General features: G+C 36.6%; 4 protein-coding genes and 3 long non-coding RNA genes across 15 annotated transcripts; 3 read left to right on the forward strand and 4 right to left on the reverse strand.

The window, feature by feature from the left end:
* The first annotated feature begins 10,914 nt into the window (after positions 1-10,914).
* LOC125270277 lies at positions 10,915-40,464 on the forward strand. 2 transcript variants are annotated; one of them, XR_007185313.1, is made up of 5 exons: positions 10,915-11,160; positions 11,257-11,378; positions 38,206-38,312; positions 39,438-39,501; positions 40,343-40,464. It is a non-coding gene; the product is annotated as an uncharacterized LOC125270277 (long non-coding RNA). The 2 variants fall into 2 exon arrangements; XR_007185314.1 differs by lacking the exons at positions 10,915-11,160; positions 11,257-11,378 and adding an exon at positions 36,979-37,440.
* Positions 38,199-42,967, reverse strand: LOC125270274. Its single transcript, XM_048193670.1, has 10 exons — positions 42,111-42,967; positions 41,526-41,558; positions 41,155-41,391; positions 40,585-40,920; positions 40,174-40,464; positions 39,910-39,999; positions 39,618-39,683; positions 39,389-39,454; positions 39,281-39,309; positions 38,199-39,111 (listed from the first exon to the last, which is right to left on the reverse strand). The coding sequence occupies exons 1-10, from the start codon at positions 42,322-42,324 to the stop codon at positions 39,043-39,045; spliced, it is 1,431 nt and encodes a 476-aa protein (XP_048049627.1). The 5' UTR covers positions 42,325-42,967; the 3' UTR covers positions 38,199-39,042.
* A 3,638-nt stretch (positions 42,968-46,605) lies between these two features.
* LOC125270273 lies at positions 46,606-51,600 on the reverse strand. 4 transcript variants are annotated; one of them, XM_048193668.1, is made up of 8 exons: positions 49,726-51,597; positions 49,141-49,173; positions 48,770-49,006; positions 48,200-48,535; positions 47,756-48,079; positions 47,477-47,596; positions 46,873-46,913; positions 46,606-46,744 (listed from the first exon to the last, which is right to left on the reverse strand). In XM_048193668.1, the coding sequence occupies exons 1-8, from the start codon at positions 49,937-49,939 to the stop codon at positions 46,691-46,693; spliced, it is 1,359 nt and encodes a 452-aa protein (XP_048049625.1). In that variant the 5' UTR covers positions 49,940-51,597; the 3' UTR covers positions 46,606-46,690. The 4 variants fall into 4 exon arrangements, with proteins under 4 accessions (XP_048049625.1, XP_048049626.1, XP_048049624.1 ...); XM_048193669.1 differs by having other exon boundaries at positions 46,606-46,786; XM_048193667.1 differs by having other exon boundaries at positions 46,606-46,913; positions 47,789-48,079; positions 49,726-51,600.
* A 2,130-nt stretch (positions 51,601-53,730) lies between these two features.
* On the reverse strand, positions 53,731-55,047 carry LOC125270276. Its single transcript, XR_007185312.1, has 3 exons — positions 54,772-55,047; positions 54,469-54,509; positions 53,731-54,340 (listed from the first exon to the last, which is right to left on the reverse strand). It is a non-coding gene; the product is annotated as an uncharacterized LOC125270276 (long non-coding RNA).
* Positions 55,048-60,914: 5,867 nt separating this feature from the next.
* On the reverse strand, positions 60,915-67,672 carry LOC125270278. 4 transcript variants are annotated; one of them, XR_007185316.1, is made up of 8 exons: positions 66,029-66,151; positions 65,129-65,373; positions 64,607-64,951; positions 64,195-64,485; positions 63,949-64,068; positions 61,962-62,045; positions 61,855-61,880; positions 60,915-61,724 (listed from the first exon to the last, which is right to left on the reverse strand). It is a non-coding gene; the product is annotated as an uncharacterized LOC125270278 (long non-coding RNA). The 4 variants fall into 4 exon arrangements; XR_007185318.1 differs by lacking the exon at positions 66,029-66,151 and adding an exon at positions 67,612-67,672 and having other exon boundaries at positions 63,949-64,485; XR_007185317.1 differs by having other exon boundaries at positions 63,949-64,485; positions 65,139-65,373.
* Positions 67,673-67,961: 289 nt separating this feature from the next.
* Positions 67,962-71,964, forward strand: zgc:162396 (uncharacterized protein LOC555292 homolog). 2 transcript variants are annotated; one of them, XM_048193673.1, is made up of 7 exons: positions 67,962-68,220; positions 69,295-69,455; positions 69,944-70,104; positions 70,320-70,533; positions 70,744-70,844; positions 71,128-71,265; positions 71,482-71,964. In XM_048193673.1, exons 2-7 carry the CDS (start codon positions 69,345-69,347, stop codon positions 71,570-71,572), a joined length of 816 nt encoding a protein of 271 aa, XP_048049630.1. In that variant the 5' UTR covers positions 67,962-68,220; positions 69,295-69,344; the 3' UTR covers positions 71,573-71,964. The 2 variants fall into 2 exon arrangements, with proteins under 2 accessions (XP_048049630.1, XP_048049629.1); XM_048193672.1 differs by having other exon boundaries at positions 69,298-69,455.
* An 8,170-nt stretch (positions 71,965-80,134) lies between these two features.
* Positions 80,135-123,818, forward strand: zgc:162780 (uncharacterized protein LOC555377 homolog). Its single transcript, XM_048193674.1, has 8 exons — positions 80,135-80,511; positions 80,619-80,779; positions 84,816-85,029; positions 85,590-85,693; positions 86,162-86,299; positions 86,415-87,310; positions 88,187-88,304; positions 123,570-123,818. Exons 1-6 carry the CDS (start codon positions 80,401-80,403, stop codon positions 86,509-86,511), a joined length of 825 nt encoding a protein of 274 aa, XP_048049631.1. The 5' UTR covers positions 80,135-80,400; the 3' UTR covers positions 86,512-87,310; positions 88,187-88,304; positions 123,570-123,818.
* Positions 123,819-144,179: the final 20,361 nt, after the last annotated feature.

The following is a 144,179-nucleotide window of genomic DNA, read 5'->3' on the forward strand; positions in this document are numbered from 1 at the left end:
ATCGTATGGCTTTGTTCACATATATCATCAATACATAACTATTTTGGTGATATTGCAACTTAAGTTGATTTGTTGCTATTTTGACAACAAACGTGGCCTTTAAATTGAAATTTTAAATGAAAATGCTGTATGTGTGAAACACCTACAGTACTGTCACACACTGTGGTCAGATACCAAAGTATGAAATCAAAAGTCAGTCCAAATAATCTGATCCTCATTTAAGTTTCTGTCTTGGTTTCTACTGACTCTTTAAGGGAAAAACATGTATGAAAACGGTGATATTAAAATGCTACATAACTGAGAACTCCATTAAGTCCTTAAAAATTTCCTCTAGATTGATCAAAAGGAAAAACAAGAGGAAACGAGTTTAAGATAAAGTCTGAGGAAGAAAGAGTGAGATCAAGAGAGAAAGGAGACAGAGGAATGGAGAGTGGGGGGTGCTGAGGGATAATCCTGAGGGACAGGTTTTATGGCTATGTGGAAATTTATTTAGAATAAGTCCGCAGTACCCAGTGCGTGCAGACATGGGGGGAGAACGAGGGACTTTAATTAATGAGAGCACGCTTGTCGCAGGCTTTGGAAAGGCTGCTAAATCACTGATGCAAATGGAATGAGCCTGAGAATACAGCCACAGCTGACTCTCTATCCTCTCTCTCACTCTCTCTCTCTCTTCTTTTGTCTGTACCTCATTCTTTATCTCCTACTTTTACTCTCATCATTCTGTCTCTGTCTCTTTCTCTGCCCTCATTCCTGCACACAAATAAACACACACAGACATACACATCTATATAGGTGTAAATAGAAAAATATGTAAGATAAAACTGTTTATGTACTTCCGTTAAACTTTTCAAAGCTATAATTTTGACTTTTGACATAAGATTAGGTCCATTTTGATATAAAATGACCAAAACAGTTTGCTTTTGTGTGTGACTTTTTACAGAGCCGATGAATCTGAAATTATATTAACCCAAAGAGCAATGCCGGATACATTCTCAGCAGTGGTGTTCTGAAATGAGGCGGCAAAGTCCTCAATGATAAATATAAAAATATATAAATAAAAAAATATATAAATATACAATTTCACGTTTCACAAGGTGTTGATATCTCAGTGGGTGAACGGTTTACGTACTTTTTAATTAGTTATTCCATTAAAACTATTATTTATTCAATCAGACCAATTTGTGAATGCTGAATGTGCATGAAAACAAGTGGAAGAATTTATCGTGTGAACAGTGCAATAGCCAATCATAGAGTGATGGAAGCATGGCCTCCTCTCACGTGACTTTTCAAATTAATTCTCAATTACCCCCCACCAAACCCATGGAACGCTTTATGGAGTCTCCTAAAACTCAATGGGATCAGGGGAGGCAAGAGAGATGCAGCTTCCCATTGTAACTTGTGGCTGTTGGACAAAGTCACTTTAGACAATTAGTAATTTATACTCTTTTTAATGACATATTTCAAAATATTTGCATTTTATTTTAGTAATTTTGGAATTTCTCATGTAATTGTTTTGAGAATCACTGCCTCCCCTCCCTTCTCAGAAATGCCCCTGACTCTTAAAAACAGCTTGGTACAGCTTGGTACAGCTTGTATCCCAGTAAGAGACAACTTTGTACCTCAAATACGCCTAAAAGGTTCATATTTGTACCTTAAGGATGCATATTACTACTCTAAGTACAATCTACATATTACTAATATGCACCTTTTAGGGGTAGATAAGGTACTGCCCCAGTGACAAGCTGTTGTATCCCTAAAGGTACAATTTTTCACTTTTTTTTTTCAGACAGTGTATACAGAAAAGCTCAAGGGTTTTGAGTTTACTTGCCACTGACCCTGCTGAAAAGACCCATTTAAGGCAATCTAGGCTGGTTTGAGATGGTTTCTCGGCCTGATCAAGTTGATGTTTAGCTGGATTAGATGGTAGGAGACCAACTAAGAATATCAGACAAGCTTAGGCTTTAATTTTTTAAGCAAAATAGTCTCTAAAACAAAGCTCTTTGATATTTCCAATATGCTTTGATAATTCAATGCTACAATCTTTACAAACTTGGCAAATCCAGCAGCTAGTGCTAATTTTAGCAGCCTAACTTCTCGAAATTGCATAAAATGAGATTCATACTCTATTTTGAGAAAGTTTTAACTGTTTTTAAGTGCTGTATTGATCATATAGTCTGATAATGCTAAACAAAGTTAGCAAAACCTGTAACATTTCACCTCTGTAACATTTAAAGGTGCCCTAGAATTAAAAATTGAATTTATCTTGGCTAAATAAGAGTTCAGTATATGGAAATGACATACAGTGAGTCTCAAACTCCATTGTTTCCTCCTTCTTATATAAATCTCATTTGTTTAAAAGACCTCCGTTACGTAACAGTCGGGGTGTACGCCCCCAATATTTGCATATGCCAGCCCATGATCAATGCATTAGACAAGGGCAGGACGTCTGGATGTGCACAGCTGAATCATCAGACTAGGTAAGCAAGCAAGAACAATAGCGAAAAATGGCAGATGGAGCAATAATAACTGATATGATCCATGATAACATGATATTTTTAGTGATATTTGTAAATTGTCTTTCTAAATGTTTCATTAGCATGTTGCTAATGTACTGTTAAATGTGGTTAAAGTTACCATCGTTTCTTACTGTATTCACGGAGACAAGAGCCGTCGTTACTTTCATTATTAAACACTTGCAGTCTGTATAATGCACAAACACAACTTCATTCTTTATAAATCTCTCCAACAGTGTAGCATTAGCCGTTAGCCACGGAGCATAGCCTCAAATTTGATTCTTATTCAGAATCAAATGTTAACATCCAAATAAATACAATACTCACACAATCCGATGTATGCATGCAGCATGCATGACGAACACTTTGTAAAGATCCATTTTGAGGGTTATATTAGCTGTGTGAACTTTGTTTATGCTGTTAAAGGCAAGCGCAAGCTCTGTGGGTGGGGGAGCGCGAGATTTAAAGGGGCCGCAGCATGAATCGGCTCATATTTAATGATGCCCCAAAATAGGCAGTTAAAAAAATTAATAAAAAAAAAATCTATGGGGTATTTTGAGCTGAAACTTCACAGACACATTCAGGGGACACCTTAGACTTATATTACATCTTGTAAAAAAATGTTTGATTGCACCTTTAATAATACAGCATGTTAAATCTGCTAGCAGCTAAATTAGCTTCCCCACATGTGTATCAAAAGAAACAAAGATGTGAGGTGAAATTTGAGAAAGATGAAACACGGCGTGTGCTGCAGGCCTAAAGAGACACTGATTATTCTACTTTCTTCTTTTTTATTTGTTAGCACAGGTGACACCTCATCGCATTTTTAATTCCGAAAGGTCAGGAAATGTTTTCGGGATGTGTAGCATCCAAAACCGAAAACTAAACGTGTGGCAGACATCTCAGATCAGGTGTTGACATCTTGATTAAGAAAGCTACATAATTCTGTGTTACATAATGGGGTATAATGCTGTCATGATAAATGTAATCATTAAAACCTCTTCCCCCTTTTTGTCCTCAGTTACTGTAAGTAATATCTGTGAGGACTGAGAGACAACATCACTAGCGCTGTTGTCAAAAATGAAACCTTAAAGCCATCGGCCATGTGCTACATATAACTCACAAACACGCAGACTGAGGTCAGTGCGGCCAAAATGGCCCCGTCTGTATCAGTGAATTTTCCTGTCTGTTCACATTAGGTGGACCATGTGACTGTGATAAAGTGTGACACAAAGTGTATCATCATGAAGGGAGGTGGATGGGGGGCCAGAGCAATTTTTTTGCCTAGTTCTAAGGAAGGTCGTAAATAAAAGAGTGATGTCATGTCTGCCATTGCCTCATCTGCCCCATTACCCCTCCCTCTAACCCTGTCTCACAATCACCCTTCTGGACTAAACCACTCTTAGTAACAGCCTCCTGACAGCATAAACTGTGTCAGTGACAAACAATCTTAAAACAGGATCTTTTAAAGTCCATCAGCGTCTTATGATAGCATGTTACAAATGGTCCACATTTTGACAAATGATTCCAAAAGCCTCAAACCCAATAATCAATGACTTTTGTTCACTGTGAAACATCAATCAGTCCTTCTCTGTCCTCCTCTTAATAATAGTCTCAGTTGTGAAAAAAGAGAATGAATTAGGTCCCTCAGATGAACCCTTTTGAAATTCATTTTGCTGAATTAAATACACCAACACATTGTGCCGAAACATCTCCCATCCCAAGGATGTAACCATGGGAATCGAAGATCAGATGAAAGAAAGACGCAGACTGAAAGAACCTGATTACCCGGGCCTGTCTGTCAATCAAAGAGACTGACAGAAACATGCTTCAGTCTGTTGGCACATGTGCACTTTTCAAGACCGCAAAAGAGTCATATAGCATCTCTTCACATTTTTCTCTTGTAGCAGCCTAGTGGAAAATTTTATTGCTTAGAAGTTGCTCTGTCATATCTCAGGATATTGCAAGTATCTCATCTTCATCTCAAACTGTTCAATATCACCTTTATCTTACATGCTTGTTTAGATTAGAAAACATAAAAATAGACTTAAAGGATTAGTTCACTTTCAAATTAAAATTTCCTGATAATTTACTCACCCCCATGTCATCCAAGATGTTCATGTCTTTCTTTCTTCAGTGGAAAAGAAATTAAGGTTTTTGATGAAAACATTCCAGGATTATTCTCCATATAGTGGACTTCAATGGCCTCAATGGTTGTACTTCAAAGAGCTCTACACGATCCCAGACGAGAAATAAGAAATTACTGCCCTCCTCAGGTCAAAGTTTAAACTAAATTGTCATATACAATATGCTAGTGCAAGCATATAACAATTAGTTCAAACTTTGACCTGTGGAGGGCAGTAATTTCTTATTTCTCGTCTGGGATCATGTAGAGCTCTTTGAAGTACAACCATTGAGGCCATTGAAGTCCACTATATGGATAATAATACTGGAATGTTTTCATCAAAAACCTTAATTTCTTTTCCACTGAAGAAAGAAAGACATGAACATCTTGGATGACATGGGGGTGAGTAAATTATCAGGAAATTTTAATTTGAAAGTGAACTAATCCTTTAAATGTAGACTCTACTGACTTTCATTGTATAGATAAAAACACTTAAAGCATTCTTTGAAATTTCTTGTTTTGTGTTCCACAAAAGAAACAAAGTTTTGAAGGTTTGATACAACATGAGGGTGAATAAATGATGACAAGATTTTTGTGTGAACTATTCCATTAAGAATATAGAATTATACGGTTAATGTCTACATTTGGTCTTGGAAGAATTGAAGGAGAAATGCTTAAATTTATACCGAGATCTATGACTATGTTGACTTATATTTTAGAAAATTTGAGCACATTTTGAGATACATGTGAAATGTCTTTTTATCTACTTTACCTCTCAGTTTGTTCATATTTCTGTCTAGGAGGAACAATAGAAATACAAACCCGATTCCAAAAAAGGAATGCAATAATTTACAAATCTCATAAACTTATATTTTATTCACAATAGAATATAGATAACATATCAAATGTTGAAAGTGAGACATTTTGAAATGTCATGCCAAATATTGGCTCATTTTGGATTTCATGAGAGCTTCACATTCCAAAAAAGTTGGGACAGGTAGCAATAAGAGGCCGGAAAAGTTAAATGTACATGTAAGGAACAGCTGGAGGACCAATTTGCAACTTATTAGGTCAGTTGGCATGATTGGGTATAAAAAGAGCCTCTCAGAGTGGCAGTGTCTCTCAGAAGTCAAGATGGGCAGAGGATCACCAATTCCCCCAATGCTGCGGCGAAAAATAGTGGAGCAATATCAGAAAGGAGTTTCTCAGAGAAAAATTGCAAAGAGTTTGAAGTTATCATCATCTACAGTGCATAATATCATCCAAAGATTCAGAGAATCTAGAACAATCTCTGTGCATAAGGGTCAAGGGTTTGTATGGAAAACCATATCTTCAGGCCCTTAGACGGCACTGCATCACATACAGGAATGCTACTGTAATGGAAATCACAACATGGGCTCAGGAATACTTCCAGAAAACATTGTCGGTGAACACAATCCACCATGACATTCGCCGTTGCCGGCTAAAACTCTATAGGTCAAAAAAGAAGCCATATCTAAACATGATCCAGAGGCGCAGGTGTTTTCTCTGGGCAAATGCTCATTTAAAATGGACTGTGGCAAAGTGGAAAACTGTTCTGTGGTCAGACAAATCAAAATTTGAAGTTCTTTTTTGGAAAACTGGGACGCCGTGTCATCCGGACTAAAGAGGACAAGGACAACCCAAGTTGTTATCAGCGCTCAGTTCAGGAGCCTGCATCTCTGATGGTATGGGGTTGCATGAGTGTGTGTGGCATGGGCAGCTTACACATCTGGAAAGGCACCATCAATGCTGAAAGGTTTATCCATGTTCTAGATCAACATATGCTCCCATCCAGACGTCATCTCTTTCAGGGAAGACCTTGCATTTTCCAACATGACAATGCCAGACCACATACTGCATCAATTACAACATCATGGCTGCGTAGAAGAAGGATCCGGGTACTGAAATAGCCAGCCTGCAGTCCAGATCTTTCACTCATAGAAAACATTTGGCGCATCATAAAGAGGAAGATGCGACAAAGAAAACCTAAGACAGTTGAGCCTGAAGCCTGTATTAGACAAGAATGGGACAACATTCCTATTCCTAAACTTGAGCAACTTGTCCCCTCAGTCCCCAGACGTTTGCAGACTGTTATAAAAAGAAGAGGGGATGCCACACAGTGGTAAACATGGCCTTGTCCCAACTTTTTTGAGATGTGTTGATGCCATGAAATTTAAAATCAACTTATTTTTCCCTTAAAATTATACATTTTCTCAGTTTAAACATTTGATATGTCATCTATGTTGTATTCTGAGTAAAATATTAAAAATTTGAAACTTCCACATCATTGCATTCTGTTTTTATTCACAATTTGTACAGTGTCCCAACTTTTTTGGAATCGGGTTTGTATTAGAGAGATTTAATTTGAGATGATTCTTTTCTATGGGGAGGGTTACTTTCACATCCCTATGTCTCTTTGCCAAGTTTTCATCTGCTGTTTTTAGTGATTACTCATGTTAGAATGTGTGCTTCTTTTTTATATCACTCGTTTGCCTTCTTTCATCTATCTGCTCTGAAAATAGCAGCAAATGGATGAGACATGGGTATTTGATACAGTGAGAATTATGTCAGATATGTGCCAGACAAAAAATGCCTCAGATTCCACAGGCTGCATCAGCTGCCGTAAAATGCAATCCGAGCACGTCAGGATTTGTGCATAGAGAGTGTCTGTCGAATGGGATCATCTTCAGTAGAATAGACAGATGGAATACAGTTTTGAGCCATTTCACTATTGTAACTCAATGTTTATTTTAGGGGTTTGATCAAATTTGGCCACACTTCCTATACTGTAATCACCTTGAATATCTTCTAGAATATACTGGGCTAATCAATTCCAAAAAGACCTATTCTATTCTATTCTATTCTATTCTATTCTATTCTATTCTATTCTATTCTATTCTATTCTATTCTATTCTATTCTATTCTATTCTATTCTAAGCCTATCTGAAATCTTTGTTCATGCCCTCTATGTGTTTGCACTATCGATTAGCCAGTTCAAATGTTTACCTGCCTCATCCTGTCAACAGTGACATGTGATCCAATAATGTGCCAATTAATCCCATGTTTTCTCTCCTTCCACCCCCAAACTCACAGTTGCCATTCTCCTTCACGCTGCCCGTTTTAATTGCTGTAAACACACTCAAATGCATTGCAACCTGTAAGCCGTGACCTTGGGTTCCCGTAAGCAGATCGGTCGGCGTGAAGCGATCAGTGGCGTGACGCTGTCCCGATGGTGGCACGATGAGAGCTGTATTACATTAGCATTGATTAATTGACTGGATATGGCCACGGAGGTGTGAGCGTGCATTGCCAATGCTGAGAAAGGGATGGGGGGGAATGTATGTCAGTGTGACACAGGCGGTAAGAGGATTATGGGATGGCAGCCGAAGCATGGAGTGGAGAGAAAGATTGAAAGTGTGCTGTGCATGAGTCAGTGAGAGTTGTACAACATCACTCCCCATGCAGCGGTCTATTTACATGGCACTGAGGGAGTGTGTATGTGTGCTAAGAAGTGTGTGTGAATGCAGAAGGAGAGAGATGATAAAACGGTTTTGGTTTCTCAATAACTGCAAGAGTGAATTTGAATTAAAGAGAAAGGTAATTTACTCACAATAATGTCATTCCAAACCTGCATGACTTTATTTCTTCTGTGAAACACTGAAAAATGTTTTTGTGTTTTTTGTCTACATAATTTTTGTCTTGTTTTGGACCCCACTGACTTTCATTATATGGACAGTTGACACATTCTTTAAAATTTCTTTGAAATTTCTTTCTACAAAAGAAACAAACACCATCTTGGCCAGACTGAGAGACGAAAAGCAGCCAAAAACAGCATAATCCAGCTAAGACCAGCAGACCAGACTGGTTTAAGTGTTTTTTGTTTTTGTTTTCAGCAGGGATAGCAACATTTTAACATGTTTATAGTAGATGCAGCTCTGCTGCATTGATCAGTATCATACAGATTTTTGTGGATTTGCTCTTTTTTGTTATTTCTCTATCTGCAGCTTCTATGAAGATTAAATCCAATAGCAGCCCCTGGGAGTTTGGACCCTGGCACAGGCTCATTGAGATGCTGGTTGAGGGGGCTTGGCAGAACAGCAAGGTCAGCAGATCTGTCATGCCGCAGTGGCTCGGAGGACTCAGCCCATTCCCACGTCTGGCCAGTAATCCACCCCAGCACCCGCCACAGTCCAACCAGACAGCAGCAGTGCCAGACTATTTCAACACATTCAGCAGTGAGAGCTGTCATTTATTCATTTCAAAATGCAATGTATTTAGTTTTAATACATTAAAGGTAGGGTAGGCAATTTTGGAGAGGCTAGCAATAGCAAGCTAGCTTTGAAAGCATTAAATCCCACCCTCCCTTCAAAACGCTCTCCAAAGCCACGCCTCCTTTAAAACACATGAACGCGCACAGCCAGAGCAGATTCTGCAAATCGTCACGAGATACAGCTTTAAATTACCTCATGTCTCAAAGAACATATCATTACAATAATAATGAACATAAGCAATCTACAGAGCTCAGACTTGTACCATCTGACTGATGCAGATTCATCCGAGTCTGAAGATGTGAACAGCTCTGGTAGAACATCACGGGTTTCCATCTTGTAATTATGACATGGCGTGAATGCAGCTTAATCTCGTTGTTTTGGTTGAGGCCGAAAAATCTGACTGCTGTCTGTAACCCTGCATAGCCTTATATAGCGTGCTGGTCAGGGGCGTAACTTTTTAAAAAGTGGGTGGGACAGGAGTCGGGGGGTGGGGTGCTAATACAATATGTACAATAACAATTGCAGAAACAAATAACATTACAATGTCAAGAAATCAATTCAGTTTAATTTATTGACACAAGTCATGTTTAACGTGATAGTTTCATGCTTACATCTACTATAATACAATGTTATGTTAATAATTGTGTTCCTTAATGGTCTAGTGGTAGAACTTTTGTTAAGCATGTCAGAGAGGTTCTGGGTTCTAATCTGCCCTGGTATATATATATATTTTTTTTTTACATGTCCCATCCGCAAATTAGGCCTATGGCGCTGATGATGTATGATGTCTGTGCGAGCAGGGTGTGCAGAGGTAAGGAAATACATATTTCGACAGGCAGGTAAGTAATCCTGTCATTGCATTTGGACTGAATGCAATGATTGGATGAACATTTTTTTAATATTTAGACCACTTCTAGTATTGATTGCTATCAGGATGTGAAGAGAGTTTCAACCAGAATAACAAAAAGTGTTTTTGGAAAAAAAAGTTGCCTGCCCTACTTTTAAGTTCCTCTTTTAAGGGAAGAAAGTAAAATAATATATAGCAAAGATTTTTTTAATGATATCCTCCCTTAGCCTTCTCAATAACATCCCTATCGACTGTGTTTTGTGCTAGGTAGTGTTTGTTGCGCTTCAATGATAATTTAATTAGATCATTAAAAACTGCAAATATCTTTACTTTTCACAAAATTCCCAACTGTGATCCTTTAGAGTTGTTTTGAAGGAGCTGTTCTTTTGCTATAATTTATTGATACTCTTGCAAGGTTCTAAGTATCCCGACCAGACTTTAGAAATTGCAGAAAAGAAAAGGCATTCTGCTATCTACACAAATGGTTAAATATTTAATTAATGTTTAATCAATTTAATTCAATTCAAATTTACATTCCCTGTATGCTTCCTGTAGATGAGAGTGTGTCTTTTCATCTATAGAAAGCGGCCCGGCTCTCTGTGAAGACACTATTATCAATATTTAATATGACTAACTGAGAAATTTTAATTTGTTGGAAACCTATACAGATGATTTAACTATGATTCTTGCAGACAGGGTCAGCACATCTCATGGAAAATGTTTTCACCTTTCTGTCCATGATTTTGGGCAGCACTTTCTTTTGGGAGAATGAGACCAACAGCATTCAAAAGTAAGATGGACTTACCTTTTGGATCTTGATTTTTAACAAAATTCCATAAAAGTGCATGACATCCAGATCACATGAATAATATAATGGAATTTTAATGAGAAATTTGACCAGTTGATTAATTTTATGAAATGGATTTAATGGAATTAAACATGCTTAATCTAATTTGTTAATGCATTTGGCATCCCTATTTAAAAGTGAAATCTAACTACATTAAATACATACTGTTTATTTATATAGATAAGCAGCTGAAATGAAAACTAATATATACTAAGCTTTACATGCTATTCTCTGTTGTCTTGTTTTTTTTCCCCATATATTACTTTGCTACTCAAATCCACCTGCTTAAGAGAACAAAATATATTCCCTTGCATGGGTGGGCGTAAGGTTGTCTGCCTTGCATGGCATGGTGGTCTCTGTTGAAAACCTTGTTCTGTTGCTGTGTTGGTGCTTTTTTTTTTTTAGGAAAGAGGGTACTTGAACCATTTCTCCTGTCCGATTTGGTATAAAGTATCAGCACACGTCTGTGAGCCTCCTAACTGCAACAACCTCTTGTCTTCTGGAATTGAGTTCCTATGTGGTGTCTTTACACTGAGGTAAGGCCTGACTGAGACGGATCTTAAAATGGGCGAATGCTGAGTCACGCTGACAGACTCTAGCGGCCATGATCTCCTCATTGATTATCTGTACAGCATGCTGTGGCAGGAGGCCAGGAAGACCAGCAAACAGAAGGGCACAGGAAGGAAGAGAGAGTGTGTGTTATCTCATCTCAGGAAGCGGCCCGGCTCTCCATGAAGACGCCAATATCAATCAGGTTTACCCACCACTCATATCTCGTAAAATGCAAATGCCGTTCCTCTGAGCCGTGAACCTTAATTAGAGCAGAATTACGCAAATCAAATATTGTTTTATATATTACGCCGTGAAATTGGGTTTAATTATGACATCAGTGCTGAAGCTCGCTATGCATTGTCCTCACATGCATATAAATGATTAGGTATATTGGTTTGACAGCTGTCCGCTCCCTTTGCAAGCGGGCAGAAGTCTCTGTTGTTTGAAGAGGTCTCTGATCTTACTCAGCTCCTCAGAATATGGGATAATCCCGTGTTGTCTGCGAGCTCCCAGTCTGCGTCTTTAGTAGATATGTTGCATCTTTTAAACACAGGCGAGCTGCAGCTTCACGCTTCGGTTCAAAACACATGGTGGGGGGTCGATTAAACACACACACATACACGCTGCGTGCTGAATTGTTTTTTTTCTCTGGACGATCCTAGTTTGTGCTCTCCTCTACCCCAGGCGAGTATAGCCCATGTGATTGGATATCCTTAATCATGCTGCCTCTAAATTGGTTTTGGAGAAAGGGAGATAACTTCTAAGTATGCAGTAGCCCCACTGGGTTGCAAAGATATGCAGCATTGGCATACCCATCTATTTTTTTAACGATTGTTATTTTTATGGGATTTTCTGCCTCAAATTGTGCAGGAGGATCAACAGGAAGTGAAGTGAATAGGAAATTATTCAAACGTCGGAGTATGTGTGCTTCCCGCCTGGATGTGAGTGTATTCTTGATTCAAACTGTACTTATACTTGGTATTGCTATTCCTGCTAATGTGAAAATTTCAGTCATCAGCATCATACATACTATATACTTAATGTATGTACAGTACTTTACTGGTGACGAGAATGTACATAAAGCACTTTGGAATATTTAAGAAAATATGCTAATATTGGGACATAATCCCTTTTTTATGCAGAGTTTACATTTATAAACTATTACAGCAGCCTTGCATTTGCATTTAACACTTTTTTTTTTTTTTTTTTTTGACTAAACAAAAGCAGAACAATCAAAACATTCCCCTTCCATAGCACAAGGGGTTGTGGGTAAAATTTGGGGCACACTGATGCATAATATATAGGACAAATAATATGCAAATTATAATGCAGCACTTGTGTCAGCCTCCCACAGTGATGCTCATTGATTTAAACTGTTGCAATTGACCTTTTGCTATCCCTTCTTGGTAGCTGTTACTTGCTCAGACAAGCCTCACAAAGCGTCCTATAAATGAACGGATATTATTCTTATGTGGAGTGGAATGAAGTGTGGCATTATGAACCATTTTTAATCTGCTTTTTTTTTTTTTAAGAAATTGTTAAATTACACTATAATGTGAATAAAAACTTTGAAGACTGAAAATCAGAACTGAGGAAATGCTTATCACAGAGAAGCCTCATTTGAAAGTGACTACAAGTAATAACATACACATTGAAAAGAATTGTTTCTAATGTTTCTGCAGTGCATTTACTGTGATTTAATATTATACACAGGGTATATTACACAAGATAAGAGATTCATATTCAGAATGTTGTCACAATGTTAAACAGAGGTTGGTACAGTATTGCATATGTTTTGGACTTGTTCGGAACTTGAAACCTATTGGAGAAATATAATACAAACTATTGACAAGATTATTAATGTTAAATCTTGGATCAAATGTAAGCTTATGTTATTGGGAAATGAATCATCCTCCAACTTGGGGTGGTTAGATATACTGTATACTGAACTGAATCTGTATGTGAAAATAATAAGTATATTGATTAAAAAAAAAATAATAATTTACTGTAAACTCTTTAGTTCTATTACTATTGTGTTCTTTACCTCTATGATCAGTATTTAAATGAATTTATATCAAAGATATAGTTCACCCAAAAATGAAAATTCTATTATCCTTTACTCACCCTCATGTCATTCCAAACATGTGACTTTTTTTTTTTAACACAAAAGAAGATATAGTTTGAATGAATCAACTGGTTTGTCCATACAATGAAACTCAGTCCAAAACAGCACTGGAGTCCACTGACTTTCATAGTAAGGACAAAAAACACTGAGACATTGTGAAAAATATCTTCAACTTGAGGGTGAGTAAATAAGGAAAACATGCTTACTGTTGGTTGAGCTATTCAGATTAATATATTAACATTAACAGTATTTTGCCTTGGAAGCAAATGTAGGTGATTGTAATTAGGAGTGAAACATTTTTAATCCATAGGATGTACGGTACTGCTAAAGATTTTATATACACACACATTATATACATTATATATTACAGTAACATATTTTCCAGTAAGTTCCGTAAAATTCAGTTAAAAAACCATACAAGCACACTTCCATAGACTTACATTATAAGCCGTCTCATATTTTCACAGCTAACGATTCGCTCTGTGATGGAGAGCTGTTTTTATTAGAGCTTTGATGGTGAACTGGATGTATTGTGGGGGGTGGGTGAAAGCTTCAGGGGGTAGCCATTTTAGGTTGGTAACATGATTTTGCGTGACCCCGGGGGGCATGAGGAAATGGTTTCCGTTTGGGAGAAAGCACGTGGCAAACTACTCATGGACAGCCCCGGGCTCTAAGTCTTTATGTAGCATTCATCATATCCGTGAGCCCGGTGACACCATGCATCATAACAAATAAAGCAACTACAATGCACCACAACAGATATATGAGGGAAGAGAGAAACTGAGTGTAGAAAAGAGTGATAAAGATAAAAAACAGAACTCCGAGAGAAATAGAGATTTAGTGATGAGTGATGGCAGTGATGAAGAGTGAGAGCGAGGATAGGTATTGTGTTTTCAGTAATTTATTTCTTTAAACAGCTGAATTTTGCAAACATCAGACAAAGCGAGAGAAATTGTGAGAAGAAACGGAGTGAGAACAATAGATTGCAGGCCTGTAGTCATATGTTTTCTCACACTGTTTCTTCCTCTCAATGCTGTGTGTAAACCGCAGCGTGTGTGATTCAACTTACTAAACTCTGCCCTTCAGCTCCTCTGAATATTGATGATTTTCGAGTTTTTCTACCATCAGTAAGGCTGATTCATTGCTTACAGCATTCTAACCAAACAGAAATCATCTTTGATCTGCACATTTTGAAAAACATCTCCCAACATGGATTTTGCTCGCTGTTATTGGTAAACTAAAACCGATCTTGTCTCTGCAAATGCTGTTTTTGTTATAATGGAACAGTTCATCCAAACATAGAAAATACTTTTTTTACTCACCCTCGTGTGTTTTGTTTATTCCGTTGAGTGCAAAGTCAAATATCTATGAAGAAATGAAAAAAGTGTGCAACATTGATTATAATGTAGTGTAGACAGTTTAGTTGATTATAATGAGACCGTCATTGATTGTAATCAAGGAGGCTTGTAATACCTGGATATACAGTACTTAGCATAAATGAGTACACCCCCTCTTAAAGTTAACAAATTCAGCAATTATACTCTTTACGTAGAAGACATATTAGGGTTCCTTAAAGAAATAATTTCCCAGCAAGTCTCCTTCCTCAGTTGCCAAAGAAGTATGTCAGTATTAATCAGGGAAAATATGCTTTTTGCAGCCACATGGTGCAGTTATGACATCTACTAGCAGGGGCTAATGGGGCTAACCAAACAAACCTTGACCCCTTCACTGAAATGGTATCTTTTTTTGTGTGCGTGTGTCATAATCTGTTATATTGTATTTTTATGTTCATATTAAATGGTTCTCTCACGTATTCTGAATAGACAAACAGACCAAACTTGTGTTTCTTTTCTCAATAAATAATAAAAACAAACAACTTGTCATTGATATTCTTTTGTCATTCAGGCTGTTCTGGGTTCATTGTGACAGACGTCTGTTTAGCACTGTGTGTTTGGACCTGATGGGCCACACTGCACTCGAGTCAGTTAGACAGAGCGGTATTAAGCAGAGCGCTATGGGAATCGGTGCTGCGGTGACTGTGCCGGGGTCAGCGTGAAGCAGATTTTAAGTGATGTGATGAGGGAATTGCTGATCCGCACGGGCCACATTAGTGTCTGCCCCTGGGATTTGAGCACTGTGCTCAAGGTCAAGACACGGGACATAGCTGAGAGCTTTCAAACAGAGGAGAGAAAACCTTCTGTCTTTCTCTCACATCCCTCTTTTCTACTGATACTCTCTCAGCGTTTCTCTCACTCTCATTCCCAACACTCTATGCAACTTCTTACTGTCCTAACTATGTTTCTGAATCATAATTCTGTCTTCTTTTCTTCTCTTCTCTTCTCATGTCCTCTCTTTTTCTTGACCATTGCAAAGTTTGAAACTATAGCTTGCCAAGTTACTACCTTCTAAGTTTTTCTTTCCTAAGGGAAAAGCAATTGGAGTGAAGATGTGAAGAAATCATACTTGAGACATAAGTGTGTGTGTATGTATGTGTGTGTGTGCATGTTTTTGTGACATATCAGGACACAAATTTGTATAATGACATGGGTATGACATGGGTATTACAAGGAGAGGGTGACTTATGAGGACATTGCCCCATGTCCCCATTTTTGAAAAGGCTTATAAATCATACAAAATGAGTTGAAGTAAAAATGTGCAGTTTTCTGTGATGGGTAGGTTTAGGTGTAGGGGTAGTGTAGGGTGATAGAAAATACAGTTTGTACAGTTTAAAAACCATTACGCCTATGGAATGTCCTCACAATTCACAAAAACAAACCTGTGTGTGTGTGTGTGTTTGCCAAATTCGAGTCTTGTACAGTGCCTCTCTCTGTGATACTTAAAGGAAAGGGTTGAACACACACCCTGATTTTCCTTCCTTAATCATGGCTCCTTCTCACCCTGTACTTCAGAAAAAGCAGTGAGCCATCCACTCAAAATCTGAAAGAGATGAGAAAAGAGAGAGCAGCATCTAATGGAGGCTGGAAAGGCAAGAAAGCAATATTTGAAAAAGCTGAGCCAATGTTGGGGAGTAATTAGCTAAGAGTATTGACTTATACTAACTACATTTATCAGTAGCATGATGGTAGTTTCGTTTTTCTAGTGACTAACTTTTCCAATAAGTGTTGCATGAGCAAATGCTACAAATGGTGTTTTTAAAATCACATTGTGTTGTACAGTCGAGCGAGCAGAGGGAATAATCAATTGTCTCTCTTATAAGTAGTGTTGAAATGTGTGATTCATTGTAGCGTTGAATTGCAGTGACTCAGACTAGTGAATCAGTGTGTTCCTATAGCTTAAACAATGAAGAATAGTGCTTTGGATAAAATCGTCTCTCATATGCATAAATGTAAATGAACTAGTTAATCATAAACGGTCCTCTCTCTTATATGTAGCGTCTTTTATATAGAGGAACATTTAGTTAACTGCTTATATGCTTTCAAGTTTCAGTCACATAAATTAGAGTTTATTGGGCCAAAGCCCTGACAGGGCGGAGGCCCTATTTGTTACATGTTCACTGTTATGTTCCATTAGTTTGACCCAGTTTTCCTCCATTCTGTTTTATTAGTCATTGCTTTCACCTGTGTCTAGTTAATTACCTTGTTAAGTTCCCTTTGTTTGTCATGTGTATATATACCCTGTGTTTTCATCCACTCCTTGTCTGTTCTCGTTCATGTTGATGTGCTTCGTGTGATCCTGCCTGTTTTGTCATTAAATGCTCTACTACGTATTCTCCGTCGTCTTTGTTCCTTGCTACACAGCCATACCGTAACGCTATTGTTTTCCTTAGGTATTTTTTTTTCTCTACCTTTCAGGAAGTTTTGGGTCCCTTAACATGCTCAAAAACTCTTGAAACTTTGCACACACATTGGAATCGTTGGCCATCAGGGCTGGGCACAAGTTGTCATTTGTTTTTGTTGTTATGTTTTTGATATCTTGAACAGTTTGGCTGTGGCGTTGAAACAAATTTTTGGTGAGAAAAGGAAAATAGAAAGTGTGTCATAACTTCTGCATACATTAAATGATTTTGATAAAACTTCTGCTGTGTTTTCTTTGTAGGAGGCTGATTACATGGATGTGACTATTGTGAGTCAAAGTCATAGTGCCATCAATTGGCAGCAAGAAGTGTCACTTTCAAAATGCTTTCAAATCGCCCTCTTATTTGTACCCAGTTCACTTCAAACTGCATCAGCATAATGTCAAAATATGGCAGATGCACACATGTGAAAGGATTCTTGATATCTTGAATACTGTTGTCATGGCAACACATTAAACTTTAATATTCTTTATGGGTGTTTCTGAGGCACTTAGCATGCTTTAAATTGCATGAAACTAGACACACACATCAAAGTTGCCAGCCAGTAGACATGGGCAAAGCCTTAGAAATGGGCGTGGAGGAGCTGCTTTATAGCACCACCTTTTGTCTAAAGTTGGGGATTAGTTTTACCTACAGTCACCAAACTCGGTACATATGTTGTTCAAATCGAGCCAGACAACTTTCTAATTTACATTCATTACCTCAGACCAACAGGAGGTCAGCTATTTTTGTTTGAATGTGGATTTTTTGGACCAAGTTCTCAATTTTTAACTACTGCTCCAAAGACCATCATACAATTCACACCAAACTTTTTCAACAGTCAAGACATTGAGAATGCTAAATTGCAGATGGATATTGAATATTTCAAATGGTTTGGCCGTGGCGAGGCAACATATTTTTGGCAAAAAAGGGAAACAGTAAATGAGTTATAACTTCTGCAAACATTGACTTATTTTGATGAAACTTCAGCTGTATGTTCATTGTAGGAGGCTGATCGCATGGATTGTGAGTCAAAGTCATAGTGCCACTAACTAGAACAGGAAGTGTGTCACTTTTAAAATGCTTTGAAATTGCCCTCTTATTTTTACCCGATTTGCTTCAAACTTCTTCAGAATAATGACAAGACATAGCAAATGTAGACATGTAAAAGGATTCTTGATATCTTAAATACTCTTGCCATGGCAACACATCAAACTTTTATTGTATTCTTGGGTGTTTTTGAGGCTCTTAGCATGCTTCTCGAATTGCATGAAACTCGACACGCACATCAAAGTTGTCGGCCACTAGACATGGGCAAAGCCTTGGAAATTAATGGGGTGGAGGGGCTTTATAGGGCAACGTTTTGACAAAAGTTGGGGATTAGTTTTACCTGCAATCACCAAACTCGGTACATGTATTGTTCTCATCAAGCCGGACATCTTTCTAATTTACAGTCATTAGCTCCGACCAACAGGAAGTCAGATATTTTGGTTTGAATGTGGATTTTTTGAATAATCAGGCTCTGAGTTTTTAAATACTCCTTGTAGGAGATTCATGCTATCGCCAACAAACTCAGTCAACATGAAACAAAGACACTGAAGAAATGCTAAATTGCGAACAATTATAGGATATCTCGAACAGTGTTGCCATGGTGAGGGATTAAATTAAGGACAAAAAAAGGAAATATACTGTATGTGTCTTATATCTTGTAAAATCATTATTTGATTTAAAGTAAATTAAGATTGTATGTTGCCCGCCATGCACAGGCTTCCTTAAGCCACCGGGGTGGCGGTGGCACCGGGGCTTGGGCCAGTCATCGTTGCTTGCAGCTATACAGTATTTCTAGTTGTATTTAGTGTATACAGTATTTACCAATTCAATTTTGATGAGTTATTCATTCAAAATGTTTTTATACCATAAAAAGAATGTTATAGGATAATATATTTAAGAAGATATTGTCCCTTTATAAGTAGTTTCAATGAAGTTAGCTACTTTTTTGCTAGTATCTTGCAGTGTAGTTAACTACTTTTGAAGAGTTGTTTTGTGACAGCACAAACTTTTGTGTCCTTCTATCCAGATTTATCTCCTGAGAAAAAGGCCCTGATAATCTCACGTGTCTCCTCTAGAGTTTCAGAAAAGATTTCAATAAGATTTCAAGTGTCTCAAACTGTGCTCTGATTTACCCAGATACCAAAGTCTACAGTCAAAAGTCAGATATCGCAATATGAACTCAAATTCATCAAAACACCAAATTACTATATCCACATTCATTTTATTGCTCTATAATCTTACTGTAGTTCAACAATGATCTGATTCATGCGTATTTCTAAGAATAAATCTGAAGCGAAGTTGATAAGGATAGTTCACCCATGCCATCATTTACCCGCCCTCATGTTGTCTCAAACCTGTATGACTTTTTGTCTTCTGTAGAACACACACAAAAAGACATTTTGAAAAATTTGAAAAGTGTTTTTGTCTATATGAACATCATTTGGGTCCAGTGCTGTTTTGTCCTCACTAATTTCCATTGTATGGGCAAAAACATTTTTCAAAATCTTATTTTATGTTGCACAGAAGCAAGAAAGCCACACAGGGTTAGAACAACATAAAGGCAATTAAATTATGACAGAATTTTTGTAGTTCTGATTTGTTTCATATAATACTAGGCCATAAGAGTAACCTCAAAAATATTCTGCTGGGCTTGCATGGCAGGACAGAGCTGTGAAAGTGAAGAAGCAGCTCTTGTCTGATGTTGCTGGACAGATGTTTCAGTGTGTTCTGTGCTCTCAAATCTCTCCAGTTCAAACAGGAGCACACTACCCCTTTTCAGATGTCAGTTATTTTCCCTTTAATCTCTTTTTCTTTCTCCTCTTCTTTCTTTTACAACCAACTAGCATGATTTTACTACTACAACCATCTTAGCCTCAACGTACCTCTGTCATTTACCTCTCTCTATCTCTCGCTTTCTATACCTATGTAGCTTGGGATGCCTAGATCGCTGTATCTCTTTTTACACCAACCTGTCAGCTCTCACCGTTGCCGTGGCGACGCACCATTGTCATGGCAACCCAGACGGGCTGGGGGGTGGATAGGGGGTGGATAGGGGGAGGCAGAGCAGGACCGAACGCAAAGAAATATGAAAGAGAGAGACAGACAGAGAGTGGAGAAAGTCACCAGTCTTTTCTCATTAAACGATAAAGAAGGCACACGGCTTCTAATCAGCGTTCCACTGCCGGTTTATCAGCACAAAATATCAGGCCACCATCTCCTCTGAGTAAATAGCAAAGGGCCAGTCCATTTGCTTGTATAATGGCCACCATTATTAATAGTGATGCCGGTATTAACTCGCACGGTTGTGCCTTGTTTTCTTTCCCCAGAAGTGAGAACTGAAGCGCAAGGGAGACGGAGAGGCAAAAGCACTCATCAGGTCTGGTTAGGAATCTTTTATTTTCCATTCCCCCATATCCTGTTGAAGACAGAGGTGGCTGGGGTTTCAATCGGCCTTTAACAAGTGAGACGGGATGCAGGTCAGTGGTTCTGTATAAATACGTTTAACCCCATTACCGGCCGGTGTGAACGTGAATACTTGGATACTGATTCAGCAGCCAGCCTTATGTCCCAAGGGAAACCCTTCACACACACACACACACACACACACACACACACACACACAGGAGCGCACATCACCTTACCTCCGTGCCAGAATAAAGTGTGAGCCAGGCATGGAAAATCAATGTCAGATCAATTTTCCTTATTTCCCACAGATGGAGCAGCACGCATGGCTCACCAGGCTCACTCTCACGCTCTTTTTCTCGCTCTATCTCTCTTTAAAGTGGGCACTGTATGTTGAAATAGTGCCCTAATAGAAATGCATTAAAAAAAACTTCCGAGCCATGTACTGAATGTGTGGGGGAGAAATAAAAACAGATAAGCTATTACAAAGATTGATGGCTACACTGAAGCAACGAGTCTATTCGCAGTCGGGCTCGTGTGAAGTTATGCACAATGCTTCCTCACTGAGCTGCTTCCCAACAAGGTCCTCAATCACAAAAATCCTTTTGCTTGCTTATTTTAGTAGGACCTCTGTGTGACATTGGTTCAGGTCATGTTGAAGACTCTTTGGTTCTTCTCTGATGTCAATTTGAAAAGAGCAACGTTAATTGAACCCATGTGTCTAACGAGGTCAGGACCATCTTCTTTTGATATGTTAACAAGGTCGGCCTGAAGGACAGCAGAGCACATGGGTTCAACTCATTTCGCTACTACAACTGAGCAATCAAGAGCCCTGAAATCTGCCCTCTTTGATTTCAATCTAAATCCCATGTATTCAAATATGTGTTATAGCCTGATGTATATGATTGTACATTTCAATGAACCTTTAAAGCTTAAAGCAATGATTTATAAAAAATATCCATATTTAAAACTTTATAACATGTAATCTCTAGCTTCCGCTAACCGTCATATGCGTGTTCACGAGAGAGTGGTGTCCAAGCTTATGACGTAAGACGCAGGCGCAGCGTGAGCTCCGGTGAGAATATGCTAGTCTTGCGAGAACCAAGTTGTGTACAGCAAAGGAAATCGACGTGAATTGTTTGAGCTATACTCTACATTTTATTAGAGTTAAAATGGTGATTTCTTGTGAATATCCAGGTTGCTTCAACAAAGCAAAAGTCTTGAGATTACGTGCGCCGACATCAAAGGGAGATGCACCATTTCACAAATTCCCTGTAAAGGATCCTGAACAATTGAAGCTATGGCTGCTTGCTACAGTATTCACTGGGATGTAAATACACCCATGGAAAAAATTTATAAATGTGACTGTGTACCACCAGGTCCTTCAGGCCTTGGTCGATGCAGTTTATACGAGGTAGGGAGAGTACTACTTCAAATACACTTTTGGTCAACAAAGGCAGAAAGCCTTCATATTGTGTTACGTAGCAACCCTCAGTCCTCTCATCGGCAACATCAAAAACTTCAAAAGTAGCATTCCAATCGCCCATTTATGGCAGCAAACACTCTCAACCTCTGTTGGTATAGCTTCGCATATCCCGCATGAGCACCACCACGGCGGCGCGTTACGGCTGCGACGAGGCTTCCGGAGCTGATCCACGGCCACTCTAGTCAATGCTTGTTTACACCAGCCGCGCCGCGGCATGTTTCAGAAGTGGCTCGCCATGCCGCTTCACTGAAGATAGGCGGCAAGACTATTTTTGACAGATGCCGCAGACACGTGCAGTGTAAATAAGGGGTCATGAGCTCTCCGTCTCCTCAGTTCTGTTGTTTGTGCTGCTTCTGCAGCCTACGTCATAAGCGTGGAACCCAACTCTCTTGTGAACATGCATTTGACGGTTAGTGGAAGCTAGAGATTACAGTTTATAAAGTTTTAAATATGGATGTTTTTCTTAGACAAACGCATTGCTTCGTTTCAGAAGGCCTTTATTAATCACCTGGAGCTGTGTGGACTTCTTTTATAATGGATGGGTGTAATTTTTGGACTTCAAATTTTGGGCCACCATCCATTCTCATTATAAAGCATGGATTACCCTGGACATTATTTAATATAACTCCGAATGTATTTGTCTGATAGAACAATGTCATATACACCTAGGATGGCTTGAGGGTGAGTAAATCATAATAATCGTAATTTTCATTTTTGGGTGAACTATCCCTTTAATAACTGGCTCTAATACAAACCTGATTCCAAAAAAGTTGGGACACTGTACAAATTGTGAATAAAAACAGAATGCAATGATGTGGAAGTTTCAAATTTCAATATTTTATTCAGAATACAACATAGATGACATATCAAATGTTTAAACTGAGAAAATGTATCATTTTAAGGGAAAAATAAGTTGAAATTTGAAATAAGTTGAAATAAGTTGAAATAAGTTGAAATAAGTTTTACATTTCATGGCATCAACACATCTCAAAAAAGTTGGGACAAGGCCATGTTTACCACTGTGTGGCATCCCCTCTTCTTTTTATAACAGTCTGCAAATGTCTGGGGACTGAGGAGACAAGTTGCTCAAGTTTAGGAATAGGAATGTTGTCCCATTCTTGTCTAATACAGGCTTCTAGTTGCTCAACTGTCTTAGGTCTTCTTTGTCGCATCTTCCTCTTTATGATGTACTAAATGTTTTCTATGGGTGAAAGATTTGGACTGCAGGCTGGCCATTTCAGTACCCGGATCCTTCTTCTACGCAGCCATGATGTTGTAATTGATGCAGTATGTGGTCTGGCATTGTCATGTTGTAAAATGCAAGGTCTTCTCTGAAAGAGACGACGTCTGGATGGGAGCATATTTTGTTCTAGAACTTGGATATACTTTTCAGCATTGATGGTGCCTTTCCAGATGTGTAAGCTGCCCATGCCACACGCACTCATGCAACCCTATACTATCAGAGATGCAGGCTTCTGAACTGAGCGCTGATAACAACTTGGGTTGTCCTTGTCCTCTTTAGTCCGGATGACATGGCGTCCCAGTTTTCCAAAAAGAACTTCAAATTTTGATTCGTCTGAACACAGAACAGTTTTCCACTTTGCCACAGTCCATTTTAAATGAGCCTTGGCCCAGAGAAAACGCCTGCTCTTCTGGATCATGTTTAGATATGGCTTCTTTTTTGACCTATAGAGTTTTAGCCGGCAACGGCGAATGTCACGGTGGATTGTGTTCACCAACAATGTTTTCTAGAAGTATTCCTGAGCCCATGTTGTGATTTCCATTACAGTAGCATTCCTGTATGTGATGCAGTGCCGTCTAGGGGCCCGAAGATCACAGGCATCCAGTATGGTTTTCCAGCCTTGACCCTTACGCACAGAGATTGTTCCAGATTCTCTGAATCTTTGGATGATATTATGCACTGTAGATGATGATAACTTCAAACTCTTTGCAATTTTTCTCTGAAAAACTCCTTTCTGATATTGCTCCACTATTTTTCGCCGCAGCATTGGGGGAATTGGTGATCCTCTGCCCATCTTGACTTCTGAGAGACACTGCCACTCAGAGAGGCTCTTTTTATACCCAATCATGTTGCCAATTGACAATAAGTTGCAAATTGGTCCTCCAGCTGTTCCTTATATGTACATTTAACTTTTCCGGCCTCTTATTGCTACCTGTCCCAACTTTTTTGGAATGTGTAGCTCTCATGAAATACAAAATGAGCCAATATTTGGCATGACATTTCAAAATGTCTCACTTTCAACTTATGTTATCTATATTCTATTGTGAATAAAATTTAAGTTTATGAGATTTGTAAATTATTGCATTCCTTTTTTTATTCACAATTTGTACAGTGTCCCAACTTTTTGGAATCGGGTTTGTACTTTGGTACTGATATGAATCCGATACCTTAGGTTACTGATGAGATTTGTCAATAGATTTAATAATGTCAGTATATATGCATTTTTATGTGTTCGGTTCAGCAATTAATACACTGTACTGTATGAAACTAAATGTATGTGCATACATACAGTACAGTCCAAAAGTTTGGAACCACTAAGATTTTTAATGTTTTTAAAAGAAGTTCCGTCTGCTCACCAAGGCTACATTTATTTAATTAAAAATACAGTAAAAAACAGTAATATTGTGAAATATTATTACAATTTAAAATAACTGTTTTCTATTTGAATCTATTTCACAAAGTAATTTATTCCTGTGATGCAAAGCTGAATTTTCAGCATCATTACTCCAGTCTTCAGTGTCACATGATCCTTCAGAAATCATTCTAATATGCTGATTTGCTGCTCAATAAACATGTATGATTATTTTCAATGTTGAAAACAGTTGTGTACTTTTTTTTCAGGATTCCTTGATGAATAGAAAGTTCAAAAGAACAGCATTTATCTGAAATACAAAGCTTCTGTAAGCATTATACACTACCGTTCAAAAGTTTGGGGTCAGTAAGAATTTTTATTTTTATTTTTTTGAAAAGAAATTAAAGAAATGAATACTTTTATTCAGCAAGGATGCATTAAATCAATCAAAAGTGGCAGTAAAGACATTTATAATGTTACAAAAGATTAGATTTTCAGATAAAAACTGTTCTTTTGAACTTTCTATTCATCAAATAATCCTGAAAAAAATAATCCTGTACACAAATATTTTGTACAATTGTACACATTAAATGTTTCTTGAGCAGCAGATCAGCATATTAGAATGATTTCTGAAGGATCATGTGACACTGAAGACTGGAGTAATGATGCTGAAAATTCAGCTTTGCCATCACAGGAATAAATTACTTTGTGAAATATATTCAAATAGAAAACAGTTATTTTAAATTGTAATAATATTTCACAATATTACTGTTTTTTACTGTATTTTTAATTAAATAAATGTAGCCTTGGTGAGCAGACGAAACTTCTTTTAAAAACATTAAAAATCTTAGTGGTTCCAAACTTTTGGACTGTACTGTATATAGACATCATATAGAGGTAGCTTTTGATGGTCTTCTTATTAATGTACAAAATACGACATTTCATACTTGGTAAAAAAGATAATTGGTCTTTTTAATTATGGTGAAAATTAAAAAAAGGCCATGAAAAAAGTGCAAATTATTTTATTTTAACTACATGTCCCACCTTGATTTGACTAGTAGCTAAATTACCAAATTAGTTAAACAATATTTTTATCTATAGTATTTAAACATATTTAATGAATCTCACATGTTTCATTCTTCTTGTCACAGTCCAGATTTCTAAAATGCGCTGTACTTTGTAGTCCAGGTCAGGTACAATACTGTTCAGTAGTTTGAAGGTTTTTTTTTTTTTTTTGTAATGTTTTTGAAATAAGTCTCTTATGCTCACCAAAGCTGCATTTAGTTAATCAAAAATACAGTAAAAACAGTAATACTGTGAAATCTTATTACAATTTAAAATAATTCAGATCTTCAGATCCAGTCACATGATCATTCAGAAATCAAAAAAAAAAAAAAAAAATCAAATTTTTTTTTTTTGTAGAAACCATGATACATATTTGAAAGTGTTCTTTGATGAATAAAAAGTTCAAAAGAACAGCAATTTCTTTTAAAGAAAAAACAGTAACACACTAGTTTTAGGGTCCAATTCTCACTATTAACTAGTTGCTTATTAGCATACATATTACTAGGATATTGGCTGTTTTTTAGTACTTATAAAGTGCATATTAATGCATTATTCTGCATGACCATATTCTATATCCCTTAATCCTACCCAATACATAAACTTAACAACTACCTTACTAACTAACAAGCAGTAATTAGGAGTTTATTAAGGCAAAAGTCATAGTTAATAGTTAGTTAATAGTGAGAATTGTACCCTAATCTAAAGTGTGACCAAGTTTTCATTTCTTTAGGGTCTTATACTGACCACATTTTTCGAAATGATATTGTATTTTATATTGTAATATTAAATTTTAGTATAATACCATGCAACCTTATTGCAACCATACTATTCTAAGAACCTCTCAGACATCAAGCTGTTGTAATATTTCAACACAATTCGGAGCTCGCATCGTGTGCGGTCACGTCTGCTATCTTACATAGTCGGGGTGGAAAAATGACTGCTTGTAGTATGCTGAATCGGATTTGTTTGAATCCTCCTTGGTCCTCGGCTGCTGATTTTGTTTCCTTTTATGGGCGGAGAACGTTGGAGGCCTCGGCATGTCGGGAAATGAGAGAAGGGCACGGTTTGTTTGGACTACAAGAGAGGATGAAAGGCTTCGGAGGTCAAGTGGTGTGTTCACACCAGAACTCCACTGCAGCGACTTATGATAATCTGTAGAGCGTGAAAAAAGGAGCAAGAGAGGGAGGAATGGGGTGCTGGGGTAGAATAGATGGGGAGAAAAAAAAATAGAGAGAGAGATCCCTGGCAGGGTTCATTTTGTGGGGGCTGCTGTTGCGAGCTCACTACTGCCGATGTGCTTTGCCTTTTAATGTGGCTGTTTCGAAAGAAGACAAACTCCCTGTTTGCTGCCCTGCTTTGTAGGGAGGTAATTATGTTTGTATGCACAAAGGAAATGCTATAATACTAAAATACACCAAACCCATTCAAAAGCACCAATTTATCCCTTCTACAACCCCCCACCCACACACATTCACAAACACTTTAACATGTCTTTCATTCTCTTCATAACTCTGACATGCCAGCAGTCTGCCATGCTGCTCACCACCAAATGATTCGGCCAGTTTGTGCCCACTTAAGGTTTTTCTCTTTTTTGCCATTCCCTCATTTTTCTCCTCTGATGAAACACGACGAGTACTTTCCGGTCATTCCAACCAGCCGGTTAATTACAATAAATTAAGCACTCTGATTTAATTAACCTTTTTAGAATTGGTTTGCTGGCATTACAGTGGGTGGGTTCTTACATCCTGTTGACATTGTACACAACAGCGAAGGACATCGTTCAGTTTTGCGTGAGGGCGACTCCAGGGCCACATGATAATGGACTAGCTGTGAGAACAGGAGGAGATGTTCCTGGCTAATACTGTGGGGGAAAAACATGTTTTGTAAACATGTTTTGCACCAAGGAACCATGCTTAAGTGGAAAAGAGGGCTCTGGGGTTCAGTCTGTGCAGTATAGTTTGCTGTGATGAACGTAATGCAGCAGTGAACTGCTATTGATTATATAAAATCTATTTTACAGCAATAAGCACCTTGCAGTGATATGAAGACAGCTTTTTTAAAAATGTGCCATGGTTTGGAGAAAGATAACATGATATTTAAAATATAAGCGTCTTAAAGGCACAATTTGTCATTTTTCGCCACTAGAGGTCGCCTATTCAAAACAAAGGCGTAGCTTGATGATGCAGAGATTGAGCGCGGAATCAAGGGAGGTGTTGTCTTCACTTCACAGGCGGTGGAAAAGAATATGATGGGACCTGGGCAGAAATCATGTTCATGGATGAGATTATTAATGTTACTGTAGTATGAAGTAGAATAGGGCTGAGTGTTGTGGGAGCGTAACGAGGCCACGGGAGCGATTGCTAAAGAGAGACCAGCGCGACACACGCCTCACGAGCAGCAGAACTTTTATTATGCTTCCGCTTCTTCCAGTCAAGCGTATGTGGGGTAACGCAGCACTGTTTTATCAAATTAGATACATTTGAGTGTGTTGAAAATTATGTTAAATCGTTACTCTGTACATTCGCTTGGCAGCTGGCTGGCTGCTTTGAGACACTTGTTGCACACTGCAGTAAGCTAGATCGATATTAGAATATCATATAATCAAGGAAACGAGATTCAAACAATAAGACTAAACGTGTTGAGCTATATATCAATGATTAGTTTTCTGCCTATAAATGTATCCAAACAGTTTTTCCCTTGTCTAATAAAACATAATATATTCAAGCGTCTTTGGTGTTTCCATGGTTTCTACAAAATTAAACCGGAAATCGAGGGTAACACAGGTATGATGTCATTGATAGGCAACGCACGGACACGGCCCGTGTCCTGGTTAAAATGGCTTATTTCTCTGGATTTAAACATTCTTGGAAACATCTGGGATAATATAAGTACGCAAGTCAATTTCAATTACTGGAAATGATTTTTAATAACAGCACTAGATAAGTTCACCTAAAATTTTAAATCCTGTCATTGATTCATCATGTAATTTCAAACCAAGATGAACTCAAGAATTATATAGTATTTATGCAAATTGTACATTTTTGGTTGCAGTGTCCCTTTAAGATGTTGATCCTGTTTTCTAGATTTTGGTCATTAAGCCCGTGCATAATTTTCTGTTCACCGACATTCAACCACTTGCAATCTTCTAACAGGACATAAATGATGTGGTATGTCTCTGTGGCTTTCACATGCACACGGATCGTATATTAAATTACTGATGTGAACCTGTCTGCTCCTGTTACACAAACATACCATTTTGCTACTTGATTGTGACACAATTTGCATCAACTGCCACACTAAACAGATGAAGTCTGTTGTGAGGTCTTAATGAATAAGGCTGTTCTGTCTCATCCCTGCCTCCCCCTCTGATATCAATCTACAGCAATAATATCTTCTCATTTACTGAGAAGGATGGCTGCGGGACCCCTCATCTGTCGGGCAGTGGGGGCCATGCGTCTTCCTCCCCCCACGTGCCTGTGCGTGGATGATCTATTCTAATCACATCAATTGCACATTACTTCACATCCCATGATGCATCACTCCTCTTTAGCCAATCCATTACATATTTATCACATGGATGCATTGTCAAAACCACCCCCGTACCAGCCACACGCTCTCAAACCCAACGATAGGGGGCTGATCTGTGGGATTGACGCCCTTGTTTGGGATTTAAAACTGAAAAAGCACAACCTGAATGTCTACGCTGTGAGCTGAGGGGCCTAAAGAGGGCTATTGATCGGCGGCCGAGTGACGGATGGCAAAATAAAAGCTTGACAACCTCAACCCAACACCCCCAGCACCACCTGATCTTCAATCAGCCGAACCGCGCACCGCAGGACGCCACCAGCTACAGGCACACTAGCTGCAGGTTTTATTACCCCCCTAAGAACAGTCGCAGGTCTAATTGGCAAACTGCGTTCCAATATGCATATATCACGGCAATGAATACTTAAGCAGGGTTGTATTTAAGAGACGCCGTGCGCCCAGAGCTCCCCTCTCTGAGCCGAGACATCAGCATTGCAGATTTATGCCGGGCCACTGTGAGGAAAAACATAAACACGCGAGGCATTTGATGAAATTTGTCCATTAATGTAGCTCATGGAGTGGGGTGGGGGGCCCCTGAGGTTCATCATCAGAAAGCATCTACAGTGATCTCCCGGCTGCTTGTTGTTGCCGTGGAGTGTATGTTGGCATGGCGACAGCAGCGTGGTACATGCGCCCCTCCTGCGGCTAACAATAGCCTCGCCACAGTCTAATCATGACTCAGCCGCTAGGCACAAAATTAAAGAAAAAAAACACAAATTAGGTACATGAGGATAAGAGGAAAAAGGGGAAGGGGGTGATCGCATGTAATTCAGACGATGGCAAGAATAACAGTGCGCAAAAAGCCATTATGTTTGTTATTGTTGATTCAGGCTGCATGTTATCAGATGGAAGAACATTGCCAATTATAAATGCTCTCTCTCTCTCTCTCTCTCTCTCCTGACCACTCTCTCTATCTCGATGCAGATGCTTTTCTTCGGCAAAATCAAATTAGCAAGAGGGTTAGTTATTTGATAAATGCACAAAAAGCAAGGACGCACACTCATGCTTACTCTCCCACATGCATTTCCTCACTTTATGTTAGTGGACATTTTCATGCTGCCCTGTCAATTTACCCTAGTTTATTTTAAACCTTGTTTACTGTTCAGATGGACTTGAATCAATGTTCTTTATGCTTAGTGCTGTATGTGAGAATAATAATGGCATGGCAACTTTTATTTTCTCATTTAAATACTTTTAATACTGTATGTTTTGTCGACGTAATCATAACCCAGGCAAATATTATCGAAGATTTATATCAGGGGTTTTAAAACTTTTTGCTGTCAAGGACCCCCATTTATATTGTGCAGTATTATAATGTGGTATTATAAAGGCAAAATAGTAATAATAATTGTTTTAAAAATTAAATGATTGGCATTTGTAATGTCATTATACTAAATCAACTTGTTAATGGATATTTACTAAATAGAATTAATCTTATTTTCTAAGCAAAATATGTACATTAACAGCTGTGAAAACCTCCATGTTGTATAAAAAATATCAGCATTTCAGAAATGTTCTCCTCTAAAGTGATTTTTCTGTTTCTGTTTGTCAGTTTTCCATTGAGGGAATATGTGATGAATGTTAAAGGCATAGTTCAACCAGAAATGACAATTCATCATCATTTCTTCATCCTCATGCCAAACCTTTATGACTTTTTCTTCTGTGGAACACACACACACACACACACACACACAAAAAGAATATTTTAAGAAATGTCTCTGTGTTTTTCTTTTTCCACATAGTGGAAGTCAATGGTAACCAAAACTGGTTGACAACAATCTTCAAAATATGTTTCATGTTCTGCAGAAGAAAGAAAGTCATACAGGTTTGGGAAGACATTGGGGTGAGTAAATGATGACAGAGTTGTGATTTTTGGATGAACTATCTCTTTTAAGTTTAATCATTTCTTATATGATTAAAAAAGCCATGAAGTGTCATCCTGATACTTAGGTGTAAAGTATGTTTTTTTTTTTGAGCTGTTAAAATGGCCGTGGGGTCTCTCAGATGACACATAGACCATGAGGGATAACAGCACGGAAGGCAAATGTTTGCATAAAAGCCTCTCGTTCAGGCACAAACCGCTCAACACGAGCAGACGTGCTAAACTCACTCTCAGCGCCACAAACACAATATTCTGCAATCACGCCGAGCAGAACAGCTCGCCTTTGCCTGCTCTCGCAGAGTTCGCTCTACATTAACTTCCTCAGGTTTCATGTTAATGAGGGATCCTGTTCCCGTTTAATAGCTGGCTGTGCTCAAGCCTGCACTGAAAATCAATTTCCAGTCATTTCCACAGAGCATGTCTGCTGCAGTCTCTTCAGGAGTAACAGAGGCCCTACCGACAGAGAAAAATCCATTACGGAGAAAGAGGGAGAGGAGGAGACACGTCCAGACACAGAAAACAAGGCCAAAGGAATCATCGACAAGAGAAAAGAAGCTAGGGATGAGAGGACAGATAAAGGGAGAGAAGGAAGGTAGAGAAAGAAAGACCGAAATGTTGAACATCCATCAAAAAGCAAGCATAAGAAAGAAGATGGCGCACAGAGAAAGAAGAGGGAACAGAGAAAAGAACAATCAATCGCAGATCTGCCAGACGAATGGGACATTCGGAGATGTTGAAGGCACAGATAGGATTCTCAGATTGATGGGAGGAGGAAAAGAATGAAATTCTCCGGGGAGACGAGAACACAATGAGGAGAGAGAGTCCTGCACCTAATGACACATAATAGGCCCGTAACACTTAACAGCAAACAGTTCCATTCCACAATGCGGCCACACAGCAGAGGGCATTAAATATTCATTTCCACCTCTTGAGATGCCGGTAAGCTGCGTCATCAGTTTGACAGTTGATCATTATAACAGCCTCAGCGGCAGGACACTGGAGAGACAGCAGCCACGAGGAGTACGCTTTCACTTTAGGATCTGAACACCGGCCTTTGCGTAACTGCAGCTCTGTCCAGCAGGCAAAATATTTGTAGTCACTGAACCGTAAAACAAGCCAAAAGAGAGTAAAGCTAGTAGCTGTGAAAAACATTTTAAGAGGAATTCCGTACAAGTGATGTAGTCAGATCAGTTTTTCATGTAACATCTATGCAAAATCACTTTCAAAGATTATGAGAACTGAAGCACATTTGAAATAACTGATGACCGTATGCAAATATTTTTCATAAGGCCTGGATAAGGAGGGAAGTGAACTCATTAAATTAAAATTAAAGTGCAAATGTGGAAGATGAGGAGTGACTCTAAAATTAGCACAGGATTTCTGTCCAGCGCTTTATCTGTGCAATGAATGAACCTTTGTCGCCGCGAGAGAGCTCGTAATAGAGCAAACTAAAATTGAGTAAAGCAATATTAACAGTAGACTAGGATATGCTCATCATAATCATAGTCTCACACGCCTCTCATTTTGGCTGTAATTAGTTCAAATGACTCTATTATGAATGTTCAAATATCCATTCTTAACATCCACTGTCAATAGCGCTCACAAGGTATAATTTAGTAATGCACATTTATGTTTCTAAAATAAATTAATAAATAAATAAACTTCATTAACTTCAATCAGGGTGTGTTTGGATGGAAAATAACATACTACAGACTCATTGAGTATTGTACACTTCCTATTTTTAAAACACAGTATGCACTGCTGTATGCAAAAATAAACATTTCACCTTTCTTTGTTTTCACACAATGACCTCGTATTGCATTTTTTAATGAAGTAAATGCCAGCTATTATGAAAATAAATATAATTTTGCATCTTTAATCCAATTTTGAATAGCTTTGGTCAGATTAAATCAAATCAAGAAGTTCAGATTTGTGGCTGATATTTCACTTTTTCATTTGTCATTCTTAAAATGGAAAGTGAAGTTATGTGCAGCATGTCCTGATTTTGCCAAGTTAGATACGTTCCTAGGAAAACATATTTTGTTGATCCTGGAACAACATTTCTGTCCAAAAATTTTATCCTAACAATATCCCTAACCCTACCCACAAGTTTTTCCTAAAATCAGAGGGAAATGTTGGGTGAATAACACTGATATAGAAGCACCTAAGCCTGGTTGTAAGTCTAAACTTGACATAAACTATTAACTTGTCCCTCAAATCGGATTGGTTGGTCCAGGAACATGTTGCACTTCGGGATCTGCATTGTTTTGTTTGATGTAGAATTTGATGTATGCTTTGTTATATACTTCACATTTTCAGTAACACATCTGGTGTATATACTGCATAATGCAAAAAAACAAAACAAAAAAGTAAAACTAGTCTAGTATAGTATATTCCGAGCATACTAGTAATTATATACGGTAAAGTACATCAACTGCTTCCTCTGTAAGGAATGTAGTAAACTATATGCACTTCCTGGCTCACAGCAAGAATTTGAGTACCAAGGCTAATGTGTGTGTGAGTGGTTCAGGTAACCCTCTACATTATGTCCCCACAAAGATGGCAATATCCAAAATCCTTGTCCTTGTGGCGACATTTTGAGGAAAACAAATCATAAAGGTTTTCTGTGATGGGTAGGGTAAGGTTTAGTGGATAGAATTCACAGTTTGTACACTATAAAAATCCTTATGTCGATGGAATGTCCTCATAAAACATGAAAACCCAAAGTGTGTGTGTGCGCGTGTGTTCGCGTCTTGCTGTGTTTGAGACTGCAGTTCAGAGACCCCGTTACACAACAGGCTCACTAGGCTATTCACACATGTGTTGCAGTGGAGTCTGCACGCCATCGACCCTGCTGTGTCCTAGCTTAACCGCTACTCAGGGAGAGCTAGTCTGTCTGCATCTCACTAACACTGCTGCTATGGAATCTGTTGGATATCGGGCATTGGTCTCTAAAGATGGACATGTATATGATCCCTGGACATGATGATATCTGAATCACATTTTCAGTGACCTTGTATACCTCAAGTTACTGTGTGATTTTCATTATCTCAAGGTGATTTTTGTCTCAAATAATGCCAATTAATGTCTAAATATAAATGAAGCATTTTCCTCCTAACACTCCTAGCCACATTCATTCCTAAAATCCTGAATTCTAGATGAACTGCTAATGAAATGTCACAATATCCTTGACCTTGTTCAGTAACACTGGACATTATAGCAAACATGCCCTTTAGTGCTGATGTGAAACTACCATTCCCTGTTTAACATTAAGATTTTGACCAAATTCCCTCCTTTTTATCTTATAGGAATAGGAAGTAAGCCTGAATGTACCATCAGGAGCATTCTCTTCCAAAGAGAGTGTGCTGTTCCTGGAAGTTCGTTTTCAGTGGGGGCAGACAGAGTCAGCGACATGTCCATCATAACGCATCAGCCTTGAGTCCCAGTATCCCAGAATCCCCTGTGCTCTCATTCACTCTCTCACTGTCTGCCAGCGAGCTACACTTCACTGCGTGCTCAAACACTGTGTTTTTTCCCCTGAAACTCACCATTTTATATCTGCACTTATATAGCCGGCATGCGAATATTATGTGGCCGTAAAAAGCAGCTGAAATGCAGCATGACATTATTTACACTAATAAAATGCTGCAACGCGTCTGATTAAACTCGTAGATCAGGTTCGGTTCTCTCTATTCATACTGGTTTTCCACTCTCTTTGCACTCGTTAATTAGCATATTAGCGAAGCTCCGACAATAAAGGCTTGTTCTCCGTAACAACAGCCGTTCAGCGACAGGGCTCTTGTTCTATTACAAAAGAATAATAGATTCACAAGGACACATTTCCTCCAACATACTCAAGATTCATGCCCCAGGAATGTATCTGCACGTGAGAAACCCAGACAACAGACATCTGGTGCTATAGACATCCCAAGGCGTACCTTATCAGCCGTATGCAAACGGTAAAGCACTGCTAAATCCCTCTTCGGCTGTTCAGGATCTAGTTTGTGACTTGCTCAGAATTTCTGAATATCAGTTTTTCATATTCTGTCATTACATTTCTGACTACCGCACATTGTTATGCAAAGCATAGGTGACCTCAAGATTTTGTTTAAAAAAAAAAATATTGGATGCTCGTGTACCTCCAAGCTTCTTATAACTAGCTTAACCAGCAAGTCTCACTTGGGCAACCAGCTTCATACAGTTTGACCAGCATTTTTTGTTGGTGAACAGCATGACTATACTGATCTTCCAGTTACACCAGCATCCAACCATCATAAACCCACTTGTAAATTCATGCTTGTCTAAAATGGTTTCATCAGGGTTAGAAATACAGAATACTAGTTTTAATACATTTAAAAAGCCTGCTCTTGACTAAGCGATATATTATATTTAGATTCCCATTGAGTTTTAAATTCACATGATTTTGTTTATTTAAATTAAGTAAATTAGGCTCAAATCACTTAAAGGGATAGTTCACCCAAAAATGAAAATTTGATGTTTATCTGCTTACCCCCAGCGCATCCAAGATGTAGGTGTCTTTGTTTCTTCAGTAGAACACAAATGATGATTTTTAACTCCAACCGTTGCTGTCTGTCAGTCAAATAATGCTAGTGGATGGGAACTTCTACAATAAGAGTAAATAAAACTTGCTTAGACAAGTCCAAATTAAACCCTGCAGCTCGTGATGACACATTGATGTCCTAAGACAAGAAACGATCGGTTTGTGCGAGAAACCAAACAGTATTTATATCATTTTTTACCTCTAATACACCACTATGTCCAACTGCGTTCATCACTCGATTCGTTTGGTCTGATCGTGCTCTGACAGCGGCAGTGATGTCTCGCTCTCATTGAAGTATATGCGCGAGACATCACTGCCGCTGTCAGAGCGCGATCAGACCAAACGAATCGAGTGATGAATGCAGTTGGACATAGTGGTGTATTAGAGTAGCCTGGGTGCCAGCCCGAACCCTGCCCACAACATTTTTTGGACGGGAAGTTCGGTCTGGACTCGATCCATTGTGGAGTAATTATGCTCGGCTCCCAGAAGGCCGAGCCAATCAAATTGCCAGGGCGGGCTTTAATCGATGATGGACAGGCTATCTGCGGTTACGTAACCACCCACGTCATCAAAGAGCGCTTGGGTTGAATTGGTTTTCACCAACGATGACTGCAGCTGGAGAAGTAAGATGTTTAGATTCCGCTATCACGTCTGTAATAAAAGAAATCGACAGCGCATTAATTTTAAAAGACGAACAAAGAACCGCAATCAAGGCATTTGTCGATGGGAAAGATTTGTTTGCCGTCCTTCCAACGGGATTCGGCTAAAGTTTAAGTACAAGTTCAACATACGTCACTTACTGCGTTGCTCTGATTGGTTGTAGGTCTATCCAATTGAGTGCAGAGTTTTTTTTTTTTTACTGGTTCGGTTAAGACACGCCCCATAATTCAAGTGCAATGGAGCAGTATCAGACTCACATTCTGCCTAGAATATGAGTATGACGAAGTCAGGCTAGTATTAGAGGTAAAAAAATGATATAAATACTGTTCGGTTTCTCACACAAACCGATCGTTTCGTGTCTTAAGACATCAATGTGTCGTCACGAGCCGCAGGGTTTAATTTGGATTTGTCTGTCGTGTTTTATTTACTCTTATAGTCCAAGTTCCCGCTGACTTGCATTATACCACTGACAGACGGCAGCGGTTGCAGTTAAAAATCATCATTTGTGTTCTACTGAAGAAACAAAGACACCTACATCTTGGATGCGCTGGGGGTAAGCAGATAAACATCACATTTTCATTTTTGGGTGAACTATCCCTTTAAATTCATTCTTGAAAATTGTTGAGTTTGTGACTTTTTTTTTTTTAAATGTGACATATACAGTTATATTTTTAATTGCTTTATGATCTAATATAACTATAAAGCAATGGAATATGTAACTCAAATTCACAAGAGATTCGAGGGTTACATTCTGGATGTCATTCTTGCTTTCATCCTCACAATCTACATTCTGACATTTGCTTGTTTCTCCTTTATCCATATCCATATGAATGGAAAATGTGAGCTTGCATATATATGGAGTCACTGGAATGTCTGTCTGAACTACTATCAGTTATATCTTTTGTTTGGTAACTTTCTTATATTTTCCTACTCCTTGAAGTGCTTCGTCAAGAATTAGAAGTGATGCCACATTTTGTAACATTATAACATAATGTGAGTGACTTTTATGTACTTTCAGGGCATTTGCAGATGGGCTGGACAACAGCAGAACACATTTGATGTGAGCAGTGCTTTGTGGCTATAAATTTTGTTCTAGTGTTACTCAACAGAAACAGAAAGTATATTTTAGATATGACAGGTAATGGTGTGTAGTTTACCACAGCTTAAAATGGATGCAGAAACACTAAAGCCACCATTTCATGATTGCATGAAGTATTACTTCTTGTCTGTGTGTGTGGGCAAACAACTGAAATGTTTGGAGTGATGGACAGAATAAAGCGATTTTATGAAATTGAACATTTTAATTCAAAATGAAGGAGATTAAGCCGAGCAGAAAAGCTTTGCTTAACTAAAAAAGGTGCTGTGATTGTCAGTAGTTGAAAGTAAGATTTTGGAATTGAGTCTACCCATCTTGACCGTATTCGAAGTGCTCCATGTAATACGTCTTTACTGCATGATGTGGTCAAGACCTGAATAAAATGGGATTATCAGACGCCTACATTTTGGTGACAAAGATGCGAATCAAAGCATGTGTTAACCTTGGTTATGTATTTTTTTTCTAAGCCCAGCCAATTCTGTCAACATCTGCCTTTTCCTCCCCACAGAACATCGTTTATGAATATTTTGATCCTGTCATACTCTAATTCATCACTCAATGGTTCTATTTAGCAGACCTTGAGAAGCGTTTAAAAATCCCCCCACGTTTAAATAAAGACAAGCATTTATACAAAGCAGAGCAACCTTGAGTTAGTGAGGAGCGTTATCCCTTGTCCATAAAGACATCCTATTCAAACTACTTTTTTTTCTCCTCACTTTTGTGTTTCAGATTGAAGTACATTGAAGCAGCATGTTCTGGGTGGATTCCAGGAGGATGAAAGTGACAGACAGAGAGAGCGAGAGAGAAGAGGATGTGTAACTGCATTTTCCTTTTTTGTACTTACACTTTTTTTTATCATTATATTTCAAGTATGTTTTCAAACATTGCCATCAAATGGCCATTTCACCAGCGTGTACATGCACTAATATGAAAGCGGATATAATATTATAACAAATGCTAAGTCGTAATAATAATTGGCTATTTAGTTGATGCTTGTAAAAATGTGACTCAACACAAAATAATTAAGAAATGCAATTATACAGTTTTAGACAGTGAGATTATTATTTGTGGTAGTTTACAGAAGGCAGTTAAGTGTGTTTCTCACACAGCACCATGAAACAGTCTCAGATTATAGTTTATTTAATCAGATAGCGCCATCTGCTGTTTAATTTAGAAAGTTCTATATATGTTCTACTGAGATAATAGTTTGAGGCTCATATAAATTAAAAAATATGGCCTGGTTTCACAGACAGGGATCAGATTGAGCCAGGATTAGACCTTAGCTCAATTAGGACATTTAAGTAGCTTTTAAAAATGTGCCTAAAAAAACAAAACAAAAAACAAAAAAACAAACAGAACATTACTGGTGTGCATCTTGAGACAAAACAATGGAAGTGACATTTTAAGATATGTCAGTGCAAGTTACTTTCAGTTAAAAGAGCTCAAACATGCATTTTAGTTAGGACTAGGCTTACTGTACACCTTGTCTGTGATACTGAGGGCATATAAATAAATGACAAAATTCTCTCTCCCTTAGTTTTTCATGACTGTGTTGGGAAATTATCTTTAGGTCTGGAACCTGGATTTGTTGAAATAAATGGTTGCGTAGGTCACACTGTCTGGTGTAACTGGTGTCTGTAGAGAGATGAGACAAATTAACAGCAATAAATAAATAAATAAATAAAATAAAAAATCTTAGGGGAAATGACAATCACAGTTGGCAGCACAATAAATTGATAACATTATATAATATACTGTTTTGGACTGTAACAGATGTGTAATATTAATTAACATCTGCACTCACCTCATCTCTTTTATTTATGTTTGTTTTTTCTGCAGAAAAAAAGATAATTATGAGATGATGTTGATTTAAAGATGACATTTTGGAATTCTTGGATGAAAAAGATCTTACCATATCTGACATGACGGTACATTTCATGACTCTTTTCTCTGTTTCCCAGTGTGTTCCTGTGCTCTACTGGAGGAAAATGAAGAAAATTAGACCTTGACATGTTTTTTGAAAAGGTTTGTTGGTAATAATTGTCAGTATTTGAATATGTCAATATGTTAAGTTATTTTAGTAAAACAGTAAACATAGCTTGCAGCTAATAGGCTATATGAAATGAAATATATTTAAATACCTCTGTCATTCCTCATTTGGCTGATATTGATGTAGACTGGTTCAGACTCCTGAGGGTCAGAGTGCACTGAAATAATTGAAAATACAGCAAGAGTTACAGTTTTGAAAGAAAGAAAGAAAGAAAGAAAGAAAGAAAGAAAGAAAGAAAGAAAGAAAAGAAAAGAGTGATTACTGACCAGTCATTTACTGTGAAAAGATTTAGAAAATACTGATGTACATGTGTGTGTATATATATATATATATATATATATATATATATATATATATATATATATATATATATTTTGTTTTACCTGACATTCGTTTTCTGTAATAGTAATACAATAGAGCTCCAAGCAGAATCCCAGTAAACAGAGCCAAAACAGAGGATACAGTAGCCTTAACTAAAAGAAAATAGAGACTTTATTTCTAAATTAAAAGTTTTAATTAAATTAATTTGTTGACTTTTCTACACCAGGATCATTTGATGGTGAGCTAGAATTATTTAATATTTATTTATTTATTTATTTTTATTTCTGAGATAGGTGACGTGTATATTAATGGTTAAAAAATATTACCTTGGTTTGTTAATGTTGATGAGGAAAGACTGATTGTTATAGGGGCCAGAGCTCTGAGTTCATTCTCAGTAAAAACTGCACACTGCCAGTGCAGCGGGTCTGTTTCATAGCTGGATAGATTCACTGTGAGTTGTAGCTTGTGTTCAGTCATAATTTGCTGTTTTTCCAGAACTCCTCTGTTCCCCTCCATCCTGAGCCAGACCAGCGTCACTGAATCAGTCACTTCAGAAACTTCACAGGTAAGAATCACTGACTGAGTCCTCAACACACCATCAGGGGGCTCCACTGAGACTGAAAACAACAACAACAACATCAATGACTTTTTAAATGCACTGAACAAATGTGCTGATGATCAAATCTAACTGAAAAATCAATGTATTTATTATTATTGACTGATTCATTTTTGCAAACCTCTGATGGTGTGTAGCATTGTGGTTGTGTAGGGAATCTTTTGATCATTTGTAATACACCTGTATGCCCCACTATGATTAAAGTTCACAGGTGAGATGTGAAAGGTAAAAAGTTGATCATTGTAAGTGGTTGAAGAAAGTCTTCCTGGTTTAATTGGTCCTTTTACTTGAACTTCACTTCCTTTTTCAACTGCTATCAGATCAATGATCTGTGAATCAGGCCTCGGCTCCCAGGTCCATTTCCAGCTCTCGTACTTCCTGGAAGACTTGCAGATCAGTGATACGTCACTATTATTAGAGCTTTGTCTGTAAATTGTATTATTTTTATTATATGAATCTGGAAAGACAATAGGTAACATGGTGAATTTCAGTGAATACATCTCAGTTACTACATTTCAGTTTTAAACATTTTTCTTTTACAATAAAGCTTGTTTTATTTGAAAAATTGCTAATTTTGTTTATTAATTATAAGTTAATTACATTAACTTACAGTATTCTTAATGAAAATATTATTCATTATCATTATTATTTAGGCATACACCACAGATTTAATATAAAAGAATATACTTACTTGAACTGACAGTAAGCAAGTAATTCCTAACAGTTTTTACTGTTCCATTTTCCATCAATCTACAGTAATATTTCCCCTCATTGTGTTTATCAACGGTGTGTAAGATGATGTAGGCAGAGTTGTTGTACAGTAGAGTGGTGTTGGATGTTTGTTGTCCGTCTTTCTCCCACTGCAATGTTGAGGATTCAGACAGGAAAGAGACCTCACATCGCAAAGACACATCAACGCCACGCTGAACTTTTAGAGATATCAGTATTTTAGAGATTTCAGTATTAGAACCAGTTTGAGAAATGTTGTATATCTTTCTTACATTCATAACAAAATTTACTGTTACTTTTAAAATATTTTTGCTGTATGGAAACTCAACCAACCTTCTGTTTGGGCAGTTTTATTCCGTGGATATTCTGTGTAATGAAAAACAATTACAACCATTACATATAAAAAACCTTGCACGACAAATCCCACAAACTTCGCTACATCAGCTGATGACTTTGCATAAACACAATATTTGTTCAACAGCATTTTCAAAACATTTGAACAAAAAGAGGTTTATAAATAAAACATTGTTTTGGATTGTCAGGTTGTTAATCACTGACATTGACACAGACATGTTTAAGTCTGTCATGTTCAACTCCAGGAGATTTCTGTGGCTGTGAGAGTATGAGTGATATTTCTGGACTAACTTTTTTTTTTTTTTTTTTAAATCTTATACTTTACTTAATTTGTTTTGAATTAAACCATTTTATACATCTTTAAATAGATATTTAATTTAAATTTTATTACAATGAAGATAATGGAAGATTACTGTATAAATGATAATGATTACATTTTTTTTTTTAAATAGTTTGTATGTTATGTACAGTGCAATCAACAGACAGCAAAAGAGAAAAGAGTTAAGATATCTTGACAGAATGTTTTTCCTTTTGCTTTAATCTCTTGGTTAAAGTGAGACTTACCAATAGCGTGGAATCGTGAACAAAATCCACACATCAAAATAAAGATTTTAAAAGGCGCAAGTAGCATGATTCTTCTTTCCAGTGTCTCAGATAAAATGATGCACTCTGAAGAGTTTGAAGATTCAACTAGCCAGTAACTTTTAATGGGCGGTGCAAAATTCAGAAATCTCTCATAGAAAACAACCAGTGTGTGAATTTTAAACAAAATGTTCATGCAGAGAAATACTGTATTATCTAGCACTATTTTTTATTTATTTATTTATTTATTTATGAACAAATATCTACAAATCTAACTCATAAGAAAGAATTCATGTTTTTAAAATCTTCTGTTTGTTCATGGTTTAAATAGATCTAATAAACCCATTCATTTTAGGCTATCTTGCATCAATAAAATAAGACATGTTTTCTAAATTTTATTTTTAGACTAGTCTGGTTTGCACGATTAGCTAATTTCCAGTTCAGGAAATGTTTTTTCTAAACTGAACTATCTTGAGGTTTCTCTCAGGCACAAATCTGTGATCTGAAGTGTGATCTAAACTCACAAGCTCACCAACTTTATTGAGGAGGTCTATTTTTGAAACTCAGTTTCTTTATAGGCACCTTCAAATCTACAAAACATTCCACTGTCATTGCCCATGTAAAAATGATTCATTTCATTGACCCATTGTTACTGAAAGTAATTATAATCATTGTAATATAATTAAACAATAAATTTCAATATTACCTTTAATATTACTGCCTTGCTTTCTGGGGGTTTTATAAGGCACTAGTCTTTGTTAAGCTTTGAAACAATATGACTTTGCCCATAAAAATGCAATTAATAAAATGACCAAAATAGAATTTAATAGAACCAGAAATGAATTAAAAGAATCAAAAAAAAAAAAAAAAAAAAAACGAATATTAGACAGTTTTTGAACTTTTATTTCGTGTTCCTGTTCTGAGTGCTGGTCTGAGGTGATCATAGTTAGACAAGAGGTATAAGAAACATTGTTTTTTGATTTACTGAAGCATCGCCTTCACACAGAGTAATTTCAAATGTGCCTGACAACATTTAATTTCTCAAAATTAGCAATAGAAATGACATCTTAAAGGCTTTGGTGCACATAGGGAATGTAATCATTTTACATTTATTTTTATGAATGTCTTATAGTTTACAATTCTTGCAATTTATGTATTTTTCTCTTTGCATTCTTACTTTTAGTTGAAATATTTGTAGCTTTTTCCATACCAGGAAATGCGTTGCTAGATTTAACACAGTTGTGTGTCATGAAACCACATGGAGGTTTCTTTCTGGTATGCAAGCATATTAATTCAAGTCTGATTACGCAGATGATGTTTGTTGCATTTGTTTTCTCCCATGCAAATGAAACCCAAAGACCTGTTGCTTACAGAGAGAGCACACACAACACAATCTCAACAAGATTTATTACTCTTAATTCATTCCTAATTTACCAAAATAATGCATGACTAGCTTGCTGTTATTAACACAATATTTATTTGATGTTTTGAATTCCATAAAAAAAGGAAACACAACATTCTGTACAGGAATTTCCAAAGTGAACGCTCATTGTGCTGAATAGATGACTGTAGTACTGCAGTCCAAAATCCTGTGTAGATATACAAGCTTAAACACAGTCAGAAAAAAAGGTACTGTGCTTGTCACTGGGGCAGTACCCTAAGGTACAAAAGTGAAAAGGTACACCTTTGTACCTTACCCCTAGTAGGGCCTAAATGGTGCGTATTTGTACCTTAAAGGTACATATTGGTACCTTTTTACCTTTGTACCTTAAAGGTCCCGTTTTTCGTGTTTTTTTTTTAAGCTTTGATTGTGTTTATAGTGTGCAATATAACATGTGTTCATGTTTCGCGTGTAAAAAAACACAGTATTTTTCACATAATTTACTTATCTGTATACCGCTGTTTCCACTGTCATAAAAACGGGCTGATGACTTCCTTGTTCTATGAAGTCCCTCCTTCAGAAATACGTAACGAGTTCTGATTGTGCCAGCGGTTCCTGTGTTGTGATTCGACAGCAGTGTAACGCATCTTGCCCGGAAAGGTCACGCCTCTTACCATAACGTGGAGATGCACGCGCTCAGTGTTATTGTAAACATGTCTTTAATTTTACCCTATCAATTTGAGCCGGAATCAGACCCGGTGATTGGACTGCGGGATGAAAATAGCAGCGTTTCGACGACATGGCGACAAACACACTCTACAAACGCAACTCTTGTGTATTCCTGTGGGCGGAGGTTAGTCAAAAAACTGTTTTAGTGACGTCATTAAAGAAGGAAGTAGAGGGATGTAGTCCAAACTGGCCGTTCGATGTAGGCGACTTTTGTTAAATAAAATATCTCGCTTGGCATTGAACTTTGAGCTTTAAAATTTTACAGATTTTATTTATACTCTAACAACAACATTACACACTAACTAAAGTTTGAAACATGGGATCACGAAGAACGGGACCTTTAAGATACTGCCCCAGTGACAAGCACCGCACTTTTTTTTCTGACAGTGAAGAGTGTACTTTTACTGTAAATCACAAATAAATCATGAATCATTAGCAAATCAAAATGACATTCTGAAATGTTTATGAGAGAAGGGGTTTCATAGCTGACCTCTGAACTTGCATGACTGATTTTAAACCAGCTGTCAGCTCCTGCAAAATAATCATAGTCACAGTTTTAGCTCAGATTTGTCATTTTAAATAACACACAGAGGTTAATGTGTAATATTAATGTGCAGATAAGCCAATGTCTATTTAAGCCAAGCCATAATGGAAGATTACTGTTTAAATGATAATGATTAAAATTGTTTTTAAATAGTTTGAAATTATTAAATCATTCCATAATTTATCAATTTCTAATGAATACTTGTGTTGTGTACGGTACAAGCAACAAACAGCAAAGGAGAAAAGAATTAAAATATCTTGACAGAATATTTTACTTTTTGCTATCTCTTGATTAAGTGAGACTCACTGATAGTGTGGAATCGGGAACAAAATCCACACATCAAAATAAAGATTTTAAAAGGTAAAAAGTTGCATGATTCTTCTTTCCAGTGTCTCAGATAAAATGATGCACTCTGAAGAGTTTGAAGAATCAACTAGCCAGTAACTTTTAATGGGCGGTGCAAAATTCAGAAATCTGTCTGTCATAGAAAACAACCAGAATGTGAATTTTAAACAAAATCTTCATGCAGAGAGATACTGTACTATCTAGTACTAATTTATTATTATTATTTCTTTTTTATGAACAAATGTCTACAAATCTAACTCATAAGAAAGAAATCATGTTTTTAAAATCTTCTGTTTGTTCATGGTTTAAATAGATCTAATAAACCCATTCATTTTAGGCTATCTTGCATCAATAATATAAGACATGTTTTCTAAATATTATTTTTAGACTAGTCTGGTTTGCATGATTAGCTAAATTCCAGTTCAGGAAATGTTTTTCTAAACTGAACTATCTTGAGGTTTCTCTCAGGCACAAATCTGTGATCTGAAGTGTGATCTAAACTCACGAGCTCACCAACTTTATTGAGGAGGTCTATTTTTGAAACTCAGTTTCTTTATAGGCACCTTCAAATCTACAAAACATTCCACTGTCATTGCCCATGTAAAAATGATTCATTTCATTGACCCATTGTTGCTGAAAGTAATTATAATCAATGTAATATAATTAAACAATAAATGTCAATATTACCTTTAATATTACTGCCTTGCTTTCTGGGGGTTTTATAAGGCACTAGTCTTTGTTAAGCCTTGAAACAATATTTTTTGTGTAAAAGCATTAAACTCCATTGAACTGAACTGACATTTTGTGACTCAACAACCCGCATGCCCCAAAAAATGCTGTCACAACCTTCCATTAAACAGCCTTCTTTAGGCTTTTCAGTGAAATATAAACAGTATAGCAAATTATGAAATTATCTATTTATATTAAGGAAACAAAAAATATCTAAATATACATTTTGCCCATAAAAATGCAATTAATAATATTAGACAGTGTTTGGCAATTAGGCAGATTTTTAACTTTTGTTTCATGTTCCTGTTCTGAGTGCTGGTCTAAAATGAAATTACTTTTTATGGGCTTTGGTGCACATAGGGAATGCAATCATTTTACATTTATTTTTATGAATGTCTTATAGTTTAAAATTCTTGCAATTTAATATTTTTCGTTTTGCATTCTAACTTTTAGTTGAAATATTTTTAGCTTTTTTCCATACCAGGAAATGCGTTGCTAGATTTAACACAGTTGTGTGTCATGAAACCACATGGAGGTTTCTTTCTGGTATGCAAGCATATTAATTCAAGTCTGATTACGCAGATGATGTTTGTTGCATTTGTTTTCTCCCATGCAAATGAAACCCAAAGACCTGTTGCTTACAGAGAGAGCACACACAACACAATCTCAACAAGATTTATTACTCTTAATTCATTCCTAATTTACCAAAATAATGCATGATTTATTATTAATACAAGATTCATTTGATGTTTTCAATTCCATTCAATTTTTTTTTTTTTTTCTCCAAAGGAAATAGGCTACAAGATTCTGTACAGGAGTTTCCAGTGTTAAGGCTCACTGAGCTGTACTAGCTGAATAGATGACTGTAGTACTGCAGTCCAACATATCCTGTAGATGTTGAGATATACAAGCTTAAAAAGTGTACTCTTACTGTAAATCACAAATAAATCATGTATCATTAGCAAATCAAAATGACATTCTGAAATGTTTATGAGAGAAGGGGTTTCATAGCTGACCTCTGAACTTGCATGACTGATTTTAAACCAGCTGTCAGCTCCTGGAAAAATAATCATAGTAACATGGAATCATGAACAAAATCCACACATCAAAATAAAGATTTTAAAAGGCGTAAGCAGCATGATTCTTCTTTCCAGTGTCTCAGATAAAATGATGCACTCTGAAGAGTTTGATGAATCAACTAGCCAGTAACTTTTAATGGGCGGTGCAAAATTCAGAAATCTCTCATAGAAAACAACCAGTGTGTGAATTTTAAACAAAATGTTCATGCAGAGAGATACTGTACTATCGAGCACTAATTCATTTATATTTTTATGAACAAATGTCTAAAAATCTAACTCATAAGAATGAAATCTTTTTTAAAGGTCATCTTGTCACAGTTTTAGCTTAGATTTGTTATTGTAAAGAACACACAGAGGTTAATGTGCAGATAAGCCAATGTCTCTTTAAGCCAAGCAAATTAATTCAGCAGCCAGTTTAGCTTGAACTGAAAGACAGGACATTCATTTGGCTGCCATATTGAGTGTCGTATTGTTGTCCCATTTTTTTTTTTTTTTTTTTTGGAGCATTTTCTCCTTTTACTATTTCTGAGATCAGCCTCACCTGTTTTTCGCTGACGTTTAAAAACTAGAAGTCCCAGCAGCAGAATCAGCACACCGCCAGTGACAGCACACGCCATGATGATCACCATCTGTAGATGACTGTCCTGTGTCATGATGTCTTCTGTACAAACATGTGGAGACAGATAATTACACCAATACTGATCACTGTCATGACGACACAGTGACAAATCACTATTTGTATGCTAGTAGGCTCAAAATATATAATCTTATTCTGAGTTAAGGTAAACAATACTGTATACTAATGGTTAAAAGATATTACCTTGGTTTGTTACAGAGGTTTCTGTTGATGTACTTGGAGCATTAGTAGTTGATGAGGAAAGACTGATTGTTATAGGGGCCAGAGCTCTGAGTTCATTCTCAGTAAAAACTGCACACTGCCAGTGCAGCGGGTCTGTTTCATAGCTGGATAGATTCACTGTGAGTTGTAGCTTGTTTTCAGTCATAATTTGCTGTTTTTCCAGAACTCCTCTGTTCCCCTCCATCCTGAGCCAGACCAGCGTCACTGAATCAGTCACTTCAGAAACTTCACAGGTAAGAATCACTGACTGAGTCCTCAACACACCATCAGGGGGCTCCACTGAGACTGAAAACAACAACAACAACATCAATGACTTTTTAAATGCACTGAACAAATGTGCTGATGATCAAATCTAACTGAAAAATCAATGTATTTATTATTATTGACTGATTCATTTTTGCAAACCTCTGATGGTGTGTAGCATTGTGGTTGTGTAGGGAATCTTTTGATCATTTGTAATACACCTGTATGCCCCACTATGATTAAAGTTCACAGGTGAGATGTGAAAGGTAAAAAGTTGATCATTGTAAGTGGTTGAAGAAAGTCTTCCTGGTTTAATTGGTCCTTTTACTTGAACTTCACTTCCTTTTTCAACTGCTATCAGATCAATGATCTGTGAATCAGGCCTCGGCTCCCAGGTCCATTTCCAGCTCTCGTACTTCCTGGAAGACTTGCAGATCAGTGATACGTCACTATTATTAGAGCTTTGTCTGTAAATTGTATTATTTTTATTATATGAATCTGGAAAGACAATAGGTAACATGGTGAATTTCAGTGAATACATCTCAGTTACTACATTTCAGTTTTAAACATTTTTCTTTTACAATAAAGCTTGTTTTATTTGAAAAATTGCTAATTTTGTTTATTAATTATAAGTTAATTACATTAACTTACAGTATTCTTAATGAAAATATTATTCATTATCATTATTATTTAGGCATACACCACAGATTTAATATAAAAGAATATACTTACTTGAACTGACAGTAAGCAAGTAATTCCTAACAGTTTTTACTGTTCCATTTTCCATCAATCTACAGTAATATTTCCCCTCATTGTGTTTATCAACGGTGTGTAAGATGATGTAGGCAGAGTTGTTGTACAGTAGAGTGGTGTTGGATGTTTGTTGTCCGTCTTTCTCCCACTGCAATGTTGAGGATTCAGACAGGAAAGAGACCTCACATCGCAAAGACACATCAACGCCACGCTGAACTTTTAGAGATATCAGTATTTTAGAGATTTCAGTATTAGAACCAGTTTGAGAAATGTTGTATATCTTTCTTACATTCATAACAAAATTTACTGTTACTTTTAAAATATTTTTGCTGTATGGAAACTCAACCAACCTTCTGTTTGGGCAGTTTTATTCCGTGGATATTCTGTGTAATGAAAAACAATTACAACCATAACATATAAAAAACCTTGCACGACAAATCCCACAAACTTCGCTACATCAGCTGATGACTTTGCATAAATACAATATTTGTTCAACAGCATTTTCAAAACATTTGAACAAAAAGAGGTTTATAAATAAAACATTGTTTTGGATTGTCAGGTTGTTAATCACTGACATTGACACAGACATGTTTAAGTCTGTCATGTTCAACTCCAGGAGATTTCTGTGGCTGTGAGAGTATGAGTGATATTTCTGGACTAACTTTTTTTTTTTTTTTTTAAATCTTATACTTTACTTAATTTGTTTTGAATTAAACCATTTTATACATCTTTAAATAGATATTTAATTTAAATTTTATTACAATGAAGATAATGGAAGATTACTGTATAAATGATAATGATTACATTTTTTTTTTAAAAATAGTTTGTATGTTATGTACAGTGCAATCAACAGACAGCAAAAGAGAAAAGAGTTAAAATATCTTGACAGAATGTTTTTCCTTTTGCTTTAATCTCTTGGTTAAAGTGAGACTTACCAATAGCGTGGAATCGTGAACAAAATCCACACATCAAAATAAAGATTTTAAAAGGCGCAAGTAGCATGATTCTTCTTTCCAGTGTCTCAGATAAAATGATGCACTCTGAAGAGTTTGAAGATTCAACTAGCCAGTAACTTTTAATGGGCGGTGCAAAATTCAGAAATCTCTCATAGAAAACAACCAGTGTGTGAATTTTAAACAAAATGTTCATGCAGAGAAATACTGTATTATCTAGCACTATTTTTTATTTATTTATTTATTTATGAACAAATATCTACAAATCTAACTCATAAGAAAGAATTCATGTTTTTTAAAATCTTCTGTTTGTTCATGGTTTAAATAGATCTAATAAACCCATTCATTTTAGGCTATCCTGCATCAATAAAATAAGACATGTTTTCTAAATATTATTTTTAGACTAGTCTGGTTTGCACGATTAGCTAATTTCCAGTTCAGGAAATGTTTTTCTAAACTGAACTATCTTGAGGTTTCTCTCAGGCACAAATCTGTGATCTGAAGTGTGATCTAAACTCACAAGCTCACCAACTTTATTGAGAAGGTCTATTTTTGAAACTCAGTTTCTTTATAGGCACCTTCAAATCTACAAAACATTCCACTGTCATTGCCCATGTAAAAATGATTCATTTCATTGACCCATTGTTACTGAAAGTAATTATAATCATTGTAATATAATTAAACAATAAATTTCAATATTACCTTTAATATTACTGCCTTGCTTTCTGGGGGTTTTATAAGGCACTAGTCTTTGTTAAGCTTTGAAACAATATGACTTTGCCCATAAAAATGCAATTAATAAAATGACCAAAATAGAATTTAATAGAACCAGAAATGAATTAAAAGAATCAATAAAATAAAATAAAAACTAATATTAGACAGTTTTTGAACTTTTATTTCGTGTTCCTGTTCTGAGTGCTGGTCTGAGGTGATCATAGTTAGACAAGAGGTATAAGAAACATTGTTTTTTGATTTACTGAAGCATCGCCTTCACACAGAGTAATTGTGCCTGACAACATTTAATTTCTCAAAATTAGCAATAGAAATGACATCTTAAAGGCTTTGGTGCACATAGGGAATGTAATCATTTTACATTTAACTTATAGTTTAAAATTCTTGCAATTTAAGTATTTTTCTCTTTGCATTCTTACTTTTAGTTGAAATATTTGTAGCTTTTTCCATACCAGGAAATGCATTGCTAGATTTAACACAGTTGTGTGTCATGAAACCACATGGAGGTTTCTTTCTGGTATGCAAGCATATTAATTCAAATCTGATTACGCAGATGATGTTTGTTGCATTTGTTTTCTCCCATGCAAATGAAACCCAAAGACCTGTTGCTTACAGAGAGAGCACACACAACACAATCTCAACAAGATTTATTACTCTTAATTCATTCCTAATTTACCAAAATAATGCATGACTAGCTTGCTGTTATTAACACAATATTAATTTGATGTTTTGAATTCCATAAAAAAAGGAAACACAACATTCTGTACAGGAATTTCCAAAGTGAACGCTCATTGTGCTGAATAGATGACTGTAGTACTGCAGTCCAAAATCCTGTGTAGATATACAAGCTTAAACACAGTCAGAAAAAAGGTACTGTGCTTGTCACTGGGGCAGTACCCTAAGGTACAAAAGTGAAAAGGTACACCTTTGTACCTTACCCCTAGTAGGGCCTAAATGGTGCGTATTTGTACCTTAAAGGTACATATTGGTACCTTTTTACCTTTGTACCTTAAAGGTCCCGTTTTTCGTGGTTTTTTTGAAGCTTTGATTGTGTTTATAGTGTGCAATATAACATGTGTTCATGTTTCGCGTGTAAAAAAACACAGTATTTTTCACATAATTTACTTATCTGTATACCGCTGTTTCCACTGTCATAAAAACGGGCTGATGACTTCCTTGTTCTATGAAGTCCCTCCTTCAGAAATACGTAACGAGTTCTGATTGTGCCAGCGGTTCCTGTGTTGTGATTCGACAGCAGTTTAGCGCATCTTGCCCGGAAAGGTCACGCCTCTTACCATAACGTGGAGATGCACGCGCTCAGTGTTATTGTAAACATGTCTTTAATTTTACCCTATCAATTTGAGCCGGAATCAGACCCGGTGATTGGACTGCGGGATGAAAATAACAGCGTTTCGACGACATGGCGACAAACACACTCTACAAACGCAACTCTTGTGTATTCCTGTGGGCGGAGGTTAGTCAAAAAACTGTTTTAGTGACGTCATTAAAGAAGGAAGTAGAGGGATGTAGTCCAAACTGGCCGTTCGATGTAGGCGACTTCTGTTAAATAAAATATCTCGCTTGGCATTGAACTTTGAGCTTTAAAATTTTACAGATTTTATTTATACTCTAACAACAACATTACACACTAACTAAAGTTTGAAACATGGGATCACGAAGAACGGGACCTTTAAGATACTGCCCCAGTGACAAGCACCGCACTTTTTTTTTCTGACAGTGAAGAGTGTACTACCGTAAATCACAAATAAATCATGAATCATTAGCAAATCAAAATGACATTCTGAAATGTTTATGAGAGAAGGGGTTTCATAGCTGACCTCTGAACTTGCATGACTGATTTTAAACCAGCTGTCAGCTCCTGCAAAATAATCATAGTCACAGTTTTAGCTCAGATTTGTCATTTTAAATAACACACAGAGGTTAATGTGTAATATTAATGTGCAGATAAGCCAATGTCTATTTAAGCCAAGCCATAATGGAAGATTACTGTTTAAATGATAATGATTAAAATTGTTTTTAAATAGTTTGAAATTATTAAATCATTCCATAATTTATCAATTTCTAATGAATATTTGTGGTGTGTACGGTACAATCAACAAACAGCAAAAGAGAAAAGAATTAAAATATCTTGACAGAATATTTTACTTTTTGCTATAATCTCTTGATTAAGTGAGACTCACCGATAGTGTGGAATCGGGAACAAAATCCACACATCAAAATAAAGATTTTAAAAGGTAAAAAGTTGCATGATTCTTCTTTCCAGTGTCTCAGATAAAATGATGCACTCTGAAGAGTTTGAAGAATCAACTAGCCAGTAACTTTTAATGGGCGGTGCAAAATTCAGAAATCTGTCTGTCATAGAAAACAACCAGAATGTGAATTTTAAACAAAATGTTCATGCAGGGAGATACTGTACTATCTAGTACTAATTTATTATTATTATTTCTTTTTTATGAACAAATGTCTACAAATCTAACTCATAAGAAAGAAATCATGTTTTTAAAATCTTCTGTTTGTTCATGGTTTAAATAGATCTAATAAACCCATTCATTTTAGGCTATCTTGCATCAATAATATAAGACATGTTTTCTAAATATTATTTTTAGACTAGTCTGGTTTGCATGATTAGCTCATTTCCAGTTCAGGAAATGTTTTTCTAAACTGAACTATCTTGAGGTTTCTCTCGGGCACAAATCTGTGATCTGAAGTGTGATCTAAACTCACGAGCTCACCAACTTTATTGAGGAGGTCTATTTTTGAAACTCAGTTTCTTTATAGGCACCTTCAAATCTACAAAACATTCCACTGTCATTGCCCATGTAAAAATGATTCATTTTATTGACCCATTGTTGCTGAAAGTAATTATAATCATTATAATTTAATTAAACAGTAAATGTCAATATTACCATTAATATTACTGCCTTGCTTTCTGGGGGTTTTATAAGGCACTAGTCTTTGTTAAGCCTTGAAACAATATTTTTTGTGTAAAAGCATTAAACTCCATTGAACTGAACTGACATTTTGTGACTCAACAACCCGCATGCCCCAAAAAATGTTGTCACAACCTGCCATTAAACAGCCTTCTTTAGGCTTTTTAGTGAAATATAAACAGTATAGCAAATTATGAAATTATATATTTATATTAAGGAAACAAAAAATATCTAAATATACATTTTGCCCATAAAAATGCAATTAATAATATTAGACAGTGTTTGGCAATTAGGCAGTTTTTGAACTTTTGTTTCATGTTCCTGTTCTGAGTGCTGGTCTAAAATGAAATTACTTTTTATGGGCTTTGGTGCACATAGGGAATGCAATCATTTTACATTTATTTTTATGAATGTCTTATAGTTTAAAATTCTTGCAATTTAATATTTTTCATTTTGCATTCTAACTTTTAGTTGAAATATTTTTAGCTTTTTTTCCATACCAGGAAATGCGTTGCTAGATTTAACACAGTTGTGTGTCATGAAACCACATGGAGGTTTCTTTCTGGTATGCAAGCATATTAATTCAAGTCTGATTACTCAGATGATGTTTGTTGCATTTGTTTTCTCCCATGCAAATGAAACCCAAAGACCTGTTGCTTACAGAGAGAGCACACACAACACAATCTCAACAAGATTTATTACTCTTAATTCATTCCTAATTTACCAAAATAATGCATGATTTATTATTAATACAAGATTAATTTGATGTTTTCAATTCCATTCAATTTTTTTATTTTTATTTTTTTTTCTCAAAGGAAATAGGCTACAAGATTCTGTACAGGAGTTTCCAGTGTTAAGGCTCACTGAGCTGTACTAGCTGAATAGATGACTGTAGTACTGCAGTCCAACATATCCTGTAGATGTTGAGATATACAAGCTTAAAAAGTGTACTCTTACTGTAAATCACAAATAAATCATGTATCATTAGCAAATCAAAATGACATTCTGAAATGTTTATGAGAGAAGGGGTTTCATAGCTGACCTCTGAACTTGCATGACTGATTTTAAACCAGCTGTCAGCTCCTGGAAAAATAATCATAGTCACAGTTTTAACTTAGATTTGTCATTTTAAATAACACAGAGGTTAATGTGTAATATTAATGTGCAGATAAGCCAATGTCTCTTTAAGCCAAGCAAGTAAATTCAGCAGCCAGTTTAGCTTGAACTGAAAGACAGGACATTCATTTGGCTGCCATATTGAGTGTCGTATTGTTGTCCCATTTTTTTTTTAACATTTTTTTTATGGAGCATCTTCTCCTTTTACTGTTTCTGAGATCAGCCTCACCTGTTTTTCGCTGACGTTTAAAAACTAGAAGTCCCAGCAGCAGAATCAGCACACCGCCAGTGACAGCACACGCCACGACGATCACCATCTGTAGATGACTGTCCTGTGTCATGATGTCTTCTGTACAAACATGTGGAGACAGAAAATTACACCAACACTGACCAGTGTCATGACTACACAGTGACAAATCACTATTTGTATGCTATAGGCTCAAAATATATAATCTTATTCTGAGTTAAGGTAAACAGTTGAGGTTTCTGTTGATGTACTTGGAGCATTAGTAGTTGATGAGGAAAGACGTCATTTCACATAATAATTGTGCAAACAGTTAAATAAAAAACAGGGAAACATAGCATTGTATAAACAACAGCGCAGAACAATGAACAGTATAAACAAACAAACACAATTATACTGCGTTCCAAATTATTATGCAAGTGACATATCAGTAGGATTTCAGTACAATAAACATTCAGATTTTAGTTTTTCTAAGAAAATGTTTGTTTGTTTATTTATCTATGTCTTTTTAGATAACTGGTATCAATCTCAGGTTGTTCCACATTATTAAGCATGTCACAGTTCTCATGCAATATGAGGAGGGAGAAAGATCTTTCTGAAGATGAAAAGCATGAAATGGTGCAATGTTGTGCAAAAGGCATGAAAACAACTAATATTGTGTGAAACTGAATGGAGATTATCAAATTATCATAAGATTTGTGAGTGATTTAGAGCACAGCAGAACTCGGTCAGATAAAGGCTTATTAATGAAAGTTCCTGTCAGAAAAATGTTTTGTATTAAAAGGGCAGCTATAAAAAAGCCAGTGTTGAGCAGCTAACAGGTATTTGAAGCTGCTGGTGTCTCTGGAGTCTCAAGAAGCTCTCCATGCAGGCTGGCAGTTGTGCGTAAAGATGCATTTCAGCCACCACTAACCAAACCTCACAGAGAGAAACATTTTCACAGAGAGAAACATTTTTCATTGCAGCATGGGATAGTGCATAGTGTATTGCATTTCAGAAGGCACTATCCTCCTTTTTATACCAAAGCTGAAAATGGCCACTTATGAACTCTTGCAAAAGTCATTTAAATACCCAACCCAAAATAACTTCCCAATATTCCAGCCCAAATCAACGCCCGCCAGCTCCTTGCTGACGTCGCAGTCTTGTTGGAACATGGTGGCCATTCACCAACCATCCAGAAATCCATCCATTTAGACCATCCATTGTAGTACGGCATTAGTCAGTAAATAAAACTATTTAAAAATGAGTCTTAATGTACTTCTAAACCCATTGTAAATGTTTCTCTTTGTGAGGTTTGATTAGGGGTGGCTGAAATGTATCTTTACACACAACTGCCAGCCTGCATTGAGAGCGTCTTGAGACTCCAGAGACACCGGCAGCTTCAAATACCTGTTTGCTGCTCAACACTGGCTTTTGCTCTTTTAATGCAATTACGTTTTTTGACAGGAACTTTCATTAATAAGCCTTTATCTGACCGAGTTCTGCTGTGCTCTAAATCACTTACAAATCTTATGATAATTTGATAATCTCCATTCAGTTTTCACACAGTATTAGTTGTTTTCATGCCTTTTGCACAACATTGCACAATTTCATGCTTTTCATCTTCAGAAAGATCTTTCTTCCTCTCCATATTGCACGAGAACTGTGACTTGCTTAATAATGTGGAACAACCTCTAAGTAGGGTTTCCATAAACCTGGCCAATTATTTTGTCTGAGATTGATACCAGTTATCTAAAAAGACATGGATAAATAAAAAAACAAACATTTTCTTAGAAAAACTAAAATCTGAATGTTTATTGTACTGAAATCCTACTAATATGTCACTTGCATAATAATTTGGAACGCAGTGTAGTAGTAGACACAAGTAAGATGCACATGACAAAAATACTCTGAGAAAGCATTACGACTGGTAGTAGAGGGTTTGGGAAGTGTTTAAAGAAAAAAAAAAACATATTATGACTGGTGAACAAATAGGTTTTAAGGTATGATTTAAATTCAGAGAGTGAGGTTATTGTCCTCAGTTCCAGAGACAGAGAATTCCATACCTTAGAAGCCATAACAGAAAAAACCTGTCACCCATTGATAGACAAAATCTAGGTACACAAATAAGTTCACACAGAAGATTGGAGTGTTCAAGACAGAATGTATAGGATTAGTTTGTCACCATAGAGTAGATTTGAAGAAGGCATATCCATATCCATTTCCATATCGAGATTCTGCCACAGCACAGGGAAAATATCAGGTTTGCATTCATGGGCAAAGCTTACCAGTATCAAGTTCTCCCTCTTGGCCTAGACCTACTGTATCACCCTGTACATTCACAAAGTGCAAAGAGCCACGTCAGGGTCTAAGCAGACATTCACACTTTTCCTGGTCAGATTACTGCAGGTTTTTGGAAATCTAAGCTATTCTTGCAGTTCACCAAGGATTTGGATGATGACTGGTGATCTTTTATATGTAAATGACATTAATTTAGTGTTGTTTAAAACACGGAGAACTGAAACCATTCAGTTCAAGATCATTTGCGATTTATAGATTTCACATCTGAAAGAGAGGCGTACGCTCATTTTCTGTGTGTACGTTCATTCTATGAATTACACGTACGCAAATTTAGGACACCGGCCAATACTGAGCTGCCATTCTAATACAGAACCTGGAAGCGCTGAACATAAACAGTGTACAAGAATGACACGGAAGAGAAGATCTTGTTGAATAAAGTCGTTATTTTTGTTTTGTTTTTGTGGACAAAAAGTATTCTCATCGCTTATAACATTAAGGTTGAACCATTGCAGTCACGTTGATTTTTTTTAATGATGTCTTTAGTACCTTTCTGGACCTTGAAAGTGGTGGTTAAATTGCTGTCTATGGACAAGTCACATACCTTTCAGATTTCACCAAAAATATCTTAATTTGTGTTCCGAAGATGAACGAAGATCTTACAGGTGTTGAACGACATGAGGGTGAGTAATTAATGACAGAATTTTCATTTTTGGGTGAATTAACCCTTTAAGCTAACTCCCAACTAAAATGCAACCTGCACTGACATATCTTAAAATATGTCAGTGCCATTGTTTTGTCACAAGAAACAAACCATTAAAGGTGCCCTAGAATTAAAAATTGTATTTACCTTGGCATAGTTGAATAACAAGAGTTCAGTACATGGAAAAGACATACAGTACAGTCCAAAAGTTTGGAACCACTAAGATTTTTAATGTTTTTAAAAGAAGTTTTGTCTGCTCACCAAGGCTACTTTTATTTAATTAAAAATACAGTAAAAAACAGTAATATTGTGAAATATTATTACAATTTAAAATAACTGTTTTCTATTTGAATATATTTCACAAAGTAATTTATTCCTGTGATGGCAAAGCTGAATTTTCAGCATCATTACTCCAGTCTTCAGTGTCACATGATCCTTCAGAAATCATTCTAATATGCTGATCTGCTGCTCAAGAAACATTTAATGTGTACAATTGTACAAAATATTTGTGTACAATATTTTTTTTCAGGATTATTTGATGAATAGAAAGTTCAAAAGAACAGTGTTTATCTGAAATCTAATCTTTTGTAACATTATAAATGTCTTTACTGCCACTTTTGATTGATTTAATGCATCCTTGCTGAATAAAAGTATTCATTTCTTTAATTTCTTTTCAAAAAAATAAAAATAAAAATTCTTACTGACCCCAAACTTTTGAACGGTAGTGTATAATGCTACAGAAGCTTTGTATTTCAGATAAATGCTGTTCTTTTGAACTTTCTATTCATCAAGGAATCCTGAAAAAAAAGTACACAACTGTTTTCAACATTGAAAATAATCATAAATGTTTATTGAGCACCAAATCAGCATATTAGAATGATTTCTGAAGGATCATGTGACACTGAAGACTGGAGTAACGATGCTGAAAATTCAGCTTTGCATCACAGGAATAAATTACTTTGTCAAATATATTTAAATAGTACACAGTTATTTTAAATTATAATAATATTTCACAATATTACTGTTTTTTACTGTATTTTTAATTAAATAAATGTAGCCTTGGTGAGCAGACGAAACTTCTTTTAAAAACATAAAAAAATCTTAGTGGTTCCAAACTTTTGGACTGTACTGTACATTGAGTTTCAAACTCCATTGTTTCCTCCTTCTTATATAAATCTCATTTGTTTAAAAGACCTCCGAAGAACAGGCAAATCTCAACATAATACAGACTGTTACGTAACAGTCAGGGTGTATGCCCCCAATATTTACATATGCCAGCCCATGTTCCCAACATTATGAAAAGCATTACACAAGGGCAGCCAGTAACGTCTTGATCTGTGCACAGCCGAATCATCAGACTAGGTAAGCAAGCAAGAACAACAGCGAAAAATGGCAGATGGAGCAATAATAACTGACATGATCCATGATTACATGATATTTTTAGTGATATTTGTAAATTGTCTTTCTAAATGTTTCATTAGCATGTTGCTAATGTAGGCTACTCTTGGTTAAAGTTACCATAGTTTATTACTGTATTCACAGAGACAAGAGCCGTCGCTATTTTCATTATTAAACACTTGCAGTCTGTATAATTCATAAACACAACTTCATTCTTTATAAATCTCTCCAACAGTGTGTAATGTTAGCTCTAGCCATGGAGCACTATCAAACTCATTCAGAATCAGAAGTAAACATCCAAATAAATACTATACTCACATGACCCGAAGCATGCATGCAGCATACATGATGGACATCTTGTAAAGATCCATTTGAGGGTTATATTTGCTGTGTGAACTTTGTAAATGCACTGTATTATAGAGTCGTGAGCTCGATGGGCAGGGAGCACAAGATTTAAAGGGCCAGCAGCCCTGTATCGGTGCATAGTTAATGATGCCCCAAAATAGGCAGTTAAAAAAATTAATTTAAAAAAAATCAATGGGGTATTTTGAGCTGAAACTTCACAGACACATTCAGGGGACACCTTAGACTTATATTAGATCTTGTAAAAAAACATTTTTTTATAGTTTTTTTTCTAAAGCATTTTTATTAAAGCTACTTAAATGTCCTAATTGAACTAAAGCCTAATCCTGGCTTAATCTAAGCCCTGTCTGTGAAACCAGCCCTATATTTTTTCCCCTCTTTTATAAAGTTGTGGAAACGTTATCATGGATTTTTACTTTTGCTAATGGAGCAAATGGGAATACAAAAATTTAATTTGCTGTTCACCACTATTGAAGATTACCCAGTTATGATAAACCACTTCTGAGAAATGTGAAAAGGGTTCATTACAGAAATAACAAACCTTGCCATGCAGGCAAAACCCACAAACTTTGTTAGTGTCACAACATGTTAAGTTGACTTGAAATGGTTACTCTTTGACCTAACTTGATGTTTTCATATTGAAATAACATGTTTCAATCAAGTAACCCAACCTGGAGTTAATCAAACAGGACTTTTACTTCCCATCACGCTTTGCAAAGGGGCTGAACTGAGAGAGTAAATGTTGAAATAATGTATTATTTTAAGCAGTTTTTAGCAAGATGAGAAAATTGAGTGTCTTTTTAATGGTTACTGTTCTTTTATGTTGGTATTTAAAAGTTTCTGTTATGTTAACGGTTTTGGGGTTACCATTGTAGTGAAGTGTAGAGCATGTGCTTGGGTTGAGGACCTGCTAACATGAATTAAACTTTAATAATAATATAAACAACTACTTTGGGCATGACATGGATGTAACAAAACCATCTTCTGACTAATGCCTAACAATAAAAGTCTTTACAAAGTAAAGTTTTGTTAAAGCATTTAATCTTAGATAACGTTTGTAAAAGCTGTAAAAATTGATCTTGAATGCATTCACTAAATAAACTAATCAATTAAACTGAATTATTTTTTAATTTTAGTTTGATATTAATTTCAGGATAATTGAACTTAGTAGTTTTGGACAAATTAAGAATGTTATCCTGATTCAACTAAATGGCATTGAATCAACCTTATGTAATAAACTTTAGTTTACTGAAATAAGTAATGTTAATTAAATGCAACATAACCCAGTTACATGAAACCTGTTGACATAAAAAAAAGTTAAGTAAATCCAACGTATCATTTTTTTGAGTATGAACTGATGAGAACAAACCACGAACTGAGCCAAACAGAGGAATATAATTATATTATTATTATTATTATTTTAAGAATATAATAGCTCAGGCTGGTAATTACGACAAAGCATGACTGCTCTTTTTCTCACTTCAGTATTCACAGACATAAAACCATTTTTTTTTTTTTAAACACTGTGCATTATGGGAAATGTAGTTAAATTTGCAGCATTAACAAAATACACAATTACACAAGATAATGAGGGGTAAAACAAGTCACAAGACTGATCAATCAATAAGAAACCATAGCAACCAAATATACAGAGACAAAACACAACTAAATAAATCTGAAAGAACCAAACACAGACAATGCCTATGTGACAACAGGGTTCTTTTGCTTGCAACTCAATATTTTTTCATTCTGACTTTTGGTTAGTTGAAACATTTGCTGCAGTTTTCCACAACAGGAAGTACTGTGCTATATTTAACACAGTTGTGTGTTCTGAAACCACAATGAGGTTTTGATCTGGCATGCAAATATATTGATCGACACTCAGAGATAATGTTGGTTTTAGATTTTTGTTTTCCCAATGCAAATGAAACCTAAGACCCTTTGCTTACAGAGAGAGCATACCCAATATGCATAACTTGAACATAGAAAATGCTTCATTATTAGACTTAAGTAATTTTAAATAGGCTATACCAAAATAATCACTGACTAGAAAGCAATTATTAACAAAATTAATTTGGTGTTTTCATATCCATTTAGTAATAAATCAATGGAATAAAGTTTATACAAGAATTTCCAGTGTGAATGTTCACTGTGCTTTAATAGCTGAGTAGATGACTGTAGAATTCCTGTCCAACACCTGTAGATATTGAGATATACAAGCTTAAAGAGTGTACTTACTGTACATAAATCACAAACATATAACACATCATCAGCAAATCAAAATTACATTCTGAAATGTTCATGAAAAAGGGGGTTTTATAGCTGACCTTTGAACTCGCATGTTTGTCAGCTCCTGAAAAAATTAATCAAAGTCATAGATTTAACACACTATAAAGAACACACAGAGGTTAATGTGAACTTCCATCTGCCTCACCCTGACTAGATCCTGCTACCGTCAGTGAAGCATAATGGATGTCCTCATCTTCTTGTGATTTTAATCCAGGGCCGTGACCTTCATCTAGTGAAACAAAACGAATATCTTTCATTTCAAATCTCATTACAATCATGAAAACATATTATAAAAATGGACACAGACACATAAAACATGCAAAACATTTTAAGATATGAATTAAAGTTTAAACATGCCGCGTAGTTATTTACAATGGCTTATACTACAGGGCTGTTGAATGCTCAAATCTCATTGGCTGACCAATGTTCTAAGGTGTGCAATTATTTTCATGGAAACGCACTGCTGAAGTATTTCTAGCAGGTCTTGACCACATTGCCAAAAGTTTTCAGTTTTCTCAATAGGTCCTTACAGCCTACAACCGCAAAAGAAACAAAACCCACAACGACACAGACCAAGCCAATAAATATAACAAACAAAAGATGAAAATGACAAATTATTGTCATGGTTTTTGAATCACAAAATGTGTTTTATTGTGTCCTGAAAGTGAATATTCTATCGCGCTCTCTTTCAAACGAACACACGTACTGTAATAGTATGGACACACTCATACAGACATGTCAGCACTGCTCTGATAAATTAATCAGTAAAATAGTTTAGAAACTTAAAAGATACATGATTTACCAGCGAGATAATGTGCAGTTCTTGAGGTAGATGAACTTATAGTTTTGCTATTAGTAGAGACACTGCCGTTAGAGATGTCCCAACTGAGTTAATAACTGTATCAATGGTATTATTCAAGGCTCAAGCCTTCGTTACCAGTTCTGAAATTGAATTGGAATTAGCAACGGAGGCTTGGGATGAGATGTGTAAGAAATTAGTCCCACACACAAGTGTTTTAAGGACAAAAACCTGTCAAATATCTTGAAATACAACATCGAAAAGGGGTCTTGATGTGTGGTAACCATATTATTAGAGGAATAATTGACTCCAACAGCCTGTCATCAATTATTCCTTACATAAAGTTCTCAAAAATCTGTTTTTGTTTCATCACTTTCTCTTTTTTTTCTCCTCATCAAGAGAATGCCCAGATAGCATGGTGACATTGATACTATGTTGAGTTTTGATCCAAACCATCATTTAGGTTGAGATTTCAATGATTCAGGATCAACATTGAAATTTTTATGAAACCCGACAACACTGTGGAGACAGTGACATTGATTTGTAGTTGATGACCACATGCAGACATGCGTTTCTGCAGAACACTAGTGGGCGTTTCTCAATCAGTGGGGTGTTTTCAAACCACAATGGGCTTTTACCCGGTTTGCTCCAATCCACTGGGGGCTTGGTTTAGGGGTGGGCCCTCATGATTTTAGCAAGTCTGTTGAAAAATGGTTGAAAAACCATCCATTGTAGTTGGAAATTGGCCACTGATTGATAAACGCCCATTTTGGTTTTGCATGTGCACTTCTCAGTAATCTAATTAATTCCTCCTCATAAGAAAGAGGTGCATCCTATACAGTTGTGTTGTTTGTTGAACCACCTGACTTCTCTAGGTTTCAAACAAAGGTGCATCTTTCTTATTTCTATGTTGTTTTGTTTGTTTTTGTGCTTGCTATTTGCATTTCATTTATTGTTACTGAATCTATCTATCTATCTATCTATCTATCTATCTATCTATCTATCTATCTATCTATCTATCTATCTATCTATCTATCTATCTATCTATCTATCTATCTATCTATCTATCTATCTATCTATGTTTGGGAGGCCATTGAAGTCCACTATAAGGAGAAAAATCCTGGAATGTTTTCATCAAAAACCTTAATTTCTTTTTGACTGAAGAAAGAAAGACATGCACATCTTGGATGACATGGGGGTGAGTAAATTATCAGGAAAATTTTTTGAAAGTGGACTAATTCACTTTCATTCGGCTGCCATACTGAGCATCACAATTTGTCCCATTCATTTTTCTTTGGAGCATCTTCTTTTACTGTTTCTGAGATCAGTTCACCTGTTTTTCGCTGATGTTTAAAAACTAGAACTACCAGCAGCAGAATCAGCACACCACCAGTGACAACACACACCATGATGATCACCATCTGTAGATGACTGTCCTGTGTCATGATGTCTTCTGCACAAACATGTGGAGACAGATAATTACACCAACACTGACCAATACACCAATACAATCTTACTCCGAGTTAAGGTGAAAAATACTGTATATTAATATTATTTGTTAGAGTTTCTGTTGATGTACTTGGTGTATTAGTAGTTGATGAGGAAAGACTGATTGTTATAGGGGCCAGAGCTCTGAGTTTATTCTCAGTAAAAACTGCACACTGTCAGTGCAGCGGGTCTGTTTCATAGCTGGATAGATTCACTGTGAGCTGTAACTTGTTTTCAGTCATAATTTGCTGTTTTTCCAGCACGCCTCTGTTCCCCTCCATCCTGAGCCAGACCAGCATCACTGAATCAGTCACTTCAGAAACTTCACAGGTCAGAATCACTGACTGATTCCTCAACACACCATCAGGGGGCTCCACTGAGACTGAAATCAACAACATCAATGACTTTTTAAATGCACTGAACAAATGTATTGATGATCAAATGTAACTGAAAAATCTATGTATTTATTATTATTATTGATGGACTGATTCATATTTGCAAACCTCTGATGGTGTGTAGCATTGTGGTTGTGTAGGGAATATCATGATCGTTTGTAATACACCTGTATGTCCCACTATAATTAAAGTTCACAGGTGAGATGTGAAAGATAAAAAGTTGATCATTGTAAGTGGTTGAAGAAAGTCTTCCTGGTTTAATTGGTCCTTTTACTAGAATTTCTCTTCCTTTTTCAACTGCTATCAGATCAATGATCTGTGAATCAGGCCTCGGCTCCCAGGTCCATTTCCAGCTCTCGTACTTCCTGGAAGACTTGCAGATCAGTGATACGTCACTATTATTAGAGCTTTGTCTGTAAATTATATTATTTGTTTCATTTCCATTAAATGTATCTAAAAAGACAATAGGTAACATGATGAATTTCAGTGAATACATCTCAGTTAGTAGATTTCAGTTTTAAACATTTCTCTGAAAAGCGTTGTCTTTAGGCCTAAAGCTTTAAAAAAAAAATGTGATGACTTCTGCACTATTATTCTTACTATAAAATAAAAATATATAGGCCTACTTACTTGAACTTACATTAAGCAAGTAATTCCTAACAGTTTTTACTCTTCCATTTTCCATCAATCTACAGTAATATTCCCCCTCATTGTTTTCATCAACGGTGTGTAAGATGATGTAGGCAGAGTTGTAGAGTTGTTGTACAGTAGAGTGGTGTTGGATGTTTGTTGTCCGTCTCTCTCCCACTGCAATGTTGAGGATTCAGACAGGAAAGAGACCTCACATCGCAGTGACACATCAACGCCACGCTGAACTTTAAGAGAAATTAAAACAAATACGTGAGTCCCTATAACAATTAGGAAAGATGACAATTATGATTTGGATGGGGTTAATCAATCATTATAGTCACAAGCATAATCATTTCTCACATGTTAAATAATAATATCATACATTTTGTAGTTACCTGGCTAGATTTATGTAAACTTAATCATGTTACAAACATGTGTCATGGTATGTGACCAAAGGAGGAAGAAGGTTCCCAAAATAACTCAAAGGTTTAATAATAAATAAGAAGGCAGGTAACACATCCAAAAACAACAGTGACAGGACAAAGAGTGAACAAAACCAAGGAATACTTGGTTAGAATACAAGAACTAATGAGATAATAAACAAGACACACCTGAAACAAGGACAACCATGTCAAGAAACCATGACAACTAACTAAAGACGGGAAAACTAAACAAAGGAAGACATGTGACAAAAAGAACATGGTGCAAGAACAGACAGACATGTGTCAACACATGAGTACTGTTAAAAATAAAATTACAGGTTTAGAAACATATACTGTTCAGTTAATCAAAACTCACAAGTTTCTGGACAGAAATAACTCATTCAAAAATAAAAGAAAGTGAAAATTATGAACAATTTTATATATATATTCGATTTAGGTTCAGGTTTGTAATACTCACCTTGAGATTGGTAACAAAACCCACTTCTCAACATTAAAGTAAAAATTAAGATATTATACATGCTGTTGTGTTCAGTCTTATTTTAGAGAAATAGGAATTGAAAGGGGAAGGAAATGGTTTTGCTGAGAACAGCAGGGGCGGCTCTACCGGGGTGGAATTTGGTGATATTTTGACCACTCAAACAGTAAATGTCCCTGGTTTCCATTTCAGAAATCTGGTCACCTTAACAAAGACACATTTAGGCCTATCAAAATGTTTAATATGACAATATTATATAGCAAAACTGACGACACACCAGTCAAAATCTGAGAGAGAGCTGAAAGAATCATTTACGAGTGTTTTAAACTTACACAATTACAGTACACAGTATAAGTACTATAGATGAGGGAAATTTGACTATACATAATATACTGTATTTTTGTGGAACTAAGAAATGACTAGAGAAGTAGTCTTGTGTCAGACCAATATACTGCTATAGTACTGTATACTGTAATGAAATTTGTCCAAATGTGCAAAGGATGCTGAATTAACTTTTTTTTTTACTGTACTGTAACTGACAGTATGCTACTGTATTGTGGTGCATTTGAGAATAGCAAATATTTTTTTTGTCAGAAGAGAATATGTTTTTGACTAGAACATTTTATTTTGACCTGGAGGTTTGAGGTTTGATGTATAGTTTCGAGATTGTGTTTATAGGTGTGAGAAAATGTTGTTATGTTAGGAATTGAGTTTTAGCAATCAAGAAGAACAATAACTAGATTGAAAAGTTTGAAAGACAAATTTATGCTGGCTTGTCATAAAGCCAATTTAAAGTCTTGTTTTAAATAGTTTGGTCAGTTAGGCCAGAATAGATAGATGTTCTGGGTGTTTGCTAAAGTGTTGTTTGGAGATTCTGGGTGGTTGCTTGGCTCTTGATATGCAGTTGCTAGGGTGTTGCTATAGTATGTGGTTGACAGGGTGTTCACACATCACTGTTAAAGGATTGTTGTTGTTGTTTTTAACTGTTAAGTTTTTGTTGCTCTTTAACTTGCACTAAAACGTGATTTATATCATCGAAGTAGCTTATGTAATATTAATAAAACTGCTTATCTCCTTTAATGATACAAGCTCAGAATAATAATGTGTTGATGTTTTTGTTGATGTTTTTGTCTTGACTTGGTGGCATGATGGATATTGAAATCTTGTTTGTTTATTTTTAATTTTAAACTGTAGGCTATAGATGATTATTTTGTGGCAATGCAATATTTGTGAACACAATTGTGTATCTCAGGCCATAAATCTCCAAAAACTATGCATGGGTGCTTGCTTTGGTGTTGCCATCCCTCATAGACCTCATGCCACCCCTTTGCCACCCTATAAATAATTTTCTAGATCTGCCCCTGGAGAACAGGATCATTAAAAATGGCACATAATACTTTTTTAGATAATGTTGTAACACTTCTTTAAGTATAGGGTTGTTCACAAGTCCACAGTTAAGCTTACATTTCAGTTTAAAGTTATATTTGTGTCTTTCAGGTGTGGTAGTATGCCTATACTCTTTAATTCCTGATGCTTAGATAATATCACACTTTAGCCATAATTACCATTGAATGACTATTGCACACAACTTGTGTCTTTGTGTGCTTCTGTCTTCTAGTTGACTGCTGCCCTCTACTGGTGATGTATTAGTAAACTAATTTTCAAGGAGCACATCTGTACAACTGGAAGTACTTACACAAAGTAAAAAATAACAAATGAGAGAACATCATTTATATAATACACATTCTATTATGGACAAAGATACTATTTTGTCTTAGAATTCACGTCAAAAAAAAAAAAAACTATTTAAATCGTTTCTCAGTTTAAAATAAATTTAGCCAAATTGAAGTAAGTTTATTACTATTTTAGTGGTGCCCTAGTGCACGAACGAATAAGCCCTTTTCTACTCTCGCGATATCTCAATATGAAACACTGGAGATGGAGAAAGTAAATATCAATGGCGACGTCCATAACACTGCTATAGTCTTTGCAGCAAGGTCTTATTACAATTTACTCGGTGTTATTTATCAAATGAGTCCAATCGAGTCTCGAGTTCTTTTGTCAGACCAGAGTTAACGGGCAGCAGACATGGATTTGAGTGTGTAGCGCGATATTTAATCACCACGCACAGAAAAAGACAGCGGAAGATAGACACAGCTCGCATCTCCGTCTCTGTGAGTTACCATGAAGACAAACGCACGAGACAAGCCAAGCGAGTGGACTGTGCAGAATGAACATCGCACTGTATAACGTGAAAGATATTAAATTAAGTTATATAAATGTTATTTGTTATTAAAAATGTTGTTACATATAGTAGCCTACATTAATATTGAAAATATGTTGTAAATTTCGATTTTAAACAGTCCCTTTTTTACTTTTTAAAATCAATAGTCAGATACAGTCTGTTATTTAATTTATGTAGGTTTATTACTATATATATATATATATATATATATATATATATATATATATATATATATATATATATATATTAGCTGCTCTCTTACGCACCTAGATACATTAATAAAATCATCAAACTCTCAAGGGTGCCCAGTTTCTGGATTTCTGCCTACTACAGATCCAGCCCTGTTCCAACCTGTCTGTATTTGTCAAGTGCCCATGAAGATCTTAATTAAATGGTTCAGTTGTGTTGTATCAGGGTTGGAGATGAACTTTGCAGAAAGGTAAATCTCCAGGAACAGGACTGGGCACCCCTGGTGTAAATTAATCTATTAAATCTATTAACTAAAATGACACTTATGGCAGAGGTAGTAGGGGTAGTATGCTATATGCTACTCAGAATTCAACCACCTTCACAGATCAGAGTAAAATAATGTCTGTGGTAAACATAACTTCAAAACACTTAGAGGTTATTTTCTACAACGTAAATTACACCCATATGGAAAATGTGAATTTTTGAAGTAGTTATGTTTATTTTTGAAAAGTATGTTTCTAATAAGTAACTAGATAAGACAGTTTGGGGTGTGAGTGTGTGCAGTTTACGTTGTAGAACAAGAAGCCAAAGTATCGTCAGGTTATGTTTACCAGAGGCTTTATTTTATTCGTAAATTGAAACCCCCCATTATAAAACCCAGTAGGAAAATCTTTAGGGAACCAGTGGCGAATTAGTCTTCCAGATTTTGACGTCATCACTGCACCACTCTATTCAGACCCTTATCATGGTCACTATTGGTTTGGTTTGTCCCGCCTCTTGTTTGTAATGTTCAGTAATAATTAACTCTTCTCAGCAGATGGGCAGAAATTTCCTCTGAAGATTTGCTCTGAAGTCACAGTGAAGATGACTGATAGAATGTTTGAAGATAAACAACATGCCTCCCTATATCAAAAATATCGATTTGATCCACCTGGTGAGGTGAAGGAGCTTATTCTCCAGTATCTGGACAAAAAGGTTGGTCCTGTCATGGTAATATTATTGTACGTTTTGTCATGAGCGCAACAATCTGTTTGTCCATTCTGTGCGCGACAGCTGAATGTCGGTTTGCTAACTCCAAAATATCAGTAAAATACATTAGGCCTATAATATTGTAGTAGTAATAATTATTCTTTAGCACATTCTATTATGTGGCTGTAATGATATATTATAAATTTAGGTGATAATATATCATGGTAGGCTACTGAAACGCAGTGTTATCATTTTACCATGTACAATAAACCATAGTTAAACTTAATTCATCTGCTGTCTTTTATTCTATACTAATTCCTGCCAGTTATGCTTGTGGTTCTTGAGAAGAAAACTGTGGTATTTTAAGTACAGATTGCACCTCCACAGTCAGACAGTAAAGGAGCTGATGTTAAATAATCTATACATATTTACTAATTTACTCATAAAAAGCTGTTCGCCCATATAATGTTTAATGATAAAAACATGCTTCACAGAAAGGAAAGCCCCATCAGCTGGCCGTGGATTTAGGCTGCGGAACCGGGCAGAACTCTCGTTCGCTGACACCGTACTTTCAGCAGGTGGTGGGCATTGATGTCAGTGAATCTCAGGTGGAGGAAGCGAGAGCAGTGAAGGGGTTCCCTAACCTCAGCTACAGGTCAGTAAAGCATGTTTCTACTCTTCTTTAACAAACAAATCATTCTTGTTCCACCTCTTCTTTACTCTGATTATGCAAAAGATATGAAACAATGCACCTTTATACCTTTGCATAACCTTGAAAGAATGAAATTAGGTCTGAGACACAGCATTGTGCAATACAATGCTAGCAGATTACTGTGGTCTAGCCTCATCATGTTTATCATTAATTGACAGAGTAGGCACAGCAGAGGAGCTGCCATTCCCAGAGGGCTCGGTGGATCTGCTGACGGCTGCGTCTGCAGCTCATTGGTTTGACACTGAACATTTCTTAAAGGAGGCTGTACGTGTCCTGAAGCCTCGTGGCTGCCTGGCTTTCTTTGGTTATGGAGGCAATGAGAAAATACACCATGAGTCCTGTGGTGATCGACTTAATAACATATATGAGGAAGTAAGTATATACTATAACTCCGTATATATGAATTTGAGTACATGGAGCAAGTAATTCATAATAAATTATGTAACAAACTGACTCAAATTCTGATTCAAATACCAAAGCTTTAGCTTACTGAATGCATGTTTATCAAATTTGAAATGTAACTGTTGCAATGTGCTCACAGAATAGTGATAACTGCACTCTGATATTAATTTATCCTGCAAGGTAAAGCAAATTCTGCTGCCCTACACAAGCACTAGGGTAGCTGGGGCCAGCAGTAAGCTAAAGGACTTATTTGAAGCCATACCCTTCCCAGATAAAGAGAGGTAATCCAGAGCACTGTACTGTAATGAATAATTAACCTTCTGTGTCAATGAGCCTCTACACAAATCTGCTTATCACATTTACTTTCTTCTGCCTAGTTACATTTGTGTTTAAAATAAAACATTATATTTTGTTGTATACATTATAATAACTTAAAATAACATTTATTAACATTAACATTTAAAATTACATTATATTTTACATAATTTGTTTTGAATAATGCCATCTTTGCAGTTGCAGTTGTGGTTTCTGATCCCTTGTAATATTCTGTTTTGTCTTTGTAAGGATTGAAATAATTCCAGTAAAGCTGCAGCTGAGCATCAAGGACATAATTGGTTTTATTCAGACGTTCTCCATGTACCAAGCCTGTCTGAGAGCTGATCCAAATGCTGCAACTGCGCTGTTGGAGAAAACAACATCGCGGTAATTATTTACTTCTTTCTGCAAAATTTAAACACTTCACTTTTACTGTTATGCAACATTGGTTTGAAACACAAAATTATACTATAATTATACTATATCGCTGAGGGAACGATGTTAATTCATTTTTCATAATATTAGATTATGCTCATATGATTTTTGTCCTTATATTGGTGATATTGGTGGTATAATATTTGCTTGTCACTTATTCTGTTCCAGTATTCTAGATGAGATGAAAGTATCATCAACAGAGGCCAAAGTTGACTTTATAATGGAGTACTACTGTGTGCTTGCATGTAAACCTGAGTGACACATGACTCAGTCACATGACCCACCACTTTTGTACTGTCATCCTAGGTGTTTAGCTACTCTAGTTCCTAAAGAGGTTTTAATCTACTTTGTTAATCAAGTTGTTAACAAATCGGTGAGCTTACAAACACTATTTTTTTTATTTCACATGACAGATTCTGAAAATATAAATCACCTAATATTTGCATTATGTATTATGATGCTATGATGTTACTTTGAAATAATTTACTCTAAAAGCACACATCAATACAATGTTTAAAATAACAAAAATATTTTTTTTTGTTGTTTGTTTTTGTTTTTCACATGAACAGTAAACATTCCCTGGATGCCACATAAATGTTTACTCCATCTAGGTTTTGTAAAAACGTAAATAAATCTTTCTTAACACCAATACATTAAGCCTTTCTTTATTTCATGAGCCTGTTCTCAGTGTTGAGGGTGACGTATTACAAGTAACATCAGTTACGTAATCAGTTTACTTTAAGTAACGAGTAAAGCAACACATTACTTTTAAATTTACAACAAAACATCATAGTTACTTTCTTTTTTAAAAAATTGGTAATGCAGGTTACTTTGTTTTCCCATGTATTGACTGACACCTCTCCTGTCCCCATGCTGAGAGACATCGTAAGAGGCAGATGTGTTATGTTCACTATGTAAACATGGTGGTTATTGTAGTTTTAGACTAAAGTGAACATGCATTTACTCATCTTGCTCATCTCGCTGTAACAGATGATGATACTCAGCTCTATATTTCTTTGTGCCCAGACGAAACTTATCAATTCACAAAATTAGCGGAATGCATAGCAATATAAACAATTGGATGATCAGTAATTTCCTACTACTAAATTCATTTTGGACCAAAAACTTATTCATGTAATAACCTAGAATATTGTCTAACACTTGATGGCTGCTCTGTTAAGTCTTTGTCATCAGTTAGAAACCTGGGTGTGCTCTTTGATACAAATCTTTCATTTGAAGGCCATGTTTCTAGCATTTGTAAAGCCACATTCTTCCATCTTAAAAATATATCTGAACTACGACATAAGCTCTCAATGAAAAATGCGGAACAGTTAGTTCATGCGTTCATGGCCTCAAGGCTAGATTACTGTAATGCTCTACTGGGTGGTTGTTCTGCTCGCTTGATAAACAAACTACAGCTGGTCCAAAACGTGAGAGCTAGAGTTCTTACAAGAACCAGGAAGTATGACCATATTAGCCTGGTTCTGTCAACACTGCATTGGCTCCCTATTAAACACTGTATAGATTTTAAAATCTTGCTAATTACTTACAAAGCACTAAATGGTTTAGCTCCCCAGTACCTGAGTGAGCACTTAATGCATTATAGTCCTTCACGTCTATTGCGATCTCAGAGTTCTGGCCAGTTGATAATCTAGAATATCAAAATCAACCACAGGCAGTAGATCCTTTTCCTATTTGGCACCTAAACTCTTTAACAAATCTTCCTAGCATTGATTAGGAAGCAGACACACTCTGTCAGTTTAAAACTAGACTAAAAACACATCTCTTTAAGAATCCTTTAATCAGTTAAAGGATTGTTAGGCTGCATAAATTAGACCAGCTGGAACCAGCAACACTTCCTATAACACCAGATGCACTCATTACATCAGAAGAAGAATGGCATCTATGATAATATTAGTCTCTCTATTTATCCCGAGGTTTACCGTAGTCAGCCGTATCCTTTCCGTATCCAGGTCAGATTGAGGACCTGCACCTAGACACGACCACAATACATCCCTAAAGTGTCAGCAGAGATTGTCAACTAGATCATTCCCTGTGAAGGCCTCATCGACACGACAGCCAGTGGCACAGATTCCCAACAAACCCATACCGGCGTGATGAATACAATCTTCAGCTAGATGGAACTGGATTAACTATTTTGACTGTTGCAGTCCCAATTGGACTTATGACCTGTAATGCTGCCTAAATTATAATTATGCACTGTTCACTGTTGGCCAGAGGAGAACTGGCTTCCCGACTGAGCCTAGTTTCTCCCAAGGCTTTTTTTTTTCTCCATTTTTATCACCTGTTTGTCACCTGATGTCACCCATTGGATTTTGGGTTCTTTGCCACTGTCGCCTTTGGCTTGCTTAGTTGGGGACACTTGATATTCAACAATGTTTTTGATCTGCCCTGCTTTGACACCATTGCATGTGAACTGAACTGAGCTGGACGATGACATCACTGTTTTCTCCAGTGCTGATATATAAATTAACTAAATTAATAACTTATGGAAGTAATTTAATGCCAAATGTTTTTGAAATAAAAAGCTTGTTGAATTGCACTAATTGAAAAAAAATATGCATTACATTAGCTGTACTTGCATTTTGATGCACTGTATTTTTAAGGCTTGCATTTTTATAGGCTGAAATTCAACATGGTCGTATATTTAAGCTGTGAATATTTCAATTAAAAATATTTCACACACATTTTCATTATTAAAAATTCAATTATTCATATTCACCTTTCAGATTTCACTTCCAAAATATTCATTGTTTAAAAATACAACTATTAAAATTCAACTAGCAATTTTCAGTCCATTTTATTTCACTTTTCAAATTCGCTTCCACAAATTCAGCGGTTTAAATTCGGCAGAAAATTCAACATTTCACATCCGGGGAACTGCAGGAAAAGCAGTAGAGTGCCGATGCATGATATCCATCTGCTGTTAGTCTTCTTCACCAGCAGGTGCCGCTAGCGGCTGTTTACAAAGACGAGCAACAGCTAGTAAGTCATCATTCATTCATAAAAACGGATTTACAGAATTAGAGCAAGCAGTAAGTGAATGTGTGATGATTATCAGGGCCAGTATACATGCAGAAAAGCTGATAAAGACACATCATAGGTCATGGAGGCATAGGCCCCCTCATTATCATGTTGATTTGTTACACTGATGCATATGCTGCGCGGTAAAATGCAACAGCTGTTTTTAGACTTAGTTTGATTATTTCACGTGCTGCGCGTAGCTTCTGCTGTTATTATCTTTGCGCGTGAGAGTTAGTTATTATGCGGTGAGTGACAATGTGAGGCGGCACCCGAGGCTTCCTGTTTCCAGGACGCGCATCTCAATGCAGTGAAATCCGGTGGGTGCTCGGGCTCCTAACTCTCCATTCGTTTTAACCCATAAAAAGTCGTTAGAGAATCAAGAACCTCTGACTGCAGCGCACACAGCTTTCTTCTCGTCATTATACTTAATTTGAGGCAGTTTCCGTGGCGTTATTCGCTCTCGCTCAGATATTGCGTGCGTGGCTGTGCGCGCTCAAACTTTGTTATATGTAAATCAAACATGCTTTTTCTTTATTGTCTTCTCTCCTGGATTTAATGTTGCTAGAAGCTATTAACCATCAAACTTACATAACTGACTGTTAAAACAACACCTATAAATTGTAAAGAAATTAAGTAGCCTATCTTTTTATATAATAACTCCATGTACAAATGATATCATTTTCAAACTTAGCCTACTTTAGTCAGCTATCTAGATATTTTTATTATCTATTTAATATATATACATTTTAAAGTTATAAAAAGTTAAGCTTATTGTAGCCTAAATGCTTATTGAATTATTATATTTAGCGAACCACTACTGATCATCAAATAGTACAATATCAGCATGAGTGTAATCAAAATGGTTTATGGTCTGGTCTATGTATCCCTGCCTCTGCTGAATTATTTTTTATCCCTGGTGGGGATAAAAAAAAAAATATCCCTCCCGGGTGATGCTACTCCACAAACCACCAACAGAGCATATAAAATACCAAAAATAAAAATCTTTTTTTAAAACATCGCCAAGTAAAACGCTGCGTTTATATAGAACTGTCTCTTTACGACCACAACAAACGGGACATTTTTCAGACGCGCATTCCGACTTCGCCTCAGCGCCAGGCGCAAGTAAAACGAGCGCGGAAAAGGTGCAGGTGACGACGAGGGAGCTTCAGTTGAACAACAGTGAACTGCGGTCAGATGAGATGTTGTCAGGCTATGTCAGTAAAACTCAGAAAAAATAACACGACTGTCCAATCAGTCATTATACTGTGCTCGTGGCGCGCACTCAAGAATTGCATGCGCAAATGCGCCGGCGCGCGCTGCATAATTACTTTATTATAGCTAAAATAAAGCGCAATAGAAACTACGAGCAATGACCGTCGTTTGAAAATGAAATTATCAAACATGCGATTAAAGCTGCCTCAAAACTGTGCATGCATGCATGTATTTGTTGACATGGTTTTAAAGCTATTGTTATCCAATTTGTTGGTCTTAACGTCTTAAAAATGCACATATGTACACCAGGGAAATCTCAATTTTCTCGGGGGAGCATGCCCCCGTACCCCCTAGCAAACTACATTTTATGACCTCGGTAAATATAAAACCCTGCGTACGGCCCTGCTTATTTTCTATCTAACGAAATCAAAGGTAATTGTGTGTTTCTCCAGTTGTGCGCGATTAAATGTAAAGGTTTGTCTCGTTGTTCTATTAAAAAAAAATCAATGACTACCGATTGATTGGCATTTTATCTATCTATCTAATGTGTGTGTGTGTATATATATATATATATATATAATTGCATAAATAAAATTTGGAGGGAGGACCCACCCTCATTTTTTTTGCTTCCGACGCCCATGATTCAGTGTCTTTACGGTTACTTTCCCTGTGTAGGCTACAGCTTTCTCTCCAGTGAACAAGATAACGTTATTTCCCAATGCTGGTGTACAGATCAAACGTTAAATCTGAGGTAGACAAATATTTCTCTCTGTTGTTTAGTTTCTTTAACTTTATATCGCGGCGCTGTGTTGTAATACTATGGTTTCCCTCATTCGTCATAGGATTCCCCTGCCAGGACATGTAAAACTCTTAACACAGCTTAATGGACTCGAACAGTGATATAAAAGACCATTTTTTTATGTAAGCTATACTATAGAGGCTCCAAGAAAGCAGATACTGGCATAAAGGTAGTTTGACACTGAACGTTTGATATTCGCAAATTTAGGGACCGTCTCTAAAGTTACAACATTGGTATTCACGTTTCTACCTTCTACAAAACTCTTGTACACACATGCACATATACATAGTCAAACACACCTCACTCAAAGTACATCCATATATACTATTTCTCTCTTCTTCTTTTTTTTACACGTTCATCACACAATTCGTTCTACTTTTTTTCATTTTTATTTTACCTGATCATATATTATCCTGCTTATACAAATGTTACATTGTGTTGCCAAAGCATTTATATGAGCAGGAAAAATAAAATGAATTAAGCAGAAATTGTGTGATAAATCTGTAAAAAAAAAAGCATATGTGCATGTACTTTGATTTGTGTGTGTGAGAGAGAGAGAGAGAGAGAGAGGGAGAGAGAGGTCGCATCACTGTTGGACCTGACACCTAGATGAACACTTTACAGTTGGTTTTGTGATTGTAAATCATTCTCTTCACATGCTATTGAGCTTTAAATTATGACATTTTTTGTATGATCCCATATAGTAGTGAAATACATAGCAATATTTACATATTACTTGACAGTTTATTTGGGAACACTTTACAATAAGATTCATAATGTATTAACTAATGTGAACTATCCATGAGCAATACATTTGTTCAAGGGCGTAGATTTGGTTTCAACATTGGGGGGGTTGAGCGTTGGTATGCTGCCTGTTATTATTTTTTTTTAATTAAAAAGATTAGATCTATCTATCTATCTATCTATCTGTCATAACTTTATAGAATTTATCTATAACCATTCATCAAATTCTAACATAACGGAGTGATTCTAAAAAGAAAGAAATTATGTTAAAAATTGAAACCGCCAGTAGGTGTCAGCGATTCGACGTTTTAATGGGTGAACTACTTAAATCGTTCAAAAGTCATATTAATTGAGGAAGAAAACAAACACCGATGTGAATACTTTTGTCATTGATAATTACAGACGCTATTGAAAAATGAAGTAACAAAATAGACGGCTTTTTTAGTAACTGGTTACAGTTACACTGATAGTTATGGCTAAATTGCAATGGATTAGCTAGCTAAAATATATGTGGAGTGTAGCTATTACAATGTTTTCATACCTCCTTCTCAGTACATGCTTAATTCTTTTTAACGTCCCTCTTTGAACAGAAGTTTAATATAGTCAGCTGGGCAGCGGTTCTCTTCTTTTTTTGGTGCTACCCGTGCTCTCCATTCAAACAGTAGAGCTCCACTCGCGTTGTTTTGATGAAAGTGCGACGCTCATTGGTTGGGCGTTACCAATCGGTTCAATGAAAGGGGGAAATTTTTTGACTAATTTATTATGACAAACTCATATTTGATTAGAAACAAAATTATTGTTACAAAATAAATGAATTACATATGTTAGTATAGATCTACTGTGATTTTCATGCTGAAATATTGGGGGGGGTTGTAACTGATGGATTTGAATATTGGGGGGGGGTTACCTCCCCCCCATCCCCCCGCAAACTACGCCCCTGCATTTGTTACTGTATTTGTTAATCTTTGTTAACGTTAATAAACATACAGCAGTTCATTGATCACGTTAGTTCACTGCGCATTAACTAACGTTAACAAATAGGCCTACAATTATTGATTTTAATAATGTATTAGTAAACGCTGAAATTAACATTAACAAAGATTAATAAGTGCTGTAGAAGTGCAGTTCATATTAACTAGTTAATATAAAGTGTTACCTTTTATTTGAATAAACATCAAAAATCTAAAATGTTTGCATTATACCTGAGACCTAGATGAACACTTTACAGTTGGTTTCGTGACTAAGTCATTCTCTTTAAACGCTATTGAAGGTAGAAACGTGAATACCAATGTTGTAACTTTAGAGACGGTCCCTAAATTTGCGAATATCAAACGTTCAGCGTCAAACTACCTTTATGCCAGTATCTGCTTTCTTGGAGCCTCTATAGTATAGCTTACATAAAAAATGGTCTTTTATATCACTGTTCGAGTCCATTAAGCTGTGTTAAGAGTTTTACATGTCCTGGCAGGGGAATCCTATGACGAATGAGGGAAACCATAGTATTACAACACAGCGCCGCGATATAAAGTTAAAGAAACTAAACAACAGAGAGAAATATTTGTCTACCTCAGATTTAACGTTTGATCTGTACACCAGCATCGGGCAATAACGTTATCTTGTTCACTGTAGAGAAAGCTGTAGCCAACACAGGGAAAGTAACCGTAAAGACACTGAATTAAACATAAATGCAGCTTTTGTGTCTTTATCAGCTTTTCTGCATGTATACTGGCCCTGATAATCATCACACATTCACTTACTGCTTGCTCTAATTCTGTAAATCGTTTTTTATGAATGAATGATGACTTACTAGCTGTTGCTTGTCTTTGTAAACAGCCGCTAGCGGCACCTGCTGGTGAAGAAGACTAACAGCAGATGGATATCATGCATCGGCACTCTACTGCTTTTCCTGCAGTTCCCCGGATGTGAAATGTTGAATTTTCTGCCGAATTTAAACCGCTGAATTTGTGGAAGCGAATTTGAAAAGTGAAATAAAATGGACTGAAAATTGCTAGTTGAATTTTAATAGTTGTATTTTTAAACAATGAATATTTTGGAAGTGAAATCTGAAAGGTGAATATGAATAATTGAATTTTTAATAATGAAAATGTGTGTGAAATATTTTTGAAATATTCACAGCTTAAATATACGACCATGTTGAATTTCAGCCTATAAAAATGCAAGCCTTAAAAATACAGTGCATCAAAATGCAAGTACAGCTAATGTAATGCATATTTTTTTTCAATTAGTGCAATTCAACAAGCTTTTTATTTCAAAAACATTTGGCATTAAATTACTTCCATAATAACTATTAATTTTTACAACAGAATTAATAATTACTGAATTTATTTAAGATGGTCAGTCACACTATTTTTTTAAGAGCTACCGTGTAGCCAAAATTATTTACCTGTTACCACTGTAAAGCTGCTTTGACACAATCTGCATTGTAAAAAGAGGTATATAAATAAAGTTGACTTAACTTGAAAAATATATAGCTGAAGTAATGTTGAAAGGGGCCTTTACAATTACCAAAAATACAACTTTTTTATTTTATATACAAACAACTAAGTCCTACCCATGTGAGAAAAAACAACACAAAAGTAACAATGCATTACTTTCCATAAAAAGTTCCAAAACAAACAAACAAAACACAATTAGTTACTTTTTAGCGAGCAATGCAATTGCTACTTTTAAAAAGTAACTTTCCTCTAAACTGCCTGTTCTTCATCAGCAATATCAACATTAACTGATTGGTTGAGCATTATGCATCTCTACTTTCTCTCTTATATTTTCATATATCCATCTTTCTTAATTTGCTCACTTGTTGTCTTACAAATCTCATGATTTTAATCTAACTAGAGATAGCTTTCAAAATTACTGTAGGGAAAACTTGAGTGTAAAATGTATTAATGTGAACATTTTACTTCATCCTCCCAGCATGACATCTGGTTAGCCTGGAAACCTTTGATCCCTTTCTGCTCATTGCTTATGAGATGTATATTAACCTTGAAAGGACTTTTTATTATTCTGTTGCACAATGCATGTGAGAAAACCATGATGCACAAGTCCTCATTAGCAAACTGAGCACATAATGGTTAGCCCAAAGGAATGTTTCAAACAGCTTTCCGCGACTGGCAGGGTTGATATTGTGTCAGCACGTGACTAAGCAGAGCCTGAAACTTGAGATGGCTCCTCCCCTCGTTTCCTAATTTTCTTTTCCTCAACCTAGAATGCAGACTGTTCAAATCTCTCTAGCTTTCTGATCTGGGATTCTGTACAGCTGTCCAAAAATGGCTGTACGTTTGTTTGAGGGTAAAGAACATGCAGCCTCATACTGGAAGTACCGAATTTCTCCTTCTGAAGAGCTCATCGGCAAGGTTCTACAATTCCACAAGAGTAATGTAAGACTTTTGTCATGGCTGTTTGTTGTTGTTCATTCATTCATTCATTCACTTTGTTATTTGATTAAGATTTGGACATATTGCACTGTTTTACTCTAATTTCTCAGAGAGAGTCATCCAATAACCTGGCAGTAGATGTTGGTTGTGGGTCAGGGCAGGGAACATTGCTCTTAGCGCCACATTTTACTCATGTGGTGGGAACAGACATAAGTCCAGCTCAACTGGAGATGGCGAGGAAACATGTCAACATTCCAAATGTCTCTTACAGGTAGGCAAACCTGAACTGGGTGTTACTGAATGCATGACAGCTTGCATTTGTGTAAATAAATCAGTTCACCTTTCTATCAACCAGAAAGTACATGATCATTTACACATAACACTTTGCTTTTAAACTAATGCAGACACATTTACTTGTAGTTTTACTTCAAGAGTGAGTATTAATCTGAAGATTCATGCAATTGAGTCTTGGAATTATGGTCTATTCATTATGGAACTGGGCCAATGTGGCATTTCTATCACAATGGATCAAAATATTTAAATTGTAAAACATTTATACATGATATTATCATATTTGTTGTACTGTCTTAATGATTTTTTTTTTTTTATCGATAAAAAAGTATTGTGTCCAGACAGGATGATTCTCTTTAGTATGGAGGACCAAGCCTGCAGAAATTAAAAATGAATGAATAAATAAATAAATGAATAATTATATAAATGAATGAATAGATAAATAAATGTGATAATAGGAAAATAAATAAATGAATATACGACTTGATAAAATAAATATGATTCATTTTTAATGAAATTCATTTCTAATTGTATTTATTCTTTTATTTATTTTTCCATTTATAGGCTATTTATTTATTTATGCATTCATTTATTTTTATATTTATTCCAATATGTATTATTATTTATTTTAACATTTATTCATTTCAACATTTTTTTATGCTGCGTTCACGCCACCTCGTATTTACCGAAATTTTGAGATAACAACACGTGAAGTTATATTCAGAGCTGTTCACGTCCTTTGACAGGGAATTATGCATTTCCATGGCACCACTATCAACGGCAAATGAATCAGTGGTCAGGTGATACAGCAGCCACGTGGTACATCTGGGAGCTTTCAGAAAACTCCCAGATTACAAGCTGTAATTACAAGCTCTACGAGGACATGAACGCTTTTTACAGGCTAGAATCTCATAACTACAGGAATTACAAGGCCACATGAACACACCATAATTCTTACATTTCTTTGTCATGTGATAATTAGGTGGGTTGGTCTTGCTCATAGGGCTTGCTTACCATTGGTTCATTGTTGATTGAAGCGCTTGCTCGATTACTCCAGTAGCCCCTCACTGCAGAACACTCGAGATCCAGGGGGCGGAGTTGGGTAGGTCAAGGGATATGTAAAGTGGGAGGAGATGGATCCAGATCCAGGGGGTGGAGATGGGTAGTCTTGAATCTAGATCCAACCCCACCCCCTGGATAAAGTGCACCGCAACACTCCGACCGCTTCACATTGTGTTCGTGATGCAATTGCAATTGTTATAGCAGCGAGATGGTCCTCACTGCAGAACACAAGATCCAGGGTGTTCTCATATATGATGTAGGTGGCTTCAGGTTGAGTTCAGGTTGTGATTTTGAAGCATAGTTGTGGTCAGAGACAGATGGATCCTCCCAGTGTGTTTCTGCATCACAGTTCGGGGGCATGTGGATGTGATCATCCTCACAGTTGATCACTGAATCACTGACGCTCATCGATGTTGGGCTAACAAGCACATGGCTAGCTAGGTTAGCTTACCTGAATCTGACAACCTGTTCAGCATCTGGCGTGACTTCTTTACCACAACATCGTAGCCGAACCATTTCTTGAGGTAAGGGTGTTCGTCAGTCGGCCTCCCGTCCATGAAATGGTACGAACACATAAGGCCGCTTGGGTGAACACTTCAAGTTTAGCGCCTTCAGCCATTGCCTCAGGTGCTCCTCGTCTTAAGGTGGTGGGTGTAATTTGTAAAGTGCACCGCAACACTCCGACCGCTTCACATTGTGTTCGTAACACCGCTGATGCAAATGCAATTGTTATAGCAGAGAGATGGTCCTCACTGGAAAGCCGACTGACAAACATCTTTACACCAAGAAATGGTTCGGCTATGATGTTGCGGTAAAGAAGGTACACCAGATGCTGAACAGGTTGTCAGATTCAGGTAAGCTAACTTAGCTAGCCATGTGCTTGTTAGCCCAACATTGATGAGCATCAGTGATGCAGTGATAAACTGTGAGGATGATCACATCCACGTGCCCCTGAACTGTGATGCAGAAACACAATGGGAGGATCCATCTGTCTCTGACCACAACTATGCTTCAAAATCACAACTCAACCTGAAGCCACCTACATCTGATACAATGCGTTGAGCTGGCGCCATTGTACATAACTCTGCTGAGAACCAACTACCTTTGTCAGCACACAGGGTTGACATAGGATGCATTTCATTCAGTCGCTGAGCACCTTACCAATACATACACCAACAGCTTCCAGGTACACACTTGGGATCAGCTCCTGATGACTCTGATAAAGCTATGTCTTAATTTATTGCAGGGTGATTTGCTGAAAGGTTTGGTGTTTCAAAACCTGGTGTTGTGATAAATTTAAAACCGCAAATTCAGGGTTCCTGGAATACCTTCGTCCAGGCGATGAAGTAATTGCAGACAGAGGCTTCACCATTACCGATCTCTATGAAAGGAAGGTGAAACTTGTCATTCCAGCATTCACCGAGAGAGGCATGCAACTCTCTGAAGAAGACACCACCAACACCAGGCACATAGCCAATGTGCGTGTTCATGTTGAGCGGGTCATATGCCAACTGAAAAACTTCAAAATCCTTTCTTACAACAGTTCCAATTAACCTCACCCCTAAAATTGATAACATTTGAAAATTTGCCCCGTGTAACCTTCTAAGCAACATAATTTCTGATATAGAGGATGAATAAATGTTGATTTGTAGGTGCATTCCACATCTGTCTGTGCTGTGGTTTTGCTTTAACTAATCAGTGTAAATAGTTATTACTAGTTATTTTTTATAAACCTTTACAATGTGACCAGATGTTATCTGTTAAGTTTTTTTTTATCTTTACAATGTGACCAGTTACCTGTTCTAGTATTTTCTATAAACCTTTAGAGTATGATCAGATGTTGTGATGTTATCTGTTGTGAAGTTTTTCTTCACAAGTTTATCTTTACAATGTGGCCAGATGTTAGCTGTTAGTAGTTTCTTATAAAACCATATAATGTGAGCTTTGTAGATTTCCCTTAAAACTTAAAGTATAAAAATTAAGTCTTCTTATTTAAATGGAATAAGTCATGTCAAGTTTGCAAATCAGTTCCACCTTGATTTATTACAAATGAAAATTAACTGGTGAAATATTACCTCTACATGAAGGTCAGCGTCTCTAGCTTCCTGATGACAACAAACACTTACAACTGATTTTACACAACTTATATTAAATTATACATTTTCTAAAACCCAAATCACAAAGTTATCTTTTTAACAAAACTGATTTATAATAATTCCAGTCTTCTTCACCTACACCCTCTACATGCTGCTCCATCAACTCCTGACAGTCCCCATTGGTTTCCTCTGGCCACTTCTTCGTATCGTCTACCCACATTAACAATGACGATGGATGGGACAGTATAAGACCATCTGATCGCCGTATAAATTTTTCTTCATGCTCCCAATTTATATTTTTTTATGGCATTAACGTTATTTGTCATTTTGCTAAAGTTATAGCTAGCTATTCCTCATTTCTCATTTCCATGTTACACACGGAAAAGTAAAAATAAATAAACCAATAAATAAATCTAAAATAAATACATGTGAGAATAAATAAATCTAAAAATAAATGAATGCATACACACACACATAAATATAAAAATAATATATAAATATAAAAATTAAAAAAAATTAACTAAAAAATAAAAGTTAAAAAAATGTTTAAAAATGTATAAACGCAGAAAATAATAAATTATGGGGAAAAATATTTTGTCAAGTCGTTCATTCTTTTATTTATTCTCCTATTATCACATTTATTTACCAACCTACCTATTTATTTATTTATTTATTTATATATTTATTTATTTATTTATTCATTCATTCATTCATAATTTCTGCAGGTTTGGTCTATATATATATATGTTTATATATTATTATATATTTATATATTACCTTATGTCCTTGATTTTGTTCTCTTTATGAGTTTCACCCATAGTATACATGATACTGTTTTCACTTATTTGAAACACAAAGGGAGAGTCCAGCTGAAGAACTGCCTTTTGAAGATGGCTCTGTAGAGCTTGTGACGGCCATGTCTGCATTCCACTGGTTTGACCATTCGCGTTTTCTTCAGGAGGCTCACAGAGTGCTTAAGCCTCATGGCTGCCTCGCACTTCTCAACTATACCATGGATATGGAGCTGAGCTATGGAGACTGCTCAGAGACTTTAAACCACATCTGTAATGAGGTAGAAATAATAAGACATAAGATTTCTAACTTATAACTGCTTGTCAACTGTCTGAACATTTGTGTGTGTCTACACTCAAAAAAAAAAAAAGGGTAAATATGGGTTCTATATAGGATTGTTGACTTAATTTTAAACACTTTATGCCAAAGAGAGTCTATAAGGATAAATGTCTTAAGTAATTGCAAACTTTATTATTAATTCATAAAATTTAATTAAGATTAAATGTGAATTCAAACAACATTAATCTGATACCTGACAGAACCCTTTAAAGTTCTCTATAGAGCATTTTCTTCTAAAAGTGTAAATAAAACCCCCTGCTGTCTGAGCCACTGGTTTATTCCTGAGCTTTGAATCATGCTCATGTTGCGTGACTCACAGGCCGCCCTGATGTGCCTTAGCATCTCCTGCTTCAACTTGCAATTGCAGTAGATTTAGTTAAATGTTTCATTGATCTACACAATATTGTTATATTTGAGATGTTGTTTTAATCATTAACAAAATCAAATGGTACAATTTTGGTCTTGCAGGAGAGTTATATATACATATCTGTCTTATTACAGTTTTATGCAGCCCTACAGCCTTTCCGGAACCCTTACCTGGGTTCCAGCTCCCTCGAACTTTACAAGAAAACCTACGACTCTCTCCAGTACCCAGTCAAAGAATGGTATGTAGTTCTACAAACTAGCTGTTAAAATATTATCTTTGTAGTTAAGTAGGTGAAGACAGTTCAAAGTACAATCAATCAGTCTTAGGGCTAGAGACTGGAGAAGGATTTATTAAGCTATAATGTTAGAGAAGCAGTGTTGTATTGTGACTATACAGACTTGTTATGCCTTGAGTGCCTTATTGCTTTCATAAAATGGATTTTACATGATAAAAATACTATTCAATTATTGTTGAATAATACTCAATTTTTCATTTAAAGTCTCAATTTTTCATTTAAATTCTATTAAGCAACTTTATTAAGTGTCCCTGACTGTCTGACATAACAGAATATTACTTCATAAATTCATAAATAAATAAATAGAAAAATAAATAATGTCAAAGCTATTTCTTCATTGTGGATTATAACATGGTTGGAATGCTGTATTGACCAATCAGAAGCCGATCTGCAACTCTGTTTTGTCTCAAGGCATGAAGATTTTTGGGTGAGGAAGACTGTACCTCTCTCTAGCTATATCGGCATGGTGGAGTCTTTCTCCGCTTTCCAGGCACTATTAAAAAAAGATCCAGAAGAGGCCAGACGGCTCTCACAGGACATTGAAAAAAGGTATTACACTTAGAGTTGTCTACAGCAATTTATGAAATGTCTATGCATACTCCTGCATGTGTGTCACACTATCTCTTTCTTTCTCTTTTCCTCACACTCTCATTTTCCTGTAAAGACTGTTGTGTGCAATGGACGTGACATCCTCGGAGACAGAAGTTATCATGGGAATCAAATACTTCTATTGTCTAGCCTGCAAGCCAGCAGAAGACTGATATTCTTTAAATCTTCATTTAAATGATTAGTATGATTAGTATTATTCAAAAATATTCCTAATGTGATCAATTAACTGCTTATTTAATTACTAATTTAATTGGAAGCATCAAGTTTCATTACCAATAACAAGTAATGGTAACGCTACTTAAAGCCTTTATGTATAATGCATTATAAAGGTATTCATAATGTATGCTATAATGCATTAAATCTTTTCATAAGTAATTGTAACCAAGTTAAAATGCATTATAATATTTGCAGATTCCTTGTTACATGTAAAATAGATTGTTTGTCATGTGTTTTAATGAGTTACACTTTCTAAAGGTGTAATAATGAATAGATCAGCATTATAAACTGTGGTTACAATTGTTCATGAGACCATACAATGCATTATGAGGTGCATTACAAGGCATAATTAATGCATTTCTTAACAGTTTCAGTACACGTGGGATCTTAATCATTAGTTTCAAAATTAGTTCAAAATTTCAAAAAGTAGTTTTTACAAATATTGTTTTGTTAATCTTGATTTTTGAAATGTAATTTAATAAAAATCTAATACAAGAATAAGATTTGTATTCAGGTCATTGTCTTTATGAATTGTATATTTCATGTGTTTTTGAATAAATTACTAAACCAAGACAAAAATCGTCCAGTGTACAAGGTGTATTTGAAAGAGCATCCACTAGGGTGCAGTGTTGACTTAATCACATGCAAAAGTAGGCTACCTAAGAGAGAAGCATGTCTACCCAACGTTGTCCATCTGTACAGCTGCCTGTGACGACACGAAATAGCAATTCCACGGTACAGTGATTAAACACAGGCTCAGTACACATATTCAAAAGAAACACAGAAACTGTCAGTGACATTTCTGTGTACACTTTAAACGGTTTGCCACAATTCTCTTCAAACAGTCCAAATGTTTGCTTGAACCAGTTTTGTTTTTGAGATGCTTACATAGTGAGGTTTCATTTTAGCCTCAGTTCAATCAAACGAAAAATTAAAATTCTCTCTTAATTTACACACATATTTGACAATAGCCTACTTATAAAGCTCTTTTGGGAAGACCTACAAGTCAGACCATACGTTGTAAGTGTGTTAGTGGTTTGTCAATATTGTCTTGATGTGACAAGGGCAAAAATATGGTTCTTTTAAGCGGCAGATATAAGAGCCAATGATACTGTTGCTAACTTGCTAATAAAAGTAGCCGACTATGCCACCTGGATTTGTCAATGACCCAGGACTCAATTTGACGCAAATTCAACTCAGAGCTAGTTGTGATGATGCACAAATAGCTGGGTCAATGGAAAGAATGAATGGCAGGATATGCGTGTTTATATATCTTACCAAAAAAAGTAATGCACAGACCTCCTATCAAATGACAGCACATGATACAGTGAATGTAAGAGAATATGGTGCCAACGCTCATATGTGAGGCAGCTGATAGGTTACGCTACACAAACATGTTGGTGTATTGATTCTTCTCGTTATCCCAGCATTAAAGCGATATTCTTTTCTTCCTTATTGTGACGTATATCCGAGTGAAACGGCTTCTTAAGACATTAAAATAGTCCATGTGACTATGGTTAAACCTTAACGTTATGAAGCGACAAAATACTTTTTTGTACGCAAAAACAAAATAAGAATAATGACTTGTTTCAACAATTTCTTCCCTGTCAGTCTCCTACACTGTTGACATCGAATACACAGTGCATCGCTTCCGGGTTCTACGTCAGAACGCCATCTCAGTATTGGCCGACGCTTTACACATGAGCCGGTGTTCTGACATGACATGAGGGTGAGTAATTAATTACAGAAATTTCATTTTTTGGTAAACTAACCCTTTAATCGTTTTGCTAGGCAGACTGCTTTGTACATTGTAACGGAATATTTTTTTTCTGGTTTAGACAACTCGGCTTTAATACACATTTTTTTTGTAAAGCATAATTAAGTTAACCAAATATAACCTATGAAGTGCATTTTCAACCCTACAATGCTATGCACCATAGACTGTATATGACTGCAAAAACATTCCCCCCATTTTTAAAGGGATGAGTCTACTGTGGTAGGCCATGTCACAAACTCTATCCCTATAGCTTTGAAATGTTATAAACCCGTGCCTCTGTAGGAGGTGTTTTCACCATAGATAGAGAAGAAAACACAATTCTCAAATTCAGTCAACAAGTACAGAATATTAAAACTCCATCAACACCGCATGACCAGCAGATAGAAGAATCCTCTTGAAATGAACAGTTTTGCGAAATTAGACCCTTTTTACATATTGTGTTACTCACCTTCACCCCCTTCTATCCGTCATTGAAGTGTCCGAATACACAGTGACCCATAACACGCACCATTTTAATCCACTGTGAAATATTTTCATCCTGCCTGAGCTGATGGGGCTGAGCTGTTGAGATGAGCTATGTTGAATCATCTGCCCTGTCGCACAAACAGGATCTGAGACCTGGGCTCACCTCTGCTTTAGCTCTCACGTGCTAAATCTGAGCCATATTTTCTCATGTTGGTGTGAACAGACAAATTGCACTTTTTGCAACATTAAAATTGTTATGGACAGACCGAAACATATACAACACCACGGTGAACATGTTTTTAAAAGGACAAACATACATTCATAATCAAAGAGGACTCGTAGTGTTTTGGAAGATAGAAAATGCTCTTAAACAAAGGCAATGGTTTGTGTGGCTGTGTTTGGTTTATCGAATATGGCTTTTTAATCAAATATAGACAGCGGGATTTCAATATGAAAAATGATGCTAGTCTGTAAAGTCGTTCCTATGCCACACAGTCAGTGTAGCTATTGTGTTCATAACTCTCATGAGATTTTCATTTGATGAATAAACTATCATTAGCACTATAATATGTTTGGAGCAAATCTTTTCAGTGCAAAAAGTTATTTAGCATGTATTGTGTATAATACTAGACAATTATATTTGAGACAGATTTAGTTGTTTGTTACACAAAATATCTTTTAAGGTACATTCGGCTCTGCATGTTTTCAAATTATGATATTGTTTTCTAATTTCTAATATTTTCTATTGCATTTGGCCTTCCTCTCAATTCTTTTAAAGTGATAGTTCACCCAAAAATGTAATTTCTATCATTTATTCATTCTCATGTCTTTCCAAACCTGTATAACTTTCTTCCCTAGGATATAAAAGGATATTAAAGAATGTGTATCAGTCACTCTGCATGGAATTTATCATGAAAGAAAACTGAGACTTTCAATCTTCAAAAAAGTACACAAAAGCTTCATGAAAATATCATAAAACTGGTCCATACCACTGATTTTAAGTTTCAGTTTTCTCAGTCAGTTAGTCTAGTTCTTGGCCACTTTCAAAATAAAATGACCTTCATAAGACATATACATGGCTAAGTTGTTTATAAAGAACTGTATTTGAGTTCATTTGCAAGAGGGGACATGCTGAATGACTGCTCCAAAGCTCTGCCTCATCAGCCTCGGGACACAGGGGACACAATTACATCTGTTTTAACAAAGACGAAAAATTATGCTTCCCCATAAAAAAAATAAATTAAAAAAAAAGTTTCTCTGTATCCCAGGGGTACAGCATTTGAAGTAAAACCAAGATGAATAATCTGATTGGCTGCAAGATTTAAAAGAACGATGATGCATGCATAATTGATTAGAGAATAGGATTATTCAGAGGTGACTCATGATCGTATATCAACAGATGGGCATATTCACATAAATATTTTTCCATTTTCAACTTGAACCATGCATGATTCATGCATTGAAACACATAGAATGCAGATCTATTATTACATGGCTAGATTAAAAGAAAATATCAGTCAGGGTATGACTGTAATTTGTCTAAATATTTAAAGTGATTTTAATGTGATGAGAAACATTACCAATAGAGTTGCTATTTACCACTTATTTTAGTAAAAAAAAAAAAAAAAAAAAAAAAGCTGTACTTGCAGATGCCTAAAGTTTTGCAGAAACTAACACTTTCTGCATGATCTTGGGGAATATCATACCAACATATCAGATTAGATAAGAATTGTTTGTCATGAGGGGCAATTGTCCTCATGGGTAGCAGGACCTCATGTTCATATATCCTGACAGGGTGTGAAATGAAACACACTCTTGAGTTTCTCTTGGCTGCTCCACATTAGGTAGCTGTGACCTCAGGCTCTGGTTACTACTGACCTGCTATGTACAATTTATTTTGTTTGTACTCTACCTCTCACAAACAATTCGTCATATAATGAATAAAAACCCTTAGCCCAGACTGTCTGTCTGCCTCCATTAAAAAAAGAGGGCATGACAGAACACAAAAGGAAAAGGTATATAATATAGTCTTATAATAGTCCTGACCCCTTCAACACGAATGTGGCTGATCAAATGACTTGAGTATATGAAAATTTAAATAAGTCATTAGATGTGCCATCATCAGTTTCCACCAACTACCAACTAGACATTCTCTAACTTTCACGACACATAGAACCCTACTCAGTCCGCACCATGATGTCACAACCAAGCATTTTAATAAACAACCACCAATATTTTGTTGTTCTGAACATTACATCCAAAGTTTAGTCAATAATAAACAGAGGTCAATTACTTTTTCCCTCCGTATCTTTAAAATCTCTGGCACCAGATATATGTTTTTAGTCTTTCAAAAGCATCTCCTGCATGTGAACACATTTCACATTTTTACATTTGGATTTTGTCAACTCCCTCCCCTATTTAATCACACCCTACATTACGTTCACGGGCACAGAGGGATTTGCACAAATTTGAATAAATGGATGAACCCGTGTTATACAGTTATGATCAAGCATGAAAGATATACTGACATAAACACAGGGAGTGGATACTTATTAATTATAGGTAATTTTCACATATTAGAATTTAAATATTCTATTTTTTTTTTTTTTTACATTAAATAAGGGACATAACATGAGGTAAAATCCCATTTAAATATGCATTAGTTTGACTTTGCAATGAAGCAGAACACATCATAATCTTTTAGTGATAAATCCTTTCTTAAGGCACAATATATTCTCAACGCAGCAGTGGTGCTTAGTTTAGCTAGTTTTAATCTGCATTTTATTGGCTTTTTATTTGCTATTAACATGTCCAGATGCATCAATCCTAATGCATTTATAACTTTAATATGTATCGTAAACAATAGAACCACTTAATTGTAATTGCCAATGGCAATAGCCAAGATACTGTATAAAACACTGAAGCATGGTTTACCTGTTTAAAACTGCATGCATTTTGCAGAAGAACATTGTTTTGGTTGTGCTTCGGCTTTGCGTGACTATGCTCTGACTAGCTGAAGATGTTACTGTAGCTATACACATTAATTTACGTCCTTGAAAATAAATTCCAGCACAGAGCTACAATAATGAAATGACCCTTCACAATAGATAATGCTTTACAATGAACTCTGTTAGAGAGCTACATATTGCAATTTATTAATTCAATAAAATGCTTCATTCATGCCATGTCGTAATTACCGTAATTTCAAGATGGCATCACGTGACTTTCTACTCCGAGCTGAATTATCCATTTCTATGGTGACACAATCAATGCCTAAATGAATCTGCAGTGGCCATGTGGTACAAGTAGGAGCTCTCAAAAAATTAACAGTTTACAAGTTGTAATTCCGAGTTCTATGAGAACGTGAACATTTTTTACAAGTTGAAATTATTGTTGAAAATTATGTTAATTACAAAATTGTGTAAACAAATCTTATAAACACTTATAATAGGCTTACCATGTTTTGGAAGAAGGATTGACAACTCATTATTTAAATTTTGTTGATTTTGAACAAAAAAAGTTACATAGTGTACCTTTAAAATATTAGGTTAAACCAGTGTTTCTCAAACTTTTTCTGCCATTCCCCACTTTGGAGGTAGGGAAGGATTCCGAGCCCCACCTGTCCCCAATCGCCCCAACAAAATGATAAAAAAAAAAATAGGCTTTAAGTTTAACTGTAAAATATGTTAACAATTATTTTATTAACATCACATTTTAAAAACATAACATCAAATAACAGCATTAAAACGTTCAAATAGAGTAAATAAAAGTGCAATTATATCACTTTGCATTATAATTTATTATAGGCATATATAAATTAAATATTCTAGAACGTTTCCCCTGTTTCCATGGCGACGCGTCATGCTTTACAGATGTAGCCTAACGCTTTTATTTCGTTTCTCCTTTTTTATTCAAAATATTCACAAACTTGCTTACCATGTCATCAACTATCTGATATTCCGATTATCAAGTATGTGTAAGTGAGTGTGCTTTATCATTTAAAAACGTTAATAAATGACCTTGACCTATAACGCGAGATGCCGGAGATGGGCGCCGCCATGTTTGCTTGCGCCGCTGTTCAGTTACAACACCTGAATTCATCAATTTCTCCTGAAATTCATGTAAGTAAGTGGCCGGTGATCCGGGAGAAAATAGTAAACTTTATAGTTACTTACACTATGTGTATCTGATATGATATGAATAAAACACGTCGGCAAATTATATTTGAATTGATTGTTAGCCTATTGCTGCTTCCATACACATCAGTGTGTACTTTACAAATTCTAAATGTATTATTTTACTAGTACTTATGTATATTTAAATGTCTGAAACCTAAAATAATCATTATGTTATTGAAAACTGCATAGTTGTGATAAATGACAAGCGCTGCTGAGAGCGTCCGTCTCTGGCTCAGCGGCGCCAACCAAAGCGCGAAAGCACAGTTTGAATCTAGTGACATCTCTGAACGTTCTCCCATATGTGAGACCGTACTGTTTAAAAGTTTAATACAGATGGGCACAAAAATGACCAAATTTCCTCTCATTTGTCGCGCCCCACTTGTCATGTCTCTATTCCCCACCAGTGGGGCGCGCCCCACACTTTGAGAAACGCTGTGTTAAACTAAACTCCCAGTTGAAGTCTGAAAAAAGGAGTTGGTCTAAAGTTCATTAGAACCGCAGATGGACCACAACATTCTGACACATTTTAAACAAACAAATGCAGGTTGTTGTCTGTTCAGGTATTCTGAGTAGGCTAGGTCAATCCGTAAAAGCATTGTCTACAAATAATGTGGCTCTAATTGGCACTTGAATAGCATTAGTTTGTAGCCTCATTTTGCCTATGGATCCCTTTTTAAACAAGAGCCTAATAACTAGTAGCAGATGAGACAGAAGGTCTGCTGTGAGAGAATTGGAAAGTGATGGCACACTCTGTACTACACAAACACATCATTGTGCGACGGTCACAAACACATCCTCCAACACTTAAGTGTTCTGCTGCCACTTTAAATGTGAACTTCTGAACTTGATATTTATTTTGTTAATGTGCTGGATTTTCCATTTGCTAGTGAGTTCATGAACTTTTGTGTGGAGGCAAACAGGTCGAGAGATGATGCAGCTTTTGTTAAGAGTTACTCGCCTTTGTCTATTGGCCTAATTTGTGTGTCTAGTGAAGTTGTTCAGCCAGTACCCCTCATTTTGCCAGTGTGTAATAATTTGATGGAGTTTGTTTAGGAATGCATGTCTTTAATTGCTTGTTAGTTCACATTAACCTGGACTTGAACTTTGCAGACAAGGTTTATGATTACAGATTCTCAAAAATAGCAAATTGTTCTGTTGTTGATACAATGGATGTTCTGTATTTGTCCTTTTGTTATAGGTTACATCATTCTAGCTATTTCAAGCTGTAAGTGAAGTGGTATTTAAATTGGCATCCATGTCTCACTTCATACAGACAGCAGGTGTATAAGCATAATTTATAATTTGTATTTTTCTTTTCTTTTTTTTTATAGCATCTGTTTTTCAGTGAATTGACATGCTGGTGTTTTTTCACAATTTGTTTTTATTGTAAAATTAGACCTTTTGATGCCGTTCTACGTTTGTGTAACTTGTTTTCAAGCTGTATTTCCAAGTCTGTTATTTTGCTGCAAAACAAGTCAATTACCTGCTGCTGATGTACCGTAAGATTGTTCCGCTTAATTTACAACATTAATATTGCTGCCATAGCTTGTTATTAGACTTGACATGAGATGACAAGAAAGTTTGTTGTTTGTGCTCTCTGTGCTGAGAGAGAATGTTGGCACTATCCCGTCAGCTAAAGGTGATTGATGCTTTCAGACGTGAACCTCCTCTAGGGACGTCAGAGGCCTCTCTCAGGTCTGTGTCAGGGACCAGGCAAACAGAAAAGAATATATTTCCTCACTCTCTCTATTCTTTTTTGTCTTTTCACTTAAAGAAGATTTCTTGTGAAATTTCTTGTCTTAGGTTCGATACGTTTGCCCTAGATTTTTCTCTTCAGAAATCTTTCATCTCCTGTGGCATGTGCTGTGGGAACAGCTAAGTTTCCTCACTGTTGGAGTCAGCAATTTTACCATCACATGTGCAGCCGAGAGCCCTACACTTCAATAAACACCACAGCAGGAGGTAGCGCTTTAATAGTTAGAACTCACATTGCACTCTGTGCTGGGGTATCATTTTCTTCCTAAACATTCACTTTTTTAAGGCTTCCTCGTTGAGCCTCAGGAAATTCACAAGATTGTGCAATTTAAAATCCTAAATCTTGATTTAAGGATAAAATAAAGTTTCTTTCCGGCTGACAAAGCTGGCGACTGTTGAATGGACTTGTGAATGAAGGATAACATTGGCTTGTTTTCTGATTCTAGTTTTGTGGAGCGCTGGGTAAGCTGTGGAGAACTTTAGGAAAGAAAAGAAGATTTAACGGGATGATAAAAAATCTTTTTTCATTGATCTTTTGAAATAAAACGATTTAATCTTATAAATCCTAATCTTTGCAGTACAGAAATAGCTTTCTTTTTAAAATTTACTTTAAATTGCTTATTCTTAATTATTGTTTACACAAATAAAGCACATTTACATGTTTTTATTCAATGTTCTGGTGCCATTATCATGTTATACTTTTTGTCAAAGGGATAGTTCACCCAAAAATTTAAATTCTGTAATGATTTACTCACCCTCAAGTTGTTCCAAACCTGTATGAATTTTTATGTTCTGCTGAACACAAAGGAAGATATTTGGAAGAATGTCAGTAACCAAACAGATCTCGCCCCCCATTTACTACCACAGTAGGAAAATAAATACTATGGTAGGTAATGGGGGGACGAGATCTGTTTAGTTACTGACATTCTTCCAAATATCTTTTCATTTTTGGGAGTACTATCCCTTTAACATTGCTAGTTTCTTGGTTTTGAATATTTTATAAGTGATAGAAAGCAAAGTAAGTGTAAATGACGTGCCAGAATTTGATAAAATGTAAACATTTTATATGTCCTTCAAAAAAGCTTAAAAATTGCAACTTCTATCACCTGTAGTACTCGTAATGTGTATATATATATATATATATATATATATATATATATATATATATGGAATATTACATGGCAGGACATAACTTCTCCAGTAGCTAGACATTTTAATGATTAATGAGTGTATTCCTGATGTTTCAATCATTAGATTCTTCGTTGTTGTGTATTTGATGTGGAGACTTGCATTAATTAATGACAATGTATTTCATGGCTTTTTAATTGTTGGACTCTTCATTGTTGTGTTTGGTATAAAATTGTGTCCTATATAAATGTTAATGTCTTACGTAGCCTTGGTGGATGAGATTAATATGATTATAATTATTGATGGATGATACTTAAGTGCTAGCTGATGATTTATGATTTTATAGAATAAATGACATGCAGTTGGCTTTCTTTCTCATCTCATTTTCCAGCTCACACATACGTATGCTCTGACCACCTCTCTCTTGATAAAATATTGGCTAGCTCAGCTTCCAGATAGCTCAGGACTATGACTGAAAGTTTATTCTTTAGGCCCCTTTGTCAGCATATTTTTATTACCTTGCTTTTTTATGTCCACCTCATTGTTTCATGTGCTCCTTTTTTCCTTGTACTTTAAAATTACTCAGAAGTTTTCTGCATTTTTTTTTTTTTTTCTCTGTTGAAGTTTCTTGGCTGCTGTTCAAATACAGTGTTGATTTAAAAAGAATTTTCAATTGAAAATAATCATTTAAAATCCAATTAAGTTTAATGTTTGTTCCTTAAACTGACACTAAATAATTAATGATCCTCTCTGATAAAGCTTTTGCAATTTTCAAACCAGAAGTACTTGCAGCAATGTAAAGCTTACAGAGTTTATTTTCCTGGAGGTAAAATTTTCAGAATAAGCTGTCACAGGTCATATTATTCCACTACTAAAACATTTTTTCCCCCCATAATGATCATTGTTTTATTTCAGTTAATTTTTCTATCACTTTTTTTATTTTTTCATCAATATTTTTACTTTAAATTGAAAGCTAAGAGTCAGCTGTACAAGTCTGTTCATGTATAGCTTTGAGGATTGGCCAAGAGAATAGAAAACTTGTTTAGCCTGCATTCTAGCTTGGAGATTTGCAGAGAATGCAATTTCATTGGACTCTAAACTGTTGTTTTCCCTTTTTCTAGAAAATGTTTTGTATGTATGTTAGAGGGTAACTTTGTATGAGAGCATGCTCTGAGCACTTCATGTTTTTTTGATGAATATTGAACAAAACATTAGAAGGCTCACCTCCACAGTTCAGAAACATAACCTCAACTCAGGGGGCTGGCTCGGGATAACAGAGTCTGCGATTATCTCTAGAGCACAGACCACCACTAACTCCCACAGGGGTCTTTGCAGTGCCAGGTTCTACACCATTATTTATGCCGAGATTGTTTACAGCATACAAACATTCAAATGGTCTCGAGAGGCACAGTGGACCAGGTGACTGAGGATTGTGTCTGCTCACATGTGTGTAGTTCCACAAAATGTCCATGTTTCAGATGAGGAAGGGCTTGTCCGCTTTAGTGAGCTGCCAGGTTTTGTTCAGAGTTTGTATGTTAATGTTTGCTTGAGTTTTGTCATTTCTAAAAAATGTTTTGTATTGCTATCTGCTCCCAATAAAACACGAGAAGTCGATAAGCATTTCATTTTTAAAGCTTTTTTTTCCCCTGAACTTTGAAATGACAGCTTGCATTCAAATGTAAAACAAATTTAAGTACTAAAGTAAAACATACTAAAAAAAAAAATTAAATTAAAAAACATAATGTTGAAGAATAATTAATGATAGGATTTCCTAAAATAATAATTATTTTTTGACAGTTCTCAAAAATTAATTCATTGTTGTGTTTCAGCACATTATATGACTGCTTTGATGTCACCATGCATCTGCTACATAATTTAAAGGGGGACTCTGATATTTCAAATCCACTGTTTGGAAGTTAGTCGGGCGGAGTCCAGCAACAAACGTCTAACCAATCAGCATCAGGGGGCATATGACGGTTGAGGAGAGAGAATGAGCAAGAGGGAGATTTGAAAATAAGAAAAAACAAAACAAAACTGCAAAACGAGAAATGGGACACAATACAAAACAGCTCAAAAGAATATCACTGGAATGAAGGTTTATGCCTGGGCAAGTGCTTTAGCAACCGGTTTATATTAGAAAAGCTTTCCAGCACTGGAGAGAGCTAAGATCCCGCTTATTGCATTGCGTATATAACAGCGACCAGATAGTGAGAGTTCTGCAGTTAAACCACTGTGCACTGACAACTGCTAGAAAATGATTTGTTTAGCGTCATTGGTAGTGCATTCGCCTTGCATGTCAGCAACGATGGGGCAGTGGTTCGAGTCCGACTTGGAGCAGGGTGGTTACAATTGGAGTGTGAGTTTTGGAGGCGGAGCAATGAAGAGACGTGGTGTGTTTGTTTGGGTTGATTTCAAATGTCAACAATGTCCAACAGTAGGGCTGTGACAGTGGCAAATTTTTACTACCGCGGTGGTAAATCACCAACAACCGCCGGTGCTGCGGTGGTGGGGTCCAAAGGGGGGCGGGGTTTGGTTGTATTTTATATATATATTTTATATATATATATATACATACATACATCAGAGGTTGCGTTAGACTTGCGTTTTGCCGTCATTTTGATGGACAGGATCGTAAAAAAATCCATCATAATTAATAATTACCCGTCATTTGAATTTTTTTATTTTGATAAGTCATTTAATAGCTTCTGATTTCGTCCACATTTTCATTTTTATTCACGAACTTACATGATAAGCAAATGGGCCTAGTTATGCATTTATTTATATTATGAAAAGAAAGTTGATCAAAGACTGCGTCACTTTCAGTTTTAATCTTGAACACGTCACAGATTGTGAGTGAATGCGATCATCCTTTCCTCTTGACTACTGTACATAACGAAATAAAAATGAATGAAAATCAAAAAATAAGTTGAAAGATACTATCTTACCGAAATCTGCATCACGTTCAATCAGGGTTGCAAACAGTATCACGTAACATTATACCTCAGAAAAGTCATTCGTTGACCATGAACTTATAGTCAGCAAGAAAAATAACAAAACAGTTATGTAAGTAAGCATAATTAACTTTATTATTATAAAATTAAAGACTTAATCTGAGTGCTCGTCTGTGTGTAATCAAGCGCATCGTTTTCATTTTGTTCTGGAGACTGAACTTGCGCTCTGCTGCCACACTAGAGCGCACTCACCACCTACTGGACAGGGGTGGGAATTACAGTTACAAGCTACATAATATGTCAAAATGACGGACGGCCTGCAGATTTTTTTCCGTCACTGCTAAAAAAAAATCAAAAATCATTGACGGAAAATTTTCAGTTAACGCGACCTCTGATATTATATATATATATATATATATATATATATATATATATATATATGTATATATATATATATATATATATATATATATATATATATATATATATAAAATGTCACACTATACCGCCGGTGACACTCCACGACCACTTCACCACCGCGGTGGCACGATTGTCATGCCTACCGTCACAGCCCTATCCAACAGCGTAGTTCAAATACCACTTACTGCACCTTTAAATCGTTCATATGGTTATATAAAAATTAATTTTCCTTAAAAAATAAAGTTTGGCCAAAATCTGATTAATTCATCATATTTACAGTATAAGCTGCATATATCAATATTTACTAAGAAAAGCCTCCAAATGAAAATATCTAAGTGTGTGTTCACACTTGGCAGGTTTGGTTAAAATGAACTCTGGTGCGATTGTTCTGTTAGCGTGGTTCATTTGATTAAGTGTGAACACTGTCTTCCAAACCCTGGTGGACACCAAACAAGTGGACTGAGACCCCTGCAGTAAGTGGTATTTGAAGGTGCAGTAAGTGGTATTTGAACTACGCTGTTGGACATTGCTGATATTTGAAATCAACCCAAACAAACACACCACGTCTCTTCATTGCTCCACCTCCAAAACTCACACTCCAATTCCAGGATTATTCTCACTATAAGGAGAATAATCCTGGAATGTTTACATCAAAAACCTTAATTTCTTTTCAACTGAAGAAAGAAAGACGTGAACATCTTGGATGACATGGGGGTGAGTAAATTATCAGGATTTTTTTTTTGAAAGTGAACTAATCCTTTAAATGCACTGAGATATCCACACTCCAAAGTCTTTTCACAATTCCTCCAGCTTTGCCTTTTTTTATTTTGCAGAGGTTGCAGAATCAGAGGCCAGTCTCACTTGAATGCAGATACTCCTAGTATAATCAGCATATTGTGGATACAGGAGAATAAATCATGCTTCACACCTCATTAATTACCGTTTAGCCTATATATGAATTTAACATTACATCTCTGTTTTAGGTGGTTGGATTATGTGTTTACTGGACTGGACAGCTGCCTTAAATAGGCCTATGATGTCTAGTGTCTAATTAATGTCTTATATAGCCTATAATGCAATATATATTGCATTACAGTTATGTTTACTAATTTAATATGTGTGACCCTGGACCACAAAACCAGTCTTAAGTCACACAGGTATATTTGTAGCAATAGCCAACAATACATTGTATAGGTCAAAATTATTGATTTTCCTTTTATGCCAAAAATCATTAGGATATTAAGTAAAGATTATGTTCCATGAAGATATTTTGTAAATTTCCTAATGTACATATATATCAAAAATGTATTTTTGTGAGTGGATATGCATTGCTAAGGACTTCATTTGAACAACTTTAAAGGTGATTTTCTCAGTATTTTATTTATTTATTTATTTATTTTTTTGGCACCCTCAGATTCTAGATTTTCAAATAGTTGTAACTCGGCCAAATATTGTCCTATCCGAACAAACCATACATCAATGGAATTTGGAGCTTATTTATTCAGATGATGTATAAATCTCAGTTTCACAAAATTGACCCTCATGACTGGTTTTGTGGTCCAGAGTCACATATGTGTTTATCTAGGCCTATAGACGATATACAGTGGTGGTCAGAATTATTGGCACCCTTGGTAAATATGATCAAAGATGACTGTAAAAATAAATCTGCATTGTTTATTCTTTTGATCTTTAATTCATAAAATTAGCAAAAATCTAACCTTTCATTGAAGAAAAAGAATTGAAAGTGGGGGGAAAGTCACATTATGAAATAAAGGTTTACATCCAAAACACGTTGGCCACAATTATTGGCACCCTTTTATTTAATATTTTTTGCAACCTCCTTTTGCCAAGAAAACAGCTCTGACTCTTTTTCTATAATGCCTGATGAGTTTGGAGAACACCTGACAAGAGATCATCAGAGACCATTCCTTCATGCAGAATCTCTACAGATCCTTCAGATTCCAGCTCCATGTTGGTGCTTCTTCTCTTCAGTTCACTCCACTCATTTTCTTTTGGGGTTCAGGTCAGGGGACTGGGAAGACCAAGGCAGATGCTTCATTTTGTGACACATTTTTGTGTTGGTTTTGATATTTGTTTTGGATCATTGTCCTGATGGAAGATCCAACCACGGCCCATAATTAGATTTCTAGCAGAAGCAGTCAGGTTTAGATTTTTTATCTGTTGGTATTTGATAGAATCCATGATAACATGTATCTGAACAAGATGTCCAGGACCACCTGCAGAAAAATAGGCCCACAACATTAAAGATCCAGCAGAAAATTTAACTGTGGGCATGGGGTACTTTTTATCCATGTGTGCACCAAACCCATCTGGTGGGTTTGCTGCCAAAAAGCTCTTTTTTTAGTTTCATCTGACCATAGAAGCTGGTCCTGTTTGAAATTCCAGTCTTTTCTGAAACTGAATATGCTGGAGATTGTTTCTGGATGAGCGAGGAGGATTTTTCTTGAAAACCCGAACATCTTGTGGGGATGTAGGTGCTGTTTGATTTTTTTAGGCTTTCTGAGACTCAAGACTAATCTGAGTCAAAGATTAACTAATCTCTGCAATTCTCCAACTGTGATCCTTGGAGAGTCTTTGGCCACTCAAACTCTCCTCCTACCATGCATTAGGATGATTTAGACACATGTCCTCTTCCAGGCAGATTTGTAACATCTTTGGTTAATTGGAACTTCTTAATTATTGTCCTGATAGTGGAAATGGGGATTTTCAATGCTTTAGCTTCTTACAGCCACTTTCTGTTTTGTGAGGCTCAACAATCTTTTGTTGCACATCAGAACTATATTCTTTGGTTTTTCTCATTGTGATGAATGATTAAGGGAATTTGCCCTTTGTGTTTCCTCATGTTTATACTCCTGTGCAACAGGAAGTCATGGCTGGACAATTTCATGTTCATGATCACCCTGGTGTGCTAAAAAATTTAAATATGTATGGGAATATACTTCAGAGATATTTTACTCATAAAAAATTCTAGGGGTGCCAATAATTGTGGCCAGCGTGTTTTGGAGAAAAACATTTATTTCATAATGTGATTTTCCCCCCACTTTATTACAACAGAAAAGGTTACATTTGACAAAACCATTTTTTACTTTTTCACTTTTTTTATAATGTTTTTTTTATATGGCCATTTGTTCAAGGGACTGGACTTGCCCGAGGTCTTGGCATCTCTTGTAAAGATTCCCTGAATGGAGCCGTAATGGTTCTGCACATTTGTTTCATAGACTTATTAGAGCTAGAGCTTTTCAAAAAGTTAAAGTTCTTGTGATTTGAGGTTATTAAGGCTAGTTGAGCATACTGAGTTTTCATTTTTCTACTTTTAATGAATTTTATCTTGAAGACCTGTCTTCTCCTTCAGAATACCAATAATATTGTTCATAGTAGTCCAATTATCCATTTTTCTTTGAAAGCACACTATGATAAAGCTTAGGCTAACTGGTTGTAGCAGTAGGTGGTGTGACATCACTGTTTAGATTTATCCTTGCAGCTTTCTGTCAATACTAGGGTAATTCTGTTTTCCATTCCTTGTATGTCTTCATTGAGTGTCTATTTGTACTGTGATAACATACTCGTCCAATGCAGTTTTCAGCCTGCACTGAGGTAGTGCTTTTAGCTTGCAGTACTCTCCAGTGTTTTACTGGGGTAATTTTGTTTGCTTTGTCACAGCCCTTGTCTGAACAGAGTTCATAACACAAAATGCACTTTGGATTCTCAGTGTTTTCACAAGGAATGGTTGGGCAGGAATTTTGTTTATTAAAAATGTATTTGCATAACAACTGTTGTTATATTATAATTCCGAGGACATGAACAGTTCAACGTCTGGATTGTCATTTAGTAATCATGGTAATTATGACATGCATGGCATGAAACACATCCAAATCAGTGACACAGACATTTCAAGGTAATTCTATCACCCCCTTGAGTACTAAGGTTTTATTACATCCATAGTAACACAAATTTGCAGGTTAGGCAAAATGGGACAGCAAACTTGCAATGCATTGGCCAAGAATACCTGTTCACATGGAAAGTATGTTTTTTGACCTGGGACCACACTGCTCCCCAACCCCATCTGGTCTTTGTGAATGGACTGATTTATGTCTGTCTTTTTATTTTGCCAGTTTGCTTTTGCCTTTTCGTGTTAATTAATTCCAGAGCATTTCTTTGCAAAAGAAAATTTCTAATTGCAATAGAAAGGTGTTATAGCTCAAGTAAATGGGGCTCTTGCTGAATGCTGAACGTCTTATGCTGCCAGCTGTTTGTGCTTTATTTTTACAGTAGAGCAAATGGGGATTAATTTTTTAGTACATTTTGTAATAGCACAGCACTCTGTAACCCTTTATTTCACATCACAAATTTTCTTGAATTAGAACCCGAGACTATCATGTAAATAGCTTCTCATAAATCCTTTTGCTACTAGAATATGACACTGTTTCTATGCCCCCTTTTGCATTTGTTGTTGATGGAAAAATAAATCGATTTTTTTTTCTCGCTTTAAAGCTTAATGCGGGTTTTTAGAACATTTATACATTGTTAAAGCCTGTTCACACCATGACACTGTCTGAAAGACAGTTCGACTTACTGACACTATCCCTTCTCTTTTCTTTTAAAGAACTCTTTATGCACTATTGCTTTACATTTTCACTTTCCACAAATGAATAATTGAGGTCCCTGCACACAGACTCATCATTATGGTTGCCTCAGAGTGGGAAGACTGTCCCCCACACGTCTCTGAAGACCTGCCAGAACGGTTCAGTGAGATGCACAGCAGGGATTTCATGCATTTAAATGCAGTGTACTTGGGGACTGTGACTGCAGAGCTGTCACTGCAGGCTGCTTTTGGGGAGCGTTGTCGTTTTGCCGTACTGTCAGTGCTAGTAATGGGTGAGAGCCCTCCACTGTAATGTGGCACCAGCGGTGTCAGACGGTGTTTGCTGAGCGGCAGTGGTGCTGAAGTGATCCAGTGCTGGTGCAAAGCAATTATGCCGTTCTTACGTGCAAGTGTTTTTTTTTCTGCCGTGTTACACTTTAAATAGTAGCTCTGAAAATCAGTGAGAGTATTTAAAAACAATTTCAGGTGTGTCTCTTCAAAAATTTGCAAGTACAAAAATCAAGTGTTATGTGATGCCGCTAGAATCAAGATGTATTATTGAAGCCATTGGGTTTCTTGCTTGATTTCTTTGGTCATTAATGTTATTATTATTCTTTAGCTGTTACAGTGTTCATAACTGGCTATCTGCCTATTTGTTTTGTCAGACATGTAAAGCGATACTATATTGCAAATCTCAACTGCTTTATTGTTTATATTGTTGCAAAATGTAACTATATAATCACCCAGCTCTTTATATAAAGTTGGATATAAATATAAGAATGCCCAACTTTATCCAAATACATACTTGCGTAGAGTGATATACATTATAACAAATCTCAACTTCTTGATTGCTTGTATTGTTGCAAAATGTGACCAGTATTATCACCCAGCTCTAATCTTCTAATTGTGGCTGCAAGGCATGAAGATTTTAAGATGATATAAACATTAACATTGTGATTTTCTGTAAAACTGCTCTGAAACAATGTGTATTGTGCAAAATGCTATACAATTAAATTTGACTTGAGTTGACATGTGGCTAAAGAAACATTTATGCATTAAAGGAATTTGTTTTCGCATTTTTTATGAAAGCATTTACAGTACCTCTCAAAAGTTACCATTTTTATTATTTTTAAAAGAAGTCACTTATGCTCACCAAGGCTGCATTTATATGATTAAAAATACAGTGTAAACAATAATTGTGAAATATTATTACAAATTCAAATAACTGTTTTCTATTTGAATATATTTTCAAATGTAATGTATTCCTGTGATGACAAAGCTGAATTTTCAGCCTCATTATTCCAGTCTTCAGTGTCACATGATCCTTCAGTAATCATTCTAATATGCTGATTTGCTGCTCATTTAACATTTATTATTATTATCATCCATGTTGAAAAGTTGTGCTTTTTGTGGAAATGGGTTTTCAATATTAGAATAAAATAGAAAATTCAAAGAACAGCTTTTATTTGCATTTATTTACTTTTATGTATTTTATTAAAGCATTTATTAATTATAAATATTTTGTAACATTACAAATGTCTTCACTGTCACTTTTGATCAGCAAAAACTTAATTGATGATAATAATAATAATAATAATAATAATAATAATGTTTGAGCAGAAAATCAGCATATTAGAATAATTACTGAAGGATCATGTGACACTGAAGATTGGAGTAATGATACTGAAAATTCAGCTTTGTCATCACAGGATTTATTAAGACAGAAAACAATTATTTTAAATAGTAATAATTTTTCACAATATTACTGTTTTTATTGTATTTTTGATTAAATAAATGCAGCCATGATGAGCATAAGAGACTTATTTCAAAAACAATAAAATATTTTAATGTTTCCATATAGCTAAATATAGTTGATATAGCTATATGTTTCATAGGTTGAGCATGAAGTTCACTGAATATTTAAGATATTGGTTTTGTATTTTGCATGTGGAATCTGTTTTTTTTTTTTCATTCCAGATTTGCTTGAAAAATGAAAATGTGTTTTAGTGGTAAAATTAAGCAATTTTAAAACTGTAAACAAAATTGCACTTGGATCCAAAACCTGGATGGGTTAAATGAGGACAAATTCTGAGTATGGGTTACCATATTTGGTCTACACAGGTCAATTTCACTTCACTTTCACTTTCAAACAAATCTATGTATTTTTATATAGGAATAAATGAAAATGAGTTGCATTAAATCTCATGTGGTTAGCAGGTTCCTGTTTGCATTGTCTTACCTTTTGATACTTTTTTATTTATAAATATCAGAATATCACAACCATTTGGGGAAAAAATAAGTGTGTGTGTGTGTGTGTGTGTGTGTGTGTGTGTGTGTGTGTGTGTGTGTGTGTGTGTGTGCAATACACACGTACTTACCAGCTGGTAGAAATATTTATGTGAAAATTCAAAAATTCACAAGGACTGAAACATGCAAACAATGCTGTTAAATTTGCATCATACCCTACAATACCCCATTCCAATGTACATAGAAACCCAAGTCTGTAAAAAGTCAATAATATGTTATGAGATTCTACAACCTCTCTCAAAATGTACACAAGAGAAAGGACAGCGGTCACATAGATCATCCCATATATGAGTTTGTTTATTGTTTCTGTCATGGTTGATAGCTGCTCTTTTGATGAGGCTTGTGTCATATAGCTGAAGCTAATCAGGAAACACTAGGTGATATTGTGTCTCTGACAGCTGCTGTCTGGAACGGAAATGGATAACTTTCATCACTGTGTCAACTTCTCTCGCTCTCACTTACATGCTGCCAGGTCATATTTGTGTTGACCATTTTCCTCTTATACTCTGCTGAGCACCTCTTCGTGCTTAATGGAGTCTCTGTAATTTTAATATAAAGTTTAAATCTACAGATCAAAGAAGAGTGACTTGTTTAGAAAATTTCAGTCGAACGAAGGGTGATGAATTTTACATCTAATATGCATGAGCTTCAGTTGATACATTAGCACAAGTTATGCATTAACATATGCCATAAATTAGTTTTAATTAGAATTCCCGTTTACCATTTTTTACTGAATTATCAGTTAAATAGGATTGGGTATTTGTTAGCATAGCTAATAAATTAACTTGGATTAGTGCAGTTGATGTGAAAAATTACATTACATTAAAAGTACATTAAAAGAATATTCCAGTTTTAGTATAGATAAGCAGGAATAAATTAAAATGATTCATTTTTGACATCCCCACAGCTAGCACTCCCGCCTTTATTACTCTTGTTCTGCAGTCTAAAAACCATCCTTGACCTCCTCTATTATTTCATCAAGGAGAAGCCACGCAGCCTTTCTGTATTGCACTCATGTTTTTCTCACAAACGAGCTTCAATGGTCTTTACTCATAATTCCCTTTCAGTCCCCTTTTGTTCTATATCGAAAATGGACCTACTTGTGCAAACGACAGGACTACAAGGTCATTGATTGTTCTCCATGGCCGGATGATCCTTTAAAGAAATGCGTGTGCACCTTGAATGACTCATTGTTTAAAACCTGGACAGTTTTTTGTATTGTGTCGTGTTCACGTGGTAATGTAAATATTGGAGCTTAGGTTGTTGTGTTTGTCACTGCGGTTTTAAAATGTGTTTGGCACCTAAGAGTCCAGGCGTTTCGTACCATTCAATTATTCATTTGGTTAATGCTTTTATGTGACATCTTACATTTTATCAGTATGGGTTCCCTGGCAATCAAACGAGTGACATTGACATCAAAGAGCTAAAATAACTGTTGATAACCATGGTTCAGTGATTTATCTTTTTTTTCCATTATTGTCTACAATACCATTCTACAGTTATTTATATAGAAAATTCAGAAAATTTAGACTAAACCACTCAATTCATATGGATTGGTTTTATGATTCTTTATGAACTTTTTGAGTTGCGTAGCTGTCTATGTAGGGACAGAAAGCGCTTTAGATTTCATAAAAAATATCTTCATTTGTGTTCTGAAGATGAACAAAAGTCATCTATCCCTTGTAGTTCACTTGTTTGTTAATCAAAAAAAAATCAAAAAAAATCGATGACTGCTCTTAAATGAATAACTTTTGTAGCTTTAATATATACAAAGGTTACTTTATATTTAATTTATACGCAGTGTTATTTTACATTTGATTACTTTTATTCAATTTCAGAAACATTTCTTAGCACTACTGTTAGACCTACCTGAAAAATTAAAGCACTATTTATTTATTTTGTTTGTATCTTTGTTCTTTTGTATTTATTTGTGCTATTACTTGCAATTTGCTTATTTATTCTTATTTTATACTGTTTATTTAATAATGTTTGAATTTTAGATTGTTTAGGAGAGTAGTTTTTGATATGGTTTTGAAAACTGTGAAATGCTGGTGTCATAACAACCTTATTTTAATAGAATACAAGTTTACATGGGTCAAAAACAATGAAAAATAACTATATAATTTGTTTTTTTTAGTTTGTTTGTTGGTTTTCTTTCTGTGGTGAGTCAGTGAAACTAAAAATCTGAACCGGCCTGAAAAAATCCTTATAGCGTTGAGCCCTTTATTTATTTATTTGTTTTGTATGTTCTTATGTGTCGCATGTGTCTCTCTGGCCATTTCATTGTGCCATCGATTTTGTGTGTTGCAAAATCTATAATAATTTATATCAATAATGAAATGAAATTGGTTAAAAAAAAGAAGAAGAAGCTAGATTTGATATGTACAGTATGATTTGCAGCACCTGTTGAGACTTTAGATATGAAACTCGATAGAAGGCCTCTGGCCTGTATTTGGCCTGATGACGTACATGAATATTTATCAAAACGTTGGTCTCCTCTATCTCTAACTCTGATATATGACACTGTTGCTCAGGTGGAAAGCTGATTGATTATGTGTGCTGCATAACTAATTTATAGTTCTAAACTAAAGGCTTTAGTCCAGGGTTTCCTTTCTTATTTCCAGCAGCTAAATAATGAATTTCCTCTTTTTTTTCCCTTTTTTTTTTTTGTGCAACTCATTGTTTTGTTGCCATGTTGCTGTCACTCAGCTCAGCACTGCTGCAGATGAATTGGCTGACCCCATCCCATGGCCTTTTAAAGAAGCACCCACTCTCTGCTGATCGTGACTGCAAGCATTTGGGTTCCATTATGATCCTGTTTTTCCATCTGTTATTTTCAGACATACACCATCATCATGTAAATTTGAGCTCCTCTTGATTCGGTACCTTTGCCAAGTCAACACAGCGAGCTACACATGAGAGCTGGATCACCATTACTCTTGCCCATGCCGTCACTTCAATTTCTCTCCGTTTCCTCACCGGGGATCCTCACAGCTGTTAGCTGGGCTACAGCCAACCTTTGCTGCAGTTAGGGTTGCATTGAACGCTGTGCTTGTGTTTAGTAGTCACTGCGGTTCTTAAGCAAGGCGGTCTTAATCGTATAAAGAACTTTAGTGCTGACTGTGCCAAATGATCTGTAGCAAACACCCAAGAGATGCCCTTCCCATGGCCTGACCTTTGTTAATGCAGAAAGAAAGTTAAACAACTAAGTTAAACATATCCTCTCCATAGACAAGCATAAGCAGCTCTTAGCTAAGACAGTTTTTGAACATCATAAATTAACAAAACTTTGTAATTTAATTTTAAAATGTGAAGATGAAGATCTGCGGTGTCAGTCCCTTTCTTTAAATTCTTCCCAAAACTGTGTGTGCACTTAAGTGGGCTTTGAATTTTCAGAAGGAAAATACATTTTGAATGGCTAATATAGAGGTTGATTAAAAAAAAAAAAAAAAAAAAAATCACTTTACACCAGGGATATAATTCAACTTTTTTCCCCCTTAATATCTTATATTATGTTCCACAAAAGAAAGAAAGTCATACAGTTTTGGAATTACATGAGGGTGAATAAATGATGACAGAATTTTTGTAAAGAGATGGATACAAAAAAATCACATTACACCAGGGATATAATTCGACAGAACTTTTCCTTTTTCTTCTCATCATGCTTTAAATTCTTAGCCTGCTTCTAGTTTTATTTGCACATTTCTATGGCAGATGGCTGATTAGATTAGGAAAATGAAAGATTTCAGCTAACCCATTCACTTCATATTAGGATTTTCTGCAGTTTTCATTTGATTTCTCTTTAATGGATTTCATAGATTTTAATGGAGTTGCCAGATAATTTACACTTTGGCTGAGGCCACAAATGCCTCTGATATCATTATCACTCTGTTCAGAGTGGTCTGTTCTCCCAGCATGTGGATGAAGCCCATTGGGATTTGTGCCTGTTGGGAACTGTAATGCTGAGAAATGTGCTCATTTTATTTGCACAGGTTGTTTGAGTATACATGTTTTGTACGCTCGCTCTCTCTTTTTTCACAAAACATTGTTGGGCGGTATTTATCTTTTAATACGTACTTGGTGTCTCACTCTCCTGAGCAAATGCAGCATTGTTTAATAACTTTGACCAATAAAAACAAAAAAAAAAACGGGGAAAAAACAAACAAACAAAAACACAAGAAGAAGTTTGGCTGTTTATGAGTTGGTTGGGTATTAACAGATTGTAATTAACATTTAAAGTGTGACTGTTGTTTTTCTGGGTCATGGAGACATGGAAATGTTGAGTCTGAACCCTGGTGTGCAGTACAAAATCACCATATGTTGTATGGAGTAATAAATATGACCCTGTGGGACTCTCATACCTGGTTTTCCCACTTCTTTCACTCACTGTTTTCTTTTTCAGATTTTATGCTTACACTTTATTTTACAGTATGTGTACTTACCCAAGAAAGTACTGGTAATATAAGGTAACTACATTGGTTAAGGTTAGGTTTATGGGTAGGTTTAGGTTACCTAGTCAACCCAGTTATTGTAATTGCTATAATAAGTGCATAGTATGTGCATGCCTGTAATGTTGTCAGTTCAACTATGAAGATGAAAGGCAAAGAAGATTTAAGTCATTTTATCTACAAATTTAAGTCATTTTATTTAAAATAAATACACAAATGTTGATAGCCTTGTGGGTAGCTTGGACATGTTGTGCCATTGTGCTTTAGGCACCCTGAATTCGAATCCCGGTTCCGTGACTTGAGGCAGTTGTGGGCTAATGGTTAGAGGCGGACTTGTAACCCAAAGGTCTTGGGTTCGAGTCTCAGTACCGGCAGCAAATGTAGGTGGGGGGAGTGAATGAACAGTGCTCTCTTCCACTCTTATTACCAACAACTAAGGTGCCCTTGAGCAAGGCACCTAACCCCCCAATCGCTCCCCGGGCACCGCAGCTAAAAAAATGACTGCCCACTGCTCTGGGTTTGTGTTCATGGTGTGTTGTTCACTACTGTGTGTGTGCGCTCGGATGGGTTAAATGCAGAGCAAAAATTCAGAGTATGGGACACTATACTTGGCCACGCATCACTTCACTTCAAACAATACAGGACAAGTAAAAGGAGCACAACGAGGAACTTAAATACACAATGATAATGACAACATAACCAACAGGTGTGATGATCAGATGAGTGTCCATGACAACTGATGAATGATGGGAAATTTGGAACAAAGGAAACACAGGAAACAGTTAACTGATGAATGCAAACTAAAAGTCCATGAAAATAAAACTAAAAACATAGACACCATAAAAAAAAACAAAAAAATAAACACTGTATCCGTGGTGGGTGTGGTCGCTGGGTCTGGCTCTAGGGGGGTGACGGATGGTGAGTGGGCCTGGACGCTGGGAGCAGGATCCTCTTCTACCTCACCCACAGTAAAAGCAGATCCACTGACCCAGAGGGAGAATTTTCCCCGTAGCATCACCAGCCATATCTCGTAGTCCAGTCCGATCCAAAACCCCTCCATGAGCGCGATGTTGTTGCACTGGGCGAGGTGATAATGACAACATAACAAACTGTGATGATTAGATGATGGTCTATGACAACTGATGACTGATGGGAAATTTGGAACAAAGGAAACACAGGAAATGGGTAACTGATGAATACAAACTAAAAGTCCATAAAAACTAAACTAAACACACAGATTGTGGCAATGCCGAACAGGACTGTAAAATAAAGTGCTACCAATTTTACAACCATTTATTTCCCTGAATGCAGTTCATGGAGCTACAGGCCTACCATTTAATCATTAAATACTCTATCTAATATGAAATTTATGTCTAAATTCAGATTAGCATATATATTAAAGTAATCCTTAGCCTCCATAACTAGATTCCTTTAAAAGTCACAATTTTAAAAATTACATTTCTGTTAATGTGGTAATCATATTTAGATTGTTGACTAAAATGGTTAATGAAAATTAATCAAACTGAGTACCAAAATTTAAAAGGGCACAAGCTGGCTTAAACTCCCTTTTTAGTACATCGCAACTGTTCAAAGAGCCTATATTTTTTATAACCACTTTGAGTAAAAATGTTTATTATGTTGTTTAATGACATCCCATTCTTAATCCGTAGGGTATATGACCCACCCTTTGCAGCTATAACAGCCTCAACTCTTCTGGAAAGGCTTTCCACAAGGTTTAGGAGTGTGTTTATGGGAATTTTTGACCATTCTTCTAGAAGCGCATTTGTGAGGTCAGGCAGTGATGTTGGCGAGAAAGCCTGGCTCGCAGTCTCCGCTCTAATTCATCCCAAAGGTGTTCTATCGGGTTGAGGTCAGGACTCTGTGCAGGCCAGACAAGTTCCCCCACAGCAAAATCGCTCATCCATGTCTTTATGGACCTTGCTTTGTGTACTGGTGCGCAGTCATGTTGGAACAGGAAGGGGCCATCCCCAAACTGTTCCCACAAAGTTGGGAGCATGAAATTGTCCAAAATGTCTTGGTATGCTGAAGCTTTAAGAGTTCCTTTCACTGGAACTAAGGGGCCAAGCCCAATCCCTGAAAAACAACCCCACACCATAATCCCCCGTCCACCAAACTTTACACTTGGCACAATGCAGTCAGGCAATCACCAAACCCAGACTCGTCCATCGGATTTCCAGACAGAGAAGCATGATTCGTCAGTCTAGAGAACACGTCTCCACTGCTCTTTAGTCCAGTGGTGGCGTGCTTTACACCACTGCAACCAACGCTTTGCATTGCACTTGGTGATGTAAGGCTTGGATGCAGCTGCTCAGCCATGGAAATCCATTCCATATAGCTCTCTACGCACTGTTCTTGAGCTAATCTGAAGGCTACACAAAGTTTGGAGGTCTTCCACTTTGTTATGATACCACTAACAGTTGACTGTGGAATATTTAGTAGTGAGGAAATTTCACGAATGGACTTATTGCACAGGTGGCAACCTATCACGGTACCATGCTTGAATTTACTGAGTTCCTGAGAGCGACCCATTCTTTCACAAATGTTTGTAGAAGCAGTCTGCATGCCTTGGTGCTTGATTTTATATTATATATATATATATATATATATATATATATATATATATATATATATATATATATATATAAAATCAAGCACCAAGGTGTTCTATCGGGTTGAGGTCAGGACTCTGTGCAGGCCAGACAAGTTACCCCACACCAAAATCGCTCATCCATGTCTTTATGGACCTTGCTTTGTGTCCATATATCCTCTCAACTTGCCAGTAGCAGCCCCTCTTATTATATGGTGTACTAGGGGAAATAATAATCATTGCTTATTATCCATTTCAAACTGATCCAAAACGGTATATGCAAATGATCAATGCAGACTCATAATGTAGAATAAAACTGGGAGCAATACTGTATCTGTGAAAACTGTACATAAATTGTATTTAAGGGAATTAATACACCATAAACAGCAGAACTGTCTTCAAGCAAGCAACAGCTATGACAGGTTAGTTGATTATAATGGCAGCATTTTAGTTTTGTCACGTCGCTCGTTCCCTGTGTAGATGGGGTATGAACTTTTTTTGTATATCACAGTGGTGTTCTATTTACCAAAGGAATGAGAGTTTTTGTAGCGCTCAATGCCAGTGGAAATTGGTGCAATCCTATTCGTACTGCCTTTAGCTGTAAACCATCTTGCAGTTTTCAGATCTCAGGTCATTATGATTGATTGGGTGATTTTGATCAAGAGGGCTATTGATCTTGCTGTCACCAAGTGCAGTTGCCAATAAATTTATTGCTGACTTTATGAAGCCTATTAATGCCATTTAACCAGTCAATAAATGGTAGTGCTTGTTGCTCTGTGGATTTACTGAGGGTTTAATGTGTCGTAAACTGCCTTAGTGCTCCATAAATCTTCGAAGCTAATATGTGTGGCATAATGTGAGCATGTTAAATTACTAATGAACTGAAAGCTGAAAGCTATAGACGGGGCAGCTCACTGCTAGTAATTACCAATAATTATTATCAGAAGCAAACAAATCTTAATGCCAATTTTATGATAATGCCACATTTATGGAAACATTTGCTTGTTTTAAAGTAATAGACATTAAAAAAGTAAACTTTTACTACATTGGTAAAGTGAGCGAATATTGCTTCAAAAGCCAGAGGAGGAGGTGAAGATCAAAAGTTGCCATGTGGAGCTCCAGACAGACAGAAAGATGAATGTTCTGTTCCACTGATAGCAAAGAGGATGGTCAGATGTCAGGATCAGTAAGATGAAGGTAATGTAAGGTGTCTGAAGATATGACAGAAGCTACTCAATACGAGCCTTTGAACCAATCTGAAACCTGACTCAGAAAGAGCTGATGGTGCAGAAATACAGCTAATTGACAGACCTCAAAAGGCTGTCCCCAGAGTGGTCTTAAAGGCAAGAGGTATAATAATGAATCATCAAAATTTTGGGATTGTCAGGCTAAATTCAGACTGTCGGTCTAAATCTGATTTTTGTACAATGATTTTGCAAGTGCGAATGGCAAAAAAATCACAAGAAATGTGATTTTTACAAATCTGTTTCAAGCTACATTCACGTCACCTCAGTTATACTTTTTCGTAAGTTAGGGAATGTATAGGACGTATCATAAGCGTTTTGAACTTCAAGAGTTTTACTCTTTCTTCGTAGGTTGAATACAGACGGTAGTCTAGGGGAAGCTAGATATATTACTTCATAACTTGTTAAATATGGATTTTCTTTTTTTTTTTTAACACAAACGTATCGATTCACTTCAGAAGGACTTTATTAACCCACGGAGCCATGTGGAGTACACGTTTATGATGGATGGATGCACTTTCTTCAGCTCATACTTGTGAACCCTGTTCACTGCCATTATAAAGCTCGGATGCGTCAGGATATTTATTAATATTTCTCCAATTGTGTTCATCAGAAAGAAAAAACTCATATATACCTAGGATGGCTTGAGGGTGAGTAAAGCTTGGGGTAAAGCATTAAAGCATTTGAAAGTGAACTAATCCTTTATAGGGACACACACAAAAATGGCATGTTTTTGCTCACACCCAAACAGGGGCAAATGTGACAAGCTATAAAAATGCACATTCTGACACATTCTGGGGACACCAGAGACTTATTTTACATCTTGTAAAAGGGGCATTATAGGACCACTTTAAAGTTAAGTTTAATTTCAGTTTTAAATGCACTATAAACTTAGTTGTTTTTTTCTGTACTTTCACACACACCACAAATGAAGGTAATGGAGTGGCAATGGATACAGTGCATTGGGAAAGTTCTTGTGGGATCTGTAATCACACAGAGGTGCACGTCAGATCAGTGTAAATTTATGCAGTGAAGGATTGTGCTGGAAATGTCATACAGAAGGATGTTCATGGCTCTCTCAGTCTCACATTTGAAAAGGTCTTCCTGAGTACTTTCATAAAATAGCTCTTTTAAGCTTTTTAGCACAGCACATCTGCTGCCTGCACATCTGAACTGAATGACTGATGCTGTTTAAAGGAGTGCAATTTCGATTGTGTGTATGCTAATGCTATTAAAAGCTAAGCTGAACTGTGTCACAGATCTAAGTACATGGAGCCAGAGGGGAAGACAGACAGAAAGCAGTTTTCCATGCTGGCTGTTGAAATGAAAGCATAAAAGTTAATTGGACATTTTAGCTGCTATAATTTTCTCAAAACCCTAATCTTAAGTATTAAAGTTAATGAGTAACTTATCCTGCTCTGTTTTCATCATCACTATTATTTTCATTTGACTATTTGACTATTTTTCTAATCACTATTTAAATATTAATTAACCAATTGTTTTGTTTTTTCTGTTAATTAAGTGCATCATCCGGATATTTGAAGTGCGTTTTTTCTTTTGGATTTTTCAGTGTGAACACACTACTGGCACTGTTTAAATTACAAAATGGCATAAAATAGTGCATAAGTACGCAAATTGGGATGCATCTTAAAAATCAGACTTTATGCTATCATAAAATTGACTTTTTGCAGAAATCAGGCTACAAAACTATTTTTCAGGTTGGTCCTGTGTGTTCTAGAGCAAAAAGAACAGTGATTGCTTTACCAATAAGGTGATTGGCTATTTAATTTATACATGAGAACATAATTTTCTAACAGATGCCATATTAACCTCTGAGATTCCTCACATTACAGTGACCTGTCTGCTTATACAACTGCTGCACTTCACTAATTGCTCATTTACTCCACACAAGTGTCTGCTTATCAATACTTAAAGCACAGCCATGATTCATCTGAGAGGTTTAGTGGTTCAGTTGCATCTGAGGGGTCTGACTGTACATCAAGGTTAATTAGCCTTCTGCAATGTCGTATCCCCATCAAAGGCAGATGGGGAATGTGGGTAATTAAAAGAGCCATTAGAATAACTGCAGCTCATTAGACCATCTAGCTCTTGAAGGTAAATGGGCATCTAATTAAGGCCTGTTTTTTCTTTCCCTGTACCTGTCCATCATCAGCTAATAAACACCTGTTGATCATGGCAAAATAAAAATGGATACATTGCAACTTAATACGATTGCATGCACAATAAAAACAATGAAAGATTGCTGGATAATTATAATTATCTCTTGACTGTATCAGTAGAGCTGCAGACATGCTATAATGTACATGCAGTGTTGCGTGATACTCTCGAAGATGTTTAGAGTAAATGATGATGCTTTAAAGTCTGAATTAAACAATTGATTTTTAAGGCCTTTTTGACTTGCATGTGCTTATATAATCAGCTAAAGCAGGAGTACAATTACTATTTTCTCCTCTGATAGAATTTCATCTTGAGTCTTCATGGTTCTGATCTGCTTATATCAATTCCCTGGGCAGAGCTTGTTATAGAGTCTTAGACCATGGAGAAACTCACAGAAAGCTCAGTGCTTGCGTGTGATTGAAAGAGTGGGAAGAAACAGTCAGTGAAGGAGAAAATGAGCTATGATTTCCAATACTTTGAGGTGGGAAGAGGTGCGCTGTTACCTTAGAAATCAAACTTATGATCTACTGACAACCACACATGCACAAGAAGCACTTTTTTTTTTTTTTTTCCCAGAAATTGTAAAAATGTAGGTAACACTTTTTCAAGGTTTCATTTGTTAACATTAGTTAACTATATTGTTTAACAAGAACTAACAATAAACAATACAGTATTTATTAATCCTTGTCAATGGTAATTTCAACATTTAATACATTTTTAAAATCCAAAGTTGTACCTGTTAACATTAAAGGAATAGTTAACCCAAAAATGAAAATTCTGTCATTATTTACTCACCCTCAAGTTGTTCCAAACCTTTATTAATTTCTTTCTTCTGCTGAACACAAAAGAAGATATTTTGAAGAATGTCGGTAACCAAACACTTGATTGGCCCCATTGACTTCCATAGTAGTTCCCTTTCGTGGGAACTATCGACGCTGCGTGGTAACGCATTGGGAACCTTCTGCGTGATGTCGTCACTGAAGCACTCATGTATCTAACCAATCGCGTAGCGAGACGTCAGAGACGGGTGACGTCACAGACCAGGAAACTATAAAGCATACCCGGATGCAGAGCACGCCAGCTTCTGTGTCTTCAACAAAGCGCTCTATGTTATCTTGTGTGTCTTATTTGGTGTTGTTTGTCTCCTTATTATTCAGAAAGACAAATCTCTTCGTCTGAGGACAAGAGTTGCAGTACACCACACATATTAAGACACGAATATGGCGGATAAGCGATACAGGAAATGTGTGCATCCCTGTCCTAGATTCATCCCGGACGGGGACACACATGACATGTGTGTCGTCTGTTTGGGGGTTGAGCATGCCCAGGCAGCTCTCGTGGGAGCTGTCTGCGTGCATTGCGAGAAACTAACCCTCAGAGTTTTGAGATCTCGTCGGGCACTCTTCGAGGAGGGTGCCTCGGCGAGCGTTCTCGGGTCCTGCTGCTGCTGAGGCGCAGCGCCGGCTTTTGTCGTGGGGTTCGCAGATGGAGTTGGCGGAGGGGGTTGAGACGGGCCCAGCCTTATCTCGCCCTTTACCCGCCAGCCCCAGTGTCTCTTCTCAGGTGGTGGAAGCACGCGTATCGGTTTCTTCCCCCCAGAGAGAGGCACCGGCGCTTCACCTCTCTTCCTCCGAGGAGGTTGATGTGGTGAGCGTCGAGACTGGGGAAGAGGACCCGCCATCCTCTTCCCCAGCCTATGAGGAGCTCCTGGAGGTAGTGACCAGGGCTGTTGCCAAATTAAAAATCGATTGGCCAGCAGAGCGGGCAGATACCAGACCTAAGAGCAAGCTAGATGAGCGCTTTCTGCCCGCTCGGTCGCTACCCCAGCGTCGGGGTTTGCCTTTCTTCACGGATCTCCACACCGAGGTGTCGAGATCGTGGAGGAGGCCCGTGCAGTATAGAGTGTTCAGCCCCCAGACCTCGGTCTATAGCAATATAGTGGGGCTCAGACAGCACGGTTATGCGGTGATGCCCCGGGTTGAAGAGACGCTTGCGGGCTATCTCTCACCCGAGTCGGCATCGTCGCTAAAAGCCCCAACATTGCCCACCAAGCCGCTAAGAACTACATCAAGCTTGGTGGGCAAAGCTTACACGGCAGCAGGTCAGGCGGCGGCATGCTTGCACACTATGTCGCTGCTTCAAGCTTATCAAGCAGACCTGCTGGGGGAGATTGATGTGAGCGGGGAGGCCACATTTGAATGCATCCAGGAGATCAGGATGGCAACTGACCTGGCTCTCCGTGCCACCAAAGAGACGGCCAAAGAAATCGGCCGGTCTATGGCAGCCTTGGTGGCCACGGAGAGGCATTTGTGGCTGAACCTCTCGGACATAAGGGAGCGAGACAAAGCTGCCCTTATGGATGCGCCGCTGTCTCCTGCGGGCCACTTCGGCGACGCTGTCAATACAGTCGTCGAGAGGTTCCAGGAGGCTAAAAAACAGTCAGTGGCGTTCCAGAGGTTCATCCCCCGCCGCTCTATGATTCCCCCCGAGGCTGCTGAGCGGGAGCAGCCTCGGCCATCCACAAGCTCCTCAGCGCACCACAGACCGCAACAAAAAGTGAGCGTGGCCACCCGTGCTCCCCTGCAGACCGCTTGGGGATCGGGTCGGTCCGCTCAGAAGAAGCCTTCCAAGGGCAAAACGGACCTGCGGGCCGTTATTGTCGCTCGGAAGGCTTCGAAGCGGTCCTGACATCTGTGGGTCAGGACCCACTGAGGGTGGCCCCCTCCGAAGGAAGTCGGGGAAAATTACATCTAAACCCCGCTCCCCTTCGGCGCCCTCAGGGGATCAGTCTGTCAACCCTGCCACCCAGTGTGCGTCAGGGCACAGCGGTTCCCGCCGACCCTCCCGCTCTGGTACTCCCTAACCCATCCAGCACCTCTGGGGCTGGATGCCATGGTACAGACGTGGCCGAGGCTGCGTCTGTACGCATTTCCCCCGATCGCCTTGCTCCCGGGAGTTCTGGAGAAAGTACGCCAGGAGGGGGTCAGCCTAATACTGGTAGCCCCCTTCTGGCCAACCAGAATATGGTTCTCGGACCTAGTGTCCCTATTAGACGGCTCCCCAATGGAGCTTCCCCTCAGACAGGACCTCCTGTCACAAGCAGGCGGCTTGATAATACATCCCCGCCCAGAACTATGGAAGCTATGGGCCTGGCCTCTGAGGGGGCCAGGTTCATAGATGCTGGTCTCCCAACCGAGGTTGTGGAGACCATATTAAACTCCAGAGCTCCCGCCACAAGGAAGCTTTATTTTTATAAGTGGAATTTGTTTTCTGCCTGGTGCAGACATAATAATATGGACCCTGTCCATGCTCCTATTAGCTACGTGCTAAGATTTCTCCAAGAAAAGTTCTCGGAGGGCCTATCCCCTTCAACGTTGAAGGTTTATGTTGCGGCTATTTCTGCCTTTCACATTCCTCTTGAGGGTGGCTTTTCGGTGGGTCGAGACCCCCTGGTCACTCGCTTCCTCCGTGTCACACTGAGGTTGAGGCCTCCTGTGCGCACAAGGGTTCCGGCCTGGGACTTGGCCGTGGTTTTACAAGGGTTGGCCGAGGCGCCCTTTGAACCACTAGAGGAGATTCCTGAGAGGTTCCTCACTCTAAAGACCATCTTTTTACTCGCTATCACTTCTCTGAAGAGGATAGGAGACTTACAAGCACTGTCGGTTGCTCCATCATATCTTGAGTTTGCTCCAGGAATGGTGAAAGCATTCCTGCATCCTAGACCGGGCTATGTCCCTAAGGTCCCTACCCATGTTCCAGGTCCCATTGTGCTCCAGGCCTTTTATCCTCCTCCTTTCAGATCTTCGGATCAGGAAAAACTAAATCTGCTCTGCCCTGTAAGGGCTTTGGATGCTTACATCCACAGAGCTGCCCTGTGGCGTAAAACCAATCAGTTATTTGTCTGTTATGGGTCCCCTAAGAAGGGGGGGCCCTGCATCCAAGCAGAGGATGAGCAAGTGGGTGGTCGAGGCCATCTCACTTGCGTATGAGGCGGCCGGACAGCCTTCTCCTTTAAATGTTCGCGCCCATTCTACTAGGGGTATGGCGGCATTGAAAGCTTTGATGTCATGTGTCTCCATCAGTGACATCTGTGATGCAGCTGGATGGTCATGCCAGCATACATTTGTTAGGTTTTACAACCTTGATGTCAGCTCCACTCCGGGGGTCATCAGTTCTGTCAAGATAACTTGGCAAGTATTTGCTGCTACGGCACAGTTGGGATAGCGTTCCCAATGCATTACCACGCAGCGTTGATAGTTCCCATGAAAGGGAACGTCTCAGGTTACAGATGTAACCCTGGTTCCCTGAGTAGGGAACGAGACGCTGCGTCTCATGCCGTACCCCCTGCATACTTGTGAGCGCTTGCTTCAGACTTATTCCAGAAGCTGGCGTGCTCTGCATCCGGGTATGCTTTATAGTTTCCTGGTCCATGACATCACCCGTCTCTGACGTCTCGCTACGCGATTGGTTAGATACATGAGTGCTTCAGTGACGACATCACGCAGAAGGTTCCCAATGCGTTACCACGCAGCGTCTCGTTCCCTACTCAGGGAACCAGGGTTACATCTGTAACCTGAGACGTTTTTTTTCCATGGTATGGAAATCAGTGGGGTCTAATTAAACAACGAGTGTGAGTGAAATGTTATCTTGAAGGCATTTATTAATTCTTTAGCTATTTTTAGCATCGCTGTACATAGTGTACTTTAGGTACCAGTGCCACAGTGGTGTTAGACACTGCACTGTCATCTATTGATATTGTTCTTCATGATTGTTGTTTTGAGAGCAGTTATCACAATAATGAACAACAAAAATCCATATAGTACGGCAAACACAACAAATACTAAGTAATTGGGCATCACTACTTTCTCCGTCATCAAATCTGTCCACCTTGTGTTTGCCGTACTATATGGATACACTTGTGTTCCTTTTCTTTTGGATTTTTTTCTTCGGCTGTATAGTTACTGATTCTCCCATTGTTTCAGCTGGTAAAGTGTGATAATAAGTGTTCCATTGTCTAATTTTGCTCTTGGCACCACCAAACAACACTAAGTTATGCTACTAGCCTTTCTACAGTGAGCGTGAGAATTCTCTATGATGTTTAGTGAAACATAATTAAAACACTTTTTATAGAAAGCTATGAGTATAGGCTTATTCTCATGGGAGTGCACATCATTCAGATAACTCTTTATGAAAACATAATTTATTTATTAATGTGCAAAACTTTTAAACTTAGCACCAAACTACTGAATGCACCTTTAACTTAAGTGTATTTTAAATTATCTTTAATTTTATTTAATGTAGTGCTGAGGGAACAGTGGATAGATTGCTCTCAGCAAATGCATTGGCATGTTAAATAAAGATTGTGCATTGAAACTAACCCATGCCTGACTTTGTGTTACCTTAAGCCTGTGTGCTAGAGAGAGATAGAGAGATTTAGTCATTTATTTTACATGTCTTTATAAGGCTCAAGACTGGCAGTTCAGGCTATTATTTAGAAGTTAAACAGGTAGGTAGGATGAAAGTCTCCTGGTTGCTTGGTCACATCAACCTATCATAGTGCAAAATCACCTTAGTTAATTGTGTTCTTTGAACCAGAAATTAGTGGGCCAAAAACTGTGTGTGTGTGTGTGTGTGTGTGTGTGTGTGTGTGTGTGTTAGTGAAATCTAGGCTGTATCGCCTCATTAAATCTGCAATAGTGGAGATAAGTGTGCTTGTGAACCCCTCGTCTCACTGCAAACTCTTTCATAGTTATCTGCCATGGCAGTCACTGCTGATAAAGCTGTCTTGATTTCAATTCCCCCCGTTTACCAGCTCTCTTTTGCAGCCTCTCTGCAGGCGAGCTCAGATAATGGAGGTGATGACTATTTTTGGAGGCTGGAGAGCCACCGTGGTTGTCAGCATTAGTGGTGGTTCGGATCTGCATCTCACAGCGGTATTTAGATTGCTCACGATGGAGCTGGAATTGATATAGAGTCACATCCCTGTCAACATTTGCACGTAGGTGCAACATTTTCACCCCTAATTCAAGTGAGGTACAGTATACCTGTGAAAATAATAAATATATTCTAGGTAAATACAGGCTGAGGGATTTTTCCCTCACCTTTAGACTGTATAACACGATTAGATTGTACAAATCAGCTTTCTTTCCAGTCATTTTCTTTCAGTAACCAAGATTTCATTGTTTGCTTGGCTCGGTTCCCAAAACACATTAGATGTAAATACATATATGGTAAAACTCATTTCATCACATCATTGTGGATGTTGCTTCGGGTCCTTGACTCCATATTTTAGCAGTACATCTGCCATGTCCCTCATGTTTCAGAGCATATACTGACAGATGATGTGATTCTGTCTCTGTGATTGGCACCGCTTGGGTTGTCAGACTGTGTGCCTGAGGGGAACCTGGCCTAACCTCTACATTTTTAATAAATCACTCTTTTGACTTGTGTGTTTTGGATCAATGAGCTATGCAGAGAAACCCGGAAGAGCAGAATGGATCACTGTGGAGAGGAACACTGCATGAAGCGATCTGTCACTGCCTATGTTAAGAGATGAAGTGGTTCTGTTATCAGGATCCTCTGTTCTTCTATATTAATGAAGATTCAAGTTTTCAGATTGATTTTGGCATTTAAATGAATGCTAAAAAAGCGTTGTGCTTTTTATGATGCATTCCCTCATTGAAACATTTGTACTGCAGTGGCTCATTGGCATTGACCTTTATTAAATGATGAATTATTTAGCTGCTGGTGTATGTATCTTTCTGACTGTTTACCTAATAATCTAATACAATCTGATATTATATTCCAGTCTGGTATGTTTTTAATATTTTAAATGGTGGTATTTAAGTGTAAAAAAAAATGATGTCCTTTAATTTATTAACCATTATAGTGCTGATTATATATTTAATAATCTGTCTACTCTGTTTTAACAGCACTGCCTGTTGTGGAGATGAGAGCCGGGGGGAGGTTTCTTTACCCTCTGTGTGATTAACCTCAGTGCTGAGCGGGCCATATGGATTACTGGGAAGGAAATGGAGGTCATGGCATCACACACATGCAGAATGCTGCTGGTTGTGGCTGAAAGCAGTGGTTTAAATACATGCTTTTTTACAGTGGTTCAGTGCTCTGGACAGTAAAGTGGGAGTTTTTGAAAAATATCTGAAAGTTTTACCCCCTTTCAATGGTGCTTTTTACTTTAAAGAGTATGGAGGGGTTTTTTTCTAACATAGATGGTGGGCAATCCATTTTTGTCAGCTCCATATTTAAATGTCTGTTTTTTTATGTGTATTTAATTATTAAGTCAGTTCAGTGTTGATTTAGTTCCATTGTAAAGATCATAAATTATTAAATTAGTTAAATTCGGCTTTAAAGCAGCACTGCTGAAAACAGTGATGTTAACAACCAACTGAGTTCAGTTCTCATCAAATAGTGTCAGTGCAGTCAGATCAATAATACTGTTGAATATTAAAGGTGCTCTATGTAAGTTTTTGACTGTTCTAAAAGCATAAAAATACCATAATATGTTTGCAGATATTTATTAAATATGCTCAGTTCACATATTCGTTTCTCTGAAAACCAATGCTACAGCAAGTTATTTTACTTTGAAATTTGCGTTCTGTTTTGGAATTTTTGTTTTTGTTTTGGTCTGTGCAAGACCGCATGTTCCCAATATATCCAATAGTATTTCGCCACTCCGGGTTGCCAGTCTGCCAGCAAATAAACTGGGTCAGAGATCACAGATTCTACCTGACCTAAAAAGCCTCAGCATCCATCTAAAAGTCTCTATGAAGAGGAGCATATTAAAACACGATATCAACTCAACATAAATCAATAAATCAACTAATTATCTTACAGTGTGTAAGTCTCCTCACCTTCCAATGTCAATTGAGCTCGCTCCTGTTGCGTGTCCTCAAACTGGCAACCCGCGAGAGCATGGAGTCTGAGGAGAAGGGGGCGGGGCAAACAATATTTTGAATTTGGACTGCAGTACCCATTTCAACCACTAGCTGTCATTCTTACATAGAGCACCTTTAAGTGTCCCCAAGTAAGCAAGCCTGAGGCAATAGTGGCAAGGAACCCAAACTCCATCAGGTGACAGAATGGAGAAAAAAAAAAAAAAACCTTGGGAGAAACCAGGCTCAGTCAGAGGGTCAGTTCTCCTCTGGCCAAACAAAGCAACATGGTGTGGTTAAATTCCAGGCTGCATCACAAGTCAGATTGAGGATTGGTATCATTCAAAATATTTTATCCAATTCCTTTTGCTTGAAGATCAGAATCATCACGCCACTAATGAGCCAAAGCTGGTCATAGGTCTGTGCAGAGGACTTGCCTGGTTCTTGTGGTCTTTGCTGAGGATCTGTGCCAATGGCTGTTGTGTCAACGAGGTCTTCACAGGGGATTGTCTAGTAGACACTCAGGGCTGTGTTGTGGTCGTGTTTAGCTGCAGGTCCACCATCTGATCTGGATCCAGCTCAAATCTGGCTGACTAAACTTGTGATAAGGATGAGACAGACTAATATTAGTGTAGATGCCATTCTTCTTAAGAGGTAACAAGTGCATCGGATGTTGTGGGAAGTGTTCCTGGTTCTGGTTGACCTACTTTATGCAGCCTAACAATCCTTTAATGGATTTGAATTGATAGAAATGTGATAGTGTGTTATGTGTGTGCTAGTTGTATGATTGTGTATGATTTCATCTTAAATGGGAGTGCATCTTAACCAGTATCTGTTTGATAAATATTAGCACCTCCTTGTTTAAGAAACATGGGGGAAATAGAATGAATTTAGTCATTAAGGTTTCTTAGTTAACAAACATTTCTTAAAATCCCATGTTAAAATTTTCAAACATTTTAGCATTTTTGCAAGCTATTTTTAAGTAAATCTAGCCAATTCTTTTTTACAGTGTACCATTAGTTTCATTTAATGTTTTTTTTTTGTTTGTTTGTTTTTTTGGTCAAATTCACAAAACTTTTGTTATTGAATAGAACAATGAAGCGTACATTCTGATAAAAGACTTTGAAGACATTTAGAAAAACAGGCATCAATGAACGATGCTCAATAACAACATGTATTAAGGAAGTAAACCGAGTCCTCCTTTTTTTATTTCATGTTGACTTTAGATGTGCATGACACTTCACAGATCTGTGTGCTCTAAGCTTTCATTGATTTTACATATTACCTGTATTCCTTTTAGAGCAGTGAGAGATGTGTGGGCCTGCCATGGAGTGTTATGTAACTGCCAGCAGAAACAATTTACCTAGGATGTCGCAGAAACAATGTGTGTCATTGAGTGTTTCCTTTGCAGGTTCACTTTTCGCTTTCTACTCTAAAAATCACTTCTATTTTATCCCAACAGTTTTCATTTTAAAGCATTTTAATGTAATAGCTTCAGAATAAACATGCTAATTAAAACATACTTTCGTCCCAGCTTTGATCTTCAAGCAAAAGTTGCATTGCTGTGCCATGAGACAGATCCATTAGGTCCATCAAGTGTTGTTCTCATTAAATGCATAGCTGGGAGTCTAATTAATGAAACTCCCATCCAGAAACAATGACATTTCATTGCCACATTCAGGGTGTTTTGCAGGCAAAACTGAATGCTGGACTAATTAAACTGTCATTTCAAGTAAGTTGACACTTTCCATTTAAAAAAAAAAAAAAAATGATGTGTGCTTACCCTGAAGAACATGCAAAGATGCTGGAAAGAGGCTTTGTCTTTAACTCAGCAAACAGCAGTGTTTCGAGGGAATGAGGCAGAGAGCTCGGCTATGGGATGTTAATGACTTCTCACTCAGGTGGCCCATTCTGATTGCATGGACATAAATGTTTTGTCATGCCCCCCAGCTCCGACTTTAATCAGGGGGAGAACAACGCCGCTATCAGCCTGCAAATTTATCTTGGTTTGCGAGAGCAGCTCTAGCAGCTCTTCTAACCAGGACAAACAGAAATCTCATCTGTTTTTAATGCAACATAAATATTTAAAGCAGCAACAACCCTGCGAGATGAATAAATTAAAGTTGATTTTGAAATAGATAATTGTTGGATAAAAGATAAATTTCATTTAACAAGGTTAAACTCATTGAAGTAAATGACAGTTACATTAAAAAATCAAAACATACAGTAGAAACTTTTTCCAGAAGAGCTGTCATCAAGGACTTTTACAAGTTCTATAAATTAGTAGAGTGATGGAGGGCAGATTTAAGATTTTCTGTAGATTTCCGGGTTTCTAATACATTAAACTTTTTGAAAGTCCAATAATGGGGAACAGTCAAAAATTCTCAATTGTTTGAGTTAACTACTTATAGCACTTATAGAGAGTCACAGTGGTAAATAAATGGGTAAGTTATGATTGACAGTTAATTTTGCCAATCCCTATTTCATTTGGTGGCTTCAATCATTTGTTTTGTTGTGGTTCGCACATTCCAGCTCTATATAACGAGTGTACTTATTCAGCAGAACACTTTAATTTTGTTACATTAAGTAGTTTCCATCCCTCTCCTCAGTGGCAGGCCCTGCAGCAGGCATTCATCTAGAATTGCACATATCTTTCAAACAACTGACAGCTCTCATATGCGCACACTATTGTCATTCATCCGTGGCCCACTCCAGTAAAATAGAATGGGAGTGTCACTGTTTATTTTGAAAAAAGCTTTAAACCCAAGACACATATGCCACTATAATTCTATAAGAAATTAAAGTGCCCCTATTATGGAGTTTTGAAAATTTCCTTTCATAAAGATGGGACAGTACCTGCTTTATTTGGACAAACTTGCTCCACAGAATCACAACTGTTAGTGTGATTACTATTGATGTATTTTATACAGAGTGTTCAAAATACATAGTTTTATGTTTTAGCTATATTTGTGTATGTTTCTGGCTAACTCATGTTATTTCTGTCTTACTGAAATACTTCTGCTTATCAACTTTGGGCTTACTATTACAAACCCGATTCCAAAAAAGTTGGGACACTGTACAAATTGTGAATAAAAACAGAATGCATTGATGTGGAAGTTTCAAATTTCAATATATTACTCAGAATACAACATACTGTAGATGACATATCAAATGTTTAAAATGAGAAAATGTATCATTTTAAGGGAAAAATAAGTTGATTTTAAATTTCATGGCATCAACACATCTTAAAAAAGTTGGGACAAGGCCATGTTTACCACTGTGTGGCATCCCCTCTTCTTTTTATAACAGTCTGCAAACATCTGGGGACTGAGGAGACAAGTTGCTCAAGTTTAGGAATAGGAATGTTGTCCCATTCTTGTCTAATACAGGCTTCTAGTTGCTCAACTGTCTTAGGTCTTGTTTGTCGCATCTTCCTCTTTATGATGCGCCAAATGCTTTCAATGGGTGAAAGATCTGGACTGCAGGCTGGCCATTTCAGTACGCAGCCATGATGTTGTAATTGATGCAGTATGTGGTCTGGCATTGTCATGTTGGAAAATGCAAGGTCTTCCCTGAAAGAGACGACATCTGGATGGGAGCATATGTTGTTCTAGAACTTGGATATACCTTTCAGCATTGATGGTGCCTTTCCAGATGTGTAAGCTGCCCATGCCACACGCACTCATGCAACCCCATACCATCAGAGATGCAGGCTTCTGTACTGAGCGCTGATAACAACTTGGGTTGTCCTTGTCCTCTTTAGTCCGGATGACATGACGTCCCAGTTTTCCAAAAATAACTTCAAATTTTGATTCGTCTGACCACAGAACAGTTTTCCACTTTGCCACAGTCCATTTTAAATGAGCCTTGGCCCAGAGAAAACACCTGCGCTTCTGGATCATGTTTAGATATGGCTTCTTTTTTGACCTATAGAGTTTTAGCCGGCAACGGCGAATGTCACGGTGGATTGTGTTCACCGACAATGTTTTCTGGAAGTATTCCTGAGCCCATGTTGTGATTTCCATTACAGTAGCATTCCTGTATGTGATGCAGTGCCGTCTAAGGGCCCGAAGATCACGGGCATCCAGTATGGTTTTCCGGCCTTGACCCTTACGCACAGAGATGGTTCCAGATTCTCTGAATCTTTGGATGATATTATGCACTGTAGATGATGATAACTTCAAACTCTTTGCAATAATTTCTCAGAGAAACTCCTTTCTGATATTGCTCCACTATTTTTTGCCGCAGCATTGGGGGAATTGGTGATCCTCTGCCCATCTTGACTTCTGAGAGACACTGCCACTCTGAGAGGCTCTTTTTATAGCCAATCATGTTGCCAGTTGACCTAATAAGTTGCAAATTGGTCCTCCAGCTGTTCCTTATATGTACATTTATCTTTTCCGGCCTCTTATTGCTACCTGTCCCAACTTTTTTGGAATGTGTAGCTCTCATGAAATCCAAAATGAGCCAATATTTGGCATGACATTTCAAAATGTCTCACTTTCAACATTTGATATGTTATCTATATTCTATTGTGAATAAAATATAAGTTTATGAGATTTGTAAATTATTGCATTCCTTTTTTATTCACAATTTGTACAGTGTCCCAACTTTTTTGGAATCGGGTTTGTACATAAAATTGGGTTCATTAATGCAGATTGTCTTTCCTTCTTACTACTTTGAGTAATGATAAAGGACGGAGCAAGATTTGTTTTACAAACTTTAATGTTACATCAGTCATTCACTCAACTGTTATTGATACAGTTAATAATACCGTTTCCACACCGCAATAAATTAGAAATATACACCAGTTTGTTGATGGACATACACTAGTTAATGCTGATGGTGAGGAATTACAGTTGCAGCATCTCATGATGAACATCAAACTGAATAGTGTGTCACTGAGAAACTTCCTGCTCAAGTCACCCTTGCAATGGAGGCTCAGGTTGAAGAGCTAGTTCTTCCAATATTTCATCATCGGACTTGTGCTCAGATTGATATGGTAAAATCGATGCATCATTACTGTCTTTACAATGTGTACAGTGTGAACCTTTAGGAAGCTCCGGAACTGTAAGTAGTAGACCAGTCACAACAGACTAGGCCATTTGGCCAATCAGAGCAGAGCACGCTCACGGAAAGGAGGGATTTAGAGAGACCGATTCATCCGATGAGTCATTTGAGAATCATTGAAAAATGTGGTGATGTGCAATGTATGTTATGAGAAAATTAAAGTGTTTTTCAACTTTGCTTCATGTAAACCTGTAGAAGACATCCTAAACAGAATTAGGAGCCTGTCAAATAGCATAATAGGGGCACTTTAAGCTCCAACAAAAGCTGTTTTGTGTTGATGTTCTCAGAGAGCTGCTCCGGAATAAGTCTAAGTAGAACACATTTTGACATTGTGCGGATATGCCATTTAGTTTAAGGTGAAGTGAGTGTAATTTGTATTCATTGTGTGCTTGTAATGAGATATAATGGATTAGGCCAACCGCTTGAATGTTTGTTGTGTCATGTTTTCATGATAACTCTTATTTCCAAGTACTCCTACATCTGAATTCAAATCCGCCGTGAGGTATCTAATCAGGCTTGTGCCGCCTCGCATCATGTTCTCAATGATACTTAAGGTACCAAAAAAAAAGGACTATAATTATATCTCTTGTGCTGATGTTTTAAGGATAGGTATTATCATTTACTCAATGACTAGTTCGATACATGACTTGTGTGATGACATAATATAAGATTTAGGTTAGGCTATGGTGTGGGCAGTCTCAGTATTTCCATTTCCATTTAAACTGCTGCTATTGAACCAACCAGTGAACTTTCATCTTGTTGAAAAACAGCAGGAAGTCCTTCGAGAGCATTGATTCTCTAAGTTGACAGTCTTTGGCGTTAGGGTCAGTGTTTATCCCCCTTAGTGCCATCAGACCTGTGGAGCACGTATTCATGTAGCTTCCCTATGGGATTTCTTGCTATTGATCACAGTGTTCAGCTTGGTCGATGGATACTAGCGAGATCTCTGTTAGAGATGCCTGAAAAAGCTTTTGAGACAGATCTCAAGTAAGTAGACAATGATTATCTGTTTATTGGCAATGATAAGCCTCACTCAGAATTTATTTGATTTTCCTTTAACAGGTATTAAACTAGACTTGGATTTTAAGAAGGAAATTATGGTGCTTGTAAGACAGCCAAGCAATAAAGTGTTTGGTCAGCTTATGCTTTAGACTTTAGTTCTGCATAATTAAAGGTGCAATGTCCTAAACATATTTGCAGTCAGTTTGTTTAAGACAATGAGGTCTGGAATACCCGGAGAGAGCGAACTGCTAGCATTCACATTCATCTAAATTGCAGTTATTTAGTTAGCGTAGTAGTAAACAAAATGCATTTAATTCTGGACTGATTGTTTTTAATGCATGCCATATATGCCTTATTTCTCTGGAGATGCAAGAAAACAATGTACTCGCATGAATATATTTACATATATTTGTATCTGCTGCTTTTGACGCATGAAGTGGAAAAACTTGAAAGAACTGAATGCATTCTTCCCCAAAACTGGGAAACCTGTTAGGAAACAATCATTAATTTCAATAATGTGGTTGCATTTAGAAAGAGATTAACAAAGGTGTTGATGTCATCCTCATTTTTCATCCGTTCCTTTCTGATAACAGTGTTTTGGCCAAAAACAACAACAAAAAGGCTATTTTTCATAGCATTGGCTATGAAATCAATGTATGATTCAAAATTCTTCCAAAGCTGTCTTTATTTCTAATTATTCACTTTAATCATCTTATATTTTTATATAAACAGTCATAAAAATAGCCTCTAATCAAGCACTGGAATTTTCATGGCCTTCATACAATGTTAATTTGGTGCTCTTTGTTATTTCAGTGCCTGTTTTTAATGAGGAAAATCTGCCTTGTGAGAACGCTGATTAATTAAGCGATGCTGAGAAATCTTGAAGTCAAGAGCAGGTGAACACCCCATAAATAATTTATTTACTAGTTGTGTAAAAGGTTCTCTTTCTTCAACTTTGCCCAGCTCTGACTGCAGTGCCCTCACTGTGCAGGATAATTTCTGCTCTATTTAGCTGTAATTTGTAAATCGCTTGCAGCAAGTGAAATCTGAACAGTCCTGTTTTTATTACATGAGGATTTTTACTTGAGTGATATTTAGCTGAACAGTGAAAGTGAAAGAGTTTTTTTTTTCTTTATTTAGATATTCTTGCAGTAACTTCACGCTCTGGAAATACCCTTTCCATTTAGCATTATTAATCCTTTCCTATGGATTATGTGGGAGAAAATCCTATTTTTGAAGAAATGTTTTTTGAACTCACCGGTTTTCCTGCACTTAATATGAGGCATATATCATTCATTATTAATGCAGTCTAATTCATTTATGTTCATGTTCTCAGCTAATGCTTTCTTCCCAAAGTGGCTATAAAGTTCACCGATCAGGAAAAGCAGTTCGGAGTACAGGATGCACAAAACATTATGTCACTAAATCAACTTACCTCATACGTTAATATCACCACATACTGTATAATTCACATCCCAGCTGTGCATATGCATGTGCACAGTAGTTGTTCACTGAGAAACTAGTGTCTAATGAGTGCTGTGGGGCAATTTTCTTTCCTCTTTAGGGGTGGGGCAGACGTGTGTGTTTTCCATGAATATGTGTCTGAATGCACGTCCTCTTGTCGCTGCACTTTTATGGTAGCTGGGCTACAACATGTTTGAGAAATCACTTAAAATCACTTAAAACAATCAAACTGTGAGGAGGAAGGTGGGAAAATAGTTGGTCTATGTATGATGATCTTCAGATCAATCAGATCTTCTAGAACCATCTAGATCACCACTGAAATTCAGAAAAAGAAAAAATCAGAATCCCTTTAGAAGTTATTCCTAATTATGTTAAAAATAATATTTGTATTTATTTATTTATTTACTTACTTACTTACTTGCATAAGCAACGAATGTATAAATAAAATTACTCTAGTGGCTGCATCCTGTTTACTTAGTTTTCCAAACTTGTCAGCTCTCCGGCTGTGTATTTTCATGGGCATTATGTATGACTGCCCTGTGGATGGCGCAGTGCCTGAGATCTCCTTTTGATTAAAGCTGAAAGCCCATTCCCACAGGCTCATATTATCTGCTAATAAAATCTGTGTCTATTTTAAAGGAGAGATAGCCGGACAAGAATAGCATTCTAATTTATTGGCCTTGCGTTTGTTAGTGTGTTCACTGATATTTTGACTCATTCAGTCTGGTGTGAAGAGCATCAGGGGAGCGAGACACTGTTTGATGCCCCACAGCTCCCCAACATTATACCAGATGACAAGAGGGGACGATAATAGCTTTATCCCTAAAGCCTGAGACTTTTACAGTCAGGAATAAACATGTCATCATGAAAGCAGTTGAGACTCTGTTTGCACATTAAAGTACCCTATATCCTAAGTAACCCACTCCTAAAAGAGTTTTATTATACATATATATACGTATCTGCTAGCTTTAAGACCATCTGTATGCTATTGTACTCCTAAAAGTTGACTCAGTAGTAGATATGCAGTATATATTTAATATTTACATTCTTTCTCTTCTTTGACAAAGGACTAAAAATAATGGTGGCAACAAGGGTTTATGTAAATATATGTATATTCGCCTATTGAGTTGTGTAAACTAAAGAGAATCCAGTCAGTCATGTGGTTTGTAAATTATCCGCCAGATTAATACCCATTTGTAGGAACTATTTAAAGCCCCCACATGCCCAGGAATATTTATGTTACGTAAGGAGCTGACTGTGGGAGTTGAAGTAGCCTGTATCTCATGAGGCGGATTGTAAAGACGAAAGTTCTGTCATCCTCATCCAGGCAGTTTGACTCCCTCCGTAGGCCAAATTAACTGCTGTTCATGTCTTTCTCTCTCAGTCTGTAAGGCATCCAAGAGTCAAATGACCTGATTATGCTGCAGCAGATAAAGTATCTTGTTTCACCCGGCCTCTGAAGACAACACATCATCAGTGCTGGTGGTTTTCTGTAATGAGACAAATGCTCAAACAGGGTTACCAGCAGTTTCTGAGTCTGTCTGATGCTAGTCCACATCTTACAGACTGTCCCCTGATTTGTACCTTGAGCATCATCGATTGTCCTCAGTATCATTTTCTTCTTTGCTGCTCTCTGCTTCTGTTCTATATAATGTACAATTTCAGGCTTCCAACAGGATTATCGGATAATTTGTCATCGCTGTTGTGATTTCAAAAGCACCGCTTTGGGTAAGAGATGACAAATGTGAGTTTAATGTCATATGTTTGGTCTTGAAAACATTAAAATAAATAGGACATTTGAGAAAGTGAATGGGGATGCAGTCAAGCTCTAAAAATGACCAAACCCCCCCCCCCCCCCCCCACCCCAAAAAAAAAAAAAAAAACCCACACCGTAAGCTAGAGATGTTTCAATATTAAAATTCTGTCCGATGATGAGCAGATTTTTATGTTATGGCTGATGATAACCGATAAACGTCCGATATTAGCATTAACAATAAAATTAAAATGAAATCAGTTATTTTATATGTTAAATATAAGCAAATTTAGGCACCACAACATTATAGTGTACAGTATGAAAAATGGATATTCCTTTTGAGATTTTCTTTACTAAAGTAAAGAATTTTGGAACTTTATTGGAACTTAAAGGTGCCCTCGAATGAAAAATTGAATTTATCTTGGCATAGTTAAATAACAAGAGTTCAGTACATGGAAATGACATACAGTGAGTCTCAAACTCCATGTTTCCTCCTTCTTATATAAATCTCATTTGTTTAAAAGACCTCCGAAGAACAGGCGAATCTCAACATAACACCGACTGTTACGTAACAGTCGGGGTGTACGCCCCAATATTTGCATAATGCCAGCCCATGTTCCCAACATTATAAAAGACATTAGACAAGGGCAGCCAGTATTAACGTCTGGATGTGCACAGGTTAATCAACAGACTAGGTAAGCAAGCAAGAACAATAGCAAAAAATGGCAGATGGAGCAATAATAACTGACATGATCCATGATAACATGATATTTTTAGTGATATTTGTAAACTGTCTTTCTAAATGTTTCGTCTAATATACTGTTAAATGTGGTTAAAGTTACCATCGTTTCTTACTGTATTCACAGAGACAAGAGCCGTCGCTATTTTCATTTTTAAACACTTGCAGTCTGTATAATTCAAAAACACAACTTCATTCTTTATAAATCTCTCCAACAGTGTAGCATTAGCCGTTAGCCACAGAGAACAGCCTCAAACTCATGCAGAATCAATGTAAACAATATAACAGTATCCAATACTCACATAATCCGACGCATGCATGACTAACACTTTGTAAAGATCCATTTGAGGGTTATATTAGCTGTGTAAACTTTGTTTATGCACTGTTCAAGGCAAGCGCGATCTCCGTGGGCGTGGAGCAGGAGAATTAAAGGGCCAGTAGCCCAGAATCGGCTCATTTATAGTGATGCCCCAAAATAGGCAGTTAAAAAAATGAATTAAAAAAAATCTATGGGGTATTTTGAGCTGAAACTTCACAGACACATTCAGGGGACTCCTTAGACTTATATTACATCTTTTTAAAAAAAGTTCTAGGGCACCTTTAAGAGCTTTTCACTTTCATTGTTAAAAAAAAAAACACACACCCATGACCTTTATGATGACATTCTATTTTTTTCACCAATGATATGTACATGGTTGTGAGTCATACAGTTGTAGATGTGTTTTTGGCCCCCACCCTTCCAAGTCTCATATCAGCATGCCCTAGTGGACTGCTGTGACATTTAATATCCGGGGAAGACCTGTGGGAAAATGGGAAGTACATGGGAGTTTTTAGCCCAGAGCAGCGGACACACTAAGCTGGTCTGAGTCAGTCCATCTCTCACACTCAATGCACCAGCAAGCCTCGCTCATCATCTAACACCCAGAGCCGCTGTAACTGAACCTCAATCACAGACACCAGAGAACGGCCACCTGCCATGCTGATGAATAAAATGCAGATTTTGATGAGGGTGCACTGAGGACTGCTCACATAACAAATTAGGCTGGAAAGAAAATAAGCCCTGTCATTCTGAGATGCTGCCAAATTCCCCAGATGATCTTCCATAAATCCAGCTGCGTGCTCATGCTCAGTATTCTCCCTGGAATCCTGGGACAACTTTTACCTTTTAAGACATCGCTATATAAAAACATTCATCATCATTCATCGTCAAGGGATATTTCATCCAAAAATTTTGTCATCCCTTACTTACCCTCAAGTTGTTCCAAACCTGTATGAATTTCTTTCTTCTGATGAACACAAACAAAGACATTTTGATGAATATGGGTAACCAAACAGTTGATGGACTATGGAAGCTTGTTTCCGCTACTGAATAAAAAATATAAAAAAAGTTAATTGTGACTTTTTAATCTCACAATTCAGACTTTTTCTCACAAATGCAAGTTTACAACTCACAAATCTGGCAAAGAATTGACAAATCAGAATTGAGTGATATAAAGTTGCAATTATGAGAAAAGAAGTCTGAATTTCAAGATGTAAACTTGCAATCGTGAGAAAAAAATCTGAATTCTGAGATAAAAAGTCACAATTACCTTTTTTTTTATTATTATTATTCAGTGGTGGAAACGAGCTTCCATAATCCAGTCACTTCCATAGTGTGGAAAAAAAATACTATGGAAGTCAATGTGGTGCATCAACATTTTTTGTTCATCAGAAGAAAGAAAAGTCATACAGGTTTGGAATAACTTGAGTAAATAATGACAGAATTTTCATTTTTTGGTGAAACCTTTAATGTTGAGAAATGCATCCAGTATAGCTTGGACATAAAGGTCACTCTCCAGAGACGCTGGTTGTTTATGGCTCTTATGGACTCCTAAATGGTCTGTGGAAAGATGGCCTTGCATTTCCGCCTCATGTAAAGTTACTTAATCTCTCTTATATAACCAGGGTGAACACAATCACTCTTCCCTCTACTGTCAATTCAACCATGAATCTGGTTATCCCAGTATTCCCCAAGGAAACACATCTCAACCTTTTAAATACATTTAATTTTTAAAGTCGAGAGATGTTGGTGGGAATTTCATGCGAGAGACATATCTTGGAAATTAGGTCAGTAAAGTGCCATCTCTTCACAACATAAACTTTCTTTCTTTCATATTTCGTATTAAAGGTATTTTTATATTTTACTTTTAAAAGGAATTAAGGGAGAAAGATTAGGACTACACTGTAAAAAAAAATCCCAGTAAAATTTACGGTAAAAAAACGGCAGCTGTGGTTGCCAGAACTTTACCGTAAAAAATACAGTAGCAACGTAAAAAAAAATCTGTTAAATTTACAGTAAAATAACATATTTCATTAACTGATATAATGTTAATTTACCAACCTAATGAAGTACTAATATCTGTTTTGTACCTTTATAATACACTGACAGTCACCAAACACAGTGGTGATAAGAGTCACATGATGAATCAAAGTTCATCACAAGCTGAGAAGCACAACACAAACATATAGAAGGTGCACACAGTGTCATTCACACACACACTAAACACCATCATGGTAACATGCATGAAATTTTAAAAATGCAATAAACATTAATTTAACAACATTAGATGTAACATAAAACCCTAATGTACATAACTGAATAGAAAAAATGAGAAAAACTAAGAAGAAACAGAGTTATTTCAACGAAAATATATCAAATGTGAAGTGTCACGCAGGGAATTGTGGGAATGTCAATTTACGGTTTTTCACTGTAAATTTTACAATGAATTGTTATTTTTCACTTCCAAAAACTGTAAATTTAATGGTATTTTACCGTAAAATTACATTAAATGTACAGTTAAATCTATTACAGTTATTCACCGTATATAGTACGGAAACTTTCTGTAAACCAATTGACAGTTTTTCACCGCAGAATTTTTACAGTCTTTTACTGTTAAAATCACGGTCATTTTTTACAGTGTAAGCTTTGTGAAGTACTGCGGCATAGATGGCCACAAATATTGTAACCAGTGTTTAAAAAATAACAGTACATTTACTTGAGTAAATAATTGTCTTAATTCTTAGTTTGTTGTCATTGTTTAGCTTAAACCTCACAAAATTTCATTAAATGTCTTATTTAATACCTTAAGTCATGTTGCTTCTCAAATAAGGATTCTTTTAAGGATGTTTAGACAAAAAAAAAAAAAAAAAAATACATGTATATATGTATATTTATTTGAGATTTTGTGTCTTGTAATAGTTTAAGTTTAGCACAGTGGTTCTTGTATTGCTTCAGAAGAGTATGGCACATGCACAAACCAACTGAACTACATGTATAATCATTTTGATTTGATGTGCGTTGTGGAGCCTGACAGTCATCAGCCCAAGGCATCCCAAAAAAACCTATACCAAAATGTATTTAAAATACATTTATTTCATAATAAGTATATTACAAATATTTACTGGCATATCGCTTGAGACTTACTGATATAATATTATAATTAAACTTTATTTGGAGTACTTCTTTATTGCACAATGCACATGTTTTAAGCCTAAAATGTGTTTTAATATTAGTAAGGATATATGGTCACTGTATAATATCAGTCTTAAATGCAAAATATTTAAAGTGTACCTGAAGTATACTTGCAATAATTCCATTTTAGTGCATTAAGCACAAAATTGGTTGTTCCAATTTAGCAGACTTTAAGTATATCAATTTAGTATACCAAAAGTACAATTGCAGGGTATTTATATTTAGTACACAAATATGTAAATGTATTTGTAGTATACTTAATGTATTTAAAATAAATGTATTTCAAATACATTTTGGTATACTTATTTTTCACTAGGGTTGGTTTATTATTATAACTATTTTCTATAATTAAAGTTTTTTAATGTGGTTTTGCAACACAAGACACACACTTTTACATAACATAGTTTCAAAAGGGGGGCCCTGGGCGGCACAGGGATTCATCTGTCCCAGTGTGCAGCTTGGGAACTAATGAAAAGACTGGGTGTTTTGACCTCAAGTATCGATGCTTTATATAGACAGGGGGGAAAAACACCTCTAACATGTCTTACTACAAAAGAGACGGCAGTTTCTCACTTCTTCACATCTTGTTATTCTCATCAGAGAGACTCAGTGAAGATACTGAGTTCAGTCTGTGACTTAAAGCTGTATTGCTGGCCTTTGCTCTGTCTGTCCTGTGAATGAAAGGAGACTAACATGTACTTGGTCTTCTCTTCTTCTAAAAACCCTGTTTACTGCTTTGACACTGGTGCAATTATTTATGATGCTTTGTTGGATTGTGTGACTGTGCAAAAGCTTGTGTGTGTGTGTGTCTGTGTGTGTTTTGCCACAGGCTGTTTTTTTATTTTTAATTGTAATAAGAATGTAAAATCAATGGTCAAAGAGCCTGTGTGCATAAAATAGACAGCACACATTCACATCCATTGATAATGTTATATCTCAACCTTTCACAGATTTTTATTTATATCTTTATTTTAAATGTATTGTATAACAAATTTTACACACTTGGCAAATTTAAGAGACTCATGTCTCCCCTGTTTTCTCTTTGCAATATAAATACAAATTTTGCAATAAATTGTATGGACAACTGTTATGCTATTTTTAGTGCTTACTGTTATTTTAGTCCTATGCTTGATCCTTTTATCCCTCATGAACCATAGATGGAATCACACAGGTTTGGAGCCATCTGCTTTCATAGAACTTATTTGGACATATATTGTATTGAATGTTATTAGAAAACTAGATCCATAATAATCCAGAACAAGTCTCAGTGAGCACCAATGCACCTTGATGCCATGATGCCACCTTGTTATCAGCTTGAGCTTTCAGACCACTGCATGCGTCCTCAAAGCTTGACTCTATTCAGTGAAGAGAAGCCAAACGATCATCTCCATCTGAAGTGTAACTGACACATCATCTCAATGCTCTGAGCTCTTCACTGACTTCTTAATCACACCCCCTTCACACAGTACCAGTCTCCAAGGATGCCACAAATACATGCACAGCTTCCTCCATCCAGCTATCTCCCCCTGGACTCACTCTTGCTCAAGAGTCCTTATGTCTTATCAGTAATAGCTTTCTGTCTTAAAGAAATAGTTCAACTAAAAATGAAAATACTGTCTTCATTTACTTCCTCTAATGTTGTTTCAAGCCTGTATGATTTTCATTCTTCAGTGGAACTCAAATGATTTTTTTTTCTCCATGGGGAATGAAGCTTAGAAAATATAATGTAATGCAATTGTGAATATATCTCACAATGTAACTTTAGATTTACCATGCACAATATTGTTTTATTGACCGATATTAGAGAAAATGTTTTTCTATATTTAATATATGTTAAATAATGTTGGTGTATCAAACACACGATGAGGAAGAGTAAAGTTAAACAAGTCTTTACTTGATAATCCACAGGGAGAAATACAGAATCCAGATCAGAACACAAACCAACACATTACTTACTAAAAACGAGATCCGACAAAGACAGACAGAACTGAACTGATATACACATACTAATGAACTCAAATGACTAACAGCTGTGATGATAATGATTGGTGTCCATGGAAACAGATTGTGGCGGGAATCTGAAACAAAGAAGCATGTGACAGAAGAAAAACAAACAAACTGACAGTTCATGTGACGTGTAGATGTGACAATATATCATCCGATATTGTATATTTAATAATGTAATGTAATAATTCGGGTGGTACTCGTAGGTTTTCGCAGGAAAATCAAGCATGTCGGAGTTTGTCTTTGCGCCATTGCGTCACATCTGTATACATAAAGAATGAGTCCCAGCTAGTAGGCTACATCGCATGTGAGGCGGATCATTTATAGCCTTTTCTCACAGCAGCTGCAATAATTAAACTTATCATTTTGATGGCGGATTGTATGCTATGACAAATTAATGTTAGAGATTAGACTGTACAGAAATTGAAATCTACAGGTAACGCTAATACACACTAAATACACATAGTCACGCAATGCTAATGTTGTTAACATTAACAATTTGAGAACAAAGTATAACAATAATAATAATTTCTGTGTGATCCGAGCTAAGCGATCGTTAGATCATTGGCAGCGTGATTTATTGTAATGTTTTTTTTCCTCAGTTGGTCAGAACAAAAGTGGCAGACATGTTACTTACTTGTTCAGATGACATTTTCTGGTGAAAATTCTTACTTTGGTCATACTTCAAGACTACGATCTGTGATCTTATGGACTACACCTTTAAAGGTGCCATCGAACGTTTTTTTACAAGATGTAATATAAGTCTAAGGTGTCCCCTCAATGTGTCTGTGAAGTTTCAGCTCAAAATACCCCATAGATTTTTTTTTAATAAATTTTTTTAACTGCCTATTTTGGGGCATCATTAAATATGAGCCGATTTATGCTGTGCGGCTCCTTTAAATCTCGTGCTCTCTGCCCACAGAGCTCACGCTTGCCTTAAACAGTGCCTAAACAAAGTTTACACAGATAATATAACCCTCAAATGGATCTTTACAAAGTGTTCGTCATGCATACTGCATGTATGCGTTGGATTATGTGAGTATTGTTTACTGTTATATTGTTTACATTTGATTCTGAATGAATTTGAGGCTGTGCTCCGTGGCTAACGGCTAATGCTACACTGTTGGAGAGATTTATAAAGAATGAAGTTGTGTTTATGAATTATACAGACTGCAAGTGTTTAAAAATGAAAATAGCAACGGCTACATTAACCACATTTAACAGTACATTAGCAACATGCTAACGAAACATTTAGAAAGATAATTTACAAATATCACTAAAAATATCATGATATCATGGATCATGTCAGTTATTATCGCTCCATCTGCCATTTTTTGCTATTGTTATTGCTTGCCTACCTAATCTGATGATTCGGCTGTGCACATCCAGACGTTAATACTGGCTGCCCTTGTCTAATGCCTTTCATAATGTTGGGAACATGGGCTGGCATATGCAAATATTGGGTGCGTACACCCCGACTGTTACGTAACAGTCGGTGTTATGTTGAGATTTGCCTGTTCTTCAGAGGTCTTTTAAACAAATTAGATTTATATAAGAAGGAGGAAACAATGGACTTTGAGACTCACTGTATGTCATTTTTCATGTACTGAACTCTTGTTATTTAACTATGTTTCTTCAGCTAATATTTATCTATTTTTCATCCTATACATTATAATGTTGTAATGCCTAAATCCAGAATTGTATTACTTGCATCGCTACATCTCACAATGTGACTTTATTATTTTAAACCTTTTATTATTATTATTATTTTACTCGCAGGCATTATTTTACAAACAGGCTTCCATATGTTTGAGCAATTAAAATCAGTAATTAAAATCAATCACCTATGCCACATTCGAACCAACTCATCCAAATATCCCCATCTGGATATTCTCATATGTGTTTGGAATATTAAATATCACTAGCAAATATCCACATTGCATTATCTCCTTCTTTGTGTAAAATGACTTTAGAGGGGAAAGCAGGGGCAGTGATAACCATGGTTATTGCATTACATTAACAAAACCAACGAATGATTCATATTCACCTGCATCAACCTTCAAAACTGAGGACCTCATTCAGTCGCACTCAAATTTCTAAATAAAACTGCCTATTGCTCATCCTTACTGCACTCAGAACTAAGAATAGATATGATCACAGTCAGAGTTCAGAGCCAACAACTCTCTCAACATTATCACATATGCTGTTATGAAAGAACAGTTCTAAACCAGTGTTTTATTTTCTTACTTTAGCTTTGACAGATAATAGTTGGCATAAGTCCACATCATCAGAATTTTTGTCTTTTCCCCCATTCATGACTTCTCAGTCATTTGGACGTTTGTTTGGTTAATTGATGGATACTTGGACCATTTCAGATTCATTTACATCTGAAATGAAGATCTTCTCTGTTCTATGGTCCTGAAGCGTTTATGATTCTTGCCAAGCAGGGGTGGAGAGGGCACAGGGCATTTTTGCAAAGCAAATGGCAAACCTGTTTGAAGGCATTCGCAAGTTGCAAATGATTCTCGCCCGAGAGAGAGATGAGACGAGAGAGACACAGACCTGTTTCTGAGCCTGGCGGCTCAAATGTGTAACATGATGACCTGTTAGAGCAAGTAAGCCAAACAGTAGACTGTCTTTTTGTCTTGAGCTGTCAATCAAATTATCCGTCTCTCGTTTTGCTTTTTGACGAGGCAGAGAGCGTGCAGGCCTGCTGGATGTGCCTCAAGCTAAGCAACAGCATTATGCATACAGTATTTACTTGTTTCCATCATTTTGTGGTTTTAATGCCAGTGTTGGTGAGATTTTTGAGACAAAAGCAGGTCACAGTGGTGTAGACCTATTAGAAAGAAAAATGCAAATGAGATGTTGTGGTCTAGACAGAAATGAGAATCAGTAGGGGTCAAATATTTAAAGGAATAGTTGCCCCCCCCCCCCCCCAAAAAAAAATCCTGTTATCATTCACTCTCCTCAAACATGTATGACTTACATTACTTTCTTCTGTGAAAAGAATATATTCTTTAGAATGTTTAATGTTTTTCCATTCAGATAAAACACATTTAATATATATATATATATATATATATATATATATATATATATATATACCAAATGCTTTAATCAAAAGTCAGCATTTTCTGAACTCAACAATCCTCACTTTTTTATTTCTCCAAAGAAACTGTATAGGGGAAAACTCTAAGACAAAGTTGATAGTTCAGTGAAACACAACTGAGAACTCCTTTGACACATGAGCTCTGAAAGAACAACCCCGTGAGCAATGAAATCTTCCTCTCTATCTCTTCTCATAGCCCTGTCATTAAACCAAGAGTTATATTTTTTTGAGGGTTGAGGTTAGGATCACTGTTTGACCGGGCACTGAAGATATGCACCAATAAAACATGATGCCGTTTAAGACAGGACTGGTATTTCACTACTTCATCTCAGACCTGTCACTAACACCTGAAGGCATTTTAATGAGAGTCATTTTAAACTTTGGTGTGGGCTGTAGGGATTCAGTATAGTCTAACCATGTTTCCATTTGTTTCTTCAAAAATAATCAAGCTGTTGGAGCCGTTCATTATTAGCAGCGCAGGCAGTCAGTGCATTAGATGCAGAGAACATAGTAAAGAGCCCAGTGTACATGACACATTTATCATTATTTTCATGTCCACATAATGACAGGCTTTCAAAGAGCTCTTCCATCGCACAGCTGTAGATACCATAAATATGTGTTGCTACTTTGGTACATTAACAAAATACATTATAAGTACATTAACAGCATGGTTAACACTTTACAATAAGGTTCATTAGTTAACATGAAATAATAATGAACTGCATTTATACAGCATTTATTAATCTTTGTTAATGTTAATTTCATCATTTACTAATACATTATTAAAATCTTGTTAACATTAGTTAATGCACTGTGAACTAACATGAACAAACAACGCACAACTGTATTTTCATTAAATAACAATAACGAAGATTAGTAAATACAGTAACAAATGTATTGTTCATGTTAGTTAATACATTAACTAATGTTTAACTAATGAACCTTATTGTAAAGTGTTACCACAGCACGACAAAAACCTGTCGATATACCAGAGT

This window comes from Megalobrama amblycephala, linkage group LG6 (assembly GCF_018812025.1).
Source record: "Megalobrama amblycephala isolate DHTTF-2021 linkage group LG6, ASM1881202v1, whole genome shotgun sequence".
NCBI classification, from domain to species: Eukaryota; Metazoa; Chordata; class Actinopteri; order Cypriniformes; family Xenocyprididae; genus Megalobrama; species Megalobrama amblycephala.

Excerpts from the sequence above, each read along its gene's own strand:
- LOC125270274 (XM_048193670.1), bottom strand. The coding sequence starts at position 42,324 with ATGAACATTTTGTTTAAAATTCACACACTGGTTGTTTTCTATGAGAGA. Across the intron at positions 41,392-41,525 it reads TAAAACTGCCCAAACAGAAG|TTCAGCGTGGCGTTGATGTG; the intron begins GTTGGTTGAGTT and ends TATCTCTAAAAG. Across the intron at positions 40,000-40,173 it reads ATCAACATTAACAAACCAAG|TTAAGGCTACTGTATCCTCT; the intron begins GTAATATTTTTT and ends ATTTTCTTTTAG.
- LOC125270273 (XM_048193666.1), bottom strand. The coding sequence starts at position 49,939 with ATGAACATTTTGTTTAAAATTCACACACTGGTTGTTTTCTATGAGAGA. Across the intron at positions 49,174-49,725 it reads TTCACGATTCCACGCTATTG|AATATCCACGGAATAAAACT; the intron begins GTAAGTCTCACT and ends TTCATTACACAG. Across the intron at positions 46,914-47,476 it reads TAAACGTCAGCGAAAAACAG|GAGCTGACAGCTGGTTTAAA; the intron begins GTGAGGCTGATC and ends TTATTTTTCCAG.
- zgc:162396 (XM_048193673.1), top strand. The coding sequence starts at position 69,345 with ATGACTGATAGAATGTTTGAAGATAAACAACATGCCTCCCTATATCAA. Across the intron at positions 69,456-69,943 it reads TCCAGTATCTGGACAAAAAG|AAAGGAAAGCCCCATCAGCT; the intron begins GTTGGTCCTGTC and ends CATGCTTCACAG. Across the intron at positions 70,105-70,319 it reads TTCCCTAACCTCAGCTACAG|AGTAGGCACAGCAGAGGAGC; the intron begins GTCAGTAAAGCA and ends ATTAATTGACAG.
- zgc:162780 (XM_048193674.1), top strand. The coding sequence starts at position 80,401 with ATGGCTGTACGTTTGTTTGAGGGTAAAGAACATGCAGCCTCATACTGG. Across the intron at positions 80,780-84,815 it reads ATTCCAAATGTCTCTTACAG|GGAGAGTCCAGCTGAAGAAC; the intron begins GTAGGCAAACCT and ends TGAAACACAAAG. Across the intron at positions 85,694-86,161 it reads CAGTACCCAGTCAAAGAATG|GCATGAAGATTTTTGGGTGA; the intron begins GTATGTAGTTCT and ends TTTTGTCTCAAG.